We start from the raw sequence: 133,061 nt of genomic DNA, 5'->3' as shown, positions 1-133,061 counted from the left end.
TCACATCTGACAATGCAATTAATGACCATTTTTATATATGACATATGTGTTATTTTGTGACTTCCGTTATATGATACAAGTATTTTTTGAGTTCTTTTGTTTATATTTGTTACATGTGACCACTGATGCAAGTGTTATATGTACATATTTTGCTCCTTTTTAATTTTTTCTATATAAATTATACGAGTTCTCCATATTGTAAATAAGATGACGCTTTAAAACGTCGAAAGATCCTGTAACTATGCTTATCAGTACCGTCAATGAGCGATGCTTATTAGCATCATTAATTAGGGACGCTAAAGAAGCGTCCTTTGAACTTGCTCTCAGATCCCCACAGTATGCTTAATCTCGCACCATTTTCAAGAAAGCATCATCCTGCAGCGACGCTTGAAAGATAAGCGTCGCCAGCCTTAAAGAAGATGCTACGACCCAAACCCATCGTTTTTTTTCCTCTTCTTCACGCTTGCAAAGACGATGCTTGCTGTAGCATCGGGGCGTGTGATCTTACGATGCTAATAAGCATCGGCAGATGACTTAAAAATTTTACGATGCTAATAAGACTCGGTCCGCGTGGAAAAATTAAATGCGCACGCGGCCGAGTCTCGGGCCGCATGCGTGTTTGAAAATTAAAACGTCTATTGGACGTTTTTGGTATTGAGCCAGTGTTCGCGTGCGCTTAAGTACCGTATGAAGGACGCAGACGCATCCGCAGAATGCGCCTGCATGTCCGCAAAATTACCGCAATGCCCCTACATAAAATTCCTATATAAACCCCCTATTTCATCCTATTCTAAACACGAAAAATTACAGAAAAATAGTAAAAAAACTTTAGAGAAATTCTTCATCCTCTTAGCCATTTTTGCTTTTTGCTTTTATATATTTATTCAGTTTATTTTATTCTTTCCATTCCACTCTTTGCTGGATCTGCAAGTCTGATCAGGTTCGTTTTGACTTCTTCCGAGGCGTGCCGAAGAAGAAGTTGTAGGGTCGTCGTATCTCAGAGGAGGATTGCCAGGAGACCCGTACGTGGGGGCAAATACTTCTTTGGGACAGCGTTTACGCGCTTCGACCTGCCTTCAATTAGGCTAATTTTTTCTACTTTTATTTTTAATTTAATATTAGTAGATTTGTAGGATTTGAAATTCTATTATATAAATTTATTAAATGCATAGATTTATCTTGTGCTAGAATAGATTTATTTTGTATTAAAATAGAATTATTTGGATGCCGAATGATATATATATAACTCCTTTTAAGATTTTTCATTAATTGCATTTATAGATATATTTGTTTATTTAGATAATATATTGCGAACAATCCAAAAAATATTTGTTTATTTTTTTAGTAATATATAATTCATTAAATTCTTTATTGCAATTGTGGCATATTAGATTTTAATTGCAATAATTATTTTTGCTTGTACATAATTAATAATAAATTATTCTGAAAAGGTAACAATTTGTTTAACCTCCAAGAGGTTTATTATACCTCTATTTGGACTCCTTAAGGAGTAATTTATATATCCCATTCAAACGGAAAATTCGGAAATTGGTTAATACATAATAATTAATTCAATGAATTGACTTATTAAATCTCAATCAATTATTCTAATAAAGGAATAAATCTTTTAATTCGTTGAATTGATATTTTAGATCTTAATTACAATAATTGATTTGCCATAAAATTAGTAATCAATTATTCTAATAAGACAATAAATCAATTCTAACATATAATTCATTAAATTGACATTTTAGATCTCAATTAAAATAATTGATTTGCTACTACTAAATTAGTAATCAATCATTGCTAATTCGGAAAATTCAAACAAAAAATTCTAAAATTAGTTAATCCACAATATCTAATTTAAGTTTGCACTTAGGTTATTCTAAAAATTGAATTTGTATGATTTCTAGTGACTATATCCACTAATTAATAGTATTTAAAAAAAGCTTGTCAAAAAGGCATACGTGCCTAAGAAAGGCTGGTACTTAAGTGAGCCTAGTGCTCTACCACTAATCTGGAGCTGATTTAGCTATTAGTTTTTTGGATATATCAATTAGACATTTAAAGTTTAATATAAATATTATTGTAATCTTTTAACGTAGATTTTTTGCCTTCATTCAGGTTTCTGTCTTTATTCTATAACCCTAATCCTATGGCCTCAAACACTAGTGACCATCTTAGTGCCAAACCTGAAAAATTTGATGAGGTGGCAGAACCAAATGCGGTTCTGGCTCACCACATTAGGGTTAATCTCAACCATATGTGAAAGTACTACTGAAGTTGATAATGGGTCCAACCCAACTACCTCTTCCAACACTGAACATTCAGCCTCCACTAGCACACCCTCTAGGACACCTGATGAGATAGATTATTATTGTATCCATAGAATCCTAGGTGCCCTTTCTGAGAGGCTGTATGATATTTATTACACAGCTAAGAGTGCCAAAGAACTCTGGGACACCCTAGAGAGCAAATATGGTCTTGATGATGCTGGGGTAAAGAGGTTTAAGGCCTCCAACTTCAATAATTTTAGGATGGTGGACTCAAAGCCTATGAATGACCAGATCCATGATTTTGAAACCCTGATCCACCAGCTTAGGGCTAATGGAACCAATTTGGATGAATCATTCTAGGTAGCCTGTCTGATAGATAAACTACCTACTTTCTGGTCTGATTTTGCTAAGACCCTTAGCCATACCCAAGGAGTTCTCACCCTAACCCAAGTCTTGAACTCCATTAGGATTGAAAAGCAGCACAGGCTCAGGAGTAATACCTCTACTGGACCCAAGAATAATGCATATAATGTAGAGGCCCCTCCTAAGAAAAATCAGAATCGACTCTTCCGTAAGAATTTCAAAAAGAAACCCTACAACCCTAGAAACTCTAACCACCACTACAATAGGAAACCTATTCAATCCCAGGAGCAGAAGAAGAAGAAAGAGGAAGGTGGTGCTCGTTTCTGTTATGTGTGTGGTCGGACCAACCATTTGTCTCCCCAGTGCTTCTATAAGAAGATTGCACCTCTTCAATGTAAGAAGAAGGGTCCACACACAACCAGTGGTCAAGTCAACATGGTGACTTCCGGCGCTGGCTTCTCTGAGACAACTTTCAGATCTGTTTCCTTCACTCCTGAAGTTAACATGACTTTACAAGCACTTGATTGGTGGATTGATACCGGAGCTGGTATTCATATTTGTTCGGATCGCTCCTGGTTTTCTTCTTACTAGATCTCAAGTGGAGGAGCTGTGATCATGGCAAACAGCTCGGAGGCGCGTGTGCTAGGAGTAGAACGTGTGGACTTAAAGCTTACCTCTGGAAAAATCCTGTCCTTGCACGGCGTTCAACATATTTCAGTTGTTAGGAGAAACCTCATTAGTGATTCCTTGCTTGTCCAGCAAGGCTTTCGTCTTGTTTTTGAGTCCAATAAGGTTGTAATTTCTCATGGTGTAATGTTTATTAGAAAAGGATTCCTTAGTGAAGGATTGTTCAAGTTGAATGTAATAGCTCCTTCAAGAAATGAAAATTCTTTGATTATGAATATAGAACCCCCTTCTATTTGGCATGGTAGATTAGGTCATGTAAATTATAATTCAATTAAGCAACTTATGAACCTAAATCTAATACCAAAGTGTGATATTAAGAACTATAAGAAATGTCAAATTTGTGTAGAAGCCAAACTCCTTAGAAAGCCTTTTAAATCTGTTAATAGGAATTCTGATCTATAGAGTTGATCCATAGTGATGTATGTGACTCTGGTAGAACTTCTAGGGGAGGTAACAGATACTTTGTAACATTTATAGATGATCTATCGAAGTTCTGTTACATCTACCTAATTAAAACCAAGGACGAGGTGCTTAGCAAATTTAAAATTTTTAAGATCGAAGCTGAGAACCAACAGGAAAAGAAAATTAAAATTCTTAGATCAGATCGGGGAGGTGAATATACATCAAATGACATAACTCAATTTTGTGAAGATCATGGAATCATTCATGAAGTGACTGTTCCCTATTCTCCCCAATCAAATGGAGTAGCAGAAAGGAAGAATAGGATTTTAATGGATATGGTTAACTCCATACTTATAAGCTCAGGAGTACCAGAGAATTTGTGGGGGGGAGCTTTAGTTTCAGCCTGTTATATCCTTAATAGGATTCCCTCTAAAAATAATGATCTAACCCCATATAAAGTTTGGAAACATAGAAAACCTAATCTTAGCTATTTGAAAGTGTGGGGGTGCTTGGCAAAAGTAAAAATACCTAATTTTAAGAGAAAGAAAATAGGGCCTAAAACAGTAGATGCCATATTCATAGGATATGCAGCCAATAGTAATGCCAATAGATTTCTGGTGATTAATTTAGAAGAAAGTGATATTAGTAACAACACCATCATAGAAGCCAGAGATGCAACATATTTTGAAAACATCTTTCCACTTAGGAATAGAGTAGATAACGGTATAGCTAGTAGCTCTAATAGAATAAGGACAAGTGAAATAGAAGTAGAAGCAGAACCTAGGAGGAGTAAAAGATCCAGGGTAGAGAAAACATTTGGAGATGATTTATATATCTTCCTTATAAAAGACTCTCCAACTACCTTTGAGGACGCAATGAAATCTTTGGATTCACCTTTTTGGAGAGAAGCTGTGGACAATGAGATGCAATCAATTATCCAAAATCATACTTGGAAATTGATTGATCTTCCTCCTGGTTGTAAAACTATAGGGTGCAAATGGATCTTTAAGAAGAAACTTAGGCCTGATGGCTCTGTAGATAAATTTAAGGCTGATTAGTTGTCAAGGGTTTTACTCAGAGACCTGGGGTAGATTTCTTTGATGTTTATGCACTTGTAGCTAGGATTACTACTATTAAGGTCCTTATAGCATTAACCTCCATTCATAGATTAGTAATTCATCAGATGGATGTTAAGACAGCTTTTCTAAATGAAGACTTAAATGAAAAAATTTATATAGACCAGCCAGAGGGATTTAAAACCTCAGACCAAGAAAATAAAGTTTGTAGACTAGTCAGATCTCTCTATAGTCTTAAACAAGCACCCAAGCAATTGTACTTGAAATTTGATAAAACCATACTGACATTTGGATTTGAAATCAATAGTACAGACGAATGTGTATACCACAAGAGAGTTGGACACAAATTTGTGATCTTGTGCCTCTATGTAGATGATATACTGATCTTTGGGACAGATTTTCAGATAATTGATGAAGTAAAACAATTCTTAAGTCATAAGTTTGATATAAAAGACTTAGGACAAGCTGACTTAATTTTAAATACCAAAATAATTAGAAGTGGAAATAGTATTGAGCTATCCCAAAGTCATTATGTTGATAAAATACTCAATAAATTCAATTATATTGATTGTCAGCCTGTCTCTACTCCATTTGATCCCTCTACTCATCTTAAGAAGAACTTAGGAACTCCTGTCCTTCAAAGTCTATGCTTAAATCATAGGTTCACTAGGATTTCTAACAAATTACACCAGGCCAGACATAGCATATGCTGTAAATAGACTTAGCAGATATACTGTTAATCCAAATAGAGATCACTGGACAGCATTAGAAAGGATCCTTAGGTATCTTAAGGGTACCAAGTCCTATAGTTTGCACTTTAGTGGATTTCCAGCTGTTCTAGAAGACTATAGTGATGCCAATTGGATCAGCGACACCTTAGATGTTAAATCCACCACAGGATATGTCTTTCTTCTAGGAGGAGCTGTTGTGCCTTGGAAATCTACCAAACAAACTTTGATATCTAGGAGTACCATGGAGTCTGAACTGATAGCTTTAGACACTACTAGTACTGAAGCTGAGTGGCTCAGAGATCTACTAATAAATCTCCCTGTAGATGAGTCACCTTTACCACCTGTCTCTTTACATTGTGACTGTAAATCTACAATAGATAAATGCAACCAAGAAAATGCTAATATAAAAATGAACAGGCACTTAAAAGTACGTCATAAATCATTAATATATAAATTGAAAAATAATGTTATTGCCTTGAATTTTATAAAATCAGAAAATAATTTGGCTGATCAGTTTACAAAAGGTTTATCTAGAACAGTGGTTCTAGAGTCGTTGAGGGGATGGGGCTTAGCCCATAAAGATAGATCACCACGGTGGGAACCCAACCTTAAAAGGTTCAATGGATAGAAACAAACCGGAATGTGGCTAAGAGGAGCATTATTTCATGTTTTCCTCATCCTTATGGCGCTAGTGCTCATAAAAGCAAGCGGTAGGATGAGTTCGTTTGTATAACTTTTAATGAGTCCGAGATCCAAGAGGCAGGAGCTTCCTTATTAACACTTACCTATATGTGCAGTCGTGAGGCCGCGATTATGGAAAATGGGCGATTCCTTAAAAAGCACATGATAGATACCTGCGCATGGCCATATTAGCGCAACCCGCTTAGAACCCAGATCGGGTTATATTATGTGTGCTATTGGTTTATTCTGAGCCATGGACCGAGGTTCAAGGTTAAGACCACCTTGGCTTCACATATGTAATCAATTATCACTAAGTGAAAGTTCAAACCGAAAGGTACCTACACCTATTACATAATATAAGATATCCAGCATTTTATTTTGATTTTAAAATTATTAAAAAAATTAATTTTTGTGGGGGATTGTGGGAAAAATTAAATGCGCATGCGGCCGAGTCTCGGTCCGCGTGCACGTTTGGATTTGAAAACGGCCGAGCGCTAAAGGAAAAATTAAATGCGCACGCGGCCCGAAAATTAAATGCGCACGCGGCCGAGTCTCGGGCCGCGTGCGCGTTTGAAAATTAAAACGTCCGTTGGGCATTTTTGGTATTGAGCTAACGCCTGCGTGCGCTTAAGTACCGCGTGAAGGACGCGGACGTGTCCGCAGAATGCGCCCGCGTGTCCGCAAAATTACCGGAATGCTCCTGCGTAAAACCCCTATATAAACCTCCTATTTCATCCTATTCTAAACACGAAAAATTACAGAAAAATAGTAGAAAAACTCTAGAGAAATTCTTCATCCGCTTAGCCACTTTTGCTTTTTCCTTTTATATATTTATTCAGTTTATTTTATTCTTTCCATTCCACTCTTTGCTGGATCTGCAAGTCCGATCGGGTTCGTTTTGACTTCTTCCGAGACGTGCGAAAGAAGAAGTTGTAGGGCCGTTGTATTTCAGAGGAGGATTGCCGAAAGACCTGTACGTGGGGGCAAATACTTCTTTGGGACAGCGTCTACGCGCTTCGACCTGCCTTCAATCAGGCTAATTTTTTCTACTTTTATTTTTAATTTAATATTAGTAGATTTGTAGGATTTGAAATTCTATTATATAAATTTATTAAATGCATAGATTTATCTTGCGCTAGAATAGATTTATTTGGCATTAAAATAGAATTATTTGGATACCGAATGATATATATATATATATATATATATATATATATATATATATATATATATATATATATATATATATATATATATATATATATAAACTTCTTTTAAGATTTTTCATTAATTACATTTATGAATATATTTATTTATTTAGATAATATATTGCTAACAAAATGCTTATTTTCCCCCGAGCCGCAAGAACTAAAGCTGTAAGCTGTCTCAGTAAACTTTCTCTCTCTCTCTCTCTATATATATATATATAATAATAATAATTGGTTGTAATTTTCTCGGAAGCAAAAGAAAATTTGCAAGAAGGGACCGTCGCAAACTCTCAATAAACTTAAGAAATTCTCATGAAAGGAGCCGCCGGTAAAAGAAAAAATTGATGTTTCTAAGGGAAGGGATGGCGTGTTTGCATTTTTCTTGCTGACCAAGGTTTCCGCAAGAAAAGTGGAAAACAAACTCTGGGCAAGTATTATTTTTATTCTAGTCTGCTTTCATTGTTTTTGGTAGCCAATCTGCTTTCACTAACCAGGCATTTTACTCGCCCAGATTGCCAGCGTCAAGACATCTCCATAGACAAAAAAATATTCAATGCATGATGGGAACCAAAAGCATTAGATAATATCTGTTCCATTCTTTCGTCAAAACATTATCAGTCCCTTTCGCTGACAGATTCGCTGTCGCCTTCGGTTTCTTACGAGCAGCAACATCAGCTTGCTTGGATTCATGCGAAAAATTAGTCTTAAGGACGCACGAAGGCTGGAAAAGATAAGGAAGGGTTCAATGAAGTGGAGGTTGGGTTCCTCACGTTTCCGAAAAAAAAGGACAACATCCAAAGGCTACATTTACTAAAATCCAAAGAGGTGTTTGTGTTTGGGAGAAAACTCGGTAATTATCTTGATGGGTGCATACTATGCAACCAGACATCAAAGATGGTATACTATCTTTTTCTCTTGCTGCTGCTGCTGCTTCTTAATTTGGAAGAGCATCCACAATCTTTTTTTTGGATTCCTATATCTTGTCTGGATTCAGAGAAATTTTCTGAAAAAAGTTCCACCAATTGTTCTTATGCCACTCGCAGCTATCCAATGAATCTATTGGAAAGAATGGAATGCTGGGATTTTTCTCAACAAACATTCATCTACTACGGCTGTGGCCGTAGAAGGACTTTGCATATTCAATGTTTGGTTTTTGTTATGCGGCCATAATCTCTTGTTGGAATTCAGAGGAGTTTGGTTGAAAGTTAGAAATATCCCAAAGGATGCTCATGTACATGCATTTTTCTATAAGCTATCTACATCCCTCTACCGACTCTCTCCAACTCCAAGCTGACTCTATTTTTTTCTCCTCTGAAGTTATTTTCTAATCTTCAATAAAAGGTGGTTATCTTTGCCTTCCTTTTATTAAAAAAAAGAACATTAAAAGATAAATCGAATTCTTTCTTCAATTTTTGGCAAAAATAGGATTTTATGAATCCTCAATTTTTTTGAAATTTTGTTCACTAGTTTTGTAACATAATTCAAGGTTAAAAAAAACATGCACTAGTTTATCCAAATAAAAATAGATAGGTCATGATTTAGGTCAGAGTTGTGGCACTTCCCTTTTTTTAGAGGCACCAAATTGGTTCAAACTCCACTTAGCTAGTGCTAGATTTTTTTTTCTTAATTTTTAATTTTTAAATTTTTAAATTTTTAATACTAAAAAAATTATATGATGAAGATATTAATATGCTAGAATTATTTTAGAAATAACCAATAATTCTTAGCCCAGCAAGTTGATATTCCTATCCTCAAAAATGTTACCAACTTTTGGCCTGTCCCCGTCACCCAAATGATAAGATCTATTAATTGATTGGACTACAATAACTATGACTTCACATCTGACCATCCAACATGTCCCATCTAAAGGGTCACCCTCGGACTCTGACTGCGTACGAGTCTCATAAGTCCTTGTTGAATATCCAATAGAATAATTTCTTAGACATCTCGAGTCACATAAAGAGAGAGAGAGAATGAGAAAAAAAGAAACAAAAGATTATTCAAATCCAAACCTAACCTCCAGAATTTTCGGCAGTTGTGTTAGATTGGGTTGGGTCCGGTCCAAGCTAATAGATTCAAGTATCTTATAGGTTACTTTGAGGGTTGGCTAGAAGGGCTGGATCAAGCTGAACTTTTATTTTCTATTCCCTTTTTTTTTTCTATCTCTTTTCTTCCTGTAAACCTTCAAGCAGCACTTGAACTCCATGTCTCCGGTAAAACAAGTAAAGAGATTACCAGAAATAATGGGTTGCATGGGTCAGGCCACGTGTAGATGAATGAAGCCCAAGCTCTGGTCTGAAAACTCATTAAGGCCAAGGTGCCCTCCGGCCAAGATATAATTGCGGTCCGATAAATAAAAAGCCCATGATCGTCGCTCCTACAACCCATGTTAGAAAATTACCCGATTCACCTGGTTTGCTCTCTGCTTTCTTTTGCCGTGGTATCAAGTCTTTTTTTTTCATTGCTACATTCCTAAAATCTAATGATTCTTTGTCTTGATTGGTCGATGTAGGAGGCTACGGAGATCTGGAGCTATCTCTCTATCCTTGTAAACGATTGAGCTATCCGATAATTTGATGCTTTATTCCCTCAACTTTTTTCTTGTAATTCTTTTGTTGCAACCTATCCAGTACTCTGCCACAAGCTTGGGGAAGAAAGAACTGGAAAAATAATAAAGAAAACAAATAGATCTTCTCTTTTAGCTCCTGGTTTAAGCATACCACTTTCTAGCTTTTATACACAAACGTCTGAGTAAATTAATTCTTTACCATTGTGGCATAAAATAATGAAAACTTGGAAAAGTTTCTAAATATATATAACTTACATATCACACAATGACGCAATGCAAGCTTGCTTTTCTTTGCAATTGTTACAGTAAATCTACCTCACGTTAGCTCATAATTTTTTCTCCTACCTTTTAAATATCATAAACTATAACTAATATAGTGATATAGAAAAAATTAAAAATAGCGCAACATACACGTGAATAGGAATCTGATCCATTTTATTATTTTTTTCATTGATTCGGATATTCTTGATTTTTTAATTAAAAGAAAAAATCTCGAATTTGGGTGAGTCTTCGAACTCGGGGCATGAACCATGAATAGAGCTGAAATTGGGTCGGGCTGAGTCAGACCATACCCTTACCTAAACTCAGTCCGATTTTTTTTGGGCTTTAGGCCGGGCTTAAACATTAAAATTTTTACATACTTTAGGCCGAAGCTCGATTGGGTTAGCCCAAAATTACCTATTTGGGCCAAAAATAGATCTGACCCAAATCTGATTGAAATTTAATATTTCATAATATTGATTTACAAGCAAATAAACTAGTTAAAAATTAGGCTCTCTCTTATAATACAAGTAAATGACACATGACATATTATTCTTAGCTAAACTAATTTTAATTTGTTTTTTACTTCCTTATTCTCTCCAAATAACAACATACCAAAAAAAAGGGCCTAAATTGGGCCTTTGTTTCGGGTCTTGTTCGGACTCGGACTCGGGAGGAGCTAGTGATATACCTAAGCCGGGTCTGAAAAATGAATGGACTCCTTGTTTAAGCCTAAATCCGAAGTTGGCCCGGCCGAAAACCGGCCCAAATTCCGCCCTGAGCTTATTTCCAGCTCTATCTGCGGGACCGGCCAGGCTTCCCTCGAACCGCGCCGTTCCGTTCGCCTTCTCGAGACGATGGGGTCGCGTCGGACGCCGTCAAGAACACACCGTCCCGATGGTGTCAGTCGGGTCTCAGACAGCAGCGGTCCTTCGCCAGGCCCGGTCCGGTGGTCCACCCAACCACACTGAGGACCGTAAAATATGACGGCGACTGGGGCCGTCATGTCCGGTCCGGTCCGTCCCATTCTTCTGGCCCCACCATGTTCTTTCCTGCCTCGGTGCCTCCATTAGAGCCTCTTATTTATTCACCTATTTACATTAATAGCCATTAGGACCGTAAAGGCGGGCTGTTTTTAAATTCCAGCATCGGACGGTTGGCATTTTATGGTTCCCCGTGTTCTTGTCCATTAGACATTCCGCGGTACACCGATCGCCGCGTGATGTCATACGTGGAGAAGGTTCGGAATGGAGGAAGGGAGGGGTATCTTGGAACAACAACCGTCCGATGGCGGTCCGGAGAGGGGACGTGAAGCTGAGGAAGAGAGAAGGCTAGTATCTCCTCTCTCTCTCCGCTTCTTCGCGTCGATCGCCTTCTCCTATTCCGTTTTCTTTTCTAGGGCTAGGGTTTACTTCTTGTTTTCCTAGAGATCTCGATTTCGATTTGATAGGGCTGGCTCTTTTTTTCGTGCTGCATTCTGATTCTTCTTCCCTCGGAGAAACGAAGATTTTGTTTTCCGATCGTTTTGAAAGATCGTCATGCAATGCCGTTGAACCAAGCTGGCTTTTGTTCGATTCTTTGCTGCAGTTTTAGGTTTAGGTCTTCAAGTTTCTTCGAAGATCCAAGAGGTTATTCGGATAAAACATCGAAAGATTTCTCTTTTTATGCTTTCCATGGACTGAGTTAGTTGTCCAGGATTCGGGTCCACTTAAGCAACTGTTTTATGTTTTTCTTGAGCTTTATTTGAGGGTGGGGTTATTGATGAGATTGTGTTAAAAGGGATTGACCAAAGATTCTTTTGATCTTATTGTCTCGCCCTTTCTTGTCATTTTCGGTGATTTGATCGATCGGTCGACTGATTTCTTGTTAACTATTGTTTTTTCTTCCCCGCAGGCGCTCCTTGTTTTCACCTTATTGGAGCTGTTTGGCTGACGGTTTCTAGGGTTTTGGGTCATCTGGTCTGAAGGGGATCAGGAAGTTTGTTACTGTGGAAAGGTCCCCGATTCCCCTTTTCCCTGTCCTTTCTGGCAAAAGTGATGGTACACCCATCAGAACCATGTTTCATGCTCTCTAGTTTTTGGTGTTTCCCTAACTATAGAAAAAAAAAACCTTTCTTTAAACGAAGAGCACATCTTTGTATGCTTGGAATGTCTGAATTATTGGAAGAAAAAGAAAGGTGCTGAGAAATAGCCTTCTAAGGGTTCCCGCAGGCATCAAGAAGGGAGAGGGAAGGATAAGAAAGATAAGGGGAGAAAGATTATGTGGTCGGGCGGGTTAAAGTTCTTGGGCATTTCATATGATCGGGTTGACAGGTCTTTATCTTTTTTGTGATTCCCTGCAAATAGTGACAAGGACAGCGAATTCCTGTCTCCTCGATTGGTATCTAACTTGTGCTATTGGTGTCCTAGTGATGGGAAGTTTTATTTTTCTAAAGCCTCTGTCTATTCTTTTTCTTCTTCCGGGTTCCCTTCCTCTGTTATTGACGGTGGGAGGCCTAGTTCTGTGAGGTGGGTATAAAGGTGAGAGTTTAGTTGAGGTTTTTGGGTTTGGCATTGGATGGGTGAGATGAATGCTAATCTGCACCAGAAGCTTGGAAAGACTGATAAGGGTCACGATGGGAGGGTTGTGGTAGCAGTGAAGGCTTCGAAGGAAATTCCAAGAACTGCCATTGTCTGGGCTTTAACCCATGTTGTTCAACCTGGTAGTTGTATCACCCTGTTGGTTGTGCTTCCGCCACACGGCTCAGGTATCATTTCTCCGAACTTTCTGTTTTGTTCTATCCTGAGAAATGCCGTGCGGTCCTTTGTTTGGCTTCCTTTAGTTTATTTTCTTCTTTGCTGGTCGATAACTGCTTGCGTTCTATTAAACTCACCACTGCGTTTGTTTTCTAAGTGTGCTTGTGTAGTCACTGCTTGTTCAGAGAAAGATCGCTTGCATGATCATTAGCTCATACTTCAATATTTTTGATTTAGCCTCAGCTAATATTTATCGATATTTTTTATATTGAAAGCTTGTTATTATGTAGCAAGAAAGCCACTTTTTTGGTTTGTGAAGTTATGTTCAGTATCAAGAAACAAATATACTATATTGGAGGAATGATTATTTTCAGCCTCCCTCATCATTGCTAAGGACTTGCATTAGTCTTCAATCACGTATAGGCCATTAATTGGTTGACAAGGACTATTTTTAAGCTTGGTATCATGGTAGAAAAGCATGTTTATGCAACAAGTCGATAGCACAATTTTGACCTTAGGTTTTAAGCAGATTGTATACCTCTCCGACGGTTTGGAGACCACAGGTAGCCTAGGAGTTGATGTAGTAGATACTGGGATAACCAGACTTCTGGAAAATCAGTTTCTAATGAATGATATGTTCAAAATCATTTACCAGAAAATTAGTATTTTTAGAAGTGCTCTTTTGGTTTAAGATTCTTGTCGATTATGTGCCTTTTCCCTGATCTGAGAATATCCTTGTAAGAGTGACAGTTTATATGGTAAAGCATTCATGAAGGAGAAAGAATTACTTACTTTCTGGGGTTCTACTGTGCGATATCTGACCCATTTTCTGCAGGGAAATACTAAGTTTGCTGAACCTATACTTCAGGTAGAAAAATATGGAGTTTTCCAAGATTTGCGGCTGACTGTGCCAGTGGTCACAGGAGGTCCTATTTTAGGACAGCTTTGGAGCAGAAGCCAGATATCGCAGACTTATGTTCCCAAATGATGCTTCAACTTCATGATTTTTATGATCCAAATAAGGTTAATCCATCAACTTTAATGTTAACTGTCTTTTTACTTCTCTTTGCTAACTAGCATACATCTTTTTCTCTACAGATAAATGTCAAGATAAAGATTGTTTCCAGATCACCTTGTGGTGTAGTGGCTGCTGAATCCAAGAGAGCTCAAGCAAACTGGGTTGTCTTGGACAAGTAATGATTAATTTGTAGAATATTTTCTTCTTGATTTAAAATGCTTTAAAAATTGGATTTTAGCTTTGCAAGGTTTGATTTTTTTTTTTTAAGTGTTACTCTGCATGCTAGATGAGGTATGCATATTATCGATTCTGTTATCCTTCTGATTTCTGACCCTGAAAGATCTTCAACTAATCACTTTCATATGCAGACAGCTGAAGCATGAGAAAAAGAAGTGCATGGAAGAACTTCAATGTAACATTGTAGTTGTGAAGCACTATCAACCTAAGGTTCTCCGATTAAATCTGATAGGATCACCTGATTTTGAGCCCCAAATGCGCTATCCATCACCTCCTGAGGAAGACAAATCACCTAAAAAAGACTCAAAACAAACCAGGGTTCCTCCTAAGTCCATCCGAGGGCCAGCCGTAACTCCTACAAGCAGTCCTGAAATTGGGACACCATTTACTGCTACCGAAGCTGGAACATCATCAGTATCAAGCTCAGATCCTGGAACATCGCAATTTTTTGCTTCTGAAGCAAATGGTGGTGTTAAGAATGAATCAGTAACCACAAAAGCGACCCGAGAAGTGGATATAACTAGCTCAGGGTCTGACAGTGAAAGCTCAAGTCCAACAACCATAGGTTCTCCGTATGGAATGTCTGAGATATTCAGCACGGCTCGAACATGTTCCAACCAAGTTGAGGAAATTTGTCAAAAATTCAAAGATAAAGCTCATATTTTCACAGCCAAAGTCTTACTGGAGAAGTTTTGTGAACTTGATGAGAAAGCAAGAGTCAGTATCCTGAACTATAAATCAGATAACGATTTCAGTGGAAATATTAGGGAAGCAATTTCACTGCCTAGAAATGCACCTCCAAGACCTCCTCCTTTATGTTCAATATGTCAACACAAGGCACCTGTGTTTGGAAAACCTCCTAGAAGATTCAGTTATGCTGAGCTGGAACTTGCAACAGGTGGATTTTCCCGTGCAAACTTCTTGGCTGAGGGTGGTTTTGGATTTGTTTACAGAGGGATGTTGCCTGATGGTCAGGCCATTGCCGTAAAGCAGCACAAACTGGCTAGCTCTCAAGGAGATCTTGAATTCTGCTCTGAGGTGGAGGTTTTAAGCTGTGCGCAGCATCGCAATGTTGTGATGCTAATTGGTTTCTGCGTTGAAGACAAGAGAAGGTTGCTGGTTTATGAATATATCTGCAATGGTTCACTGGATTCCCATCTCTATGGTAAATAGCTAACAATTAAAGTTCAAACTATTGATTTACTCTGACTTTTATGGCTGTTTAATATGGAAACTTTTAGTTCTTTCAATTCATTCTGGATTGCTCAGGCCTTCCCTCTTAAAATCTAGCAATCATATCTTGATTAGGTCATCAAAATTATATTCACAAAAATGAGTCTTTTTTATATTAAAATTCATGAGGTTCGAAAATATGTCACTGGCTTGTCTAAGACCATTTTAGATTTTTTTTCTTTTCTGAAGAACAAAACTCTTGACACTTAATGTGATGTCTTCAAATAAGGGGCTTTGTAAGGTATTTATAGGGCAACATTAATTAGCTTCAACTGGGGTAGCAGCATTGTGCTGCTCCTGAACGTGCAGCACATGTGCATGAGATGGTTATTATGCATACCCGTTTTCAGGCTTAGTTACAGCAGCTGTCTGCCGGCTAGTATGTGTACACATTTTAAACATCTGAGCCATCTGCACAGGTGTTCTGCATTCTGTGGGATTAGCAATATCTTGAAAGTAATGTTTCAAGTGCAGGGGGCCACAGACCTAATCTGCTTCCATCTGACCAATATAACCTAGACTGGTGGGCTTTCAAGTAGCATTCCACTGGAAAATGGAAACCAGAAGACACCTTTTGGCACCTGCAAAAGCAGAATGTCTAGCACCAATGAGGTTTGGTGCCTTGTGTAGGTGCTCACTAATTGTGTTTTACAGAAATCAAAACCACAGCCTGCCATCAAGGAAGGGTTATTCAAGGAACTGTATAGCATTGAATGGAAGTAATTCTTAAAGGTTTAAATCTTTGTAGGTTGTAATCAAAAGCCTTTGGAATGGTCTGCTAGACAAACAATTGCAGTGGGAGCAGCTCGAGGTTTGAGATACCTTCATGAAGAGTGCAGGGTGGGCTGCATAGTCCACCGTGACATGAGGTCAAACAACATTCTTGTCACCCATGATTTTGAACCAATGGTATAGCCTTTCTTTATCTTTTTTACATTCTTTTATTTTAGTTACTTTGATGATGCCTTATGAGTTAAAACATGTTTTTTTTTTTGAAGAGCTTTCTCTTGCTATTTAAAATTTTATTCTATTTAAACATTACATCTCTTATGAAAATTCTCCATATTTTGTCAAGTCCAAAAATTGTATTCTTCATCTTGAACCTTTATACGGCCTCTAGATATGTCCTTGACTACATGGAGAAGTATATGTCCTGCTCAAGTTTTCTTTTCATGTCTAAAAAACTTATCACACTCTTATTTGTACTTATCTTGATTTGTTAAGGTTTACTTTGCATAAGATGGGAAATATGATCCTATACTCAGTGTAATGCTGATACATTTTATGCCTTCATAACCACAAATATAACCATTCCTAGCATGCTTTATTCCCTCAATTGGTGCTATTAAACAAACTAACCATTACTTTAATTTTTACTTCCCAGTTTCCTCTATTTAGATTGGACCCTAAGCTGAAAAGTTTCACATTTCTTACCTGGCTGCTTTGTTTTGTAAAATCAGACATGATATTTGGAGCAGTTTAGGGTGGACATGGCAAATTGACTTAATTGCCTTCAGTTTTTTATGTGTGTTTGTCTTTAAATAAAATCTGATGGCTTGGAGTTCTTTTTACAACAGCAAATCTCATCACTTCCATGCATCTGCTTGTTTTGGGGCCTATGGTTTTTTAATACAAAATGCATTTCACCATTGTAGTATCTTATGCTGCCTCCCACAATCTCTCCCTACCTCCACTACCTGCATGATTTCCATTCATCACAATCCTTTTGCTTAATGTCTCTTTTGAGAAAACATTTTAGTCATTAATTTTGTCTAATCATTCTTTTTCTTTTGAATTTTTTACAAAAAACTAAATTATACATGTGTTATTTACTTCTCAACTTCTTAATTCACTCCCCCACCTAAATTTTGTCTTCCATTATTCTATAAAGATCTAGTTGTGGGTATATTTTAATCTATCATTCATGGCAATCATTTACAAATATTGAGGTTGTTGGCTTTAGCACTAGCATTTTTTTAAATACCAAGTTTTTTTTTTTGCATATTGCACCTAGGATTTTGCCAATACTATGTATTAGATCTTTCCTTATCTTTATTTGCAAATCAACCTAGATAACATTATCAAGACAGCCTTTGGGTTAAGGTAACTCTAGAGAAGCTATCAGTGTTGGCATTAGTGGGGACTTCCTTTTTGTGATCAAAATCATCCTTGTTGATGTGGTCCCTTCATTTTCTTCTACATGCATGGGTCCCTTTTTTTTCTTCTTTGCTTTCGGTAGGCGGAGATGAGTGCCTTCGATAGGAGAGTGCCCTAGGACATGGTGTCTCCTCCAAGGCCATCAGTGAGCTCCATAGTCACTATGACATTGCCTGCCTCCTTTTCTACGCCCATGTCCTCTTCTATGCTCGCTCAATCTTTGTCCCCGTCTCACCCTCTCTTCTTTCCCCACCATCCATGACCATTAGAGATAAAGAAGAAATGGTTTGTTGGGAGCTCCAATACGTCGCCAAAGTAAACTGGGGAGGACATAAACAATGTCCTCCATTTTCCTCCAGCCATAGGCAAGGTCACCCTATTCTAGAGTTGTTCTTGGGCTAGGCCTCGGTCCTAAACTCTATTCATTTTTAATCGAGCTTCGGGCCATGCCTATGTAAAATTAGACATTTTTTGTGCCCAAGCCCGGCCCAGGATGAGCTTTACCCTATACCTAGGGCATCGTTCGAGGTCTCCAATTTGGCCAAGCTTTCCCCTAGAAGTCCTAGACCCAAGCTCGTCCGTTCAAATCTCTCTCAAAGGGGAGGCAGAGCATTCATATCTTAACATCTTTTGGTTGAACTCCTTGTCCAGCACCATCACCTTTGCCCTACTGATGAACTTGAACCGGTGAAACCTCATCCTTTGTCGCCTCGCCATGCAAGAGCTAGGCTTGCAGGAGGCTGTGGCCTGCAACAGCAACCCATTCAACTTCGACACCTCCCTACTCCCCTGTGCCATTTATTTTGGATGTCATGGTACTGGTTTTGATAATTTGGAAGTAGCTGTGGCTTGGCGACCGTGCCTTCTACATTGAGCACGATGATGTTTAAGAGGATGCGAGCTGACACAACGGTGGAGGCAATGGAGAGGTGCAACGGGCTGCTGTTCTAGCAGGCGATGTTCAACTTCATGTTCTCCACCGTGCTGGACCAAATCAGGTGCTAGCAAGGGTGTTGTAGAGATAGAGCAGATGCTGAGGCTAGGGTGGGTTGGGGCGGTGGTAATGGGTCCAGTTTGGCTCAAGGGTGGTGAGGGCGGTGGCACCGGTGGCAATGCTGCTGAGGGTGTTGGAGGTGGTGGTGGTGCAGGTGGTAGAAGGAGAAAGAAGTATACCCTATTTTCTTTACCTTAAAGTGGACCCCGTTTAGAATAACCAGCATAGTCATCTTACACCTTTGGCTAACCTAACTAGAGATCGTGCTTAATATGGGAGGTGGAACCCTAACTGAAGCGTCGTCTTGCAAATATAAGTAACTTTATTTGGGTCAATTTGCAAATAGGGATAAAGGTAGGTTTAATATGTAATATTGGCAAAATTCTGGCTACAATATGTAATAAAATTTAAGAAACAACATAGCATCAAATCATGAGTAGTTGCATGAGTTCAAAATGATCATGAGATCTTCAAACGTGAACTTGTATTATGTTTATGCAAGACCATTCTGCAAGTGCTAATTCAAATTATGTATATGCATTCAGTGGCAGGAGGGTTCGTCACCATGACTTGAATTATAAGGAACCAACTTACTGAGACTATAACATTGAACATTGTTCAGTCAGATCTTTTGTTGTTCAATGTGTGCTATTAGGGTAACCTACCGAATCTTATTTACAAGCTTCAAGTGACTTTGTTGATTGGAAATTGATATTTATTTGAGGGGGAGTATATACATACCTACAAACATGCATATGTATGTATGCATGTATGTACATACCTACTTACATAGCTGCCAGACTCTCCCCCATCATCGACCTCCTTTATATCTCTTCATCGATGATGACTGCAAGGTTGCAGCCTTGCTGACATCCATCCTTGTCCTCATCATTGATCTCAAGCCGTTGGGCTAGGAAGAGGAAGAGAAGGGAGGGAGGATGATGTGGGGAGAAACAGGAAGGGAAGGGAGAGACATTTCAATATTTTATTTATTTTTTTGCTAGAAAGAAGGATAACATTGTAGGTGTATGCGGGCCCACCTTTCTTTCCTCTTCTCCCATCTTCTCTAATGGGTTACAATTTTACTTTTTTTATTTTTTTCCTTTTATTTTCTCCCTTCAGTCTCCTCTGGTAAATTTTGCAGGAGATTATTTTAAGTTAGTAGTGAAAATCTCTCTCAATGAGATTATAATCATGTAACATTCGTGATTTTATACATATTATGAATTTTTGTTAAAAATATTCCATACATATTGTGTTTCTAAATATATCTGATGCAGCTATGTAAAATGCTTTTCAAAATGCAAATAAGGAAAATAAGATCAAAATTAAAAAGGAAGAATATATAAAAAATAACCATATATAATATATAGTTATCATAATCAATTCTCAGTTTTTGGCAAAGGAGCAAAAGCAATTAATGTGGGAGGCAACGATCCGACCAATCAAGAATGGGTTGGTTCTAGTTTGTTCTCAATTGGGTTACCTATCGATGTTATTCCAAAAATAAATCAATAATAAAAGGTGCATTATATAAAGTAAAATATAATACATCTAAAGACATCTAAAGAAGGCCCCCTCCTTAAGTGGTGTTCTAGACTTGCCGTTGTGTTTAAGAAAAGGCTCACAACAAGTTGGTGAAGAGTGATGAGACCATGCACCCATGAGTTTCTTTGATGTTTATATCCTATCTTGATGATCTTCTATACCAATAAAATGATTAGCATAATACATCTAAAGACATCTAAAGAAGGCCCCCTCCTTAAGTGATGTCCTAGACTTGCCATTGTTTTTAAGAAAAGGCTCACAACAAGTTGGTGAAGAGTGATGAGGCCATGCACCCATGAGTTTCTTTGATGTTTATATCTTATCTCGATGATCTTCTATACCAATAAAATGATTGGCTTTGATGTTTTTTAATCTTGTTTTGATTTGATCAGGTGATTTGTGGCAATTTGTAAAACATAAAAAATTTAGTGGTGATTATGAGATGAAATCCATTATGATATGAGCGGAAAGAATAGATTTTTTGCTGGTGGTGATGAGATGAAGGTTCATGACCATGGAATTTTAGATGTATATTAATCATTCACATCTTTTACAGAAATGGTAAATTCTTGATTCTATTTTTGGTAGAGTTCCTTTGCTCTACAACCGAAAAAATTATGACCAAATTTTTTAGGGCAATGGTATGAAATTGAGTCAAAAAATGCTGACTTGCATTGTAGTTCCATAATCTATACTTGGTTTGCTTTTCAACCACTCACGTGATACACTGATGATGTGTGATTTGAACTGGACCTCTTCAATTCAAAGACGAGGTGGAGAAGATCCCCAGTTTATTCTGCTGATATGATTTTAGCTGGATCCTTACAATTTAGAGACGAGCTAGAGAAGATCCGAACTCTTCATTTCTAGAGATCAACCAACTTACTCTACCTTTGCCCAGTATTTGAAGTTGTTGTTCTTTGCCTATTCATGAGTTTACTTAAGAGTTTCCAGTATTTGAAGCTGTTAGTGTAATGTAACTATAGGATTGTTTACTTCTGTCTTTTTTTTACGAAGAAGATAGTATCTGTTTCTTCACATATTTCATAATACATTATATTATACAAAATTAAACCATGTTTTATTAAATTTAAGTAACTTTGTTATCTTTTCTCAAACAAAATCAAATAATGTCTATTCCCTACTCATTTTTGCTATGATCATTCCCATATTCTATGGCACGTGCATCGCACATGCTTCAACTAGTAAATATACAAGTGACAGATATCAAGTTTTGCCATGAACCTCAGATGCAGATAGTGAGGTTTTAAACCCAGCGATGCTCTTGAAGTTGCAATGAGTTTGGGGCACAATTAATTTTGAGAAGTGCAATTACTTCCTGCAAGGAGCTGACCCATTGCTTCATGGGATGTTGTCCTGCTTAATGGCCTATATTAAACAATGAGTCCTTGCTTTTGCATCTCGAGGTGCACCTTAAAATCTATCAAGTGGCAATGGAGCGATGATGGCTGCAAGTTGCGGCCATGATGGTGCTAGTGCTCGTAAACTGGTGGGGAAAATGGTGTTGGATGGCTGTTGGTGGCAGCAGCTGTCATGGCAGTGGTGGGGGGAGTGACAGTGGAGGGGTGGCGACGGTGATGATCAGGCAATGTCCATGGTGATGGTGGCAGATCATGATGGTGGCTACCAGCCATGGCTGATGGGTTGTAGTGGTGGCTATAGATGACAATTGTGGCTTGGTGGTGGCATAGACATTGACGGAGGAGGTAGAGGTGTAGTAGTAATAGCATGTTATATCATTCTCATTATCCAAATCATTTGAAAGAGATTTTTCCATGATTTTTGCATTCAAAAATTTCAAAAAAAAAGTTTTAAAAGCAAAAAAAAAAAAAGCAACAACATTATCAAGTATGTTTTCTGCGTCGGATTTGATTTTGTTTATTTCTTAAAAGAGTACAAGTAGTAGTAGCAATGCTATAGAGTGCCTTAATCTTAACAAGGCACATAAGTATAATTGTGGACCACTCTGTCCTATCATAGCCTTTTGTCATTCCAATGTTAGAATGAAGCTGTGTGCGCATTTTTGTGTGTGTATATGGAATAATACAACCGTAAGTAAATGACTCGACATTTTTCCTCTAACAAACTTACCTTCAAGAGGAAGATGCTTTTTTCTTTTATCACGTTAATATGCATGAGAAATCTGAGGCATTAGTTTTTTTAAGGCTACTCTGCCTGTTATTCTCTATTTAGTTTACATTTATGTTTTGAGTATCAGAGCATATGGTAGACTCACTTTTTCACATCAATTCAACATATTGACAATTGATAAATGCTTGTTGAAACTCATCTGCAGAAGTTCCTGGAACTCAGTTAAAAGGGAAAAAAAAAACAGAAAAAACGAAACTTGTGTAACTTTTGCCTCCCTGATCTCCACCATTTTGAACTTCAGACAGTATAATTAGGTGCATTAGAAATTAAAGGAGAACCTAAGCCATCTGGATCAGGGCATTTAAGTTTCCCACTGCCGTACAGGTCATGCTTCACTATTTTTTCCGTCTAATGCCATTCTGCCTATAAATATTTGATGAATTTTAACCTTTCAAAAATCTGAATGAACTTATATACATGCTTCTTAGATAAGAAGAGCATACAATTATTCTCACCATTGAACCTCTCATCAAACCTTTTCTTTTTTTTTTATTATTCTTTCCTCCATGTGTCTCATTATTTTACACTTATTCAATCATTCTACTTACAAGCCTTGCTTTTTCTTCTCAGAAGCCCTCCACTGTTTTAATGGAGAAAAAACCATAACAATAAATATCCAGATGACTTTCTCCTTTCTTTATTTTATTCCGGTCTTCCATCTTATTGGGCCCTTGCATGTACATCTCTATTCATAATCACTTATTTTTCCTAAAATGGTGACACAAGCTTCCAGATTTCTCATCAAGAAGCCATTGCTACCATCCTTGAAGCAGGAACACATCTCTTTCCGAACTTCCATCAGCTTTAATAGATTGGACATTCGATTTAATGCAAACCTAGCTAAAGCACATTATAAGTGAAGCCTGACCACTTTGGGGATACGAGGTACCAATCTCATATGCATTAGGTTAGACCATCTCTGAAATTTTACCAATATATGATTTTATCGGACAGCATTGTAAAAACCAAATGGTTATGACTAGAAACAGTGTGCTGTATATGTACTAGAACTTGCAAATGCAGGTTATATTAGGCAACGGTAATGGCTTTGAAGTAACACAATACAAGTAAAACAAGCAAAAGAGGCTGCCCATAATCATGGTCTATCCTTCTATGTACGCCAGTGTCTCAATATATGTACCAGGGAAATGGTAGCCTATGGCCTAACCCTTATTATGAATGTTTTATCAGAATCCGTGATTGGCAATAGACTTTCACGTGGTAAGATGAATATCTGGCTTATGTATCACATACACGGTTACATATTTGTTATTCTATTTTCGATTTTTTTTTTTTGCCGTGTAAAAAGTTACCAATTTTCTTGTTCGAACCCTTCTTTGCATCATTAATGTATTGCTCCAGGATCTTATGGCAGTTCATTTGAGGTTAAGCTAATTTAAAAAGATCCATGTCCTGCTGCTTGTGCCTTTCAATTCAGCATGCAATGATTGGACAGAATGATCGATAAGGCATCTGACCCTGGTCATCTACTTTTGAAGGTTGGAGACTTTGGCTTGGCGAGATGGCAGCCTGATGTAGACCACGGTTTGGAAACACGGGCAATTGGCACCTTTGGGTACACAACTAGAATGAGGATCATGTCCTATTTGTATTATAATTGGTAAGAAAGCTAAATAATTTCTTTATTTCTTAGGTATCTGGCTCCAGAATATGCCGAGACTGGACAAATCACAGAGAAGGCAGATGTGTATTCCTTTGGCGTTGTACTCATGGAGCTTATTTCGGGACGGAAAGCAGTGGATATTAGTCGTCCAAGGGATCAGCGGTGTCTCGCTGAATGGGTAAGTTGTATGCAGCATTTATATCTTCATAGACAAGCACAATAAAAGTTAAATCATATGCACTGAATTAGACCTTATAATCATGCTGATTTGGTACTTGAATTGGGGAATAATCGCTTACCTTAAACTGGCCACACAGTTGCACTTGCCAATGTATTTTGCTATCATCATGGAAATCTACTCCGCAGTCTCATTGCTCATACTTTGTTCGAGCAGGCTCGCCCTTTATTGGATGAATGTGCGATAGATGAGCTCGTAGACCCACGATTAGGAAATTGCTACTCTGAATATGAGGTTTGTTGCATGTTGTATGCAGCATCATTGTGCATCAGACGTGAACCTCATGCAAGGCCACGAATGTCTCAGGTAATCCTGAGTCGTTAACAAAAACTCGCAGCCTAGCATTATGTGACAAACTAGAAACGGTGTGCAATTTCCTAATCTTTCAAATTCGTGTATAATTTCTTGGAAAGGTGCTCCATATACTCGAGGGGAACAGTGTGCTGGAACAGAAATTACAGTACAACACCTTGATATGACGCTGTAAACAAAAGCTCAGAAAAGTGGCCGGATAAGATTGTGTATCATTGCAAGGGCCCCCAGAGGGCTTGATCCAAAAGCTTTCCCGTGAGGCTTTAAGGGCAGCACGTTGGGAGAGAAGGCTCGGCTCGTCTTATGTGGAAGACAATAATTGTAGATAGGATGTGATGTGTAACCCACCCACTATGGGCCCCTTTTAAATGATCTGTTGTCCATATTTTGCCATGTTTTGTGGTAGTCCTGTATGTATCGTATGGTAACTGGTATTCTTAATGTTAATGGCAGTATAGGTGCTAATAAGTGATTCATGGAGGTACGGTGAGGCTATAGATCTGCTTTTCAGTGTGTTTACGTACCAGGAAGCAGCTTAAGGTCAGAATCAGATGATGAATTCAGCTAGGGTAAAACACGTACTTCAGCTGCGTTTCCGCCTTACAGCGCCCTTATCCAACAAAAGCATGGAGACCGGCAATCCTATCCGAGGGTGGCCCCATTCACCAATTTAGCTGTAACGGACCATCCGAAAGAATTTCTAAAAGGTGGTGGTCCACTTAGCCATGTCCAACAGAAAAACTGCCAAATCCTTGAGCACCAAAGACGAACCCAATACGATAATATAAAATCACTCACGAAAATATACCTTTTACAATGGAGAAAAGAATAGAAGGGTCGAAACAGCTAGACTCCCTGCGAAGACCATAAGAAAGTTTGTGATACTAGTTAGAACAGTGCATAAAACTCTCCTTGGCCTAAAGCCCTACCTTCTAAGTAATATTGAAAAATTTAGAAACATCTATAGCCTATTGCTTCAAGCACGGACTCAACTTGTAACCTTGTAGTGAAAGAACGGACTAATGCACTGGAAGTGGCGCTCAAGTAGCTGATTGTTGCTCCACTGGGATGCAGATAAAAAGCATATACCACAACCAACAGTATTTTAACCGTAGTTAAACACCTTCCGCAAGAAATGTACTAATGCTAAGTGTGCATAGGAAACCAAAATTTAAATAAGTGCTCTCTTTCAGACTTGTATATTATTTTACTGAATTCAGACATCAGCCCGCTAAATTTGAAAAAGACTAGATTAGAACAATGGCAGATAAAAATTAAGCACAAGTGCCATCACAAGCACATTATTTCCCACCAAGTGTGGGGAATTGTCCAGGATCCTCGATCGAAGGGGCAGTAGCATTGACTGTAACCCCACTTCCAAAACCATCTCCAAATGGTCTGCGGTCACCTCTTCCCCTGCCACGACCACGACCAAAGCCACGGCCACCAGGACTATAATACCTTTCTCCTTCAGCAGGCTTCAAAAACTCAGTGATGCTGAAAGACTAACACAGATACAGAAACTCGTCAATCATAATTATACATAGTCAAGAAACTATTCCAAGCAAAAAAAGACATCTACAGCAGCCAAATGTATTACCTTTTTGACTCGTTCTTCTCGATCAGCATTGTCCCTCTTTTTACCCGAATCCTTATCTGTACCCTATTACAATCATTTTTTTTATATGTTAGGACAGCTAGTTCTATAGATGGAATATGAAAAAGGCAACATGACTCAGCAAGTTTACCAATTTCATAAAGACATCATCATTTCCTTTCTTAAGAGAAAGCAGCTGCATGGACTCAAAGTCCTTGTCCAGCTCAACCTTCCTCTCTTCAGGCTTCGATGCAAGCAGCGCTTTTCGTTTCTCCTCCTTTATCTTCTCATACTCCTCTAGGGTCATCTCCTATCCAATCCAGTTCAGCAAGTGAATATAGAATGTGCTAACAGAACAAGGTTGGGAACAAATGAACCAAAAAAAGGCTCCTAAGAGAACTACATATCCAAAATAGTAAGATGTAAGCGAAATTGAATGAATTGAAAATGACCACATACAATAAGTTCAAAATGATTTTAAAAAGCAACAATTTGAATTCATTTGCTTCTCTTGGTTTTTGAGGGACAGTCTGTTCTACTAATAAATAAACACAAACACAATATTCTATGAAGACTATAGTGTTGCACCAAAAATGGGGTGGAACCTGGTTTTAAAATAAATCATTTTTTCAGATTTTATGAAGTTTGAAGTAATTTCTTTCCATAATCTCTTTTTCTTTTAGATATTAAGTAAACCTATCCAGTAAACATGCCAAACTAACAATTTCTAAGTGTCACAATTTCATTCTGAAATATACCCATGTGATTTCCAAATATGTATTTATTTATATACATATGTATTCAATCTATGTCCCTACCAACTTCTCTATACAGCATAAAAAATAAAGGGTACCATGTTTCTTGACTATGGTCAAGAAAGCATTGTCAACAGAAGAAGAGGTCAATACTGGAACTTGTTGCCACTTTTCCAGCAGTACAATGAAGCATCCAATTGTGTTAGTTTATGGGAGGGGAGAAGAGAAGCCAAGAGTCATTTTTGGTCAGGACCACAAATGACCTCTAGCCATGACAACAAACTGTCGAGAACAACTTAAATGGACATTAACATAATTCCTGTCATAAGATCATAATTCTGCAGCAGGGTCATACATATCAGCAAACGCCTGCATACACGTGAGATACGAGGAAAAAAATGGAGTTGACATGCACTACCTAATTCAATTTCAATTTAAACATGAGTTGCACAAAAGAAATCTAAACTGTTGAATACACACACACACACACACATGCTTGGTAAAACAACTAGCTCAAAGTTGTTGGTGCATGGGGGTGGGCAAACAAGTATCCCATATAACAACTATGACAAGAAATGAACAGAAAAATTCAATGATAACAGTACACCAGAGCTATCAATGCATATCTAATCACCAGATCTGAAACTACATCGTTGGCACAGCCTATTTGTAATACACAACTGCACATGTTGCTGGCTAATGCCATGCAAGCCCCTTCGGATCAGCAGGAAGGTAACAGATAACAGGATATACCCCAGGCTCAAAACCTGAGTTACGTTCAGTTGGACCCGTTGACTTTTTCCTTTAAGGTGACTTCAGCATTTGCACGGTTTTAATTTGAGTTTTGAATACATCAGTGTTTCCAAAATATCTTTGATCACCAAATTTCAAATACATATGATACAGACACTGATATGTATGGCAGTTTTCTGAATTGTACGTGATATGAGAGCATGTCAATTCCTTGATGCTGCCACAACAAAAAGTATATGTAGACCAGGTGAAATGGAGTGCCTGCAATTGCACTTGGCTCATGCCATGCAAGACCCTTTGGATTGGTCATTAGCAAACAAGTAAGAAGTACAAACCAAAAAGTTAGAAAGGTGTTTTCATTTCAGCTGGGCACATCCATTACTAGTTTATAGTCTCGGCAGTACTAGCAGTTTTGCTTTGAGTTCTAAAGTCTAGAACAAAATATCAAACATTAGGACAAATAATAGAAAAATTAAAGCATGCCACAAGACAAGAACAATAAAACTTTTGAGTAAGCTGTTTGGAATTACTGGATGTACCATTTCAGTATTTTTGCACCAAAAGGATGAAATTTTCCAAAAAAATAAATTATTCTAAAAACTAACAAACATGATGAAGAATCATGTTACACATCAACTTTCAAGTCTATCACACTGCCCATTATTAGGTAGCAAGTTATCCAACTGTTTGATAGCGAACTAATTATCTAAAACATATGTAACTATTTGGGACTTGTTTGGATAAGCTAACAAGATTGGGCTGAATTTTTTGCTGGATTCGTGGTTTGCATAACCCATATGAGCATGCCCATATCAATCCAACACCCCCCAGCCCAATCCTGTGGGAAGGGAAAAAAAACCTCCACGGGTCTTTTTCCTTCCTGAAGACCAACAGACCCACAGGCTGGAGATTTAAGCTGTGGGACTTCGATGGTCCTTAGAAGATGCGGGCTGGCGGGCCAATAGGCTCAATTCCTACAGAAATATCCAAAGCCCTTAGAGTAAAAAGTTTTCTCTTAAAAAAAGCATAAAAATATGAACCTTTTTATGATTACCATCGCATCAAGGACCAAAAATGAATTCATTCAATGAAATTCTCAATATGACTGCATGGTATATGTGTGTGTGTGTGTATACACAGCTCATCTAACTCTAAGATCCAAGCTCAAAACTTAAGTCAAGCTCAAATTTTTTTGATATACCCAATTTCTTGTCATGTTCACAAAGATTCCAAAGGAGCCTATGTTTGATCTTAAGAAGAACTTCATGGTACTGGAAGGCATACTAGCAGCATTATTGACAGTAAAATGTCCAAATCTTGAATAGAAACAATCTATTTCTTAAACCACTTAATATACTGTATAAAAGCAATCATATGCAGAATTCTTTTCCTTCTAATTTTTAATATTTAATTATTTTGCAATTGCAACATGCTATATATTAAAATAGCTTTCTTCCTCGATTAATGTGTATCTTTCTGAATTCAGGAAGACGCATATACAGTTTATTTAAATTGCATATAAAAATGGGTAAATTATTGCCAAGACTTGGTGAGTCCAGAAATTTTACTTTGAATGTTTAGCTTGCATTGACAAGGAATGCCACTACATGCATCAATGAATCAACATTCATAAGAAAACAAAATGACCCAAAATATACATTACTTATTCATGTGTTTTTTTTTAAAAATGATAAAACAATCTTAGAGCGATACAAAAGCCATATATAGAATAACAATGCAAATATAATCAGTTTCAGACAATCTCTGCCAAACCACTGAAACTGGATTAAAATGCCAATTATGATCCAAAGACAAAATCAACAAGGGGTCAGCACTCAGCATTTGATCGATCATGGCCAAAGTCCATCCATACCAAATAAAAGAATACAATTTTGACCAAGGTTTTAAAAACAGGTGGACGAGAGGGCATCCCACCGCCCTGGTCGTTGGGATAAGCAAGCCGGGAAATGGACCAGGACAGGTCAAACATCCACTGTCTCAAGTGTTGGAATCTGGGCATCCAATTTTAAAGGGAAACCAAGGCGGGCCCATCCTGCAATATTTGAAACCTTGGTTTTTTGACCGGCAATTAAAAATCTTGGGTAGAATAAAAATCTTTTTTGCTGCCACAAGCAAGTTTCCTTTAACTGTTTAGAATCAATTGCTTGCATGCACCTCTAATTTCATACAACAAAAGATTAGATTGCAATATATGGTATAATAAAAGCCCGGTCCTTACAGAAATGAGAAGTTATTTGAAACACAAAATGTTACCTGCAATATTCGAGGCCCTTCCCACCAGCAATAATAAGTTGCTTGATCATAACTTTGTAAAGAGCCTGTTGCCCAAGGTGACAAGCCAAGAGGGGGGGGGGGGTTAATTGGTTTCTTTTAATTTTAACTATCTTACTTGTGTTAAATGATGAGTTAGTAAACTTAAACAAATCATAATACAAACAACAAGAAGTATAGTGGTTCGGTGCTCTCCTTAGCACCTACGTCCACTCCCCAAGCGACCCCTTGGAAATTCGCTATAATCCCGCGGATTACAGTTGGATTGTTTTCCGGGCTCACAATCCAAAAATCTTTACACTTTGGTTTTCCGGGTTCACCAAAAACCTATGTTGGTTTTACGGGCTCACCAACGAACCTATGTTGGTTTTTCGGGCTCACCAACGAACCTTTACAATTGGTTTTCCGGGTTCACCAATCAACCTATTCCGTTGGTTTTGCGGGCTAACCAACCAACCTTTACAAGTAGTTTAACAAACAAAGGAAGAAGATTTAAACTCCTAGATGAGCAAATAAAACAATATAATCTACAAAGAAGAGTTTAGAGAATATTTATCGCTTGATGTGACTTCTCTCTTCTTTGTCAAGGAAGCTTCTCTCTTTAAGGGTGGATGGAGCTCTTGATGACTCTTTGAATCTGCTCAACCACTTTTCTTTGATTTTTGAATGAAGCACTTGAATGAAGAAGATTAGGGCACTTTCTCTTTCTAGTGTACTCTTTGATATTCTTTGGAAAGGATGTTCTATCTGATGAATAGTGCCACTTTAAATAGTTTCCTACATCCATTGGACAAGCCCCAATGGTTAGAATTCAAAAACTAGCCGTTACTCACTGTTGGAAGGACAAAAAGTACTTCTGCAGAACTAGCCGTTACGCTTCTGCCCGTGTTTGGGTCGGCTCAACCTGTCCTTGGGTCGACCCAACTTTCACTTGGGTCGACTCAAACTTTTCTTGGGTCGACCCTCTCAGAAACACAGAAACTTGCAATTCAGCCTTCCTTCACTTGGGTTGACCCAACCTTTCTTTGGGTCGACTCAAGGTTCAGTTGGGTCGACTCAACTTCTTCTTGGGTCGACCCTCTCAGGGTTTCCAGAGAACCTTTTCTGTCATCTGTTCTGTCTTGCCTTTGGGTCGACCCACTCAGGGTTTGGGTCGACTCAAGCTTGAGTCGACTCAACTTCATCTTGGGTCGACCCTCTCAGTATTTCCAGAGAACCATTTTCTGAGTTGTTGAGAAGCTTGATGTTTGGGTCGACTCATGCTTTCCTTGGGTCGACCCAACTTACTGTTCATCTGTGCCATTTTTGCAGAAGTGTGCCAAATGCTTTCTTGATGTGCCGGGGTCGACCCAATCATCCTTTGGGTCGACTCAAACCACACTTTGCTGCATCTCAAGGTTAGATTCATTCATATAAACAATGAAATGTATCTTTATCAATTTATACAAATATACTGAGAGTAACAGACTTATAAATGAAGTATCGACTTAACTTATAACATACTCTTGATAATTGCTTGTTAATCATCAAAATAACACTATCATCCTCAATCTCCCCCTTTTTGATGATTACAAAATAAAGAGTATGAGCCTATTGATACTTATCTTAAAATCAGTTTTAAAAGGGCTCAAGTTGCTGAATTTCAGCTTTTCAAAATATAAGAGTGAAGTCTCCCCCTATATCATTCAAATGTTTCCAATTTGACCTTTTTGAATTGCTCCCCCTTTCATTTATAATTCATTAAAGATGAAACTCCAAAAATTTGAGATAAAACATGAGTTTCAGGTTATGTATCGAGGTGTGAAAGGTGCGTGCCAAATTCTGAAATTTTATGTGCCAAATTCTGAAATTTGATAGAAATTTTTGATTTGATCATTTTCATTGTTACAAATTGCTCTCCCTTAAATGTATGTGCTTTCCAATATGATTTTCAATTTGTTTTACAAGTTATTTCTCTTTTCTTACACAACTTCTTATTTCTCTTTCTTTACTTCAACTTCTTATTACTCTTTCTTTACTTCTTCCCCTTTTTGTTATCATCAAATAGGTGCATGAGAAAAGACACAATAAATAACAAACATTCAAACTTCATTGATCAAAATAGGAACATTTTAGTACATTCATGCCAAAAACAAAAGCAAATACAATGTTCCTCAATCAAAGTTTAAGATACATGATAAACACAAAATACATATGAGAACTAGATACCTATCCTAGGCTCTAAACAGAAATACTAATATCAGCCTAGGAAGTATCTAATGGCTGGGATTTAGTCCTCATCCTCCTAGTATACGTGGCGAGGGGAGGTCGAGCCTGGTGAGACTGTGTCTGGCGTGGAGCACGACGAGCTGGATGACTCTGTGCCGAAATCTCTGACTCAGCAGCCTGTGGCACAGATAGTCCATGGGTCTCTCTCTCTCCGGAGTGCTCCTATCTGCTGCCTCAGATCACTGATCTCAGCAGACATGATGTCCAATCGGCTCGTCAGCCCATCAGTGACAGTCCTCGCATGAGCTGACATAATATCTAATCTGCTCGTCAGCCCGTCAGTGATAGTCCTCGCCTGAGCTGACATAATCTCAGTCATCCTACTCCAGAAATCATCTGTATCTCTCGGAGGAACAGATGACGATGGTCCAGCCTCCGAAGGTGCAGTAGGATGATCCATATGCTCCTCATCCTCAGGGATAGGGTCTCCAATATCTGGTACATCACCCTCTGGTGCCTCACCCTGAATCCCTGCTCCAATATGAACCCACTGCCCGTTCACTTTCTCATACCCCATACGTATAAGTGTCCGTGCAATGTATGTATCAGTAAAGAATAGATGCCTGGATGCCTCCCCCTCGACAGATATGCCGTGCTGTCGAAAAATCAAAGTGAGTATCATACCATAAGGTAGGGATACTCTGGAGTTGCAGATCACCTTCCTCATCTGTCTCAGAATCATAGCCGGGAGATTCAGGGGAATACCCTGAATAATATGCTCCATCACTACTAGATCTCGCTCAGTGATGAGATCGAATCTCCCGCTCTTCGGAAATAAAATCCTATTTATGATACTGAGCAGTAATCTCATTTCAGCAGATAAAGAGCTTGCAATTACCTTCTCCGAAAAGTCGAAGTCTTCATTTTCCATTATCAACTGCAGGGCTCTCATCTTGTTTTCTGGCTTTTCCGGAGTGGCTCCTTCGCAGGGAAGATGAAGTAGCTCACTCAAACTCTCCTCGGAAACTCGAACCCTAACTCCTCGAACTTCTGAAATAAGCCCTCCCATTCCAGTTTTAAGGAAGGCATAGAACTCCCGAACTAATCCGGGGTAGATCATCACATCTAGGGAGCAAAGATACTCCCAACCTTGCCTTTGGATCCATTCCCTCAAAAGGAACCCTTCTTGATCAAAGAACTCGGAATGGATCCTTCTCCCCGTTGTAACTAGTCTCCCCGCAAATCTTGCAAGTATAACTGAGGGGGAAGGAGGAGGAGGTGGCTCTGCACGTGCCTCACGTTGTGGAGACACTGTAGATGGCTCCGTAGCATGTCTTTCCTCACGTTGGATCCGTGAGACTCTTCCGGATCTCTTGGCTACGGCTCTTTTGGGTCCCATTTCTCCAAGATCTTAAGGAAATCTACTGTTTGGAGATGTTTGGAGGAGTTTGGAGAGTGAGGAATAGAATATTCAGAAGAGGACAAGGGCAAACAGTGCCCTAATAGAGCTCTCGGGTCCCCCTTTTAACAGCGGAGTCCCGACGTTGGGTCGACTCAAGAAATTTCTTGGGTCGACTCAACGTTGGGTCGACCCTATTCTGGGTTGGGTCGACCCAAGTGCAGAATTTTTTCTTTTCTCTTTCTTTTTGCTTCTAAAAATTTTTCTTGCTTCCAATTCTTATAAATTCTTTCTGGGACAATGATACATGAGTAAGGAATCTATAGATGACAAGTTTGACTCATGTTTCATGGGTTTTTAGAAATTGGAGGAATGTATCACGAGACTACTTGCTCCTTTTTATATTTCTTCAATAAAAAGGATCACATATGCCTAATTCCCTCCTTAGCGTGCAGAATCTATCTTCACTCAATGGTTTTGTGAATATGTCGGCTAATTGTTTTTCAGTACATATATGCTCAATACATATGTTTCCATTTTGCACATGATCCCTAATAAAATGATATCGTATTTCTATGTGTTTGGCTTTAGAATGCTGAACCGGATTTTTAGTAAGATTGATGGCACTAGTATTATCACACTTAATAGGAATATTATCTAGCTTAACTCCATAGTCCTCTAGTTGTTGCTTAAGCCATAGTACTTGAGCACAACAACTACCAGCAGCTATATATTCAGCTTCAGCTGTTGACAGTGCCACTGAATTCTGCTTTTTGCTAAACCATGATACTAAGTTGTTTCCTAAGAATTGACATGTGCCACTTGTGCTCTTCCTATCTAATTTGCATCCAGCAAAATCAGCTCATGATCTAGAAGAATAGATTGAGCAACAAAAGACAAAGTTGATTAGGAGTTGAGACCTAGTTTCTTGGTGATTTTGTAGTTTTCTATTCCAAGAAAAATGGAACCTTTCATTTAGATTTGAACAGGTAGACCTCGATGATATACATAGAAGCTTTATTCCCTGGTTTTGGAAACTAATTTGACGGAAGTAAATAGTGTAAAAACTCTCCATTTTTAGGTTCATACAAAACTCATCTTGTTTATTGTTTATAAGGGTGTTATTGAGTCGAGCAGGGCCAGGTTTAGTGAATCCAGCCCTAGACCTGTTGATCTTATGGTCTAAATGATTCATAATCTGTTGGGGGGTCAAGTTGGGTTTGCATTCAGTAATTAAAATATAACAAATCCTTGGAGGTGATTTACATATGTTTAGACCTACAGCTTACTAAGCGTGCATAAGGTCCAAATTGGTTTGGAACAGGTCCAAGTTTCCCATTGGGTACCAAAAAATATATCTTGGACAATTGATTAAGCTAATACTATCCATGCTTTCTAAAGTTTAACAATGAAACAAGCAACTAAATACTCTAAAAATTGAATTATGAAGAGTAAGCACTTGATAGTTAACCATTTATATTGATTGACTTAAAACTTGAAAAGAGGCAACTAATTTAAAGTCTAGACAAATATAAAAACATGTTATAATATGTCATTATTTTTATTCTTTCCACTCAACTAAGTTATATAAAAAATTTCATATGCCAAGACTTTAGAAATTGAAGTATATATGAATAAAATTAATATTATAGATATAAATAAATTGGGTATAGGTATTTGTGACCATGTTCGGTTGGCTCTAAAATTGTCAAACCTAGACTAGACTTGGAATTTTTAATAGGTCTGACTTTGAATCCACAACCTATCCATTCATCGGTGGGTTGAGATTAGGACCAACATGGATTGTTATGGATTTAAGTCAAGTAAGTTTATGAGTTAGAGTGATGACCCTCATTGTTTGTTTTGTTATGTGATGGATTCAAATTGGGAGGATTGATGGAAGAAATCCCTTCTCTCTTTGACACAAGTGAGGTTTGTTAGATAGAAGTACATACCTATGATACTTGGAAAAAGGAAACGAGAGAATTAAGTTGGTTATCGAGGCATGTGGTGTAGATTCTAGAAGGAGACAGTGCCATGAGTCCTAAGTTGTTAGGATATTGGAGGGTGTGCATGACTGAAAAGGATCACTAAACTTGTTGCGAATCATTTTGGCCACTTCGAGTCAATTTGGACAAGTTTAGGAGCAACACTTAATATATTTAGGAATTTGATGATATTTGGTTTTCAAAATAAACTGATGAAAGTAAAACTTTCATTTTTCGAGTAAGATTTTGACTTGGCATATCTTCGAATTAGGGAGAAGTTAAGTGATATAGGAATCAAGATCTAACCCCAAAAGGATGCTTTGTATATTAGTTTTCTATCAATTAAAAAATTCAAAATAGATAAGCAAACCTACTTTCAATTTTCTATATTTTACTTTTTAGTTTTATAAGAGGCGCGAGTTCAAAAGATTGAAGAAATTGCTTCCACCTCTTTTCAATCAACTAGTATAATCGGTAGAACTAGATAACTGTTAGTTTGTAAATTTGAGGTCTTCTGAAAAAAGGAAAATGCTATGGGCTAAAGAGAACCTCAAATGTGCATGAGTCAAGGAGAAGAGCATGCATGTAGGTGTCCATGTGAAAAGGGTAGTCTCATTAAAAATTACTGAAAGACGTTAACAAAAAAATGAGAATATCATATGATATAATAAGTGATACGATTTTAAGTTGCACATAAAAGGAGGTATGCAATGGATTAGAAGGATTTGAAGAGGGGAGTCTATGGTTAACATTTGGTGCAAAAAGGATGTAGGATAGGAAGATTGGCATTGTAAATATACTAGTAAAATAATATTGATGTGGGTACAGATCTATGAACAATTTAGGACAAATTTAAAATTTGCATGCCTGAGTAGGAATCGATTTTATATTACTTTTAATTTTTATATTTTCTTATACACTATCTTATCATACAAATGTGGAAGAAATAGACCTCTGTACCCCAACCTGAATCATGTAAACCTTGTGCTATTTTATACCACCGGATGTAGCTTAGTTTTGCATGAACCACTTAGTTTCATGTGCTTCCTCTTTTTATTTGCTTTTACTTTCTTTAGTTGAACTCTCTGGCAAATATATTTACATATAACTCGGTCAGTAAACAAAAGGATACTAGGATGTTGGACAGGGGCTAGCTTATACTCCAGGACATCCCAACACGAATATATGAATGAAAGTCATTTATTCCTAATCAAGAGAGAGAGTTCCTCTAGTATTCTTTATTTTTCCTTTTCCTTCTCAACAATAGATCCATGAAGGGGTGAGCTTCTACCTATTTACATTCACGGTTTTGCATATATTTTTAATATGGGAGGCATAATTTTGTCAAACGTGTCTGACATAGAAAAAAAACTACATGAAGAGCAATAGATCCATTGTCCAAAGCCCTAATGCAGAGGAAGAGATATATATAGGAATCAACCTAGGGCCATGATATACATACATACATACATGTGTGTGTGTGTGTATTCGCGTATTTCTTTGTTCCACTCAGATAATATCTTAACTTTTGTACAATTTAGCTTGCCGGCTTGACTTTTTTAATTGTATCAATGAACTGGTAGGGTCTTTCAAAGCCCCCATCTCCTTTGGATGATGTAAGAGAGGTGAAGGAGAAGGCATATTTTCCATCCAATATTCTTACATGAAAAATAAATCATGCTGCATCATTATTTTTTTTTTCTAGATTTTGCGCCTTCAGCTCATAATATTACTGTCTCAGAAAATTTCACTCATCAAGGAGGCATGGCCGATGAAAGCAACGATATTCTGCAGGGACATCCTGATGCCTTCATGAATACGGCTACCGTGGAACCTGCAGTACCTCAGGTACACGACATAGATTTCGGATTCCATATTCAACAGGGTCCTCCGTTGCCCGAAAATTGGAACAATAAACGGAAACTTGAAGTCTTCGATGAATCTGATGGAACGAGCTGGTCGATTGAAAATGAGACGGTAATTAGAATCGTAAAAATGTTCAAGTCTGCCCCAGGTCAAAGCACGCATGAAATTCGTCAGGTGCGCAAGAAAAATAAGGAATAGGATAGAATGTGGCATCTCACAAACACTAAATTCTATATCTTGTCAGTTTCCCTTGGAATGAGTTGCAGACTATATATCATCTTCCCATCATGCATGGATTCTAAGAAGCTATGACACGGAACTTACTTTTTATTATTTACTGGTACTATCTGACCCTTGTTCTTTCGGGGTCGCACTTGCACCAGATTCTGCATCACCTTCCATGGTCCCTGAGAGTGCCATGCACCAAGACCCGGATTTAAGCCATCAGTCTTCCATGCCAAATCAAGAAGGCTTAAGCCAAATCATGGGAAGTGCGCATATTTACGCACATGATGAAATTGGTCAGGTGCGCAAGAAAACTAAAGGAATGGGATAGAATGTGGCATCTCCCTAACACTAAATTCTATATCTTGTTAGTTTCTGTAGGAATGAGTTGCAGACTATCATCTTCCCATCATGCATGGATTCTAAGCAGCTATGACACGGAACTTACTTTTTATTATTTACTTGTACTATCTGACCCTTGTTCTTTCGGTGTCGCACTTGCAGTCACATGCTGCATCAGGCACTGAAGGCAATCAATCTACTATGCAATTCCCACCACATCCATCTGGCGCAGCAGGTATTTCAAATGAGAGGGCCACGCACCAAGACATAAACCAATCGAATGTGCGTACCAGCGAGCACACCATTATCCCAAGTCAACAACTTCCTGCAACACCAACAACCAACAAAATGTAGAAGACAAATTATCCCAAGTCAACAACTTCCTGCAACACCAACAACCAACAAAACGATCTGACCTAGAGAAGAGAGTTCTGAGCACACCATTGGTCCATTGTTTATAACATAACGCTCTGACCTAGGGAAAACGGTTAGGAAAAGGCTCTAGGTCAATCACATAATCATCAATTGATATCTGATTGTGGTCAGTTGAACTTTCACCGGCTGTGGAGAATTGCTCGCTGGTACGCACATTCGATTGGTTTATGTCTTGGTGCGTGGCCCTCTCATTTGAAATACCTGCTGCGCCAGATGGATGTGGTGGGAATTGCATAGTAGATTGATTGCCTTCAGTGCCTGATGCAGCATGTGACTGCAAGTGCGACACCGAAAGAACAAGGGTCAGATAGTACAAGTAAATAATAAAAAGTAAGTTCCGTATCATAGCTGCTTAGAATCCATGCATGATGGGAAGATGATAGTCTGCAACTCATTCCTACAGAAACTAACAAGATATAGAATTTAGTGTTAGGGAGATGCCACATTCTATCCCATTCCTTTAGTTTTCTTGCGCACCTGACCAATTTCATCATGTGCGTAAATATGCGCACTTCCCATGATTTGGCATGGAAGACTGATGGCTTAAATCCGGGTCTTGGTGCATGGCACTCTCAGGGACCATGGAAGGTGATGCAGAATCTGGTGCAAGTGCGACCCCGAAAGAACAAGGGTCAGATAGTACCAGTAAATAATAAAAAGTAAGTTCCGTGTCATAGCTTCTTAGAATCCATGCATGATGGGAAGATGATATATAGTCTGCAACTCATTCCAAGGGAAACTGACAAGATATAGAATTTAGTGTTTGTGAGATGCCACATTCTATCCTATTCCTTATTTTTCTTTCGCACCTGACGAATTTCATGCGTGCTTTGACCTGGGGCAGACTTGAACATTTTTACGATTCTAATTACCGTCTCATTTTCAATCGACCAGCTCGTTCCATCAGATTCATCGAAGACTTCAAGTTTCCGTTTATTGTTCCAATTTCCGGGCAACGGAGGACCCTGTTGAATATGGAATCCGAAATCTATGCCGTGTACCTGAGGTGCTGCAGGTTCCACGGTAGCCGTATTCATGAAGGCATCAGGATGTCCCTGCAGAATATCGTTGCTTTCATCGGCCATGCCTCCTTGATGAGTGAAATTTTCTGAGACAGTAATATTATGAGCTGAAGGCGCAAAATCTAGAAAAAAAAATAATGATGCAGCATGATTTATTTTTCATGTAAGAATATTGAATGGAAAATATGCCTTCTCCTTCACCTCTCTTACATCATCCAAAGGAGATGGGGGCTTTGAAAGACCCTACCAGTTCATTGATACAATTAAAAAAGTCAAGCCGGCAAGCTAAATTGTACAAAAGTTAAGATATTATCTGAGTGGAACAAAGAAATACCCGAATACACACACACACACATATATATATATATGTATGTATGTATGTATGTATGTATGTATGTATATATGTATATCATGGCCCTAGGTTGATTCCTATATATATCTCTTCCTCTGCATTAGGGCTTTGCAGTGCCGGCCCGAGCGTTAGGCGACCGAGGCGGTCGCCTAAGGCCTCAGGCCAATGGAGGGCCTCCGGGAGGCGTGACCAAAAGGAAGCAAAGGCCCCATGTGAAAACAGGAACAGGAGCTTCCCCCTTGATGGAAGGCTACGAGTCTTCCCCCTTGATGGAAGGGAGGTGGAGAGTTTCCTGGCCTGCAGAGAGGCAATTTGGGAAGTTGGGGACAGTAGTTTTGTTTTGGGTGGAGAGAGAGAGAGGAGGAGGGATTTGGTTGGCTTGATACACGCCTGAAGCCACTCTTATCTTTCATCCCTTCTCTTTTTTGGTTTTAGTCTTGGTTTTCCTTCCCTCACATTACTCCTGATCCAGCTGGGCCATCGGGAAGAAAGATAGAGGGATTGGAGATGGACTTCTTGAGTTCTTGGAGGGTGGAGATTCTTTTAATTTTCTCCTCTGGGTTTCTTCTCCCCTCTTGGGTGGTAGAGAGAGAAAAGGAGGGAGGGGGTTGAATGGCTGCTGTGCTGTGATGTTGCAGTTGCTGCTTGGGTACTCACTTGAAGGGGAGATGGTGGGATGGGACTTTTATTAATTAGATGGAGTGAATTTCCCATAATACCCCTACTTTCTCTTATAGAGAGGCTTCTTTCTGGACAAATTCTTTTCTTTACCTTGACCATGAAGTGCCACGGGATGACCTTTTCTTATTCTGCTCTTGCTTGACATGGTAAACAGTATTGCCCAGCATTATCTCAATTATTTAATCAGTTTTATGGCCCGGCAATTACATTTCTGTGTTTCCATTCAAAAATTATATTAAACTGAAAAAACTTTTTGTCTACTTTTGTTAGATTCATGTATCTTTGTTGAAATAGTGTACTTGATAGCTATCTATTTTCATATTATTTTTTTAATATTTTATATTTATTAAAAAATTTATTATTAAAAAAAAAAAAGGCCTCATTCATTGGATTCGCTTTAGGCCCCCAAATGTATCGGGCCGCCCCTGGGGCTTTGGACAATGGATCTATTGCTCTTCATGTAGTTTTTTTTCTATGTCAGACACGTTTGACAAAATTATGCCTCCCATATTAAAAATATATGCAAAACCGTGAATGTAAATAGGTAGAAGCTCACCCCTTCATGGATCTATTGTTGAGAAGGAAAAGGAAAAATAAAGAATACTAGAGGAACTCTCTCTCTTGATTAGGAATAAATGACTTTCATTCATATATTCGTGTTGGGATGTCCTGGAGTATAAGCTAGCCCCTGTCCAACATCCTAGTATCCTTTTGTTTACTGACCGAGTTATATGTAAATATATTTGCCAGAGAGTTCAACTAAAGAAAGTAAAAGCAAATAAAAAGAGGAAGCACATGAAACTAAGTGGTTCATGCAAAACTAAGCTACATCCGGTGGTATAAAATAGCACAAGGTTTACATGATTCAGGTTGGGGTACAGAGGTCTATTTCTTCCACATTTGTATGATAAGATAGTGTATAAGAAAATATAAAAATTAAAAGTAATATAAAATCGATTCCTACTCAGGCATGCAAATTTTAAATTTGTCCTAAATTGTTCATAGATCTGTACCCACATCAATATTATTTTACTAGTATATTTACAATGCCAATCTTCCTATCCTACATCCTTTTTGCACCAAATGTTAACCATAGACTCCCCTCTTCAAATCCTTCTAATCCATTGCATACCTCCTTTTATGTGCAACTTAAAATCGTATCACTTATTATATCATATGATATTCTCATTTTTTTGTTAACGTCTTTCAGTAATTTTTAATGAGACTACCCTTTTCACATGGACACCTACATGCATGCTCTTCTCCTTGACTCATGCACATTTGAGGTTCTCTTTAGCCCATAGCATTTTCCTTTTTTCAGAAGACCTCAAATTTACAAACTAACAGTTATCTAGTTCTACCGATTATACTAGTTGATTGAAAAGAGGTGGAAGCAATTTCTTCAATCTTTTGAACTCGTGCCTCTTATAAAACTAAAAAGTAAAATATAGAAAATTGAAAGTAGGTTTGCTTATCTATTTTGAATTTTTTAATTGATAGAAAACTAATATACAAAGCATCCTTTTGGGGTTAGATCTTGATTCCTATATCACTTAACTTCTCCCTAATTCGAAGATATGCCAAGTCAAAATCTTACTCGAAAAATGAAAGTTTTACTTTCATCAGTTTATTTTGAAAACCAAATATCATCAAATTCCTAAATATATTAAGTGTTGCTCCTAAACTTGTCCAAATTGACTCGAAGTGGCCAAAATGATTCGCAACAAGTTTAGTGATCCTTTTCAGTCATGCACACCCTCCAATATCCTAACAACTTAGGACTCATGGCACTGTCTCCTTCTAGAATCTACACCACGTGCCTCGATAACCAACTTAATTCTCTCATTTCCTTTTTCCAAGTATCATAGGTATGTACTTCTATCTAACAAACCTCACTTGTGTCAAAGAGAGAAGGGATTTCTTCCATCAATCCTCCCAATTTGAATCCATCACATAACAAAACAAACAATGAGGGTCATCACTCTAACTCATAAACTTACTTGACCTAAATCCATAACAATCCATGTTGGTCCTAATCTCAACCCACCGATGAATGGATAGGTTGTGGATTCAAAGTCAGACCTATTAAAAATTCCAAGTCTAGTCTAGGTTTGACAATTTTAGAGCCAACCGAACATGGTCACAAATACCTATACCCAATTTATTTATATCTATAATATTAATTTTATTCATATATACTTCAATTTCTAAAGTCTTGGCATATGAAATTTTTTATATAACTTAGTTGAGTGGAAAGAATAAAAATAATGACATATTATAACATGTTTTTATATTTGTCTAGACTTTAAATTAGTTGCCTCTTTTCAAGTTTTAAGTCAATCAATATAAATGGTTAACTATCAAGTGCTTACTCTTCATAATTCAATTTTTAGAGTATTTAGTTGCTTGTTTCATTGTTAAACTTTAGAAAGCATGGATAGTATTAGCTTAATTAATTGTCCAAGATATATTTTTTGGTACCCAATGGAAAACTTGGACCTGTTCCAAACCAATTTGGACCTTATGCACGCTTAGTAAGCTGTAGGTCTAAACATATGTAAATCACCTCCAAGGATTTGTTATATTTTAATTACTGAATGCAAACCCAACTTGACCCCCCAACAGATTATGAATCATTTAGACCATAAGATCAACAGGTCTAGGGCTGGATTCACTAAACCTGGCCCTGCTCGACTCAATAACACCCTTATAAACAATAAACAAGATGAGTTTTGTATGAACCTAAAAATGGAGAGTTTTTACACTATTTACTTCCATCAAATTAGTTTCCAAAACCAGGGAATAAAGCTTCTATGTATATCATCGAGGTCTACCTGTTCAAATCTAAATGAAAGGTTCCATTTTTCTTGGAATAGAAAACTACAAAATCACCAAGAAACTAGGTCTCAACTCCTAATCAACTTTGTCTTTTGTTGCTCAATCTATTCTTCATAGATCATGAGCTAAGCCCCGATCAACATTTACTACAAAATCACCAAGAAACTAGGCCACTTGTGCTCTTCCTATCTAATACTTCCTCCTCAATAAAACCATTTAAGAATGCACTTTTTACATCCATTTGATACAATTTGAAATCCATGAAACATGCAAATGCTAGAAGTAATCTAATAGCCTCTAATCTAGCTACAGGAGCAAATGTTTCATCAAAATCTATTCCTTCTTCTTGATTGTATCCCTTAGCTACAAGTCTAGCCTTTTTTCTTATAACTAACCCATTTTCATCTAATTTATTTCTAAAGATCCATTTTGTTCCAATTACTGAGTTATGCTTTGGTCTTTCAGTTAATGTCCATACATTGCTTCTTTTGAATTGATTTAATTCTTCTTGCATGGCATTTATCCAATTAGTATCTTTTTCAGCTTCTTCATAAGTCTTAGGTTCTAATTGTGAAACAAAAGCAAGATAATCATTTAAATTTCTAAGAGATGATCGAGTTCTTACCCCTTGAGATGGATCACCAATGATTAAGTCTATAGGGTGTCCATATGCATACCTCCATTCCTTTAGCAAGTTTTGAGATTGTGGTGGCACGCAATCATCTCCCTTATCTTGAATTGGCACGTCATTAATATTCAACTTTTCAAAGTCGATAATTCCTGTATCATCATCAAGTATATTTTCTTTCCTAGCAGACTCACTATCAGACTCATCAAATATAACATTAACTGACTCTTCCACTACAAGAGTTCTTTTATTGAATACTCTGTATGCCCTGCTAGATGTGGAGTATCCTAAGAAGATACCTTCATCTGACTTGGCATCAAATTTACTTAGATCCTCCTTGCCATTGTTTAAGATGAAACATCTACATCCAAATACTCTAAGATATTTAGCAGTTGGTTTCTTATTCTTACAAAGTTCATAAGGAGTTTTCTTGGTTATTGGTCGTATTAAAACTCGATTTAGAATATGGCAAGCAGTGCTTATAGCTTCAGCCCAAAAGTACTTTGGAAGATTTGACTCACACAACATCATGCGTGCCATTTCTGCCAATGTCCTATTTTTCCTTTCAACAACCCCATTTTGTTGAGGCGTTCTAGGTGCTGAAAATTGATGTGAAATACCATTTTTATTACAAAATTCTTCAAAGTGTTGATTTTCAAATTCAGTACCATGATCACTTCGAATTGCTACTAAGGTGAGTTTCTTTTCATTTATGATATTATTATATAGTTTCAAGAATTCTGAAAATGCTTCATTCTTATGTGCCAAAAATGAAACCCATGTATATCTTGAAAAATCATCAACAATAACTAGTCCATACTTCTTCCCTCCTAGACTCGCAGTTCTTTGATTTGAAAGATGATTTAGTTTGTTTTCCCAATGAACATGGTCCACAAATTTTCTCCTTTTCAAAAATCAATTTTGGCACATCTTTTATTAGTTCCTTCTTGACTAGTTTTGATATTAATTCCATACTAGCATGTCCTAGTCTACGATGCCAAAGCCAACTTGTTTCATTTTTCTTTTCTTCATTAGTAATTAAGCATAATCCATTTTTCTTGCCTAAATCATGAAGATCTACCAAGTAAATATTTCTTTGCCTTTGTCCTACAAGTGCAATGCTATTATTTTTAGGATTTGTGATTATGCATACTGATGCTTCAAATGTGACTTTAAACCCTTTATCACAAAATTGACTTATGCTAAGCAGGTTATGTTTCAAACCCTTAACTAATAAGACATTTTCTATAAATATAGATGGAGTAATGAAAATTTTACCCTTTCCAATGATATGCCCTTTACCATTGTCTCCATAGGTTACTACTCCACCCTTCTTTGATTCCAAGGTGACAAATTGATCTACGTCACCGGTCATGTGTCTTGAACTGCCGCTATCTAGATACCATCGTTTTTCCACTTTATCAGCTGCAAGACACCCCTGCAATCAAGATCAAGAAAGAGCTTTAGGTACCCAAACTATGTTGGGTCCTTTAGGGTTAGTACTTGATGTTCCTTTTGGAACCCAAACTTTCTTGAATTTAATCTTTTGATTATTACTTAATTTGTTTTGACTGGACTTTCTATAGTTACATTCATATGCTCTATGTCCTAATTTATTGCAGCAATGACAAGTAATATTTTCACTTTTAGCTTTTACAAAAATGTTCTTTAAGAATTTTTGTTTCCTATTTGTTTTATATCTTAATCCAGCCTTATCATATACAGCTTTTTGACTATCAAGAATCATATTTAATTTGGTAGAACTAAGTGTAAACTTATCTACTAAGGATTTATATTTTTCAGCATCTTCTTTTAACTCGATATTTTCAGCAATTAGATTCTTGGTTTCATTTTTAAGTTTCCTACTTAATGTTTCATAGTTATAAGATAGTTTTAACTTATCTTTGATAAGAGATTGATTTTCTTCTTTTAGAACTTTATTTTTATTGATAAGTTTCTTATGTTCTTCCATGAGTTCTAAGAATGCATCATGTAATTCATCAACAGTAAAATCACATTCAAGTTCAGAATCTACCTCATCGTCATTGGCCATATGACACATTTGGGCCGTCTCTTGATGATCTTCCTCTTCCGAACTTGACTCCTCACTTTCACTCCATTCAGCCATGAAGTTCTTCTTTTTCAGTTTTCTTGCCATCCATTTCAAATCTGGGCAATCTATCTTATAATGCCCGGGTTTGTTACACTCATAGCAAATAGGAGTTTCTTTTTCCTTTTCTTTGTCCTTACCCTTTTCTTTGCTTGAGCTACCTTTGAGGAAGGGTTTCTTTTTATAAAATCTATTCTTACCTCTCATAAATTTTCTGAATTTTCTTCCAAGCATAGCCATCCCTTCTTCATCAAATTCATCATCATCATCTGAATCTTCCGATTCAGTTTGCTGTTTAGGGGTGGTAGTCTTTAGGGCAATGGGCTTTCTTCTCTTAACCTCATCTTCCGAATTTTGCCTCATTGTCAACTCATGGGTCATGAGTGATCCTAGAAGCTCCTCTAATTGCAGTGTGTTGAGGTCCTTAGCTTCCTGAATTGCGGTTACCTTGGCCTCCCAAATTCTTGGTAGAGACCTGAGAATTTTTCGCACCAATTCAGAGTTAGTGTAAGACTTTCCTAAACTGTTAAGCCCATTTATAATTTCAGTAAAACGAGTAAACATATCAGTTATGGACTCAGTAGATTCCATTTTAAACAATTCATACTTGTGTACTAATATGTTTATTTTTGACTCCTTAACTTGATTGGTCCCTTCATGAGTGACCTCAAGTTTGTTCCAAATTTCTTTAGCAGAGATGCAAGTAGATATTCTATTAAATTCACTTACATCTAATGAGCAATAAAGTACATTTATAGCTTTTGCATTTAACTGTGCCAATCTTCTATCACTTTCATTCTAATCCATTTTTGGTTTGGGTATGATAGTGCCCTCTATATTAAGTGTGGGTGTGTGAGGTCCTCTAGTAATGATGTACCATAATTCATAGTCTAAAGCTTGAATGAATATCCTCATCCTAGCTTTTCAATATGTGTGGTTTGTGCTATTAAATAGAGGTGGTCTATTTGTGGATTGCCCCTCACTCATAGAACATCCCACTTGGGTTGTCATGATCTTTAACTCTTGATTGTGAGATCAATAAGTACTATTGGAGCACCTTGCTCTGATACCACTTGTTGCCCAAGGTGACAAGCCAAGAAGGGGGGGTGAATTGGTTTCTTTTAATTTTAACTATCTTACTTGTGTTAAATGATGAGTTAGTAAACTTAAACAAATCACAATACAAACAACAAGAAGTATAGTGGTTCGGTGCTCTCCTTAGCACCTACGTCCACTCCCCAAGCGACCCCTTGGGAATTCACTATAATCCCGCGGATTACAGTTGGATTGTTTTCCGGGCTCACAATCCAAAAACCTTTACACTTTGGTTTTCCGGGTTCACCAAAAACCTATGTTGGTTTTACGGGCTCACCAACGAACCTATGTTGGTTTTTCGGGCTCACCAACGAACCTTTACAATTGGTTTTCCGGGTTCACCAATCAACCTATTCCGTTGGTTTTGCGGGCTAACCAACCAACCTTTACAAGTAGTTTAACAAACAAAGGAAGAAGATTTAAACTCCTAGATGAGCAAATAAAACAATATAATCTACAAAGAAGAGTTTAGAGAATATTTATCGCTTGATGTGACTTCTCTCTTCTTTGTCAAGGAAGCTTCTCTATTTAAGGGTGGATGGAGCTCTTGATGACTCTTTGAATCTGCTCAACCACTTTTCTTTGATTCTTGCATGAAATAACTTTACAAGATCTAAGCGTTGGACCAGCTGATTCGGAGTGTAAGGAAGAGGCCTCCCCAGTTAACGTTTATCCAGGTCCCTCTGCACCTGAAGGTGGACTTCTCTTCAATTGCTTGTGGCACAAGTGCTTCCATTCGTATGAAGCACTTGAATGAAGAAGATTAGGGCACTTTCTCTTTCTTGTGTACTCTTTGATATTCTTTGGAAAGGATGTTCTATCTGATGAATAGTGTCACTTTAAATAGTTTCCTACATCCATTGGACAAGCCCCAATGGTTAGAATTCAAAAACTAGCCGTTACTCACTGTTGGAAGGACAAAAAGTACTTCTGCAGAACTAGCCGTTATGCTTCTGCCCGTGTTTGGGTCGGCTCAACCTGTCCTTGGGTCGACCCAACTTTCACTTGGGTCGACTCAAACTTTCCTTGGGTCGACCCTCTCAGAAACACAGAAACTTGCAATTCAGCCTTCCTTCACTTGGGTCGACCCAACCTTTCTTTGGGTCGACTCAAGGTTCAGTTGGGTCGACTCAACTTCTTCTTGGGTCGACCCTCTCAGGGTTTCCAGAGAACCTTTTCTGTCATCTGTTCTGTCTTGCCTTTGGGTCGACCCACTCAGGGTTTGGGTCGACTCAAGCTTGGGTCGACTCAACTTCATCTTGGGTCGACCCTCTCAGTATTTCCAGAGAACCATTTTCTGAGTTGTTGAGAAGCTTGATGTTTGGGTCGACTCATGCTTTCCTTGGGTCGACCCAACTTACTGTTCATCTGTGCCATTTTTGCAGAAGTGTGCCAAATGCTTTCTTGATGTGCCGGGGTCGACCCAATCATCCTTTGGGTCGACTCAAACCACACTTTGCTGCATCTCAAGGTTAGATTCATTCATATAAACAATGAAATGTATCTTTATCAATTTATACAAATATACTGAGAGTAACAGACTTATAAATGAAGTATCGATTTAACTTATAACATACTCTTGATAATTGCTTGTTAATCATCAAAATAACACTATCATCCTCAGAGCCCTAGGAAGTTTCTAGTATATGCTTGCAATGAAACTAATGCAGCATGTCCGAGTTACAGATCAGCTAGCTAATTAATGTTCTAAAAGGCAAGATCGGAAAATCATGGTGAGACATTTACATCATACTAAAATAGCAAGCACGATTATTGCTAATGGCAAAAAGACAAAATAGCAAATATAGTTACCACTCAACAAACACCTAATCAAAGATAACACACCAAATTCTCAAAACGGCAATCTTTTATCATGGTGCCTCATTCACTTCAAAAAACATAACTCTCATACCCACTTCCCAGCCGTTTCCTTACCCTAAAATTGTTACTGAGTATCAAATAGAGGGGAGAAGAAAAGGAATAATGCTCTCTCTCCTAAAACATAATGAGAAGATATTACTAAAGAATAGTACAGTAACAAAGCCCTTCTAGCAAGGGACAGCAGTATAAAGGGAATTATTTTTGTTCAAGGTGCCCAAGATAATAGAGAAGTTTTCTCATGTTTGGTCCAACAAAGAACTAGTTTTTTAAGAACTAGAACTAGAGGAAGCCTGTCCAAAATTGGGCTGAGGGAAAAACTCAACCACCATTACTCAACATCTAGTGCCTTCACCAAGTAAACTAGTTGGCACCCTCAGACAAAAAGATAGTAGATCTGCAAAAACCAACCCCCCATCCTCAATAAACTACCCATTCTAAAACACCAGTTGGGTACCTAGTTGTTCATTTCAAGAAGATTTTTTAGGCACAAAATGATATTAAAACAAGTTGAATGGATTCATGCATTCTTTTTCTGTATACACATGAGAGGACAAGGAGAAGAGGATATGAAAAATTTTTATTTTTTGAAAGAATTGTATTGAACACTTGAACTAGGGTCTACCAAACCAATCCAAACCACCAGTTTGAGGTGTACTGACTTGAACCAATGCGAACCCGAGTCGGTTTGGCTATTTGATTTAGCATAGATGCAAAATCAGTCTAAACCAAACAAAACCACATAGTTCTGCTCAGTTGGGCATGGTTCTGACCAGTAGGATGCCGACCATGGGGACCTCACCTCTGTCATCCAGTGGCCCCTTCCACGGCCCACCTCTCTCATCTTCTCTATCGCTCCACCATGCACTAGCCTCCTCTGGGACCTTCAGCCCAATCCGCTTCCCCTTCTCTGGAAGGTCCTTCCTCCTCTTCCCACCCTCTGAGTTCTTCTCTCTTCTCACTCCCTCGTTCTCGTCAACACATGATCAACGCCCACGTGCATACCATGTGTCGGTATGGTACTATACCATACCGACCAACTGCCTGATCATTACAGTCACATACTGGTTTTGCAAACCTTGCTTGGAACACCGAAAAACTTGCCTAAAGAGTTGGGATACCCTACACAAGTCCTAAAGAGAAATTTAAGATAATTATAAGAAAAAACCACTCGCATTCAAAGCATTGCTTCAAGGAAAGCTTAAAAAGAATTGTTTTCAGGTTTAAACAATTTATTATGCTGCTGAACACTAACATCTAGAGCTACATAGAAGGAATCTTTTTTATGAAGTGATGAGTCTGCATCAACGCACCACATAATTCCATTATGTATCAAACTTAACAACCATAAGCGAAATAAAGAGTATGGACTTAGTTCTATGAACAATGGGTGTGTAACAGGTGAAAAGTTGATATAAAGTCTTGCATAAGAAGCTGAAGCATCAAGATTCATGAAGCATAAATAAGACAAAGGCAATCTCATGAGACAACATGGAAAAAGGTACTTCACATAAAAACTATTCTCACATGAATAGTTGTGCAATTCATCAACTGGCTTGTTTCCAAATTTACTACAAAGAAGCCTTCCTCCATGTAAAAGAGGAAGGAGAATACTTCAAGAGGCAATGGCTTTTATGTGATCATTGGGAAAAAAAGTAGTAGCTCAGATTCATAGTCCATTGGCATATCACGAGACTATTCTTGGTTGATTTGTTATATATACAAAACATGATGGGCAAATCTCAAACCTCTCTATGATGGGAGTTGAAAGTAGGATTTGTAGTGAAAATTTGAAGATTTTTTATTCTTTGAAGGACGGTTGTGGGATTTAGACTACATTAGTCAAGTTTTTCCAAAGAAAATATGCTATGACTGAACCAGCTATGAGGCACTAGAGTACAAAAATAATTAAAATCAGATGACGCATTTAACTAGGAATTATTTCAGGAACACAAAATTCAAATTTATACAAGTAATGGAATTATCAATTCCAATTGGTCTTGCAATGATGATGGCTAAAATCAAGGGAACAAATAGAGTAGAATAGAATAGTGTAGTGTATTATGTAACAACAGGTAGGTGATCCGAGAAAAGAAATATCACCCTATGCTTTGAAGGACATAATGGACAAGAAAGTTTCAGAATATATGAAATGTGGATTGGTTTAAGTAACACTGATGTCAGAGATCATTCATCTAAAAGTTGATCGACGGAATTCATCTAAAAGTTGATTGAAGGGAACGAGTAGAAGCCAAAGCATCAAGAAAAAGCAGGTAAAACATAAAAAGTTGAACAATCAAGAAGACTAAAAGCAGGCTTGCATGAAGCTGCATAACAGAAATTAATGGAATCTCCTGCCCCATCTTTCATTATCGCAACAAAAGACTGCTTATGTCATACATGTTTGATGCTATGCCACAATAAGTAATCCTCAACCTTTTTCTGTTGGTGTTACAAGATTGGCATCGAACAACGATCATGCTATTAGCTATGCATGAAATTATGGCAACTACCAAACAATATAATTTAATTTTTCTTCAAAAAATTATAAAAAATGGTTAGGTACAAAAGAAAACAACAATATTTTGACCTCTAACCAATTCTAAATGTCCAAATCATCTAAATGGTTATCTGGTTACCTATATCAAGCAGATACAAAATACAATAATAAGTTTCTTCAAAACCTAGGTCATAGACTTGCTCTAGTCCTTGATGCACCAGTGTTGTAATAAAGATATTAGCTGTGGATAGTAGGTATCAGGTATCTCATCCATCAAGCTGGCATAGAAACATAGACACAAATATGACCACTTCTAACACTAACATAGCAATAATGAAATTGAGATCATAATTGTTTTTCCACTGTCTTTGAAGGACATACAGCTTGTTCTTCAGTTAGATTCTTTCTCGACTTAAGTTCATCTTAATAACTGCATTTCCAATCACACTTGTTCTGTGGAATCCTCTCCCATATAGCAAAGGTGATAACTGATCCAAAGTTTTAATATAAATTCCTTACCATGTCATATCATATCCCTAAGGAGAACAAGCTAAAAAAGTAAAAAAGTCATCCTTTATATATTTTGAAATACGGGGGGTAAAAGGGCTAAAGTCTGCAGTTATGCACGTAAACTTCATGCAGCTTGGGTAAGGGTACAAGTATCGATCATCCCAACTCTTTAACATATAAATGATTCTTCAGAAAACATAATCAAATGAATTGCTATGATGGTTTATGTGCTACCTTGTTTTTTCAAATTTAATAGGGTTGATTTCATATATCTTCCTCCTATTTTCCTCTTTCTTTGCCTTCAATTTTAGCTTGTGAGTCTAGTTTTAGTTGGAAGGATGATCATAAATTATGTAGCAGGGCATGATCAAATCCTACATATGTTATGATGGGCTGCATGATTGTTGAAGTATGATTTCCAAATAATACATTAAAATTGGAGACCACCTGGACCATGAAAAGAAGATCAATTTAATGCTACAAAATGCATTTCATTGAACAGCAGAAAAAACAGATTTTGCTCAATTTTTTCAATGTCTTTGAGATGACTCAAAGTTGATGTTATAGCATATCTGCAGTTACGTACACAAGCAAGTAGGGTTGCATCAGGTTAGACTGGGTTATGTTTGATCCGGTCCCAACCCAACCCAATTTCATATCTGGTTCATGATTTTGGATCCATACTCAACTCAAAATGTTCAGGTTTGGATCCGATCCTGATCGGGTTGGTTTACAGTTTGAGTCAAACATCTAGCTATTCTTTTATAACTATATATAATAGTTTATAATTAAATACAAAAGCAATAAAAAATTAAATAAAACTAAAAAAAGTTGAATTAAAGTTGAATTTTCATTCAAAAACTTCTAATTCTTTTGAGTTTTTTTTGATTACGATGAACTAAATACTTGTTCGCTACAAATAACTGAATTTAGTGCTATACTTTATTAATTTTTTGAATTTTGATTCAAGGGTGTGCTCAATCGCTCTCTAGCCACTCAGCCCTACGCTTTTAGTGCATCCGGGCTGAGTGAGCATAGTAGGGCTATTGAGTGTCATCCCTACCCAAGAATATCTCCCTACTAGCTTAGTGTTTAGCCCTCTCTCAAGGATTTCATCTAAATGATTGATCAATCTTAAATTTACAAACTACAATTTTTAAAATATATTGTTACATCTGAAAGCATTATAAATAACAATCCAGCGAAACAAACATATGAATGTTTAAATATTATTTAAGTAAGAATAAATAAGCATAGCTGTTGAGATCAAAAGAAGAAATAGTTTAGATAAGAGATCATTTAATGAATTGAAAAAGATATTTAAAATGAAGGAGAAGGAGGTTTATATGATTCTGCTAGATTGTGTTTGGGTTGGTTTGAGCCCATTTTTTGTTCATCCAACTAAAAAACTTGGACAATATAAAGGCCAAGCAGGTTGAGATGGGTTGAAAAATACAAGACCCAGACACAACATGGAATTTAGATTAGGTCCAAACTTCTGAACATGACCCAACGCATGATTCTTCATATATGGATTGGGTCGAGTCAAATCAGGTCAAAACTAGATTAGAGGTTGACCCAAACCATTTGCATCCCTACAAGCAAATAAGAAAAATACCATATAATTGATATGTAAATAGACTAATGATATCGCTACACATGTCAATGCTTCCATGAGATTACATAAAGAACTGCTTCCTACATTGCCAGTCTGTCCCAATCATCCAACAGATAATCTAGTACTAGATAAATAAACAAATATCAAATTGATGAAAGGCATACCTTATCCTCCAGCTCTTTTTCTTCCAACTCATTTGCTTCACCCTCTTTGTTATCCTTACTCGCCTCAGACAATGGTCCATCCTCCTGCAATGGCTGCTTCTCAGGACTTGCAAGCTTCTCGTCAATGTTCCCGTTATCATCAGTCGCCCTACTCCATAAAAGTGATAAAACATTTCCAGCAGTGAGCGTAACTCCGCAAAAGAAAAGAAAAATACCTAAATAAAGCCCATACAAACAATGCAATCACATGAAAGACTACTCTTAACTGTGTAAGCATATCATCAGTTGGTGTTCCCCAATTCCCACGCCCAGAACCCTCCCGTTTCATCTCGTAACCGCGGCCAGTTCCGCTATGTCGCTCATAACCTTTCCGTGGAGGACGTTCAGAGTCATCCCCAGCGTCTCCATTGCTATATCCGCCCCGCCGACCACCACGGTATGGCTGCCTTTGCGAGGCATGGCCCCCACGCTCCCTCTCAAAAGGCTTAGCAGCGTCCCCCTCATCACCAATGCTGCTTCCGCCATAGCCCCCGGTAAATCCATTGGCATCCCCATTGCCAAAACCTCTATTCGGGCCGGTCCAACCTCCACGCCTACCCCTACCACGCACGGCACCACCTCGGGCTGTCGCCGCATTGCTCCTCGCCTCCCTCACTGTAAATCCAAATACACCAAAAAGGAAACAGAAAATAAGGGTAAATCCGATACGAATATGGAACCCGGGAAAAGTTTAACAAAAAAATACAAAAAATAAAAATCCCGGCTTTAACAGAAAATAGCTCCCATGCGAGATAAATTAGAAGGGGTACATCAAATAGCGGATCTAATTTCCCAAAAGAACCCATTCACAGAGAGTAGCAAAGGAAATTAAATATGAAGACCCATAGAATCCACCGGCTAGGGCAGGAGGGGCTGGCTTGGACGGAAGCTTGACGGCCGCCGGAGGGGCGGCGGCGGAGGCGGGCTTCTTGGCGGCGATCTTCTGCTGCTGGACGGCGATCAGCTGAGAAGGATCGTCGTTGTCGTCGTCTCCGAGGAGATCGAAAGGATTCGCGGTGGCCATCTCCGCGGGGAGGGGATGGAGGGGGGATCGAAGGGGCTCGCAAAAACCCTACCCTGATATCAATGGAGGGAGAAGAAGATCATCGAAGAATCGATCGCCATCGGACCCTAGGGTCGAGGACTCCTTTCGGATTGGATTGGAGTTGAGCAGAGAGAGCTAGGGTTTTGAAGGCGGCGGCGAAGAGCGGGTGGGAGAGAGTGAGAGCACGGGAAGAACACCAGCCGCCCTCCCAAACGAGTCCATATAGCCACCGACCTAACCTCAGCCACGGGTGGTTCTATATACACCCCCCCTATTGCTCAGGACACCCCCCAAAAATTAAAAAAAAATTAAATACTCTCTACACCCCCCCATTTGCTAAGGACACCCCTAAAAAAATTAAAAATACCTAAATTACCCCCCACCCTCCCCACCCCCTCACCTAAATTGCTCTCTACACCCCCCAAACCCCCCCCCCCCCCCCACCCCGCTCTTCCCCTCCAAAACACCCGTAACCCTTCCGCCCAAAAAACCAGCCTCAAGCACCTCGCCGGCGGCCAAACCCCCTCCGTCTCCCCCTTCTCCCTCTCGTCGCCGGTCGGTGCAGTGCACCTCGCCAACGCCCAAAACCCCCCCGTTCCCTCTTCTCCCTCTCGTCGCCGGCATTCTCCCGATCTCCGACCACCTCGCCGGCTTCTCCCGGAACCACCTCCCCGGCCATCTCCCGAGCAACGAGCACCTCGCCGGCGCCTCCACGACCACCTCGAGGTAGCTCCCCCCCCCCCCCCCCCCCCGCCTCCAGTGCTCCGTTCGGCACTGGATCGCCGAACAGAACCCTTCTGTTCGACTGAACAGTGCCGAACAGAAGCCCTCTGTTCGGCAACCCTCAACCGAACAGAAGCCCTCTGTTCGGCTCTGTGCAGCCGAACAGAAGCCTTCTGTTCGGCACTGTGCAGCCGAACAGAAGGCTTCTGGTGCCAAATCGCGTGCCGTGCTGAATTTTGTGCCGAACATTTATGTATGCAATTGAATTATTTTCTTTGATATAGCCTAACATTGAATTTCTATATTTTCAGACATGGATCCCCGTCCCGCCAGAGTTAGACCTACGGCGTCAGCTAGGAGACGTCGTGCTAGGATTGCTTCTCCCGAGCCTGCTCATATGCCATCGGACTCTCCTGAGTCAGAGCATGATGATATGCCCGCTAGGGGCGAAGACGATGAGTCCGTTGGACCATGTCCAGGAGGTCCAGAGGATGAGTCCGTCCTGATCAGTTTCAGGACGCATATAGCAGCTTCCATCTGGAGGCAACAGGTATTGTTTATTTGTTATAGCATTATATTTTGTTTATTGATGTTTTATAAAGTAGTAGTAATTATACATTTATATTACAGGAACGAGCTCCACTAAAGTGCATGAACCATACTGCCAAGGTTGGTGAATGGAAGTGGTGGTCTTCAAACCAACCAAATACCAGGTTCAGAGCACTATTGAGGCAGTCGGGCCTCGTAGAGTTAGTACAGTGCTCTTATCGATTCATCGATAAGATTCTGATTTCGGGCTTCGTAGAGAGATGGCAGCCCGAGACGAACACCTTCCATATACCATTTGGCGAGATCACTATCACGTTGGATGATGTATCCGCCATTTTAGGGATTCCTGTCGCAGGTTCCTCAGTATCAGTTTCTCCTGAGAGGATGAGTGATCGGGATGCTGAGGAGATACTTGTGGAGTTGTTGGGGGTGTCAGCTGGAGACGCGCGTCAGGAGGTACTGTCATCGCGCGGTCAGTCTGTGAGGATGGAGTGGCTGAGGACTCAGTTTCACTCTGTATCTGATAGAGACAGGCAGCAGAGGATAGAGTGTGCAGCACGAGCCTATTTGTTATTTTTGTTAGGCTGCACACTCTTTGCTGATAAGAGTGGGACCAGGGTGCCTATAGCGTATCTGTGTTTACTGCGGGATCTGGATAGGGTGAGCACATATGCCTGGGGTACAGCTGCCTTAGCATATTTGTATTGGCAGTTGGGGATTGCGTCGAGGTCATCAGTGAGACAGATCAGTGGTTATATGACGCTTCTGCAGGCATGGATTTATGAGCATTTTCCAGCACTCAGTCCTCACCCGTCGCTCGAGTATACTGATGCCAGTCCCCGCGTGCACCGCTGGATGCCCGGTACTCCATCCCGTACCACGATGGACCATTTAGTGGTTCTACGTGAGTCATTGGACCTTTTGAGCATCGATGAGGTACGTATCATATTACCATTTGCTTGTGTTTGTCAGTACTTTTAATATGCGATATAGTATAAAACTGAAATGGACCTTTTGTTTTGCAGGTTATTTGGGATCCCCATCATCGGCTTCGGGGAGATCGCCCATATATACCCGTCGCATTTTTTAGTGGCTCCATCAAGTGCCTTGATATCGTAGAACCCTATCATCCAGAAAGGGTTCTTAGATAGTTTGGTCGTATTCAGACCATCCCTCGAGCGCCACTAGCCCCTACGCGAGCCAACAGAGGTTCCACAGCAGGCTCGTACCGGATACATTACTCCTATATGGATCAGCTTTGGGAGCGGTGGGAGGACCACGTGCTGAGCCAGGCGAGCAGGAGCCACCCAGTTACCCGGCCATCAGACAGCGTACCGGGATACATGGAGTGGTATCTCCGTATCACGCACGTTGCAGTTCAGCCTCCTCATCTGCGCTCGAGTACTCATTCTGGAGCTAGGGGAGGTCATGATGATGCTGACATGCACCGGCGGCGTAATGCAGTTGCACTCGGTATCAGTACCGACATTGTACGGATGGGTCCCTCAGAGGCTACGTCACTAGGTGCCGGGCACCTATATGATGCTATTTCTCAGATGCATCAGGTACTTCTGGGTGATGAGCCTGGCCCGAGTACAGCACCCTCTCATTCGGATCCAGGACCCTCTCATTCGGACGTACAGCAGTACACGCGTCGACGATGGCGTCATAGGGATTGATGATGGAGCCTTTGTAATCTTTGTAAAGCCTTTGATATTAATGAAAAATATATATTTTTGGTACATTTACGTGTAATCTTTGTAAAGCCTGGCCCGTTCTATTTTACACAAATATAACAGTGCACATAACAATCAATCTAACAATGCGAAGACAGATATTTTTTGATTTATATTGATGATGGAGTTTCACAGTACATGACTCTAAGAGGCCAAAAAAATTTACAACTTTCAAAAATTGTACATATATAAACAATCAATCTAACTCTACTGTCTTGCCTCCACCTCCAGCGATCATTATACTCGTCTTCCGTGGAGGACAGCACTAGTACATTCCAACTCATAATAAATTTATCCCATTTCTCCTTCAATTCGAAAAATTTTTTGCACTTGGCCAAAACATTCCTACTAATATGCCATCTACATAATAAATGTCTAGCAGTAGGAAATACTCTATGAATTGCATTCATCAAAGCCAAGTCTCTATCTGTAACAATCAACTCAGGCAAAACATCATCAGCTATGACACTGCCCAATCTCTCTAATGCCCAAGTATAGCTTTCTTCCCCCTCAGAATTTAAGTATACAAAAGCAACTGAAAATGTCATGTCAGTAGATGTCACCCCCACAATCTCTAAGAGCGGAAGACGATACCTATTCGTCTTGTACGTGCAATCCATTATCAACACACGGGGAAATGCACGGAACAAATCAATGCTGCCAGGGTATGCCCAAAATAAGTCATGCACAACATCCGTATTAGTACAATTCCTATGCCACTCAATATATTTAGCCTCTGATAATTTACCTAATAGATGTTGCATTTCAGACCTCCCGGCTTACTCTGCAACCTTAAACCGTTGACGTACATTGTAGATAGTCTTGATAGTCGTAACATTGAGGGCATCTCTTTCCTTCAATGTGGATAATATGTCCTTTGGACGAATCAAACTCTTCGACATATCCACTAACAATTCCGTCTCCTGCTCAGATAATCTCCCTGCATATGAGTGCCCCTCCAGATTCTCTGCAGCAGGATGATTGTGCACTCCACATACGACCAGTAATATCCAATCATCCGCAATATCCAATTTCTTTCCTCTTAATGCAAAAGGGCATCCACACTTCTTTGTCCCACAGGCAGTCTTTATTCGCTTTTCTTTTTTGGTTCGGTACGTCCCACCCCTCTCACAACCTAACATAATTCTGGGTTTCTTAGAAATGGTACCTGCATCAGATGATTTGATTACAACAACAAAACCATTTCGCCTCCCAGCTTCACGACACCAATTACACAAGTCCTCTCTACTCTTGAAGATCTATACATTAAACAATTTATGTAAGTACACAGTTGTAAAAATAGCTCGCTAAACTAATACAAAATTGCACAATACATTATAATACCTCGTAAGTTGTAAATTCGCTTGTGTAATCCAGTACAAATTCTGATCCAATTATACTCGATTCGGTTGTAGCATAGCCCTACATATAAAATAATTTATCACCAAGAATTAATGAATCAGAGGATCTGTTCGGCACAAAATTCAGCACGGCACGCGATTTGGCACCAGAAGCCTTCTGTTCGGCTGCACAGTGCCGAACAGAAGGCTTCTGTTCGGCTGCACAGAGCCGGACAGAACCCTTCTGTTCGGCACTGTGCAGCCGCACAGAAGGCTTCTGTTCGGCACTGTTCAGCCGAACAGAAGCCTTTTGTTCGGCGATCCAGTGCCGAACGGAGCACGAACCGTGAAAAAAAAAAAATTTCGAAACAAGGTGGAACACGTACCTTTGCGGCCGATTCTTCGTCCCAAATCACTAGTTGCTTGTCCATGCTTCGAATGGGGCTTAAATCTCCTTCAAAGATCGCCTAAACGATGTAAATGGATCGAGGGGTTTAAGGGGGGTTTGAGGGGGGGTTTTTTTTTTCTTTTCAAAACGAAACGGAGGAGGAGGAAGGGGGGGGGGTTGTATGAGAAAATCTCAAGGGCAATATGGTAATTACACTAAAGGTTAGTTTGGTGGTTTTTGGGGGTGTCCTGAGCAATAGGGGGGGTGTATATAGAACTACCCCACAGCCACCTGCCTTGGAATTATTTATTTAAGGATGAATTACAATTTCATCCCTCTAACTTTGCCCAATGCCAACTCAGACCTTTCTCTCGTTTAAAATTTTTAAATTGCATCCGATTTGACTCAATATTATTGTTTGCCCTATTAATCGTCCAATGTTATTTAGGGGTGGCAATCGGATCGGGTCGGGTCATAAACGGGTCGGGTCACACGCAGGTCGGATCAGAAAATCATAAACCTGAACCCGACCTGTTTATTAAACAGGTCAGAAATTACAACCTGAACCTGACCTGTTTATTAAACAGGTAACCCGACCCGACCCGTTTAACCTGTTTAATAAACAGGTAACCTGTTTACCCAACCCGACCCGACCTGTTTAACCTGTTTGCCCAACCTGACCCGTTTAACCTGTTTAGACCTGTTTAACCTGCCCAACCCAACCTGTTTAATCTACCCAACCCGACTTGTTTAGACCTGTTTAGACCCGTTTAGACCCGTTTAATATGTTTAGACCTGTTTAACCTGTTTAACCCGTTTAACCTATTTAGACATGTTTAACCTGCCCAACAGTTAAACGGTTTAAACGGGTCAGACATCTAAAATCCGTATCCGACCCAATTAATAAACAGGTTAAACGGGTCGACCTGTTTACGACCCAAACCTGTTTAGGCCAAATCCAAACCTGTTTATGGCGGGTCGAACACGGGTCGGGTTGGCGGGTCGGGTCATATTTTGCCACCCCTAATGTTATTACAACACCATTTAAAATAATATCAATGCCCTTTTCATCTTAAACTTTTTACAAAATTATTTATCAAAATTGTTTCATTCTAATCGTTACACTTTGGGTTTCCCTCTTGAGCAATTATTTGATTCAGAACTTCGGTGGTTTTCTAGAGATTCTTCGAGCAATCCAAAACAACCATATTCTCAGTTTATATTTAGCCCTAATCAAATTGATAACACCCTCTTTACAATCCCATAGAAAAAAATGTATCCAGAAAAAGTTTCAAATATATTGAAACAAAGAAGCTTGGCTTTCCTCTTTCTTACTATTTTCCCTCTTCTTCCTTCCATGTTGATGCCCCTCGAACCCCCTCCTCTCTCTCATCATCTCCCCCTTCTTTTCTTTTACATGTTTGCTGTGATTGTGAAGACCCGTGCGAGCGTGTGTTTAGTCCCATAATTATTCGTCAAAAAAAATTTGAATACTTATACAACTAAAGAACCAAAAAATACCTTTCAACTAGTCTTTTTGGACGAGGTTCTGAGTTGTTACAAATGATATCGGAGTGGACCAAGCTTATAGCTTATGTGGACTAAAAGACACTACAGCATGGATTCATGGAAGCCGCACACGAGCCGGTTGTTGATATTAGATTTGAATGGATTTAAACTCATACTACTTATCTGTAATTTCCTTTTCCAGTACCTTACTCGGGAGATCACCTAGGACTTCAAGATTGACCTTCTCTTCTAGAGCTTCGTTGTCTCCACCCTGCAAGAGGTCAAGGCCTATTTAGTCGACGCCAAGCATATCACTACTATGCTGAAGGACATCCAGCTTGCTCGCCACATCCATGACGAGAGCACTGAAAAAAAGAACTTTCATTTCCCTTTTTTATTCTTTTAGCATTTTTGAGTTTTTCTTCTTGTTATCCCTTCATGGTTCTCTAGTGCAAAGGATGTCTCCATTATATTTGCTAATCGAATAATGAAGTTCTTTAATCTTGGCCCGAGGGCTTCAATATTTTGCTCAAAGGCTCTATGTTACTAACAAGGTGTGTGATGCATGTTAGAGAGAACAAGAGAAGTGAGATCAGGTAACTAAGTTTTGGTTTTGGATCCAAAAGCCGTAATTGATGATGATCCAGGTGCATTTGGGCTCGAATTAGGCCCAACAAAGCATTTGAATTATAATCCAGAACTCAAATTGATGATGATCAGGTACATTTAGGCCTGTATTAGATCCAACAAAGCATTTGAATTGTATCTGCCCAAGGAGTAATATTTAGTGGGTTCAATTTAGACCTTGATTAGCTCGGTTCAAGCTTTGTTAATCGGGTTAGAGTCTGTCTAGGTACAAAAATTATTGTAATTATTGATTATAATTTTTTTTTTATTTTTTTGCGATAAAATACGACAGATATGATCCTCTCTCTTCTGGGAAAAATAATTATTCAAATTATTAAAAAAATCTTTGATTATGCATGATTTTTTCTAGGTCAAAATATACAATAATTATTCGACATTTTCAAATTAAATGTTTATTTGCTAGCTATGCACGCCTTTTTGTGTGCATAACATGTTTGTCAAAAAGTATTATCTCTTATTCAATAGTTATATTTCAACATTTAAAATCTATGCTTTTATATTTTATTTTCTAATAACTCTCGTCCCTAGTGATTCCTTGAATTTCATAATGAGATCTGTTGTTCTTTTAAACTCTTCTGATGAAAACACAACATTAAGAACAGAATTTAAACAGTGGTGGCCTCATTAGAAAATAAACATTTGAATCCAAGTAGCCTCCTCATGCCATCTCTTATGGCAATCAACTTCGTTAATTCTCTAATGCCATTTGCTCTGAGTTATATCCTTCTCGAGTGCAATCTATTTCTTTCATTATGGTTCCCATCTCAGCTTTCCTAGGTCCTCTCCCCATTAGTACAGATCATATCCTTTCTCCTTATGAATGCCTCCTCTGTTCATTGTTTCAGAAGTCCATCTCTGCAATAAATTCTCTGGCATTTTGCTGGCAACAGAGTCCAAACCTCCTCTAATTGAATAGATATTCTAAATATATTTTCTTAGTTCAATCATACAAGGAACTCATATGATTCATCAAAGCCTGCTTTATTGTGTCATATCATGAACTGAAGCTACTTTCTTGACTAAAATATTGTTTAGTTAGAACCCTTCTTTCATCAATACAAGGAACACTATGATTCATCAAAACCTGCTTTATTGTGTCATATCATTACTTTCTTGACTAAAATATTGGACTTTGCTTTCATCAATATGCTAACTAATTGACTAATCTCCACACTTTGTCCGCCTTCCTTAATATCTTTTGTACTGATGACAGCCTTTTTTATTTTTCTAGTTTTTTCTGAGATGGATTCCGGCTAGTGAAACTTGTACATCTGGGTATTGTCCATTGGTTTTGATTGGGATCCATTATCATTCTTATTCTTACTTCCCATTTTATCCCCCAAGCTCCTCTTCTTAGTTCTATTGACTAAACCTTTATCTTCCAAGTCTTCCCCCAAAATTCCAAATTTAGCCTGCGTCTTATATTCTTTTCTTATCAAATGTCACTACCTTGACAGACACTTGTTCTCCTGATGCAAATTCAGACTGTACATCCCAATTGGTAGGTGTAGATGAAGGGTACAACTATAGTTATGCAAGTCCACCACAAGTGCTTGTTTCACCACAGTTGCCCACACTTGTTATACTTCCTCAATCATGTTTCCATTGATCTCTTTATAATCCTTCGAGATGCTCTTTCCCTCTTTGAGGACCCCTCTCCACTTCTTCTTATCACTTGCCACAGTATGAAAAAACTACTGTGTTGGATGACCTTTTGAATGAACCGTTAAGGTTTTCTACAAATAGCTATTATGTCTTAATTACTCAACTTTAGTTTTTGAAAATTCTTAGGATCAAAACATATTAACTATTTCCTCTATTCGCATGAAAGCTGGTTCAAACTCGATGTTAAGTGCATTCAATTTACTCTCCCATACTTACTGACTGCAAAAGAGTGGAAAAGACAGATTCATGCACTTCGACTATGTTCTCATATAGCATATTGAACTCCTGTCCAAACGCAGGAACTATGAAGGCAGCTTCTTCTGAAAACAAAGGAAGAAGGATTTATATGAAGGCAGCTGTTTTCCATTAGCCCTTAGGCGGATAAGAGAAACAAGGATGGTAAAGCTTTTTGAAGTGGTTTATTGTTCATGAAGCTAGGTTCTTTAGAGGGACAAATCATGGTGAACCGGCCGGTCCATTTGGACCGGACTGGCTGGGTCACCTGAGCGACGGCGTTGAAGCCCAACCCAACTCTCCTGCTCCGTCGTCGCCATCCCTCCTCTTCCTCCTTCCGGTCCACTGCCACAGCGCCGGATACCCCCCATCCTCCACTCTTCGTTGGTGTGCAGGCCGCCCTGACCGCGCCGGATTAGCAGCCGAACGCTCGAGGTCAGAGCCGACCCTTCCTCTGTTTCTCCTCCTCTGCGACCGAAGTCTCTGCCCTCCGCCGCGTCGCCAGGAGCCACAGACGCCGGACCAGTGTCCCGGCCCGGGTAGCCACTCCTCTTCCTTTCTCTCTCTGGTCCTCATCCCTCCATCCTCCTCGTCGACCAAGACGCTGGCGTTCTTGCCGGACTAGCCGGTCGGTTGACAGCTAAGGCTGGGCCCCCCCCCCCCCCCCCCCCCCCCCCCGCGCCTTCATTTCCCCCATCGACCCCGTCCTCTCTCTCTCTCTCTCTCTCTCTCGGTGGGTTGACCCCAGCCACGGGCCACGTTCCCCATCCCACTCCCTCTCTCGGTCCATCCCAAGCCCTAGCTACTAATCGAGATGTACCTACAGACTGAGTCGGCACGTCATGCTAGTCTCCGCTTCCAGTTGAGGTAAGGATCCCCATATGCTACCCCCTGCATGATTATGGATATTACACACGCGCGCGCGCGCGCGCGTATGTATGTATATATTATCTCCTGATGATTAAGATAAATATTTTATAAGAATCTTCTTCATAATTATGGATATTATATGTGCATATGATCGTGTGTCGATGAGTATGGATAGCATGGATTATGATATTAAATTATGCTTAATTACAATAAGCATATCATAAAAAAAATAATCCATAAAGAAAGTGGGACAATTGAAAGACTTAAAAATAGGACTTTTGGATAGATGATATTGTGGATGGCATAGCCAAAGACATTGTACCATAATTTTCTAGTCATGGATTAGAGTGGGATACTATAGATGGCATCACCACGGCAGGAACATGGTATCATAATTTGCTTAGTCTTGAGTTAAAGTGTGACACTAACGGTGACTTTGCCACATACTCTAGTTTGCCATACATTGGCTGGAGTATGACACTATAGATGGCTTCGCCATGAGCCAGAGTATCTGAGTATGGTACTATCATTTGCCCATTACGAGTTGGAGCATGACCATGGTTAGTTCAAATGCCGAAAAATCAATATTGTTGGATCCGTCCCATGTTAATCAAGTAATGATAAATATTTCTAACTAAAATTACTATTAAATAGAACTACTGACTTGGTGATATATATAAGAATAGCTATTTGGTCTATACTGGTAATACATGTTAGCATTGTTATATGAAATATATATACTATATCTGTTCGCTAAATATTTAATAACCAAATTATTGGTATATGAATTATAAAATAGCAATATTCTTAGTAGTTATATATCTGTTGAAAACTATTATCTTGTTTATGCTAGTGTTTGTATTATATTATCATTTTTTCTCTCTTTTCAAAGCCATAGGATGCCTAGCTTCATGAGATCGATCTGAAAATTTGGTAGGAAAGTTAGTTGGACCATATACCTGATACCAGATGTATCTAAACTTGTATTTCTGGCACTTATTATTTATGAAATACTTTGCTATTATTAAGTAATTGGTTCAGATCTATAGGTCTTGCATGCTCTCTAAGGTTATGTCCTAGGGAATATATGGCCATGTCATGTGCCACACCTGAGTGGCATGTTTTGGCATGCGGCACAAATATCAAGGCATAAGGAATGCATCTCATTGAATTCTCGCAAAGATTTAGAATTGTAAAAAAATAAAAGAAAAAAGAAATTGTGAAACTGTGCAACGTTGTTATGTCTGGACTATGATATACGGTACATATCACACATTCTACATGCCAAATATGGATAAATCTTAATGATCAGTGCATAAGAGCTTATCTTACCATTGAGTTCAAAGATCATTTCTTTCGTCCTAGTTGGTTGTGAAATTTTTTAAAGATCAACTTGTATGCCTTTCCTACAAGGTGTACTTAAAGGTTTGAAATGCGCACTTCACATAAAATCTCTTTGCATGATAGGCTTTAGCTTTTGTGCTACAAAGTTTAGAAGCATCAATATGGCATCTATCAAGCAATCAGGTGTGTAATCCCCTGGTCACAGTTTTGTCAGTCCGTACAATGCTTTTTTCAAATCACAACTCTTACGGGGTAGCATCAGACTAAATATTTTTCAGAAACCTTCGTTCTTTGACTGAATAACAGCTGATGCTGCCTTGGGTTGACTTAGTTCAACATCCAGGCAGTGCAGTTTTGTCATCTTAATTCAGGACTATAATTATGCGATCATGCTTTGCTGGTTCGTTTGCATTTTGAAGTTTCCCCGTCTCAAAGTGCTGCTGGGCTTGTCTGTGCATAATGAAAGTCAGGTAGTGGTGTCTGAATCTCAAGACAAATGAATGGTTATCCAATTAGCAAACCACCTAATCCAACAGCCTATGGGATATAGAATATGTTCTCATTTTCTCACTCTTGGGGCTTTGATGAGCCAAGGGAGCAGGCTGTAGTACTAGCATTCATTTGTTAGTCCCTTGCAGTCAGCACAAGGGAAGAACTAACAATGAATCTGCCTGAAATATGAGGCCTGCCTTTTGCCTTTTCTTTCTACATTTGCCACCTCTCTAGATCTGTAGTCCTTCTTCACAGTGCAAAGCAAATGTAAAATATTGTGTTGATTTGCCATATGGCCTTCAAAATTGTAGGGCTTTTTTCCTCCTTTCGAACTATACATAAGCGCAACATAAATGTGATTTTTTTTTTTTGTTTTTCCATGTACAATACTGGAAAGTGCATGCTGTTTATGTGAGGTTTGGCAGAGAAATATGCCTGTAGCAGAGCATGTGTCTTGCTGAACTAATGAAGCTTTAATGATTAAATAGCTAACAAGATAGGCTCACAAATTCTAGGCACAAACATAAGGTTCTCTTTCATGGACAATTTCAGCCTAAAGAGGAAAGTTCAGCCCAAGAGTGCTCTCATTCACCAATGGTTGTTAAGACACCGAGCTTCTTCACTCAAAAGATAGTCAGGATTTGGGTGATGGGTTGAACTGATTACATGGACCAATGCTTTTTCCCTCTCTAAACAACATTAAAGAGCAGATCATGACTAAACTTCAGGATGACAGGTCCACCCCTATCGAGTCGATCTGAAGTATGAAATCGGACTGGTCTGTGGCAATAAATTTGATTAGAATGGCCTCTTTTGATCACAGCGAACATTTGAATCGATTCGATGACCTATTCAATTGGGTTCACCTTAAAAGGTTCCTATCTTGTTGGCAGTGAATGTGAAAGGCAGGCTACAATAGATGTTAAGACAGATCTGTCTTTCTATAATAACTGTTCAATTTCCAGTGGAGAATGTAAGAGAGATGTAACATGTCAAGGAAAGATAACATCAAATTCAGCAATTACTGCAGTTAGAATCTAAAAACCATGATGCTAATATTTTACACCCACTATCTTATTGACTTTTACTGTTAACTATTGTTTGAGTTTGGACTCGGTGACATGATTTCTCGATTAGATCAATTTCTTGGCTCTCTCTCTGTCTTCTGCCTGATAATCTAATATGATCTATCTACTCCTATCCAATCTTCCTATCTGTTTCTTTGGTATGTAATTTCTTCTGCTCCTCTTTCTTTTTACTTTCTTGGATATTACTTGCTCTCTTCACATTTCCACTTGGTTGTCCACAAAAATTTACATCCAGATCAAAAAAAGTAGAAGGAAAATCCAACGTTTCCGTACAACCAGCTTGTGTGACATTGAAGTCTAAATAATTGAAATAGTGCATGTGATGTCCCCTATGGTGTGTGTTTGATATGAGGACAACCTTTGTTGGATTCCGTCCTCATCGCAATTGAATGACAAAAAAATAAAAGATCATGAGGGCGACCTGAAAGTCCTGCAACTTGATGAGGCTTTGGAACTCTAGCTTAGACTCATGTGGATCTCTCTGTCCAAAACCAATTAACGATGGCAATGTGTTGCCTTTCTTAACCGCAACTGTTTGATGATGAATAGAAGCATTGACTTTAATCCTTTTTTAAGCAAGCTTAGAAACTATGCAAAGATTGGTGGTTCATAAATACAGGAGAAATGTCCTTGTCGTGAAGCAATGTAACAGATAGTCCAAAACCAAATAAATTAACATGCAAGTTTTAAAAATTAATTGAAGTTCACATGATGCGATATCCAATTGCTTTGTTGGATATATCTAAATGAAATGATGGAGGAAAACATAAAATTTTCAGCAGAATTCATGGCATTTGCTTTCTTTGAAGTAACACCATGTGGACCCGGAAGGTACATTAGATGAAGCCAAAGTAATAAAAAAGAATAATAACTATAATAGTAATCAGTGGTTTGTCGCTTTATCTTTCTACTTAAAAACCATTATCTCGCTGTCGGATCATGTTTATCATGTTCTTCCTATATGACAGGATAAATTATCATATGTTATCTGAATTGGTTCTCCACCAATTGTCATGATAATGATGTTTTGTGAGAGATTAAAAAGATATACCGACTTAGCCCTCATGCAAGCATGCGAGTGCGTGCTGACACGCCTTCGAGTTATCGTGCATTTGCCCTGACGCATTATTTCTCCATCATGATCATCATCTTAAGGAATTGTTCTTCCAATATCTCGCTAAAATGAAAATTGATGCCCTCAGGCCTAAACTTCCTTCCAACCATAGGCTACAAAGATTCAGATACTTAAGCCAGTTTAGTCATTATTGTATGCATGTACTGAAAGTTTTTTTTATAAAGCGGGAGGCAAAGCCACCCGACCTTAATTTATTAGAAAAGTAGAATTTGCAGAAACTATTTATAAAAGATTTATAAGAAAAAGAAAATATAAAAGAGTAATAATTTTTTTTTTACAAAAGATAGTGGTCTGTAAGTACTGAAAGTTACCACCAAAAGATCGCACTTTTTCCTCCTAATATGATCTTGGATTGTGCAGGGTTGGCACCTTGGGAAATTGCAGACCTTTTCCCACCTTATGTCTGCTTCGAATCTGGCTGCTGCTCCTATTTGTCCGTCAGAGTTGGAGAAATCCTGGTGATGGCCTATGTGGGAGCTGGCTAAATAGTATTAAATTTCTCTCTGGAAAAAGAGTGGGAATGCAACATGTTTATATGAAAACATGAAAATGTCCATCTATTGGACCTCCACAGGAATCAGCATAGTGGAATTGCACTGTTCTGATGGGAATCAGTTTACAGCTTTCTCTGAAGAACCTGTTGCTATGGAGAAACCTTTATTTGGGACCATTGCTCCAAAGAACTGGTCAATAATCTGTTTATTATTATTATTATTTTTATGCAATGATTGAGTTCAAGGCTCCAAAGTTTGTCTACAGTGGAGGAATATATATATGTAAACTTTTAACAACAATTGCGCTCTCTTTCCTCACTACTGATAAAGAAAAGGTTCGGGAAATAGTTCTCTGCTACAATAAGCGGTTGGTGGCCTGGCCATCTCAACTTCGGTGCAAGCATATATATATATATCGGTCACTGTCGAGGGTGGATCAGCATTATGTATATCTAAATTGTTTCATTAGGTTGGAAAGTGAAAGGACCATTAAGGCTTATGAAGGCTTAGGAGTTAGTTGCTCCCTGGAAAAGTAATAGACCCAAAAGGAAATCCCAACTCATGCCAATATACTAATGAAGCACTCAAGATAAATATATATAACCAAGTCCAGCGAAAAATCTTCTTCAGGAGCATTCTCCTTTTTAAATCTTATAAAGATTCCCATCCATGATAAGGCCAAATGGGTACCAAAACAAGTCTGGTTTGTTTCTAGTACAAGGAGATACCAATTGTTGAATTATGCTCAACTTGGCTTTAGCATATGCCAAACCAATAAATTAAAGGTGGTTCAGTGGGCTGTCTCATGAGTTACAGCCCCAAAGAGATTAGGAAAGAAAAATCTTACATATGTTGTAATTGCCCATCAGCTCATAATCTTCCAGGCTATTTGGGAGGATAAGTTATCATCTCTTCTCTCACTCCCATGATTTGGCCAATGAGTTTGGCCTTCATAGAACAAAATGAAACATGGTCAGAGAAACTAGTTTGCCCACAGGTTTGTCAAGCAATATTGCTTGGACATACCTTTTGGTGTGTGCGAATGTGTCTTAAACTTTTCTGACGCTTTAAGAAGCCCCTTTAGATATTGATATACATACTGATATAGTCCAAGTTTGAAATTGAATTGCCTCTTAGCCCTTTCATGAAGGAAAAAAAAGGGTAAAAAACCGAATGCCTGAATTTTTCTCTGGCGAGCATGTTTGCAGCATTTTGAGTCACACCCCAAAATACTATAGATGCACTCAACAAAATCCTTTAAATAGTGACTCACCAACGTCCAAGTTTGAAATAATTTATCACCTTTGTTGCATCAGCTGAGTATTTCAAGCTACCCTCCTTCATCTCATTGGTGGATCTTCTCTTCTCCCAACTGCCTCTCTCTCTCTCTCCCCCCTCTCCCTGTTTCCATGTGCATGTATGTAGACACATCTGAATTGAAGAGTCCTAAGGCACTAAACTTGGCTTTTGCGACATATAGAGACAATAATCTCAGTATCATGCTTACATGACAAAAGCGTAATGACTTCATCTTGAGTATTAATAAACTGTTCATATTAGATTTTTTTTTTTTGTTTTGAGAAAGAGAAGAGTATTATCTTGAGTAGCAATACAGAACCGAACTTATAGATTCTTAAGTTCCTTATGCAATGCGTGCAAGGCATACATGCCATATACCTGTTTGAGTATCTAGACAAACAAGTACTAGTGGGTCTCCGTTAGTGACACAATAATCCATGATATGAACGTAACCACAAATAGGGAATTCTCCAACCAATCCCTCATTCTCACCTACTCTTAATAACCCCCCATCCAAGGGGGTGGTATCAAGTCTGTGCGTCTCCAAGTGAGCGTTGGTCTTTGAAGTTGGGATTCCAGGGGTTGATGATGGCAAGGAAATGCTCTTATTGCGGGAAGAATGGGCACAACTCAAGGACTTGCAGCAGTCCAAGAAGTCTAGGGGGTGCTGCTGGACTGAGGCTCTTCGGCGTGCAGCTTCACGTAGCTTCCCCCATAAAGAAGAGCTTTAGCATGGAATGCTTATCTTCTTCTTCTTATCCTGCCTCTTCTTCCTCTTCCCCTTCGTCATCATCTTCTTCTCTCGCTTCTATGGAGGAAAACGCTGACAAAATTTCTAATGGCTATTTATCTGAAGGCCTCATGGGCAGGGCACAAGAGAGGAAGAAGGGTGAGTTATTAGAACACCATCCTTAACTCCTCGAATTGTCACGGTGTAAGCATTGGAAATGTGCCGAAATTCTTAGCATAACCTATGAACCTGCATGCACAAATTGATTGCACGTTGATCTTCTTTAAGTTTCTTATGCTCAATATATTGTTTTGATTCCTGATCGATCAGCTGAACCTAATATATATACGCTGCATCAATGATTTGCTTTGCTTATCTAATTCGTTCCTTTGCCCTTTCATTTGATATTCTGATCGCCTACGTTACGTTTTGTAGCTGGCCATTTATCCAAAGATCATCTACGTTTCCTTTTATCCATACATTGAATTTGGGGTTTGTTTCACTGCAAACCGAGTGGTAGATGATTTTTTTTTTCCCCTTAAGATAATCTATTCGAGGAAATGCTCTTGTTTCCTTCGCTTCTTTCTTAATTTGTTACTAGTTGCCGTGTCTTTTGTTTCTTGGTTTCCTGATCTTTTCCCAGCTAGGCTTATCTTAGCTAAGTTTCAGCTACTGCTGCTCTTTTAATTTCCGGCAGAACTTAAAAAGTTATCGTCCGAGCTTTTGGATACTTAAAAAGGTTTGAATGGTCCTCAGGAGTTCCATGGACTGAGGAAGAGCACAGGACATTTCTAGCGGGGCTTGAGAAGCTTGGAAAGGGAGACTGGCGAGGAATCTCACGGCACTTCGTGACCACAAGGACTCCAACCCAAGTTGCGAGCCATGCGCAGAAGTATTTTCTCAGACACAACACCCTTCGCAAGAAGAAGCGTCGATCTAGCCTCTTTGATGTGGTACACATTAAATATTCTCAATTGCTGCCTCCTTATGGAAGCCAGTCCAGCGTTAACTGTTCTCATAAATCTATGTTTCAGGTTGGGAGTCGAGAAAGGACAGTTCCATATGATGACTCCTCCAGGTTAAGAGATCAGTCCTCATCTGAGCTAGAAATTCCTACTCCGACAGCATGCCATAAAGCTGGTGCCAGGACCACAATCAGACTTGATGCATCAGAACAAGAAACCCAAATGCCTTCGAGTCTTAATCTGATGTCCACCTGCGCGGTCTCAGTGAGCACATCTCCAAGTATCATGTCACGATCATCTTCCTCGATGGCAGAGGCTCATATTCAACTCCAAGAGCCTGATTTGGAGCTTACCATTGCCCCTATGAGGCAGCCGAATCGAAGTGAAGCATCCCCAAGCTCTCTTTTCATGGGGACCATCAGAGCTACCTGAGTGGCTGGGGGGCAAGATATACGGAAGAGATTCACCAGGCGAAGCGTATTAAAGTTATCGAGGATCGTACTGAGGAGCAAGGTTGAAAGAAAACGCCATTTCAGCCATATGTTATTGGGTGTCGTGTCACATATGAATATATATGGTCATATGTTACGAATATAGAGATGGAATAAAGAGATTTTTGCGCCGCTTTTGCAAGATCACTGTTGCTTGTGGAGCTCGTTGAATATATTAGAAGCGATGCAGGTAGGATGCCGTCGTTATCAGTAATTTGGAGCCGTTGGAGGTGAAAGATGAGCTCACAATATTCGGAGCATTTCACATGAGAAGGACAAGCAATTGTTTGATGCATGACTTTCACTTAACCTCGTCCCCACCACTTTCAACTTGGGATAAGGCAGACAAAAGTGTAATCCAACTTAAATTTCATGAAAGCATTGGCTGCCAAGATTCCTATCAAGAACATCTTCAACAAATTCCATTTTGAGATTGCATCTTCTTTTCTAATTTTGTGGCTTGAATGTATGCATAAACTTTCTCCTTTTGAGCATCCATCTAGGAAAAATAGTGAATGATTAAGTGCCTCATCCTGCTATGTCAACATTCTCTAGTAGGCTTCAAACGAGTCGAACTTGCTTAAGCTTCTTAACACATCATGCTTCAACTCGACGAAATCCATTGTAATTTTAAGCTTGTGGTTCTTTACTTTTATCTTATCAAGCATACATTTGGATCAAACATGGATCAGGGTTTTGAAAATGAAAGCACTCCTTCTTTTCATGTTTGGAAGTGCCAAAGAAAAAAAAGAATCCCCAACCTTGTTCGGTATCATTCACCCACGTATACTCATCGATCCAGACCGAGCATCGCAATCAAATTAGGAGACATGCTCGAAAGCGATCAGAAGGGCCACCTTATAATTTCGTGCAGCCACAAGCGCCGGGGGGATGATAAGGTCCATGCCACGTATAGGGTCGTGCTTCGACGATGGAAAGTTTGTAAAATGGGACAGGTACGTTTGCAGGATCGGGACCTGTCAACCGTTGTCCTTTATAATGACAGGTGCCCGTCAAGATGAGGTGTCCCTGAACGCATCTTGCTGCAATGGTCGATGCCACCAGCCTAGTGGCTTCCAAATCCAAAATTATATGGTGAAATCTGCGTATGGATACTGCCCATGTCATTTTCTAGAAAGGCAGATATCTTCTCTGGGGTTCCCACTCCCTCTTCCTTTCCTTTCTTTTATTTCCGGGTACATTGTCCTGGGCTCCGGTTAGCGTTAGATATTGTGTAATGTCTCATGTCATAATCTTATATTGACTAATAAAAAAAAAGTACTATATAGATTTATTAGTTTCAACCAATCTTTCTCGTAGCAGTTTGAGCTTCTAGACTGTGAGATTGGGACAAATGGTATTAAACTTAGATCCGTTGTATATCAAAATCTTTATTAGTTATATAGGCCTTTCATTAGAGAATACTAGGCTGAAGAACTCAGAAGAAGAATCAGGTAGGGCCGAATATAACTTGGGCGATAGGTAGGCCATCTTCTTTTGAGTAAGAGCCAACCATGATGAGGGCATTATAAGGTTGATTGAGAAAGATTGTCATAATTTTGCATTGTCTAATAAAAGAAATGTTATTTAGGTTTATTTGTTTGGACCAATCCTCCTCCTAATAAGTAATATACTTTTATAGTTTACATTAATGTGCATATGCACAGCCATCATAATATATTTATCCATCGTACAACTGGTTCAGTAGGTAAATTGGGTTTACCAATGACCTCAGTCCTATGCTCACCCTGATTTCAGCCGGACTCCCTCTCATACTAGTTTTTATTAAAAAAATCAATATTATTTCTTAAATATAGATAAAGTTCGTATGCCTTTTTTTTTTTTTTTTTGATGAAGAGGGAGGCAAAGCCACCCGGCTTTATCAGAAAAAGGAGAGTTTACAGAAACTAGTTATAAAGGATTTGCAAGATAGAAAAATATAAAAGAGTGATAAAAATTTTTTACAAAGGATGATGATCTGTAAGTAGACCCGTTAAACTATTCAACAAATTGAACAATCTCATAAGTAATTTGAAGGATCTCTGTATCTTCAATGTGCAAGTAAAGAAATGCTCAATTTATCTTATATATTGACTGAATAACAGTGCATACACAAGACCAAAATTCATATCCTTTCTCACATATTGATTATTGTGACACATCAATGCAAAGAAATACTCAATTCATCTTACTTATTCGTGAAATTGTAAGCAAATTTAGGAAAATACCACAGTTGTTGAAGACATAGACAAGAATGCACCTACAAACACCCCCTCAGAAGTTTTGCCCCCACATAACTGCAATAGAGGAAGGCATGCTAAAATTGTCAATGGTACCACATTTTGGGTAAGGGTTATGCATCAAGGATGGCAAAATATATGTGCAGTGCCTGTAGCATGTATATCAGGACAAATATGTTAACAAGTCAGAATGCTGCATACTTCAAAGTTCAAACATTCAAACAGACACGTTAAATTTAACTTACAAACCTTATAATACTAATCTTCATACCCTGGGCATAAGATGTCAACAATTCTAAGCAATCAAAGTGGAAAACTTCCCATTTCTATTGACAGTAATCACTTTAAGTTTATGAGTAAATGGATTCATTATTTGCAATGGAACGAGAAAACTGTACTCAATCAGATATGGTTACAACAATTCGCTATGGACTCCTTCAAACACAATCTGGGGAATGTAATAACCTAATAAGCTAGTACCAGATGACCAAGACTCAAAGTTGAAGGGTCATTAGAAGATAAATATGGCATATCCATCTGTAGTGCACTATGTAGCAAGGTGCAAGGCTCCACAGGTGAGGCATATGAATGAAGCACTAGATACAGCTCAAAAGCCAACAAGGGCAGCCTAATGCATGAAGCTCTTGCATTGCAGGGTCTAGAGAGGGTCAGATGGATGCAGCCTTATCCCTACATATCGAGAGGCTGTTTTTCTATCTCGAATCCGTAATCTCCGGGTCACAATGTAAAGGCTCACCTCTGGTAAAGAAGTCAAATCTTTGCAAGATAAGGTGCAAATATGCACGCTAAAGTTCTGACTCCATTATAAACCATGGACTAACAAAATAGTGGACCAAGATAAAGTTCTTGAGATTGCAACATGGGCCCCCTATTCTTCTGTGCATGTGTGTGTGTGTGGTTTTTTTTTCTTTTTCTTTTTTTTGTTTTTTGTAAGGAGGGGGGAGGAGGGGGGGGGGGGGGGGGGGGGGATCATTCAAAAATCAAGGAAATACTGAGTGAAAACACCCCAGATTTTTAGGTTTCTTAATCTGTCAAACACTTGGTAGATATTTTGACACTCTTTGACACCTTAACCATCAAATCAAGACCTCAGCACCATAACATGTTTATTCTTAACCCTACATAAAGCTGTCAATAATATTTAGAGAAGGAGTGTCGATCTTATATATTTACAGAGCGACCATCCAATTAACAAGTATGCAAACATCCATACATATTGACCTGAACATCTGTAACATACATATGTACCCGTGTCTGATTTCTTTAAAGTTTGTGTGCCATATTCTTCTGGACATCCGGGTACTTAACATACAGATAATGCTCAAAAATAGATAAAGGTAGCTATAAACAGAAATAAGAGTTTATTAAAGTTCAATGCATATAAAGTCGAAGGGTTTAGGTTTTTAAGGGGTAATCATTGTCATTGCAAAGTGGTATAGTCACAAATTGGCAAAATCAAAGCCAGGATGCCACAATTAGCATCAATTCAAGGTAGCAAAGAAATGAAAAAGGCAGTGACACCTTCTATATATTGTTCAAGCAGTGGCCACAGTTACAAAAATAATCAAAATAATAGCCCACAACATCTAAATAGTTCAAGCAGTGGACAAAGTTGCAAATATAATTAAAATGAAAAAGTTAACAACACCTCTATAGATGGTTCAAGAAGCGGCCAAAATTGCAAAGATAGTCAAAAACTCAAAATAATAACCCACAACACAAACAGATCACAACTCATTCTCCCTTGAGTGCTACCTCAAGAACCCCAAGAGCCTGCTGGGACCATGGTGTTTTCCAGCACTGCTCAGCAGCCTTTCACAAATTCATGTAATAATTTAATGGATAAATTCCAGCACTGCTCGTTATTATGTCCTAATTCAATCTGAAAAATGGGTAAGGCCAATGGATGAACTAGTGCTATCTAAAGCCTCACAAAAAAGTCAACTTGGGTGGTGATGCTAAGAAAATTCATAAGCAAGTGAGAAACTACTTGAATAAACTGTCTTCTTGTGCTGGCGTGCAGCCACTATTGCAGCCATAAGGTTCCCACCCTCCAAAACACAAGTGCATGTACCTGACTCTATAAGGCAACGCAGACACATTACTTAAAAAGCTAAAAATCAATTTGCATGCTAATGCATATGATGATTAGTGTTTAGAAAGTACATCAACCATGAAAAAGTATAAATAGGAAACCAGAAACATACTGATGCAGCTGCACCACACAAACACATAAACAATACAATTTGAAGCAAGCCCCCAAGAACAGCAACTGCCCGAACAACATGAAGCTGTAAATGCAATGATATCTAGCATTAGTGTCTAGTTATGCAAATTGCCAAACAAGCAGAACAAAAATCTTTCCTGCAGGATACCTTTGCTGCAAAGAATTCCAGGCCCAATGCAAAAAGAAGAAAAATAACACCGAACTGAGCTACTGTTTCAACCTATAAGAAAGAGTGTCAGTGAAAGAAAAATGATGCAGCGAGTTGTAAATAGCATGCACCGGAAAAAAAAAAATAATGATACATCACATGCAACTTGTTAATACAGCAGAAAGGAATGATTTGCTGATAAATAAGAACATATATAAAAACAGCTTTTCTAACATTTATATGAGGCATGCATTGCAGAGAGTTATCTGCTACCAATAAGTTTTTCCCCTCTTTCACACTTAACAAGCATCTAGCACTCACACTCCACTTCAGGGAGGTAGTTTCAATGCTTTTGTTTTCAGCAATCTCCGCCATGTCAGCAAGAAACTCACCAAGAGATAAATTAAAACATTAGAGCCTGTTTTGTTGTTTCATATACATGCTTTAAGGTACTACTCAAGACAAGAATATAAAGGAATAAATCAATGAGATAAAAGGGAGACTAAGCAATTTGCAGGAATAACAAAAATTAAATAAAGATAATAGCAACAAGTACAATTTCATAAAAGTAAAAGCACCTCACTTGCACCATTTCACTGATGAAGCTAAAACCTCCAGGTCCAATGACAGATCCTGCAAGTAAGTATCCGGTAATCACCTGCAGTGATTCTTGAATTTGTTAATAACTTATGAACAGGTAGATTATCTTACCGAACATAGAAATTTTCAAGTACCCAACAGAATTAAATTCCCAGGAAATTTATGAATACTAAAAAAAACAAATCAAATAACTATTCAGAAAAAAATAAACTATTTTTTTCCAGTACCCACCGGTTGTCCAGCACGAGCAAAGGCAATCCCACCGCAGGTTGCAGATACAATGATCACTACAAGATCAGATATCAACCTGCATAAGTTTTCCCATTTATGTCAGACCAAAAAGTTGTAGCGATCTTGATTATCAGCTCATGAATCAGCAGTCATACCTCAGATCTAACTGTAGAACAGGATACTTTGACTTGGGGTTTGATATAATAAAAACATTATCCTGGAGAGAACAAACATTTTTATGTACCACATGAAAGCATTCTATAAGTCAGTGGTCAAAATAAACAAATTCAAATAGACTGTGCAGCAACGCACATTCATATATTAGATCTAAGAACAAGCCTTGTAAGTTCCAGGTGAAATTATAAAAAGGATACCTTGCGAGCTATTAAGGTAGGAGTATCCTCTGCTAGGTTTTCATTATCCAGGTTAAAAACATCATGAAACTGAAATAACCTGGAAATGAAGTATGGAGAATGGAGAATTTGAGCTTTTAATGACTGCTGTACCTCTAGCATCCAGCCAATGAAACAAAGAAATAAACTATTTCCGAAAAAAATAATAATAATAAATGTTAAGACAAAATTTTGCATGATAGAAGCAGATACTTCTCCTCTTTGGTTTCATTTTTCTTTGGTGTAACTCTAGCTACCGTTTCCAGAACTGCCTGGAAAATAAAGAAGTAAAGAGAGAAAGCAAGATAAGCTCATTAATTCACCATTATAATCAAAATTTTACACAAGCAATACTCACAGAAATGGAGCTAAATTTCAAGGCAACATAGTAAACAACCTAGGAAGATGAGCATTCTGTTCCATATATTAATGTTATCAAAGCATGCTGTTTGACATATTAACAACCAAAATAGGAAGACCAGTGCTTCAAAAAGAAGCAGCATTATTCAGGAAAATAAATTTGCAAGGGATACATTATAGAGTTATTTCAAGAAAGACATCACAAAATTAAGTTATAAACCCTCAACAGAAATAATTAATCAAATGGTACAATACAAATTACTTCTGAAAGAATATCGTCTGCAGCAACATGAAAAAATTAAAATTATAAGGACAACATCAAGAACTAGGAGCTTAATGAATACCAACAAGTTTGATTCAATGGAAAGTGGAGTGAAAATCAAGGTATAACAAATTTAAATCAATATAGCAGTTTATATGACAATGATTTATTAAAAATACACTTGAATGCTAGAAAGGCCATTATATAGCATTATTATAAGGGATATAAAGCATACACAATACCAACACTTGTACGTGGTTGTCTGCACTCACAATATAAAAGAGGCTAACCAAACTGGTCGAGCAGCACCATTATTTACTACTGGCCATCACTTAAAACCACAGTAATGGTTACTTTCAACTTATAAAATTTCCTAAAATTCCATATTAGTCACATGATCATCCACTGCCAATTTCAGCATATTATTCCACATCCGTTAAGACAAGTGTATTAAAAGAAAGGCCAGGAGCTATAAATACCACTACCCCCCTCACTCACTGATGAAATAACGGCACAAGATTGCAACAAACTATAAAATTATGTTATCAATGACATGAATCAGCCAGATTCAGCACCTGTATCAACCCTCAGTCAGTCCAAAAAATTGCCATCCACAATTTAGTAACAAAGATTGGAAACAACAAGACAGGTCGAATGGAATTTCAAAGCATCCAGCAACATCTAACAACTTGGAATTATTAATTAAAAAACAAATTAACCCACGGGTTTCATATTTGAGCCATCATCAGATAGAAGAATGAATGCTAAGAAATGCAGGAAACATCAACACTACATCTAACTAATATACTATATATCCAAAGTTCCATTTTGTGCGAGAATAGAAACCTGTTTCTCAGCAACAGTGTTGTTAAAACTGCCCGCATCAGTCTCTGCAAAATAGAGCAAACACATAATATAATCCCGCCTTATCTGGATTCAAGAATCTCTTATTAGATGTTTAATCAGACGAAACTCTGCAGTGCATCAGACAATATCCATGTAGAGTGATGTAGTTACTCAAGAGAAGAAAATATTTTCTGATGAACTTATAAAGCAATCAAAATGTTCTTCTTCGTTTCTTTAATAACCATTACCATACGACAGAGCGTCAGAAAGCAAGTTTAGAACAAGAATTACCCCAAGTCCAAGTATCCGGGCATACTCCAGTGCTATTTGATGATTTCTGTGTTAGAATTTAAAAAAACACTCAATCATGATAGTATTTTCTAAGTTTCATGTATCAACCAACAGATGAATTTAGAAAAGCAGTCTCAAGAACGTCCATATTACTCCCAACCTTACCGACTCTGCAAGAGGACTTGGACGAAATGTAGACATCAAACAGAACAAAACCGAAAGCAAAATTGACACAAATTCTTCGAAAAAGAACCCCATCCTTCCCAGAAAAAAAATAAAGAAATGAAATTTTGACAAAAAAATTCCAAGAAATCGTCGCTGGAAACAAATAGGAGAAACGACCCTCAATCTGAAATATCCAAGATTTCTCACTGGATCAGTTATTCAATTCAACACTAATTCAAGAAACAGCCACTCAGCGCTAATTCAAGAAACGGCAACCTCGACCCCAATTCAAGAAACAGCAACCTCGACACCAATTCAAGAAACAGGAAACCTAGATTCTAAACCCTACTAGTCTCCCTACTGCATCACAATAAGACTTCAAGAAGTCATAGAACGGAGAGCAGAAGACCAGGAAGAAAGAAAAAGCAAGAGGGAGGAGGCCTAGATCTACAAACCTCCACCGCTCTGCTCGCTCTCCGAGAACTCCTTCTGGAGAGCCCGATCGATGATGTCCGCGAAGCTGCCTTCCTTCCCCGATCCGGAAATCGAGACCTCCGTCGCATTGCTCGCCTCCGCGCCGCCGGCAAGAACAGGATAGAAGAGCATGGCAAAGACGAAGATGGACACCAAGAAGAGATGAGCGCCGGCGGGAGGAGAAGCGCCGCTCCTCATCGCCAGAGAGAGAGAGAGCAGGCTGGCGGAGACCAACGGGAGAAGTCTCAAGGAGGAACGGTGAGAAGGAGGGGGAGAGAAGGGAGAGTATTTATATTGCCGGGGGATTGGAGGGACACGTGGTCTGGTAACCACCCCGGCTACTTGATGAGCGTAGATGAGATCCAGTGAACCGCCAGATGGGAGAGCCATCTAACTTTGGCGGAGCACCGGAACCGGATTTTGCCGTTATGCCCAAAATGTCCTCGTTTTGTTCGCATACGTCTTAGGCGGTTGGTTTGTGCCGCCGTCGTCAAGCGCTGTTTGACGGAGGGTCCATGAGGCGAGAAAGAAGGGAAACAAGCCAGGAGGAAGGATCGAACGGTCCGTATCTACTGATGCCTGAGATCGGACGGTTGGGGGACGTCGCGATTGGCGAGAGGTGGACAGATGGGCACCTGGGATTTTCGAATGGGACTGCGTTGAGGTGTACTGCTCCACCGAGTGCAGTTCCCCTTTAACCGGTCACAGTGGGAAGTCCAACCGTCCGATGAGAATCAGATGGGATTCCTTGCAAAGAACTCACACGAGCCACCAAGGTGGTAGCCTAGTGCTACTGGGCAGCAATTCTAACCATAAGATCCCAAGTTCGAATCGCTGCGGCAACGATTAAATTGTGGACCGAAGCTCATTACTTTGGCCACTGCTTGGACTTGTGGTGTAGGACCGCTCTTGAACCGCTAGTAGCCGGGGTGGTGCCGGGTGTGACGTACTCATACGTGGGACTCGAGCCAGAGCTCAGAGGAGTAGCTGAGCCGGGCCTATGGGTGGGGAGGGTATGAGTCAAACCGGTCGGGATGCCCAATACACGGCCATTTCTGCCTGCATCGAACATTCTCCTGGCGGGGCGGGGGCCCAGTGGGGGTTGCTACGCGGGGGTGGGCTTGTCCCTTCCTCCCCCCTATCCCTTTTCTTTAGCCAAAAAAAAAAAAAAAAAACTCACACGAAGGACGGGTAATTTGGTTCATAAGGAAATAATTGACAGGAATTGCGCAAGTAGAGTTGGGCACTGGGCCGGGCCGCCCACGGCCCGGCACGGCCCGCTTGCTACAGTGCCGGGCCGTGCCTGGCACGGCCCATTTGAGAGGGCCGTGCTGGGTCACAGGGTACTGGCCCGCGGGCCTGGGCCGGCACGGCCCGCGGGCCAGCCCGGCACGGCCCATAAGGGCCTGGGCCGGGCTGGCCCGCGGGCCTGGCACGGTCCGGGCCTGGGCCCGGCCCGGCCCGATAAAAATTAATGCTTCATAAATTTTCTAAAAAAATTAATAAATATTGAAAACTAAGGATTTATGAATATAAAGCCACCTTAATGGTGGGGGGTTTGGCATAGACCCCTACCAGTTTATTAATTTAAATCAAAATGGTACATGAAGGGAGGTTTGGACCTTGGTCTGACCTCTAGAATACAATAAGAAACTAAGAAAGGGCCGAGGTTTGGACCTTGGTCTGACCTCCAGAATACAATAAAAATATACAATTATAAAAAATTAAAAAATCTTACTAATCATCAGTGATTCAGTGAATCAGTATTCACTCTTCAGTCTTCAGTCTTCAGTCTTCAGTCTTCAGTAGTGTTTGTATCATCATCATCAGAGGATGTTGTATTATGTCCACCTTTATCTTGAAGTCTTGCCTCAGCATCCAACCAATCCTTGAAGCAGAGAAGCATCTCCACCGTTTCGCCCGTCATCCTACTTCTCTTTTCGTCAAGAACACGCCGACCTGCACTAAAAGCGGATTCCGATGCTACCGTGGACATCGGCACAGCTAAAATATCGCGTGCAATTGCAGACATAACAGGATATTGATTTCTAACACTCTTCCACCAAGATAATACATCTAGATTCTCTATTTGATTTTCATCATATGCAGACTGAAGATCATTTCGTAAATAAAATTCTAGTTCACTACTTAAAGATGAAGAAGATGAAGAGGAACTTGAAGCATGTGTGTGTCTTCTCTGTGCAATGAATGAAAAAATAGATGACGAACGAGAACTACTAGAAGAAGAAATAGAAGTTTGTATTTGTGTTCTAGATCCACGAATTTTTTCATCATATATAGCATAAATATCATAAAGAAGTTGTTTTACCTCATCTTTAGCAGATTCAGAATCTTGATTCATATTTTCAGAATATGCATCAAGTAAAATTAGCACGCCATTTAATTTAACTCTAGGATCAAATACAGCAGCTAAGTTATGCATAGGACATATCTTGTCCCAATACTCATTCCATTTAGATTCCATTAGGTCAATAATAGGCATTAAAACATCATCATATCTATGTTCTGCAAATTTTTGACTAATTATATATGCTTGTTGTAAAAATGAACATGAAGTAGGGTAATAAATACCAGAAAGAACATTGGTAGCATTATAAAAACTAAGCAAAAAATCTTCCAAAATTTTTCCTTTATTCTAATCAGTTTCAGACAATGTAAAGCCTAATCCACGATCATTAATATATGCACTTAATAAGTTTTTATATGGGTATGCATCATGTATCATGCTATATGTGGAGTTCCAACGAGTAATTACATCAAGTTTAAATTTTTTAAACGTTTACCATGATTTATGCATAATTCCTTAAATTCTTGAAGTCTTGATCTTGAAGCATGAATAAAAGAAACTGCATTTCTAATTTTTGAAATCACATCTTGAATCATGCCCATGCCAGCTTGAACAGAAAGATTTAAGATATGACATGCACATCTAATATGCAGTAAATTTCCATCTAATATGGGATGCAATGAGTCTTTTAATAATGCAACAGCAGAATTATTATTAGATGCATTATCAAAAGTAATAGACATAATTTTATCATTAATATTATATGAACATGCAGTTTGATAAATAATATTTGAAATTTGTTGCCCAGAATGTGGAAAATCAAAAGCACGAAAAGCAAGAATACGTTTATTTAATTGCCAATCATTATCAATATAATGAGCAGTAATGGCAATAAAACAATTACTACCTACAGATGCTGACCAAATATCAGAAGTTAATGAAATTTTTACATTTAAAGTAGAAAGTGTTTCAATTAAATTTTGTTTCATTGCTAAAAAGTTGGTCATAGCTACTCTTCTAAATGTACGCCTACTAGTTCTTTTGTAAGCAGGTTGTAGGTTTAATTGAACATATTCTTCAAAATTAAAAGATTCACATAAACTAAAAGGTAATTCATCCTTAACTATCCATTTTACAAGTGCTTTTCTTTGATTTTCATGATTATATGCAAAATTACCTACAAGTAATCCCCCTTGTATATTAAGGGTACTTTGAGTTTGAGCATGAGAATCATGCATCCTATGACTCTCTTGATGTCTTTTTAAATGCCCTGTTCCCCCACTACTACTACAACTATAAAGTTTGGCACATTTTTTACATCTAGCTTTCCAGACTCCATCAACCATAACTCTATCAAATTCATTCCATACAGCACTAGTCCTCTTACGAAAAGAGGTTTGATCTTCACTCGGTTCACCAGTTCTAGAGGAACTCGGAACATGGGGTTGGGGATTAGTTTCTTCTCCCTCAGAAACAGGAATGCCAAACTGACTTTCCTCAAAAGATGACATATCTATGATTAATTCAAAAAATAAAAACTAACCGCAAGGAGGAATTGAGTAGAGGGTCGGAGGGCAGAGGCAGAGCCGAGATTCCGAGCTTCCTCTTGTGCTCTCAACAGAAGCGACCTTCTCTTCTCAACAGGAACCTCCTCTTGTGTAGCACTTGAACAAACTAAAAATTAAATTGCTAGAAGAGCACTTTAGAAGAGAGAAATAATAGCAATAGAGAAGGAGAGAATGAGAGGTTTGGTGTGGTGAGAATGAGGGAGGAATGGGCTATTTATAGAAGCCCAAATTTTTTTTCCCAAAATACCCCTCAATTCAGCCGTTATTGGACTGTTGGGAGGGGTAAAATAGACTTTTTTCCAAAAATAGCCGTTGGAAACGGCTATTTTCCTCCCCCCTCTCCAGACGGGCCGTGCCGGCACGGCCCGTCTGGAGCCGTTGCGGGCCGTGCCGGCACGGCCCGTCTGGAGCCGTTGCGGGCCGTGCCAGGCACGGCCCGTCTGAAGCCGTTGCGGGCCGTGCCTGGCACGGCCCGTTTGCGCCCGTTACGGGCCGTGCCTGGCACGGCCCGTGGCGTGCCGTGCCCGGCCCGGCCCGCCAATAGACGGGCCTGGGGTCGGGCCGGGCTGGCGTTCCGTGCTGGACGGGCCGTGCCAGGCACGGCCCGCTTCATAAGCGGGCCGGGCCAGGCACGGCCCGTTTAGTCCTTTGGCCCGGTGGGCTTGGGCCGGGCCGGCCTGGCACGGCACTATGCGCAAGTGCCATCAGAGGACAGCATCAGGCACGTGGCCGTTGTTTTTGGATTTGTACGGGGAGATGAAAAGACAGTGCCACATGGGAGAGAAACGAGTAAGACGTGGAAGCTATCGCATTGCATGTCTTTTTCTTCCCTTAGAGTTCCGAAAGAATCGAGGCTTCTGTCACTGGTAGATTAGTTGACTAAAGATTTCTTATGATTTGCTTCAGACCGAGATATTTTCTAGAAGGCTAATGCTATGCAGCTCTTATGAAGCACCCGCTTCAAGCAAAAAAAAAAAAGAAAAAAGCTATGCAGCTCCTATTACGTGCACAAAAATGGTTTTCTTAACCGCGTGATTGGTGCAATTTTCAAATTATTGCCTTCCCATCTACATAGAATGGATGCTCCGGCTTCATTTTTCTATATAGAACTGCTCTACCATTAAATATTGATAAGAAAAAAAATCATATTTCCACTAGAAATCACAATCGAATCAGATTAGATACGAATTAGGTCAGATGCAAGTCAGATCAAAAATTCATCGATCTGCATCTAATCTATTCATTAAACAAATTGAAAACTCAAGTTTGAATCTAAGTGGTTTATTATGTTCGAGTTTTAATTTAAAAAAATAATTTTTTTATTTCTTAAACTTTAGTTGTTTATTATATTTCTTCGGTCAATTAAATAGAGTATATAAATATACTTCTCTAAAATTAAACAAAAATAATACAATCCGATTTTTCTTTTTCTCACTAATACTTTGTCTTCCAAGAATTTCTTTTACAGACAGATTGTTTTTCCGCCCTTCAATCTGGGCATCTGAAGGAGTCGGTCGGATCAAGCCTCCCAGCGATCGTGCTTGTTAGAAGAAGATCGGGCTGAATCGGATTATTGTACTTTAGGGACGAGATCGCTGCAAACCTGCACATAGAGGACGAATTATGTTTCTAGGACAGTGTATATCACACATCGATCTAGGCAAGCTTTTTTCAATCTTCTGATTTTATTATAGTAGATGATTTTTTTATAATACTTGGATAAAATAAAAATATAGTAATTTTTAGATAAAATATTTTTAATAACTTGAGTTGCCAGAGAATATATGGTAAAGGATGGGATGGACGACTAGTTTGACCAGAGAATATATTCTTAGTCCAATTCTCAAGTTCACACTCCCCTTGGCCCATAAAAGCCCAGGTGCAGCGCTTGCTAAATTGTAGCCATGACGGTAGACTCGCCCAGCACTACCAGGTTGTCGCCGGAACACTGAACGTGTAAAAGAAGCTGCCCGGACACCGATCGAGCGCGTAAAATAGTGGGAATTTTATGGGAAAACGCTACTATTTCACCAAAAAAGTCGTGAGCACAGCCGCTGGCCAGGGACTGAACTGTACCCAGGTGGATGCAAGGGTGTACGTATGCAGGGCCATGAAACCAACGGACCTTTGGCGGCAAACACATCCACAATTTAGGGTGGAAAGGAACATAAATTGGTATCAGCCAATCCCTTGAAAAATAAAACCCTAACAACCATTGACCGAATAATTACTGAAAACTTCTTAGGTTATGTTGAGGTCAAGGTGAGGTCGGGCTCTGGCCCCCACGTCCAGCACTACGGGAGAATTTTCCGCCCTCCGATCTCACCATTGATGAGGTCAAAGGAGGTCGGGCTCCGGCCCATGTGTCCAGCGCTATGGGAAGATCTGCCACTCTCCGACCTCATCCCTACCGGTCTCAGACAGCGGAGGCGACTGCTTCTCCTCAAAAGTATTGTCCGCTTTGGGCGCGTCGTGCGCTACTCTTGGGGGTCTGCGTAGGTGCTAGCCCCATGGGCGCGTCATGCGCTACCCTCGTGGTTTTGCCCCACAAAAGGTGCATCTGAAGAGAAAGGGGTAGCCCCTCTCCATTTAAGGAACAAAGCTCTCCAGTATCTAGTCGATGTGGGACTAAGTTCGGACCCTTTATTCCCACAACATAGCTCCTCCAGCGGAGAAGTCCGTGTCGGGGTCAAAGGCTCTCAATGAAAGCACCATTGTTGAGGTCAAGGGAGGTTGAGCTCCGGCCCGCGCGTCCAGCGCTACGAGGGGATTTTTCGCCCTCCGACCTCACTATTGATGAGGTCAAAGGAGGTCGGGCTCTAGCCCACGCATCCAGCGCTACGGGGGGATTTTCCGCCCTTCGACCTCATCATTGATGAGGTCAAGGGAGATCGGCCTCTGGCCCGTGCATCCAGCGCTATGAGAAGATCTACCGCCCTTCGACCTCGTCCCCACCGGTCTCAGACAGCGGAGGCGACTGCTTCTCCTCAAGGTATTGTCCGCTTTGGGCGCGTCGTGCGCTATCCTTGGGGGGTCCGTATAGGTACTAGCTCCTTGGGCGCGTCATGCGCTACCCTCACGGTTTTGCCTCATAAAAGGCATCTCTGAAAAGAAAGAGGTAGCCCCCTCCATTTAAGGAACAGACCTCTCCGCTATCTAGTCGATATGGGACTAAATTTGAACCATTTATTTCTACAACATGTTACATAAAGGAGAGTAGCAAAATTATCAAACATGTTACATAAGGGGGCGCGGTTTCATATGCATATTTTATGAAAATTTTGTGTGACTTAAGATACTGCTTGTTTACTTAGCATACATATTTTGCCATGATAAATTGTTAGATAATATGCATTTTTCAAACCCTGATAAACATGTTTAGTCTTTTAGTTGATCCGATAAGATTATGCAGGATTACTTACTGAGCCGCGTAGCTCATACTCGTTTATTTGCATTTTCTTTCAGATCCTCATCAGTGACCGCCATCAGAGTCGTTTTACTTTTGTAAACAGGGCTTCTTTTATTTTTGGGTGGAACATACACACTTTTGTATACACATAAACAGTATAGAAGTTCCGTTTATTTTGTATCAGCCTTAAAGGTTGTACTGCAGCATTTTAATATATGAAAGTTTGAATTCTAATGGCTACCTGTTACCCCTGTATGAGGCTGCGTGCTATTGTGGGCGATAGTCGGCAATGGCACGGCCGTGTCACGGATCTGGTTCCGGAGCGTGACATCTTGTGTAGCTCCCTTCATTTAAGAAACAGACCTCTCCGCTATCTAGTCGATGTGAGACTAAATTCGAATCCTTTATTTCCACAACAGGTTACATAAAGGAGAGTAGCAAAATTATCAAACGGTCACAACTGATGACCAAATTCCACAGGATGATCTCTCAGTATACCAGGCCAATGTCAAGCACAGCATATTCCATCATAATATCTCTTCCTACTAATGTCCAGGGTTGATGATGCAAGATTTGCAGCTAGCACAAGCGTTCGGTAAGGTCGGCGACCTCGCATATTAAGCTATAAAAATGGAGTCAAGAAAAATTAGAAAACTTAAATAATGCGCTATAAATAATGTGGCTCAACTGGTGCATGCAGCCACCTGCATTGCAATGTTTATTTATTCAAATCACTCGATAATTTAACGGCTGCAAACCTAGGATCTTAGCAAGCCTGTAAGCCAGGGAGATGTCTTGATCAAAAAAAACAGGAGAGTTGGTTTGCATGTATGGTAGAGTACTCCACATGAATGCCGCCATGGCAGCGGGACAGCACGCAAGGCATCACACCAAAATGTAGCAGATATTACGAAATCAGTTTCTCCAGGCCCTAGAGTTTCAACCAAGTCAAACATGGTTTCTGTGTCCTGGTCTGAATTAAGGTTGTCTTGCAGTAACAAAATTATACTCAAAAGGTAATTAGACTTTGTCTATGAAAGATGTCTGACCCAATAGCTGAGGGTTATTAGATATCCAGCAGAAACCATTATGCTGGTGAGGTTAAACAGCATGGTTTATCCACATGGCAATCATTCTTTATTGGTCCACAGCATAGAGACAACATTGATTCATCGTATGGTTGGTTGTCCGAAGTAGTGTGTGACAGCCCAAGATCTCGTTCAAGAAGTCTGGCTGAAAGGTATTATTTAAGTTTTTCATTTCTATTTAAGTACCCAAGATCTAGTCGGTATAGTCAATGTAGAACTAAATGCATGCCCTCATATGGGTTCTTGCATACTCTCCCCGTTTAAGCTCATTCTCTACTAGCAAAATTTCATTCGATAAAACAAATTTGATCATAGGTTTTGAAGGGAGTGATTTTGGTGCATGTACTCAATGCTACTCATTCACACAGCAAAACAAGTTTGCACACATTGAAATGGACTATCCATAGTTGTTTACACCACAAATCAGCTTTTTGATCTATTTCTTCATATCCGAACCTGTTTAGACTGAAGTTGGATGTCTAAAGGAGCAGCTCAAGTTTTATAGTTTTATTTGGCAGTGAAGGGTTCCTTGAAACCTGAAAGAGATCAATAGGCTAGAATATGCTGTTTGTGTTTTTCTTGCAAAGAATCTTCTCTGACTGTGTACTTGGATCGAGGAGATGGCAGTTGTCAAGCCATAATAAAATATGTAGCTATCGTTTGGCTTTGAGGAGAAAAGAAATATCATCATACACCAATGCTGGTTTTGGTCCTAATTTTCAAGCTCCGCGTCATTAGCACAAGGTTGGGATGTCAATAAAAATCTGCATGGTTGAAGTTCATGGGTAGGCTTGCAGAATTTTAAGTGATGCTTAATTTGAAGCTGACTGCACATGATCCCCCTCAATAACCATAATCTAATACTACTTCAACACTAAGCTTCCTTTCTCTATACTATTTTTCATAATTCATATGCTTAATTCTTGAGCTCATCATGTTTCACATGTGCTCTGCTATGACAATATGTTTTTATATATGCCTGAGTTAAATTTGGTTTATTGTACTGAGACCAATGATGATCTTCCATTATCTATTGCTTGATACACTCTCAAAAGAATGTGAATTTAGTGAAAGCCTTTTATTTTAAGATAAATGGCTTACATCGAACAAATGCCTTGCATCATTGAACAAGATAACAAATCTTAGATGACACAGATACAATATCAAATTTAATAGTTGACATGGCAACTTCTCACATCAGCTGCTCAAAGATTGACCATGAATGAATCATATTTGTTGAGAGATGTCCATTGGAATGAATCATCATTTAAATATCTCACCATTTCAACTTCGCAGGGAAATACTGCAACAAACGTTTGATCACTTTGTTAGAGGGAAGAAAATATGACATGAAGAAAAACGTCCTTTTCCTATGAGAAAATAAAGAAATAAAACCTTGGCAAAAGGTTGAGGGAATTTAGGATGGAGATGCTAACCTTCTCGATGAGTGATAAGTAGTATGGTTTCACTTTCTCTACATCTATTCTAACTTTACTCTTGCTGTAAAGATCATATTTGCTGCACATGCGAAAAAAAACCTGTTAGTACTCGTATTCGAATTTTCTCTGACATGGCGATGGCGGTTGTTCTGAAGCTTAAATGCAGCATAATTCTAGCGATAGATATATATATTTTTTTCCTTTTAAAGCTGGATATTGAAAGATCTTACTTAAATATATGTAGCCACTTCAGATTTTCTTTATCCTCATCATTCATGAGGTATTGATAGGCTCCATGCCTGTGCAATGCTGAGACAAACATGAAACATGGCATTTTGAGTTCAAGTAATGGGATCGAGAGACAAGACTCCAAGTATAATAACATTAAGTTTGACGCAAATAGGTTCAAGGACTCACGGTAGAACGAGTGGTAGCGGATGATGAACAATGCAGCAGAAGGCAAAGTGGTCTTATTCTCTTTTGCCACCTGAGGTTATTCAGGAGTTAAACTAACATCCACTGATAAATAGAGCACTTCAAATCATTGAGAGGCTCCCGAAAGAATATACATACCAAGTACATATAATCATCATGTCCCCAAGACATCAATACATTGTTGAGTCCGCATCCTTCAGAATAAGCTCCCAGTTTGGTGTTGTATTTAGGATTGCTGTAGTCTGGGTTTTCTTTGAAATACTGATGATTATCATGGTAGAGTTTTAGAATGACATAAGCTAGATAATTGTTTCAAATCAAATATTAAAATCATGCTGCAATTAGTTCGGTATGGATGATACCTTGTGGTGAACATTGCATTCATCAAAAGCGCACCCCACAGGAAATGTGTCACCTGAAAGATGGATCTTACTTAGTAATTAGAAGTGAGAAAGCATATTATTGAGAAACAGAATGGAGACAGGAAGATGATGCTTACCCACAACAGCCCACTGAGGAAGTTGTCCAAAGCTAGGATGGAGAAGAACCTTTCCAAGATCTGAATTCCAATAAGAGAAGCATTTCATCAGATGCAATTCCCATTTAAATTCCAGAAGCCAGAGTGCAATAGATAAATCAAAGGCATCCATTCATCCACTGATTTCAGAAGGACATTTGGAAATTGTCAACCCAATAGTATAATGATATTGTGAATCGATGAAACTTGCTAAACTATTGATAATATTTAGATTAGCTGACAGGCCTAACAGGAACGATTTTGGAGAAAAATTGTTTCGATGGTCAAGTGTGCAACAATGCATCAATAGATTTAACTGATCGTTTCAAATTTCACTAGAGGCTTTAGATTTTTTTTTTTTTTTTACGGTGGGGTTGGGGAGGGGATCATACCATGAATTAGGCCAGTTAAGTGCAACCAATCCTCATCAGGATATTCCTTCCTGATTGCTTCAGCAGTCTGTAACAAGTGCTCGATCTGGGGCTCATCAAGATCCGGATCGCTTTCATCAATAAACTCGTTGAGCAGCTCAATGCATTCCCAAATGCTCATCTCCGCCCTATCCAACTTGCCATACTCTTCCCTCATCCTCTTCACCTGAACCACAGAATCACACTTTAACAGGCTAGCTCTAACCCAATCCCCCACGCCCCCGGTCTTTACCAAACAAATTGATGACATTGCATGGACTTACGAAATTGTAGGTCTGATGAATGTGGTTCGTGCAATAAAACTCTTCGACAGTCTTCTGCCTCTCAGATTCGGCATCATAGTCCCTGCATCGTTTTTTATTCATTTTAGATACGTTCTAAAGGACTCGAAAGTTGACCCTTTTTAAATACTTCGCCATCCAAAATCTTCAACAAAGTGTCCTTATATAAAAAAAGAGAACAAAAGTACGTATAAGAGATGTACCTGAAAGAATGGCCAAACGAATTAGTCTCGGGCACCGTGAAACCACCATCCAACACCAGCTCCATGGGATCATCAGAGGGGATCTGCTTGTCTTCCACTTCCACCTCTGAGCCAAAAAAAAAAAAAAACAAGGCGAGGAAGAGGGGACCCACCAGATGAGTCGAACGGAATGATAAATTTACAAACATAAATCTCTCGATAATCAAATCCATCAGCAAATGAAGCTTACCAGTCTGAGGCTGCTCAATGGCAATCGTCATCTTCTCCTCCTTGAGCTTCTGAGGACTAAGAAAAAGAACAGGGAGCAAGAAATGTAAAGGAACCCAACAATAAAGAGTTGGTCTTGGCCTGAGATTTGGGAATGCATGAGAAGGAGGTATTTATAGTGGAAGGGATGACTATGTGCTGTAGCTTACGAGGACCACCCGACTGGAACACACAGAGAGAGGGAGAGGATGGATTTGGTGGTGGGGGACAAAGAAATCCTGGAGATGAGTCAGCCATGGCGTGGAGAACCCATCCGGAGCCGGGAAATGCGCTGTCTAGGTGGGCCCGGCGTGACGTGGCGTTGAGTCAAGTCGGGTGACCGAACTGCAGGACGGCGGGCAGGCACGGCTAAAATTTAGAAGGGGCGGAGCACATGGGGAAAATATCTAAGGCTTAGCTGGAGGCCAAAGCGAAGCACGCTACCCAATAACTTGGCTCCCAATCTCCCGTCTCCTTGCAGTGTTAGATCTATGGATGTTATCTCGCATTCTGAATTTTTTTTTTTAATGCAGTTTGGGGCATGACAGAAAGTAAATTCGGAAGATTGCCGTTTTCTATAGTTTTTGATGCAATATTTCGATGAAATATGAGTCTAGGCCCAACATGGTTTCAGCAATGGATATCTTCCGCCACCCAAATAGTAGGAAACTCTCTAAAATTAGATTTTAAAGTACAAAGAAAGAGATTAAGTGAAAAAGGTAACGAAATTTGAGATATCAACGGATTATCAATTAGACAAGAGTATTAGCAAGAAAAATTGCAATTATTGTGTAAAATAATTGCAATAAAAGGCTAATCATATTTTGGACAGGAAAATTAAGTTGAGTTCGGGCATAAATATTTTTTAAATTTGACATAGTATAAACCAATTATTTTTTTTAAATTGCAACAATGTTTCCTACAACCGGTGTGGTTACAACTCCAATTCCAGCATCTCATGCGATTGAGCTGGGTCAAGAACTTACGGGCCATGTATATACTCCTTGGGCATCACACCTCCAAGTATCTATTAAAAGATATGATGGTTTAAACATTTGTTAGGAACCATCTTTCTTTCAAAAAAGAAAAATATTAGATAACAAGAAGAGGAGCCCAAAATAAAGGAAAGAGCAGCATCGGATGTTGTTGTGAAAGTTCCTCATTGGAGTCTCGTTCCCATACCTTACCTAAGATAGATGATGTGGCATGTTTATATTGAGCCTCGTCAAATATAGACGAGGAGACAAATGACACGTCCTACATTAGCATTGATCTTTTAATATCAGAGGCCCACATTCGCACTTGCTTAACTTACACGACAAAATTAATTTTTTATTTGAGGACAAAAGCCTTTAGTTGTTTTTAGTTCCGTGTTAAATACACCGACAAGTGGGAGAAGTTAAATAAAAGTCAACTTACACAAATGTCAAAACATCCGTGTTCGTGACTCGCCCAACTAATCGAAGATCTCGGATTTGTTGGTGGTTGTTGCTAAAATCCGAGTTGAGATCGATTACCACTCGAGATACACTGAGGTCAGCTAGAATCGAGATGAAAAGCAGGTCGGCCGACAGCCGAGGAGTAGTGCTAGGACGTTGCTAACTTAATGTTGTCGTTTTAAAAAGCAAGCATAACTTGCAAAGAAGTCCACTTATCGGAAAATTTCTGATAGAGGATCTTCGATGCTTAAGTTAGCAGATATGTAGAGTAACACCCCAAAAAAAAGAGAAACAAAGAGATGTTGGGAATGGTTACCTAAGGGTCCTCCAATATAAAGGATGGGTTGAGTGTTCATTATCTTATTCATCGGGGGCGCGATAATTGCATAGCGACAATTAACCTTATCGCTTAATAAATAGTAACAGCTCTCCGCGATAGATCCACAATGTTAATTATGTGGATTATGTGTTTATGGCCGAGCTAGATCGGTTGTTGACAAAACCGTAGTTGCAACTTTTTTAATGATCTCCGGCGTTACTCCATAGCTGGATTGACCAGAATAGCACATTGGCTAATATCAAGGTCACTCATCTTGGTCAAGGTTGAGGCCAAGAAGATTGGAACAATTCGAAGTGATATTTTTCCCATCGGTGGTGTTTTGGACTTTAAACATAGGGTGATATTTTAATAGATTAGATATTAAAAATTTTAAAATTATGTTTCTATTTTTTAACAAAATTTAATTGTGTTTTCTTCTTTAACATGAACATGTGCTCGGTGTGTCGCTGGGTCACACGGTTTGCTGCCAAGTCGTAACAACAACCTGCCAGCTGAAGATGGTATTAGGCGGCATTTAGTTATCACGCACATTTGCAAATGCGGAAAAGGCTTTGCCATATAAGGCTATCGATCTTACCTTTCAAAGCAGCTGCCTGAAAAGAGTAATAATAATAAGAATAGTACCGTAATTATTATTATAGCTGCTGCTGCTGCTACTACTACTACTAACAATACTAGTATAATAGTAATAATAAAAATAATAATAACTTTCATAACAATAACAATAATAATATGTATATCTATTATTAAATAATAATAATAATAGTTATAATAATAATAATAACAACAACAACAACCACTGTAGTAACAACAATAAAAAAATATAAATTTATTAAAAAAATAAATAGAATCTCTTTCTTGCATATTTCTAATGATCTATCCATATCATGGAGGGCGATGTGGTGTATATAGTATTGCACCAACTTAGGCGGGGCGGCTGTTTTTGTTCTTCTCTAAAATAAATTCTTGGAAGAGACATGCCAACCAAATTGGCTATTACAATCTTGTTGTGGCGACATCATATTTGTTGGTATTAAATGTGATTTTTTTGTGGTAACGTCATAGTCATAGAGTTTCTCAAATTTTCGAAAAATCAGTAAACTATATATATTCAATAAGATAATAGAACCGATCCACATATTATGCCATCGCCAATATATCACAAGCAGATACCAAATTCATAAAACTAATGTCTTCCTCATGAATATGCAACTAATTCGAGTGGGGAAATAGAGCGTTGAAAAGGCACCATAAAGGAATTGGGCACTGAATTGAAAAAATAACACATGAATTGAGACAATGAGTCATTATGGTATTCTGAAATTTTGTGTTTTAGGTAAACATTAAGTTTTGACTTTTCAAAACAATGGTTGCTTCTCATCTCCTCCCTATTCTCTCATGCGCTCATCGTGATTTTCTTTCTCCAAATGGGTTTATGCAGAATAGAAGACTCAACAAGAATGAAGTCAAGAGAGAAAGGGAAGCAAATCTTAACGTCCGTTGATTGGAATGTATCCCATCCTCGAAGGCAGCTGAGCCATGCCAAAGGCAGCAAACGGCCTCTTAAACTACAATTTTGAGGGCAAACCGATATATAATGGCTAGAATATTATCTTCATTAGTACATAGTCCATGGCCAACTCAAATATGACAAATTTATCATTTGGCGATCCAACATGCATCTCGAGGCAGACAGATACATATTGTCCAGTATATTGTCTTCACTAGTACGAAATCCATGGCCAATTAATATGTACATGGCAAATTTGTCATCTGCTAATAGAATACACACTTCAATCAAACCAACACCACTAATACATTGTCATCATCAGTCAAATGAAGCAAACCTGGAGCCGATGAGGTTCATCTTATACAGCAACTTTGCTCGACAGTGGAAGTATAGCATCCTGCTAGAACAGAAGAGATGGGCGAGATAGAGAGAACTTTGAAGAGATGAAGGGATGGGATAGAGAGACCAGATTATTTTTTTCCCTTCTCAAAAAGTTCTCACTCTATCCCCTCCATCTAGTGAGCCCTAGTCAGAGGTTCCCTGGAGAGAGCCTCGAGCTGATGATTTACGAATCATCTTGTGGTTTCAGTTGTAGTATGGAGAAAATACACCACAATGCTTCAGAGAGACGAGAGAAATTAGAGAGCACCTTCAGAGAGGAGGGAATAGAGAAAGTGATTTTCTACAAACATTTTGAGATAAGGGGGACCCTGTTAGAAAGATAGGCCCTCCGCAAATAGTCTTTATGATTCATGTGAGAGGAGGGATGTGGTAAAAGGGGAGGGCATTCCCATACAATTTTCTCCGGTCTGAACACTAGAAAATTTTTCCTCAGATAATGAAGAGCACAATTAACAGAAAACATACCCAACTAATACAACATATCAATGGAGGCTACCCCGAAACTTTCTAAAAATGGAAAGAAAGAGCAAAAAAGAAAAAATATTCCCACAAAAAACCAACTATATATTAAATAGCCAGTCTCTCCATTGAGACGCTATAACTTTTAGTCGTTATTGACCGGAACTTTACCACCCTTCCGAGCTTTAAAATTTCTTTAATTTTCGATCCCTAGCAGTTGTACACACTTACACCTCAAAATGTATGCAGTGACAAATAATTATGTGCACTCATATAACTATGTACAGAGATGGTATAATTATATTCCAGGATAACATAATTATGTACGAGAACTATATATGTGCTTACAATATAAATATAAGTATGTGTAAATCTTCAATAAGTATGTATAGGACTGAAAATTAAATGCTAATGAACAAAGAACTGTGCGTTAAAATCCGGTCAAATAAATGTGGGCGTTAGGTTCCCCAAAAACTACAGCAAACAAACCTCAACCGGAGAGAGAGTCCGGCCCAACTAATGCTTCAAAGGTCTCGACGGTGGAAGATGATCCAACTGAAATATAATGGGCCGTAATAGCCCGGAGTGACATTAAAATGCCCATGAGCTCCAACAATGGCAAATAAATGAAGCATATGCGGCGACCAAGTTGGACCGTTGGAAGCCCACTCTTCATCTAAAGAGGCGAACCGGGTCCCGTCCTCCACTCCCCAGATAGTCCATCCATCCCCCTCCTTTTTCCCGATCAGAATGTTCACAACACCCGGAGTTGGGATACGAAAGAAAACCTCGAACATCTTCAACAATGTATTCTTGCCGGTGAATCGATTCCCACAAAATGTGAGGACAACAAGACAACGAGGGGCGACGGTTTCAAGTCATCCTTTGTTGTCTCTATTGCCGCGGAGTTCCAGACTAATGTTGGAGCGCTGCTCGACAAACTCTGAGGTCGGTGAGAGTCAAACTAAATGAGACAACTGAGGTGTGGAAGAATTAATCTCTTCCAGAAAGGACCTGCAAGAAGTCTGTTTGTCAAAAAGTTTCTAGTGGGGAACCTTCCGATGCTTAAGTCAGAAGAGAGAGGCAGTATTGTGCAAGGAAGAGTTTTTAGCAGAGTAAAGTCTTTGAATGAGCTTGAATGAGGATCTCGAGACCACTCCATTATATAAGATAGTCAATTGATCAGTTACCTAATTTGATGCAACTTGTTTTTATTTTCTAGGTATTGGTCAGCTACACGTTTACAATGTGGAAAACATTCCACATGAGCAGCATACGGCGGTCATCACGCTGATTGTAGATTAACAGCAGTGTTGCTTTATTAACACATGCAGATTGGCTCTTTGGCTTTTGCCGAAGTTGTTCAACTCAGTATTAATTGAGGTGAAGGAGGCCGACATAATCCGAAGTTGAGATGTCCAACATTTTTTCCATCAGACTCTTCTCCTAATAGGCAATACTAGTGATTCAGAGGCAAAAGAAAACCAAGACAATAAGGAGCGACAATTTTGAGTCATCCTTTATTGTCTCTATTGCCACAAAATTTCAAACCGATGTTGGAGCGCTACTCGACTAACTCTGAGGTCGGTGAGAGCCGAACTGAATGAGGCGGCCGAGGTGTGGAAGAACTAATCTTCTCCGAGGGTGACCTGCAAGAAGTTTGTTTACCGAAAAAATTTCCTAAGTCAAAATAGAGAGGCAACATTGTGGAAGGAAAAATTCTTGGTAGAGTAAAGTCTCTAAATAAGCTTGTGTGAGGACCTCGGGACTACTCCATTATATAAGGCAGTCAATTGATCCGTTATCTAATTTGATGCAACATGTCTTTATTTTTCAGGTATCAGTCAGCTGTATGTTTATAATGTGGAAAACATTCTACGTGAGCAGCATACGACGACGATCACGCTGATCGTGCATTGACAACAATATTGCTATAACTGTCGGTCATTATTAGCACATGCAGATTAGCTCTTCGGCTTTCGTCGAAGTTATTCACCTCGGTATTAACTGAGATGAAGAAGTCGGTGTAATCCGAGGTCGAGATACCCAACATTTCTCCCATCAGTCTCTTCTCCTAATGGGCAATATCCTTACGATCTCGATGATTTTTGTTTCCTGGAAACGAATTTGTCCTCGTGTGCATCATTCCAAGGATTCAAAATTTTCTTGGACATGCTTGGAAGATCTTTTGTAGCACATCAGAAGGAAGGTGTGGAGGTATTATCATCATTTGGACAATAAAGTCAGCATGGATCAGTTTTGTGTCCGACAACAAGCAGGCGGCTTTCGGCTTAATCGCTCATAAACAATGGAAGCCTACCACCAATGGTTTGCAGAGAAGAAAATGATAGCAAGAGATGACAGGAGCAGAAAACGTGAGCTTACGTGGTTACAAAATTAAGGAAAAGCTCTTCCTCTCGGCTTGCAATGCTGGGCCGTCTGTAAAGCCCATTGACCCCCCTCTCCTCGAAGTAGGGAAAAAAAAATCTGGATCCATATTAAAATTGGACCTGAACAGGTAATTAAGATTCATGGGTCGGACCTAATTACCAAACAAACAAATTCATCCGGACAAAATATAGTAGTAATTGGTTGTCGACCAACTATAAAAAATGGTTGAAAATATTAGATCGATCGAGATATAATTAACTAATTTATACAAAGCACATCGAAGAAGAGTTCATGGCTGGCTATTGTCAATCATGAAATAAGTTACATGTTTGTAGTTCTTTTACTGGAATTAAGATAATCTCCATGCAGTCGTGGGAGCTGTGCCGGTTACAGTTTAAAACGTCATTAATTTAGATCGCAGATGATCCAATCCAGACCATATCCGGACAGGATCGACAAAATTTCGGATGCCATATCGCAAACTAGATTCCACATCGCGAAACTCGCCTTGTAGTTAAACTTGGAACGGATTCACGGAGAAGGAAAGCAATTGAATCACTTTTTGTACTTTTTTAGATCTTTCTTTTCACAGGTTATGATGCCCATATATGGACTTCGTACCATTTTCATCTTGGATCATAAAATCCACCTCCATTCAGCGTCTTCCTCGTTCGATCATAAAACTCTTCTTCTTCTTCTTCTTTGATAAATCTGATATTTTATACCAAATGTGTACAAATACATCAATAAAAATTAGAAAAATAAAATATTCAAAAATTAAACAGGAAGATCAGTTGCAGGTCCCATAATATAGTTCCAGTATGATTGGCTATATAAAATGCCATCCAATCTACAACACTATTAGCTTTTATGAAGGTGTGTCAGTTCAAATAAAATCAAGGTGCGTATAATTTTCTAAATATCAAGCACGGAAGGATGGATCTCCCATATTACAAAGCCATTTAATAACTATCAAGAAGTCATCCTCTGAGCAGCATATCGTAAAACTTATCTCTTCCAACAATCACTTATGATGGATCCTTCATTACTTGACATTGTCTCCTTTTTATTTTTCTCATTTTAAAATTATTTTTTTAATTTTTCAAATTATATATGTAGACGGAATGGGAGTGATTAAACTTATTTTTTAAAATTATTCTTGCTCTTTGGTCCAATCAGAATTCTATTATTTATGATTGGAAACTTCCGCAATTCTTTTACACAATATTTTAGTATTTTGAAAAAAATAGTTGTTATTGTTGTAGTGATTCATGAGTTAATTAGTTGGGTTAGCGATTATGTTCAGTAGAAATCCAAGTGAACCAAGTTTTCGGGTTTGCAAGTACTGATCTGCAGTTCTAAGGGCAAAGGGACTTGATATAATGGATAAACGTATCCAAATCTAACCATCCTATTTTTAAGTTTTAGGGTTCACTTGATACTGATTTTTTTTTTTTTTTTTTGCCAAACAAAAGCACAAAACTTAATACAGAAAATATGTTTGCTTACCATGTTTCTATTTCTGTTTTTTTAACAACTTCTATTATTTCTAGAAAAAAACTGGAAGTAAACTTTTTACTTTCAATTTTCTAAAACATAACCAGTCACTCCTTGTGTCTTGTTTAGGAACTAATGTGGTTCTTTCATGGGGAGCTTCTTAAATTATGTTTTGTCTCCTTTTTTTTTTTTTTTTTTTCTTTTTCGCAAAGCTGTTTTGTAGCGTGTTAGTTGCATAGGATTTGGAAGGACAATTACATACCCAGGAAATGAATTGGGCGGACCACCGCGTCCAATGGACACCCTCAGGGAGCTATGTGCATATGGGACTACCACTGTGCGTATGGGCCCATCTCTTTAGATACCAGGATATAGGGTCTGTCCCTCCGTGCCATTCAAGACACGAGTATCGTATACACGGAATGTACAACCACAAATCAGAAGGCCAATTAGAACTAAGTCGAGCTTCAGAGCTTAAGGTCAATCTACCAAAGTTCCAAGCCGAGCTACCGAGTTTGAGGCGAAACTACCAACTCTCAAGTTAGGCACTCATGTCAAGCTCTTTAGGTAGAATTCATGCCGAGCACTCTAAACCGAGCTGGTGCTTCTCTTGCTCAAAACATCTACCTTTTCACAGCTAGGATGGTCTTTTTCTTACCGCTTTTGATTTCCAATCCTCTTGTTTAGAGAGGCAAAAAGCTGTCCTTGATTTTTTTCTGTAATAATGAAAAAAGAAGTCCGCTTTCAAGTCTGTTTGTTTGAAAAAAACAACTTGGTGGTGTGAAAGTATAGTTTCATCAAACTACCTAGAATTCTAACATAAACCATCAAACAGATGACCTACTAGTATATTAAAAAAAAAAGAAAAAGAAACTATAGAAGCATGTTTTCCCCCTCTCCAAAGAGTGGTAACAAAACATGATTTATTAAGAATAAATTATTCTTATCCTCCGATTTAAAATCAATGAAACATGATGGCGTCAGGCCTGAGATGTTTCATGATCAATGACCAAATAAAACTTATAGTTGCTGTTATTTTGTTTAATTGAATGGTTACTTTGGGTTTGGTCAATTATATATTGAAGTCGGTATTGATCATTAGGCCTGACTTCTTCTAAAGGCTGCTTTTCAAAGCTAAACAATCTATTACAACTCCTTCATCCTATCCTTTTTATTGTATGGTGAAAAACTTAATCGTTTGGCCTTTATTTAAGCCAAAGTCTCAAGGCGACATTTATTTAAGCCGACAAGTGCCACACTGTACCCATGCACGTGGCCTGATGAAAGCAACATGGATCGTGCCTCCCCCAGTCGGCAGCTAAACCGACTCTCCATCGCCATTCAGCGAAAACTCTCCTACCTGCACATAGGCGGAGTTTAGACTGATTTATTATTATTATTTAGAAAGCCCAGGCCCGAGCCCAGGCCCCAGCACAGGCCCGACTTGAAAGTCAATCGGGCCGATTCGAAAGAGCCCATGCGATAGAGGAAAGGTTTTGATTTCCTCCTCTACTCCGCCAAGTCCTCCGATCGGAATCTCGGCTTCCGGACCAAGAGAAGGAAGTTTCGGAGTCCAGGAGGGAGATGGGGTTGAGGTGGGTGAGGAGGCGAGGGAGGGAGGGGTTTGAGGCTGAAGGCGTTGAAAGGGGAAGGGGCGTCGCTGTCACCGTCACCATCGGCTATTCAGGGACCAAAGGATCGGATGGAGAGGCGGCGGAGTGGAAGAACCTCACCGATGTGGAAATTGGTAAAAGTGGAGAGTAGGGCTGTCCCGCACTCACGTGGCCACGAGCAACCCAGCGAATCAAATTCGTTCCGCTAGGGTACAAAGGTCAGGCCGGCGATCCGGCCTAAGTTTGGGCTTCGTTGTCGGGCCTGGTCTGGGTTCAAGTACCTATTCAAGCCCAGCCTGAAATATCTACGAGCCTCACTTTTAAATCCTAGTCCGATCCGATTAAACATGGTCCCACCGGCAGCCCTCTCGAAGTCGGCCCGGCCCGGCCCACTTCCACCCCTAGAACCTGCATGTTGACTTGCCGTCGCCATTCTAGTCCTCCTCTTTCCCGGGAGGACCCGGTTCCCTTGTATTAAAACCCGGACATTTCTAGCCATTCGATTTGGCCGGTTCCAGCGGATGAGATCAAGATGACGGCCTTGTTCGCTTACGTGAACTAAAGCAAACGAGACAGGGTTGTAGTACAAGCTTTAGCTACGCTAGCCCGCTAAGATGCTCCGCTTTCCCTCAACCCGTCACCGAATAACAGCCGAAGGCGTCAACAAAACGAAATATCTCTCTAGCAAAATATTAGCTATAACAATAAACAATAAAAGCAGCGTCAAAAGCGTCGGCACTCACGGGAATCCCGAGGTACGGGCAGCTCGCCTCCGAACACGTGGATGCATCTGCGGGCCTGAGGCGTCACATAAGGCTGGAGCTGGGGGCACGTGTACCGCCAGAACTGCGCCCCGGTCCGGATCTCGTGACACCGGAGCCGCGTGTTACCATCCGTACGTCCTGCGCTGATAGCCTAGTGCTGGGGCTGATCATTTTCTTTTCCCTTTTATATTGTTTTCTCGAAGTGCGAGCTGCGGTTGAGTCTAGACCACGGCCGAGGCCAAACGGCGTTAAGTTTCCGCTCGCTTTCCGGTCCTTTCGGTATGGGGACGAGGGGCATGGCGCCCCATGCGTACCAGGGCAGGGAAGATCCATCGCTCCCTCCACGTGGTCCGGACTCTTACGTGGCTCGCGGCTGCGTACGGACTTGTCGGCTTCGCGTCTTTGTCGCGGCCAAGTTTACCAAACTGCCCTGCGTTTATATGCATCATTCGTTTGTGTTAGACCGACCAGCCGTTTGATCGATTGATTTGATTGCTAAAACGACCAGAGCTTAGCGGCCCCCCGAGTGGACCCATTGGAACGAGAGGCAACCCCGCGCCCTGGCTCGACTTTTAACGGCACATCGCGGAAGTTTTTTTTTTTTTTCTTCATCGCTTTTGGTAAATAATCGTGGAAGTTTTTCCGTCCGAGTGCCGACAACAAAGAAATGTTGTAATGTGTTTTATTCTAACAATAACATAGAGAAGACTTTGATGAGGGAAATATTAGGTGTAAAGTCTTCAGATTTTAAAGTTTTAAACAGCATAATGGAGTCGGTGATTGACAGCCTATGGTGGACCATTCCCGTTCCTCGCATTCACTGAATGTTGATGCAATGGTACCATCGATACCTTCGGTGAACGAAAGAAGAAATGAGCGCCCATGATGGACACCGGCTCTCGTCGCCGTAATGGTCGTAAGTTTCTGCGCCTCGTCAACCAAACATGTGGCCCGCCAACACTGCTTTGTCTAAGCTTCAATTGAATGCCACTCAATGTCGTGGGGCTCACCACCAACTACGCCGTGGCATCATCCGAAAGGAACGGCCGCCGATGTGTGACATGTGTCTCCCCGCCCGCGCGCGAAGTATATCATGATCAATCAAAAATATAAAAGTTATTTTTTCTAAGCATCCTATATTTATTTATATATATATATTTAAAAAATATTTTAATATAAAAAATCTTTCCGTGGATCAAACAAATCCTTGATCACCGGCAGGAAACAAGATTGATAGGTCAAGCTTTAAACCAATAACAGATGGGCCACGGTCACCCTAAATTTTTTCACTTATTAAGCGATGTGCCTAGAAGCTTGGACGGGTCGGTCAGTTCATAGTCGGTATCATATCTCAAATTATCAGATCCCAAGTCTCTTAAACGAAGGTTAAATGAGGGGGCAAGTCACGTGTGATCGGGTGGCGTCCATTATAAGAGGTCCAAGAAAGCCTTTAAGCCATCAAACCACATCATACCACGTGGCCAAATTTGACACCCCCCCCCCCCCCCCCCCCTCCAACTGCCGCATGCCCCTTTCCCCAGGACGGGTCGAATCTTACGACCTAGTCCAGTAGCCAAGCTACAGGAGCCCAATTAATCCATCGACCCGCATCGGGTTCGAGCCGGCTTAGATGCGCGCTCGAGCGGTCCCGTCATGAAATAATTTAATAGTTTTTTGGGAGACCGCCCGGCTAGCGGCCAAAGGGAGAACGTGTCCGCGAAATGGCGCCCCCACGGACCACATCACCATGCGCATGTCTGACACCGCTCTCTGCGTTGTCCACGTGTCCTAAGACATCATCCCCCCTCCGAAACAGCTTCCGTCCGTTATCTCGCGCCCTCCCGCCCCCGTGTTTCTTCCCACCTATACCAACAAATCAGCATGCCTGCGCCTCCACCGCCTCACCCATCCAAACGCCGTCAGTTTTTTATTTTTTAATCCGTATATCAAGTATCTACTCCGCCCCGTTTACATTAACCAAGGTTATCCTGACCTAACCCTGGTTATAACACCAGTTTATATTCTCCGCTCCATTCCATATCTTCTCTGTGTCCGAACCAGACGGGACGGGGAGATCGAGAGGGAGGGAGGGGGAGAGAGAGAGAGTGAATAGGGAATATAGATGAGAGATTAAGGGGAAGGGAGAGGGAACCATAATGATGATGGGAGAAGGGAGCCATTACAATCCAACGGTTCACGTCCCGCCGTGGACCCCCTTCGACGATCCGACAGCGGGGGTCGCGTACAACCTCCCCGTGAGCGGGGTCACCGGCGACAGTGGGCACTGCTCCCCCTACGCGCTGGGGGAGGCGGCGCTGGCCGCGCTGCAGCGCTACCTCCCCTGCAACGAGCCTTACTCGGCGGGGGAGGATTCCGACGAGTCGGAGCTGGCGGACGCGCCGGTGGACGCCTACTCGTGCGACGAGTTTCGGATGTACGAGTTCAAGGTGCGGCGGTGCGCGAGGGGGCGTTCCCACGACTGGACGGAGTGCCCCTACGCCCACCCGGGCGAGAAGGCTCGTCGGAGGGACCCCCGGAAGTACCATTACTCCGGCACCGCCTGCCCGGACTTCCGGAAGGGAAACTGCAAGCGGGGCGACGCCTGCGAGTTCGCCCATGGGGTGTTCGAGTGCTGGCTCCATCCGTCCCGCTACCGGACTCAACCGTGCAAGGATGGCACCGCCTGCCGTCGCCGCGTCTGCTTCTTCGCCCACACCCCGGAGCAGCTCCGCGTGCTTCCCGAGCAGCAACAGCAGCAGCAGCTGAGTCCGAGGACTGCAGCAGCCATGGACTCCTACGACGGTTCTCCGCTTCGTCACCAGCATACCTTTGAGCCTTACGTCTCCAAGAATCTGTTCTCGTCGTCGCCAACCTCGACGCTGATATCGCCGCCGATATCTCCGCCGTCGGAGTCGCCCCCGATGTCTCCGAGCGGTGGCCCAGGTGTGCGGCGGTCGTCGTGGCCGGTGAACGAGGTGCTGGCGTCGTTGAGGCAGTTGCAGCTGAGCAAGGTAAGGTCCGCACCGAATTCCTGGGGGTATGGAATGGGCGGCGGGGCTGGTTTTGGGTCGCCAAGGGGTGGGACGGGTTTTAGGGCGGGGTTCTGTAGCTTGCCATCGACGCCGACGGCGGGGGCGGTCGGCGGGGGAGCTGTTTTTCTGGAGGGGCCTGAAGGAGGTTCTCTTGAGGAAGAAGAGGCGGTGGAGAGAGTGGAGTCCGGGAGGCCGCTGAGGGCCAAGATGTTCGAGAGGCTTAGCAAGGACAGCGTTCTGGAGAAGCCGGATGCCGCCACGCCAGCTGGGCCGGCGCCGGACGTTGGTTGGGTGTCCGAGTTGGTGAAGTAGTGGGCCGTGAAGTAGTGGCCAGTTCTGAGTTTGGGGTGGGAGGGGGGTGAGAAATTGACGGAAAGGAAGTAGTATTTTGGGTTGGTAGCCCCCTTTTTTTTGGATTATTGTGAATATTTTGAGTTTAAAAGAAAAAAAAATTGGAAAAAGGTGTTATTCTGTAAATATGATGGACGGGGATGGCAAGAGAGGGTTGTTCTGTTTTGGGGTTCATGGTGGCGCAGGGAGAGGGATTAAGAAGATTGAAGAAGTTACTGACGGTGATGGCTTTCTGGGTTTCATTTGTACAGGGAAGCTGCCAAAGATGGGTAGTCCTGCAATGATGTTATTTTGATTTATTTCAAGCACATCCATGTTATTGTCTCCTTTAAATGTCCATTTTGGTTAGTTTGTGTCCATCCAAAGTTTCTGATTCCGCTGTGAACCGGTATTTTATGTTCATACCTTCTGTTGCTCTTGAGTATGATTGTAATATATTTTTCTGCTATCTATGCGAACTTTAAGTAGATTAAGAGGATGTTTCCTGGTATCATAGTGACGTTGTCGTGGCTATGAAATGTTTGCAATGAAATGATGTATATCCATTGCCAAGTGGGCAACGTAAAAAAACCTCATGAGCAGGACATCGGATGGTGGCGGTACTTCTGAATGGATATTTATCAGGGTAAGATCTTCGCCTTGGTCGCCCGGCGCTCGGTCGCCGGTCTATTATGGGTTGAGAAGGCCCGCGCCTTATTCCCGATGCGGATACATAATTAATAACCTACCATATTTTATGTGCTGGATGGAGATCTGGTAAGTAATCGAACATCTAGTCTTGGATTGGATGGGCCATGAATGGTAAGTAGTAGGCTGGCAAAACAGGAAAGCTGCGAGCTTTCCTTGGAAGCGCGACAGGAGGTGCATTTTCGGAAAAGCAGGATCGTTTTTATGTTAAGAATGTTTGAACTAGTAAGCTCTAATAATAAAATTTGGAGATGTTAGGTTGCGGAGGGACAGGATGTCATTATTTACTTACTACCTCTGGGTCCCTCCCTATTCGAGAGCCGTAGAGCTGGAATTAAGAGGGTCATGAGAAGTCTGGAAGGTTCGTACCCCTCCTCCACCCCTTGAAGTGGAAAGAAAGCCTGCGACCGCTGCAGTTCCCGGATCATCGATCGGACCGCCAAGAATAGAGTCTCTCTCACCCCTTCTAATTGTTATTATCCTGTACTTTTTTCGTGACATATCTCGGATAAATGGTATGACAAGAAGCGAGGGTTCTCCGTTGGTATTGCTTTGGCGGAGTTTAATTTAACGATAATAAAAAAAAAGGAGAGTGGAGTGGGAATCCTCCGGGCGTCGCGTCTTTTCACGTGGTTAAAGCGTTGGACCCGGTTCCTGCTTTTGTGGAAGGAAGGGGAAGGCTTTTTCTCAAAGGGATAAGCGTCGCGGAGCTCAGAGATGATGGAAGCCGGGATAAAGCGAGACGGGGATATCTATCTTAGTTTTTAATTAATTCTTTTGTTCAGTATTATTGTCCATCGTGTTGGTGTTATCCATTCCGCACAAGGACGTCGCCATCGCTTGACGAGAAGAAATAACTGCAAATCTAAAAGAAAATATACCCAACTCCGCTTGCACCGTGCGCCCATGCGCCATACCGGCCCGGAACGACCGGAGAAAAAAAAAAAGCTGGTCCTTGTAGGTTTTCGAGACGATGGGGGTATTACGGGAAAGTTGAAGTCTATGCTTTACCAAGGTGGAACACGACCGGAGAGTGGGAGTGTGAGAGGGAGGGAAAATGGCAAATGGCCTTCGTGCCATCCATTGTTTCATGGGAAAGTTAAATGTGTATGCTTCGACTAGACATTGTACGTACGGTTGAGACCTTGCTATTAAATACTACGCAGTGTTTCATGAGATACATGCGACTTCAGTAAAAACATTGGTTGGGGTAGGAGCATGGGTCAACCGGTGCAGTTTGGCTAGCTTCTTGAACGCGTCAACAAAATGGAACTCAACTACGACCTCCAGAAAAGAAGGAAAAATTCTCAAGAGTACAAAATGGTGAGAAGAACAGGGAAGTCGTCATCTTTCCAACAGGCCTATCCGTCGTGTATATCTTCCTCTAAATCTTCTCTACGAAGCTAGACTAGAAAAATGAAAACGCTCTCAGGTGCGCCACGTAATGTACGCAAGGAGTTTCCGGAGTCCAGCTAATGCAAATGTATGGTCTTCCAGCATTCTTGGACTGGCCGACTATTATTAACAGCCTAAAACCATGAGTTAACCTTACAAGAAATCAAGCTTAAGCGAGACACCACAGGTGGCTTGGTGGTGTCTGTCCCTTTCCATAGACCGTGTCTTACACTCGAATCCTTGGTGGTGAGTAAATCTCTCCAATTTTTCCGGCGCAGGTGGGGTTGGGAGGAGTGCGCTATCTGGAATTTTATTTTGCCTTGTCGGACAAAAAACAGAAATGGGGCCGGTCTCACTTTGATGTTAACCTGCCATCCCGCTTACTCCAGACTCCAGAGGTAGTCACAGACTCACACGTGGCCTCCCATCAAGGGCACCTAACTATTCCTTTCGGCTGAAGTCCCCGCTCTTTGCTATCTCCAGCCAGAAGGTGTTTGTGGATAGGCCAGAGCCCGCTAATCCATTACATGATGGCTAGTTGGTGGATGCCATCATGTCACCTTCCCTTCATAGCAGGAAACTCCTCCCTTTTATCTCTCTCATCTTCCAAAGATGCTTAATATATTTGCATCCTTCGGCTCTCTTTAAAACGGAGGTGCAGGAGTGGCCAAAATAAGGAAGGGTGTCAAGTCCTCTATTCACCAGTCGTCACGACATTGCCGATCCTGTCGCCGTCCAATATGTGTGGCCAGTCTTTTTTTTTTTTTAAGTAGACATTGAACACTGGCGGAGAACAATGCTGACTAAAAGGCTAAAATGGGTTACTGCATGTAAACTGTAGCCATCCATGAGAAGTCCCTCTCAGCTACCGTGAATTCATGAAAGCTCCAGCGTAGGAGGGGCCATCTGATGCACCAGGGAGAACTTCTGGAACAGTCCATCAGCTCAACGACATACAGGTATTACTACAACCATAGCACAGCCCATGATCTTATGTTGCCCGATGACAGCTAACCGATAGCATCGGCCATGAAGCTTCCAATTGTCGTGGTCCTCAGGTCATTCTCCGCGGCCAGGGACCATCGGTACGGGAACCGAGCACAGGGCGAGGGCAGGTACACGAACCTGGAAAAGAAAACTATAGAGACATAACACTTTGGAGTTTGGATTGGCACCGCACCAGTTTGCATGCCTGCATCTGCAAGCTATTATGCTTTGCAAAGTTATGCACAAGAGATCACATGGGAGGTCACACACAGAGAAACAAAGTTTTTAGCAGGTGGTCTTTCCTCATAATCCCCAGAGATTAATCTTGATCCTCGGACTGCGCAGAAGTAGATAGAATCTGCCCACTTTTTTCTCTTTTCATTAATTTTATGATAAAGAACAAGGGGATTCTTCTCTCCTTGGATCAACCATTAGCTAGATTTGCGCGAAATATGTCTTGGTAAACAAAGTTACAGCTATTCCGACATCGAAATCCAGATTGAGAAATCCCGTACCCAACATTACCCATTAATTGACCATTAACTTTCTTGACTATAACTTCAGCATTAATTGCAAGTATAGTTTAGTAGAAGAGATGCATCTAATAACTACGAGGAATAGATATACGAAAAGCATCATGATCTCAATCTCTTTCATGTGGATAGCTCTTCAAATGGCCCGTAAGCATGCCTTTGTATACAATCATATTAGGAGCTACCTTTTTTGTCGGTTGCTGCACAACTAGGGGGAATGAGAAAAAGTCTAATGGTTTAAGAACATTATCACCCCTCAATTAATTAAGTACTTCATGACCCAAATCACGATCAAAATAATCTAACAATTTGAAAAAAAAACATTATCATCCCTATATTAAGTAGTTAATGGACCAAATTAATGTTAGAATATGTAATAGTGTTTCCTCAAAAAAAAAAAAAATGTTACTGATGGTTAAGCGCTTCCTTTTGGTCATGGCAACGACTTTCCAATGGATTAAGCATCATATAGATAAATATAATTCACGTTATCAGAAATAAAGTTTGTATAATTTATTTAATTATTGTTTTGATACAGACGATCATCCTAAGAGAGAAGCATCACTGTCAAAAAAAAATATCAATATCACAACCACCACCAACACAAGCTGCACTGCCTCCACCGATCACCACTGCCATGATCCTCCTATGCCACCTAAGGTCAGGTCAAAAATATATCAGATAGGATTGTTCAGATGACCTCAACTATTAAAAGACTAGCAATGATGTTAATGATAAGAAAACCTGCCCAAGAGACCGCTTATGCTCTACTGTTTTCTCATTGAATAAGAGTAACAAAATTGCAAAAATCTATTGGCTGTAAAAATCCTCAACGTTTATTCTAGTTACCTTAGTAAGGTCATCCATTCTGTTGATCACATGCCTCCAGGTTCAGTGCCTGTTCCAATGAAAGAGAAAGCAGTCCAGCTGTCCAGACAACCATTTCACAGCAAACACTTCTTAGTGGAAGTCTTTGTCCTCGAATGCCTTTTGATGCCTTTACCTGGATCTCCTCGGAAGCAATTATGCAATTTTTGGCGTTTTTTGCTTCCTTTCTTTCCACAGAAAATCATTGTTGTGAAGGTTTGGCTATGTTAGATTCGGAATACCAAGCACATGGATTTCTCCATGCCATGATCTGTCAGTATTTGTTGTGTGTGTGTGTTTTAATTAATTCGTCAGCCATGCGTCATGTTTAAATAAGACTATGCCAAGAAAATGCTATTTTTCTTTTAATGCAATAATCTTACCATGGTTGGTACTACTAGGAAGTGACCAAGGTCCTACAACATCCATAGAATTAAACACCAAATGAAAAAAATCCAGATTTAATGAATTGGTGCTGGGTCGATCAATAGCCGGTTCAGTACGATATCGATGCATACTGTACTGACACGAAATGTATCAAATCTAAGGAGAGGGACATGGAGAGGGAGGAAGAGAAGAGAGAGAGAGAGAGAGAGAAAGGACATAGCTACTGAGATCATCATCCGCACGAGAGAGAGAGAGAGAGAGGCTGAAACAGGACGCAGTATATACTTGTAATCATCATCAAAAGTGGTGGCGACGAAACCCTATCCTTCGCCAAACATAAGAGGGAAGGAGAAAGTAATTGGAAGGCAAGGTGACTCAGGGTCAATAGGCACCAAGACAACCAACTTTTTGAAAAAAAAAATGAACGCCTCAAGAATATATGCTTGATGGTGAAAACAATTCATCAGCAATTATATTGCATTTTATCAGCTGCCAATGAATTTTATGTTGGGGTAGAATATGGGAATGGCACAATCTTTACAGAAGTTGTCTCGGAGCAGTAGTAATAGATATTGGATTTGATGGACATCTAATTTCGAGTACGGAAAACAGATACCATGTTGCTACACTTGAAAATAGGATATTTCACTATCCCATATGATTATGGAAGACCATTGTCTTAAAATTGTCTACAAAATATGATATTTCAAAGTTTGCATTGCATAGAAATCAGCATTCACCAGACTGTTAACCTGGCCACCTGCCTCAAAGCAAACAATTGCACATTCCGATATTTCTAAGTCCATGCTAGTGTCAATAAACTGAAAGAAAAAGTGTGAAAGTCTTGGAGAACCAGGGTTGCCGTTACCCATCACTTTAGGTTTATGGTCTGATTGTGTGACCTAGGACTATCAGAATACAACCTACAGAGTAAGAGTAGCCATCCATGTGTACTCTTGGCATAAAATGCCCAGCATGCACAACACAACAACTGGTTAAATTACATATGGAAAATGAAGAAAACTTCCCAGATCATATGTGTAAATGGTGCTAATAGACAAGAAGCCACATAAATACAGCTGTCAAGCTGTTGACCAAACTGAAAACATGAGGAATCAAGATAGAATATAACAAAAGAAACATTTATGTGCACAACGAAAGACCTTCGATTTATATCACAATAGCAGCCTGGGGAACAATCAAACAGGTGAAATGATCCAAAAGGACCAAACTGAAAAATTAGATGCACACCATGGAGGGCAAAGAAAAAAAAGAGGAATGAGGTTAACAATAAAATACAGGCAAAAGAAACAAATATGAAATATGATGTCGTAAATGCTAAGCACATCTATTTTTACCATGGTTCTAAACAATGGTTCTGGCTTTTGCGCAATGGAAAAGTGGTTTATCACTGGTTCAAAACATGGAAACAGTCTCCCTACATGTGGGGGTAAAGCTGTATACATCTAACCCTCCCTAGATCTTGTAATGGTGGGAGCCTCGTGCATTAGGATACTTTTTTTTTCGATAAAAACAATGGTCCTATTCAACTCCTTACTGTTGATGGAGCCTAATATTGTCTTTTTATATGAATATTTTAATGCCTAGAAATTTGTTATTTACAAGGTAATACTGATAGTTTTAAGCTGTTCTATGCTGCTACAGTGGCTGCTGCAATGCAGCAATGAAATAATTCAGAAATTTGGTATCTGTATTATGTTGCCCGACAACTAGAAAATCATAACATTGTAACAGTCCACAACAATTTCAGGCCATGTTTGTTCTGCAACTAAAATGGCTTAACCAAAATCATGATTTGGACCCAGGTGAATGAAGTTCTTCGGCAATGGCTATATGTACAAGTAACAGCAGCACTGACAAATTATGTTCTAACATTAAGCACAGAGAAACATAATATGACAGAGAATTGAAAACCATTTAATAGTCACCAGATGCCAGATACTCATCCTGGCAAAACTGTAGGGCAATTGAACTACTGCTATAATGACATGAATACAATAATCAGCATAAACTATATCAAGGGAAATGCAACTCATAAGGATATGCAGTGATTCCCAGAATAATACAAAGCAGGATAATATCAATACAAAAGTTTAGACTGGATCTCAGCTGAAACATCAATTACATGCTCATTAGAATTGACAATTAAATAAGATAGGTACTCCTATTTGCTTGAAAATGTTTGGATTCAGTCCAAACAGCGCCTGCAGTCAACAGGCGCAAAGGGAAAATAATTATCTAATATTTTGATTTATAGCTAGGTTTGACTCTATTAATTAACTATATGAACTTTACCTGGTTAACAGTATCTTTAAGTCGCATATTAGTATTTTTTGGGGCAGATGTGGCCCTATCCACCTGCACTCCACAAAAATGTAGTAAATACTACATAGCCATGTTGCACTTCAAGATTGCAGAATACTAGAGAGAAGATTTGCATTGGTGTCAATCTCGGCCATTAAAGGAACCTGCTTGTCAATTCCTGTGCAATAAAAATTGTATGAGTCATAAGGGTTCCACTATTGCATCCATTAAACATGATTGATCATGGAAATGTAGCAAATAAAAAACTTACAGTAACTAAACTCATTCATGTCATGGCCATATTTTTCAATGTATCCAGTCCTTCAGCTATAACATCCAAACCTTGATCCTGAAAAGTTAAGGCATGAATGTTTAAGCATCAGAAGTCAGTTTTTTAGAATGTCATGGTGCAAATCATATGCTAAATAGTAAGCCACATGCAACTTGATTTATGTTATTAATCGCCATCAACAATTAACAGGCATCAGAGTAACTCTTCAAAAAGATAGCAACTTGTTCAACAGCGACATCACACTGACAGCAAAATGACTGAACCAGGTAGAGGTTATCATATAATCACTCTTTTCTCATTCGCTTATTGGGTTAAAGTTTAAACAAAGCATGATGACAAAAATAACTGGAAGTAAAGAGACTCGATCATGAGCATCTAATGCAAAGAATCATCTAAAAAATGGTAGTCTGAGAAACAGAGGTGAAACAAAGCAACAATGGCAAGCTTGAAGCTTACTCATCAAAGCAACTCATACCTTGGATTCTTCTAAGTGACCCCCAGCAATTTCTTCTCTTCCAGCATCCTGGTATACCTCTCTCTCAAATGGATTATTGGGGCATAACCTAGAGTATGGACCACTAGATATGCTTTTCACAAATACTTCACAATCTTAATCATCAGCATCCTACATAATGGATACTGGAACAACATGAGGCTCCTTTTGAGATTAAGGCCATTTTGTTGCTAGTTATATTGTTACACAATGAAACAAAGTAAATGTGACGCATCTGATGCTGATATATCTGATCAACCTCTGCAACCCTGCAATAATATATAGCATAAGTCACAACCATGAGCCATAGATTATGTTTTCTCATTACACTTTCATTTATGCCGCATTTAAAGCAAACTCCTTGGAGTTCCACAAATTGTAATTTGTCTGTATACATCTAACCACAGTCCAAGTGAGAAGACAACAAATTTAAACAGTGGTTTTTCCAGAAGGTCCGACACCTCTAGGTAGAAAAGGGTTCCAGTTCTGTTCCACCCTCTTAATTGTCTGCATGTTGACAAAATTATCCCCACCCACCTACCATACCCATTGTGCCTGCCAACATCCTATCTGACTGAGGTAACTACAAGAAGAATCTTGGGGGAATGAACTCCAGCAAGATATGTAAATGATGCAGATCAATATGTGCAGCTGGTAGTTCATAAGAATTTTTAGTCTGGATTTCACAGTCATTTGCAATAAAATATGTAAGAAAAGACCAACTAGAGACTCCTTACCTTTCCTTGAACAAAAATAAAAGGTACATAGGTGTGTATGGAGGTGATAGAAATCTCTTCTGATTTATACTTTAATAAGCTAGCAACTTTCAAAATCAAATCCTAGTCCCCCCTCCTCCTTCCCTCAATACAGTGTAATTGCCACATTTTCTGTTTTCACCAGATATGGGCACCCACAGGATCAGAGAGTTGTGCTATCAAACCCATATAGGAGAAGATGTACCAGCCCATGTGAACATCCTCACTCTGCCACTCCTTAAGTCTGCAAAAGATGGACGCAATCTGATCCATAATTATTAACTAAAACAAGTGGCGTGCCATTGCCACACTTCATGCTTACACACTACTCAGATCACATAGCCAAACACACACCAGTATTAAACAGTGGCATAGGCAATGGTCCTTCTATTGACGGATCAGTCGATGCCAAGATAGTTAACAATAATACCAATTCCAGTACCGCCAATATCATTGTAAAACAGGCTGGTGAGTCCATTTTGCCAGACCTATCTGATATGGTCCCATCAGATGACTGTCCGGACATATTCGCCCATAAGACTTAGTAATATCAGAGGGCCGTTAAAAACACATGGCACACTAATTTTCCAAATAACACTTTAAATCTCTAGTGTTTTTTTGAAGGCTGAATATGCCATGAAAAATAAATTATGTAAACACAGTTCAGTATGTCAATTATAAAGTCAGGATTGTGGTCCAGGACTTGCCTATTCCAATTTGCACATCTCATACTCTTGCCCAGACTGATTTGATTCTTCAGTATGCTGAAAGTACTCAATTTCAAATCTTCCATCTGCAACAAATTTAGGGATGAATAATTAACCTCATTCAGAGCCATATAATCCACAGAAACATGAATATTTCCTAGCAAGCTTATCGCATACATGTTTTATTTCGTCAGCCATCATGGAAGAAGACAGGCCTGGGATCTTGAACAATGATGGCACCTCAATAGAACATTCTTTGATAATCTACTAGCCAAGCAAGGTCTGAAATTTGGACTACAATCCATGCTTAAGTCAATTTTCTATCATATCTTCTCGGTCGGTTATTCTTAAATGGCCCAAATCAAAAATTAAATTATTCTTCTAAAATGTGATGTTTAAGGGACAAATTAGGTTTTATCAATTTAATTTCAAGAGATATATAATATTTTAACCGAAAATATTCAAAACTGCTTTAACAGTCCAATGCTCTCTTTAAGGGACAATTTAATCTTCGCCACTAGAAAATCCAAACAAATTATAACAAAGAAAAACAGATGTTTGACCAAAATTTTGAAATGAGAAGCTAAGGGTCTCGAGATTCATGAAACTGGATAATGAACTACTGACATTCTAGAAACTGCCAAAAGGGAGGTGCAAAATGACCCGTCCATATAATTTGTCATTCATTTGCTACCAAACCCGAGCCTCTAGAATCCACTTCAAATGTCTCCTCACCCATCTGATATGAGACTGTAAAGATAATAATAAATGTAACTATGGCTAAGCATTATTGTCAATGTGATCAAAAGGAAGGGGAGAGAGAGAGAGAGAGAAGCACAAAATGCAAAACTCAGTTGATGAATTTCTCTAAGCCAGCACTGGAAGGTGGCCGAGGTAAAAACTCGAATGCATCCAGTATCATGCAACACCACAGAAAACAGAGAGTCCGTTACTCTTTCAAGGATAACTATATTCTTCTATTCAGGAAAAAAATAGTTCCTATAAACCCCAAAATACCACAAGCTAACAGAGGCAAATAACCAATCCATCTTTCCACTAAGGAGCTGTCTAGCAACCAAGTAACTAGCCAAAATATCCAAATAACTTTACCCTATGAACATGAAAAAACTAGCAGCTCATGCCTTCTAATCAATCTTCCAAGGAATGTGAATATCACGACCTTTAAAGCCTCGATTCTTCATTGATCAACAGTAAGGATTCTGCTCATTAAATTAATTAAGCAAAAAGCTTGAGTATGACAAATCTTGTCATATAGAAGGCGAGATGCCTGCCCTTATGAAAGGGCAGAAGCATTTGTCCATAAATTGCATAATGCCCATTGAGCTCTGAGAATGATGGTTGCATGCCCTCAATCCTAGAATGTGTACAATGATGGCCAATAGTTTAATTCTAACAAAGCTGTTGATGTTATTTTCCACTCCTTAGATTTTGCATGCAAGTTACAAGCAACCCTTGCAACTTTGAAAGAGGAGCACAAGAGATACCCCAGAATTACTAATTTATTACCCATCCAAAAAGTTCCAAATAGCCATTGTGTTCTCAAGTGAACCAAGCAATTTCTGAACAGATCAAGCTTGGCTCAGTAGGTGATTCATGCTAGTTAGATTAGTAAAAGACCTAAAAACAAGCTAATTTTTTTAAGTCAGCTTTTAACAAGCCAAGCTTGAAAATTACTTGGTTAAAGAAATGAATAGAAGCTTGGACATGACTCAAGTCTCTGCTTGTTTACCAAGAACCAAGATTTGATACTCTCATCTTCCATCTTTCTTGTTTTACTTGTACCCTCTTTCACATTGTTATTTTCCTAATTATTCTACATTCTTTTTCATTCTCTCCTCCTCTATTACCCCTTCTTTCCTATCTGATGTATTCCCTCCTGTCCATTTTTCTCAGAAAGGATATCTTCTACTACAAGCATATGATTTTAATCTCATCTCTCTGAAATGGAACCAAGGATACTATAAGGCATCCAACAAGATTACCAGTCCTCCTATCTTAAATTTTCTAGGCATGGATTTCTACTAGTTCATGCCATTTTTCCTGCCAAGTTATAATTCACATCATGATAAAAACTAAAAAACTAATCTTTATCACCAGATACATAGTTAAAATTTAAAAACAATTCCTGACAATTTTGTTCATTATGTAAAAGCTACTGATGCTAACAGAAAATTTTTAATCTCCTTTGCACCTCCTTTTTTTGCAGTGCAAGAGTGACAAAAGAATGCTAATGCCTTCAGATCAATGACTTATTCCTGGAATTCCTTGATTGCTGCAACAAATAATGATCTAGTTTGGAGGGTTTATTGCCATCAAAATGATGAATGACATCTTTATGACAAACATCTGAGACTTTCTTTTGTTCAACCTACTTGCTTAAAGAAAAATAATTGGTTAGTTTATGATGACATATCCAAGTAGGAACAAGGTTTTTGATCATAAGTATCATCGCGATGCATGTATTGCCTTTTTCTTGTTTGATAATTTATGCAGCATGTGTACAGTCACCTATGAAAAAATAATATAAAAAAAATCAAGTTAGATGAACAAGGTACTTGTTACATTAAATCGTAGTGAAATGGCATTACTCTTTAGCAATATATTCCTAGTTAAAAGTACTATTATACCTAATCTTGTATGACACTCTATATTTTCCTGGAGCTTGTTTCAATTTTCAACAGAAGTATTTTCTGACCTGATCATAGTCTATAATGGCTGAGATCTGCCTAGAGGCAAATTTACCATAAGAAGTTAATGATCCTATTTAATATTACCTCTTTATCCTGGCTATTAACCAGCCATATATGCTACTTAAGATAGTCTAATGAGGGTAACTGTTCCGCTATGCTTCACATTGGAGGCTACCAACAAATTATCTTGCAAAGTTGCACCTTTGAAAAACTTCCCGACTTAGAAAAAGAAATGAAATATAAGCATAAAGATTCTACCTGGAAACTGAATGGAGTCATGAAAAATAGTCCTTTAACCATGTAAAATCCAGTTGCAGGCGCTTGACCCCCAACATCCATCTTTCTAGACATCATATATAAATTTTAGATGCATGTATCTTGAATGAGTCGAGAAGTGGCTACCTGAAATCAAGTCAAATCTGATTTCTGTTCAACAAGCTGAAGCTGTTCAACTTCTGGTTTGTTTGGTTGCAGTCATACTCCATCTGGAATTGATCAAATATATCTGATAATGAAAAATAGTTCTCTAAACTTGTAAAATCGAGTTGCAGTTGCATGTCCTCCAACATCCAACTTTCTAGACATCATATATAAATTTTAGATGCGTGTATCTTTAGTGAGTCGAGAAGCAGCTACCTGAAATCGAGTCAAATCTGGTTTCTGTTCAACAAGCTGAAACTGTCCAACTTCCAGTTTGTTTGGTTGCAGTCATACTCCCATCTGAAATTGATTGAATCTATCTGATAATGCAAGAACCAAATTATTTCTGGAGTTTTCTAATTTGAAAAGATTTAAATTTTAAATAAAATAAAACCAACCTTATCCCCTAAATTTTGGTTGGTTGAAATGCTTTAAAATACTTCCTTTTTTTATTCCTACATTGGATATGTGAAATTAAGTCATCTTGCTTAAATGGAAATCCCATCCCATAAAGCCCAAGTCGGGCTTTGGGGGAAGGGGAAGTGGGCTGGTGATCTTGCACGTGCGCTCGGCTCGGCGCAGCCAACCGGCCGTTTACGTGGCGGGGCACCAATATGGTGTTTCAAAAATATCGCGTACAAGGTACGCTGAACCGGTACCGGTAGGTGTACCGGTCGTCTACCGGATCGGTTTGAGACCGGCTCGTACCAAAACCGGTCCGGTACAAACCGGTCTTTGTTTTGTTTTATTTTTTTGTTTCACAGACGCGCACAGATTTTTTTTTTTTTGCTTCACGTCCGCGACAAAGCTGTTTATGACCCGCGCAGGGCAGCGTGCTCACGTCCGCGCCCGAGCGGACACGCCAGAGCTGTTTATGACTCGCGCGGATGCGCTGCCCCACGCGGATGAGCTGGCCCGTGCCCGCGCGGGCACGCAACGGGGGAATCGCGTGCAGGGCGATTCTCAACGCTGGGAATCGCACCCGCGCGCTGTGAAACTGTGCCACGCGCGGGGGGAACCACGCACGGGCGTGCGGCCCTGCGCCCGCGTGGGGCACTTTGCCTTCGGGTCACACGCTTTCACACCACATTGCGCGCGCTGTGGTAAAAAAAATGGTACCTGTGCGAACCGGTCGGTTCGTACAGGTACGGGCCGATGCGAGACCAGTACGCAGCCGATACATATAGGTATCGGTTGGTACCAACTCGAAAATAGCTGGAACCAGTACCCGGACAGCTGGAACCGGTATCCACGATGTCCGGATACCGGTTCCAGGCCGGACCGGTCTGTACCGGGCCAAACCGGCCGAACAACCGGTTTGGCAGACCATGATCACGTATCTTCAGAACCATCGTATCGCCTATCAATAATGATATGGAGAAACTGATTTGGCAAAGTGTCACCTATGTCATAGTCAAAAGAAAATTGTATCATGAACATGTTGATATTTTATCAAGCCCATGTATGTAGGGACTTCAAATTATCGTTATATAGGTCAAGAATAAACAGTTATTGTCAAGCAAGATTGCACATTAAGGAGAGTACCTAAAACATGTTCTAGATTTGGATACATTTAATATTCAAACACTTCCAATTTCCAAAGGGAAAAGTGAACTGCAAAACAAGAAAAAAAAAGAAAGTGAGAGAAAATTCTATGAAGCTCATATTCATGGCGTGACACCTAGAATTTGTTGTAATCTGATTGTTAAAAAATAACCAACAGCACGTTACTTCAATACAGTTTACTAGAAATAGAAAATTTCACAGCATTCAATTTAATGCAGCTGATTATGTTCCTTGTACCTATTATGAGAAGCAAAGTTGAGTTTTTATCTAATCAATATTAAAGAAGAAGAAGAAGACTAAATAATTTGCCTCCTAAACAACTTTAAGAAAGTTGCATGTGGTGAAGGGGCTCACCAAAATTTAAGAAACATTAACAAGAGTTTTTTCACACTCAGGATCGCAAATAGAAAACTTAGAATAAATAAATATTAACAATCAATCTGAAAGGAACCAAACTGACCCCTGAAACTCAGTCTATGTAGGTTGTGGATCCACTCTCAGCTATTCATTGCCTATCTTTTTTTTTCTCAGCTCAGTTTTGCTTATTGTCATATTCGTAGACAGAATCTAATGTTTCTTTCTCCGATCTTCCATGAAATGAGTTGAGTAAGTGGACCTAGAGCAAATGGCTTACTGGATTCACTGAAAATGCATCTGGATAACTTTTCTTAACCCAGGTCCCTTTTCCAAAACTGCAACAACTAAGCCCTAGGCAAAATAAGCTAGAATGCTGCCGATCTTCCTTAAGATGAAAAAAAAAAAAACGCAACTAGAACTGTCACGCCCCAAATCCGGATCATGACACGGCCGTGCTATTGCAATCTTATGCACACAATAACACGAAGCCACTTAAAATTTCGTAATGAAAATAAATAGTTTCATTTATTAATATCATAACATTGTTCATGAAGTTGGAACAATACAGAGCTTCTAAAATCTGATTATTACATAACATTTTCAATTACCCCAACCCTGAATAACATCAAGCTCCCTGCTCCTAGTGGTCTTAATCATCTGTAGGAAAAAAAAAGTAGATAAAAAGGTATGAGCTACACAGCTCAGTAAGTAACCAGGTACTATCTTATTGGATCAAGTACAATTATGCCAATGCAGTGATTAAAAAAAAGACCAACAGTTGTAGTAAAATAAAACATTTTATAGATGATATACACAAATCAGGTCATAAAGCAATGCATGTTCCATCCATAAAAGTTCATAATCATGATAATGCAAGTCATATAGAAATATTGCCATTTATCCATACTTTATAAAACATACTCTCAGACGGATGTGCTGCTATGGTCACTATAATCCCGTGACAGGGCCTGTTAATCTTAGTCGACTAATTCTGTTATTCGTTACCAACTTTAACCCGTTGGCAGAGGGCCTGTTATTCTTTGGATGCTAGATCCAGGGTGTCGACTGGCCTCTATTTCTAGAGGTGGTCATAGCTATCTGAGAGTTCATAAATCATATTCTTTTTCTTTCATAAATCATAATCATCATAAATAGGTTTGAAAATGATAAATGGCATTATATAATTTAAAATGTATAAACATACCTCAAATATCATTTTTCATGCAGTCTAACATAATCATAATTTCATAACTCATACATCATCAAATATTCATGAAGGATGCTCTTTAATCAAATTCATGTATCACATGCAATCATATACTTGATCCTAATTTTGAGGAAAATATATCGTAAACAATACATTTTCATAATGATGAATAAAGAGTAATTTAAAAACTTTAAGATCAGTGCCAAGGTTACTTACAGCAATTTGCTTTCCAATTTCTTACGTCCGGATAATGAATCTTTGATCACCTAAATTAATCACATAAGGATCACATTATTCTTTTCATGATTTTTCTAATTTATCATAATATGAATTTACTTGCTTGGAACTCAAGTCCAATTTACTTAATTTAGAGCCCTTGGCCTCGATTTAGAACCAGATTGGGTTCACGTAGGTCAATTGGATCTTTAATTAAAGAATTGGCTCGGTTCCTAATTGGATCTAGCCCTATTGGGTCAATTTGGTCTTTTGATTAGGTTATTGGGCTCAATTTCAAGTCCAATTAGGTTTAATTTTGGTCCAAGGTCAATATGGCTCATTTAGGCTTGAGTCAGGGTCAGCCCAAAGTCAATTTGGTTAAACTGGTTTTGAATTGGGCTTGATTCATATTCAATTTGGGTCTGCTGAGATTAACTCAGCTTAATTGGGTTCGAACCCAACTCAATTGGGCTTAATTGGGTTCGGATTTAACCCAATTTATAGTTTGGGTTCGTCCGAACTTAGTCCAATCTGATTGGGCTCGAATTGAATCAAATTTGGCTCAACCCATTTTTCTTTTCTTTTATTTGGGCCTAACAGGTTCGGACCCGAACTCGGATCAGACCCGTTAGGTCGGACCCGTTAAGGGTCTCTCCCTTTTTCTTTTTTTTTTTTTCTTTTCTTTTCTTTTCTTTTTCTTTTTCTTCTTTTCTTCTTTTTTTTTTTTCTTTTCTTCCCTCTTCCTTCCCCAACCTTCTTCTCCTTTTTTTTTTTTTCTTCCTCTTCTCCTCTCCCGACTCCTCCTTCCCCCTTTCTTCTCATTTCTTCTCCCGTGGAGGGAGGAGGGCGAGCTCGAGCGGCTTGGGAGGAGTGGGTAGCGGCCGACGGCGCCCAGCGGCCGGCCTGCGGTGCCCACGGTCGCGCCCGCGGCCGTGCCCGCGGTCGTGCCCGTGGCCATGCCCAAGGCCGCTTCGGCGGCCCACGGCCGCATCTACGTCTCGCTGCCGGCGACCCGCATCCCATGGCCGACGACCCGCGGCCCGTGGCCGAGGCCGGCGCCCGCGGTTGCGGCTGCGGATCAACCACCGGTAAGTCCTTTTTTTTTTTCTTCTTCTTCTTCTTCTTCTCCTCCCCCTTCCTTCTCCCGTGAAGGGGAATAGGCTCGGGAGAGGGTCGGCTTGGGGCCGACGGCACCAGCTGCGCCTATGGCAGCCTCGGTAGCCGCGGTCTGCCTCCCCCTCTTCATCTCTCTTATTCTTTTTTTTTTTTTTTCTTCCTCCCCTTCTTTCTCCCGTGGAGTGGAGATCGGACTCGGGGAGGGCCTGAGCCACAGCCGGTGGCGCTCCCCGGCCGGTCGGCGACACCGGCCGCGCCTGCAACCGCAACTGGTGCTCGCGGCCGACGGCCTGCGGCCGCCGTGGCCTGTGACCGATGCTGCTCGGCCACCCCGACCGACGCCCGTCTTTTTTTTTTTTTATCTCTAAGCTGGATCTTAAAAAAAAATAAATGAAGAAGGGCTTTACCTGCTTTGAAGGGGATCGTTCGTCTTCTACTCCGACGATGCAGCCCTGTGCTCCGACGGCGTGGGTCTAACACCGGATCCTGCCAACCGTGAAGGTTTGTGAGAGAGAGACAGTGGAGAAGAGGGAAGAGGATGATGAAATTCTCCACCGATCGAGGCTTCTTGAAGCCTCCGATTGCTGGGAAAGGCGGGCGGTTGTAACCGCCCACCATCGTAACGCCTGCACGACGGTGTAATGTCCCCCCCCCCCCCCCTCCGTTTCTCTTGGGAGTGGGGCGGTTATCACAAGAACTTTGTGATGAATGTAAAAATCTTTCAAATAAAGGATTGTTTTACTTTGTTAACAATTTTTCAAATATGTTTTAATCAAATACTTTTGAGTTTTATCTTATGCAATCCAAATATTCTTTTGGTACTTAATATGCTCTTATTCATAATCAATTGCTGATGTGACAGCTCTATAGCAACTTCTGCACAGTAATTCAACCTGAAATCACCCAATCTACAACCAAAGATCACAATATATTATTATATTCTAAAAACTGATCTAATATGCTTTCTTGAAATTCCCTCTTGACCCTATCTTGTTGCTGAATTTGCTCTGCTAATCTTTGGCCTGTAATTCTAGACTCACGACCACCTGGATTCCCTTGACACCTTCCTTATAAGCCGAAGCATCCTTCTTAACTTGTCATGAGCCAAAAACAAGAAAATATATTTATGTACATGACGCCTACTTACAGAAAATCTCAATTGGCTCCTCCCAGCAACCAATTTACAGAGGTAATGCGCCATGTGCCACCGTACGAAGACAAGTTTTATCCTATTCTTTTTAGCACCGCACCCTCACCATCTTGTGTCCGACTCTTTTCTTTCCGGACTAAATATCCTAAATTACCATTTACTAAATTTCCAGACAGCATGTTGCTCATAAACAGCTAAAAGAATGTAATCATCAAATATACAAGCAAGAGAGAACAGGGAGAGGAAAGAAACGCAACCGACCTTCTTAAGGGCCAATCTCCGCAACTTTGGGACTTCCTCGAGCAACAGGGCTTTGGTCCGCCGGATCTCGATGATCATGGCAGCCGCTCATCGCCGATTTCTACCGCATCAAGACGAACCAATTTGCCGATCAAGAACAGGTTTGAAAGAGGAGGAAGGGGGAGGAGGAGGAGGAGGAGGAGGAGGAGTAGAATACCTGGAGGGCAGCTTCGATGTCGGCATCGACGGCGGCGAAGAGGCGAGAGAAGCCATCGTCGCCGGAGACGCTGGAGCCGTCGCCGGAGACGCTGGAGCCGCCGCCGGCGCGATGCTTGTCGACGTCGTACTTGTCGTACTTCTGCAGATAACGCCCACCGCGATTGCACTCATATTCTTTCTTTTCTTTTTCCGCCCTCCCTCCGCTGTGCTGAGTATCGAATCGTTCACCGAGAAAGAAGAGAGAGAGAAAGAAAGCAGGGGATTTTGAATCCGATACGTGGCTCTACATCTGCCAGTTTTTGTAGCATCTTGATGGTACTTTTTTGCGTGAGGGGTCTCGTCTCCAAATTTGAAGTTATTTTCCATTCATGCTTCGCGGTGGCCGAAGAAGTAGCACAGGCAATTAGAATGGTTGCTGCTGGCGGTTGCCAAATCTTTGATATTTTTATTTTAGAGATGGAGCTGAGAGCGGCGTGGGCTGACGGTATATTCTACATGCTAGAATAGTCCTATTTAAAGATTGACTTGGCCATGGAGATCGGCTGGATCTAGAAGAGCATCAGTGGCATGGATAGGTGTCACCCCCTTCTTCAGAATATTCGAGCTATAGTTAGTGGCGACGTTGCTTTCCAGATCGAGCATATTTATAGAAAGGCTAATGGAACTACGAATTAAGTGGCCTCATACGTGGCTGATTCTCGAGAGCTCTGTAAGTTGGAGAAAGAGAGTTGTTTAGAGTAGAGCTGATCACGGGCCTTCTGGCCCGCCCAGCCCGCCCAGCCCGGTCCGAAATTTTTCAGACTTGGGCATTAAAAAAAGGCCCATGGGTTGGGTCTGGGCAAGAAAAGCGGCCTGACCAAAGAAATCGGGCCGGGCCATTCTGGCCCATTTCCAGATTCCAAACAAAGAAAAAATCGGACCTGTCAGGTCGGGCCATTCTGGCCCATTTCCAGATTCCAAACAAAGAAAAAATCGGACCTAAATAAAATTTAAGCCCAACAGTCGGGCCGGGCCTGGGCATAACCATCAGGCCTAATTTCTGCTGTAGAGCCCGACCCGAGCTCGGTCTGGTCCGAATTTTGATCAGTTCTAGTTTAGAGCACTATGAGACTTACTGTTTTGATGTATTCATATTGTATGAGCTATCCATTGTTAAAAAAAAAAAAAAGAAAAAGAAAGAAAAGAAAGACAGCCACTATTTGCCGCTCTTTACCAAGCAATTATTTCTATAATAGCTTTTTTATCTGGCCGTCACTAACAACCCTCCTTGTGGCACTATTGTAACCGCTATTTAAAAGAAAAGCTTACTGTAGTTAAGGCTTGGTTATTATTGGCTTCATGTGTCCTTGATCTTGCTTTTGAGTTGAGTCCTTTTGCTGGCCTTCCATGACTTATTGTATTTGAGTAAAAGTGATTGGAACGATATTGCTTATAGTGAATTAAGTGTTCATGCACAGATTTTCACCATTTTTCATGTTTCCTCTCTCTTAATTTTAAAGCAATCAATCTACTACAAGTGTATTTTTGAGTCAGATTAAGTCATGCTTATGTCTTGTTGAATTTATTAGAAAAAATGCATTTGATTAAGTTTTCTATTATTTTTAGACAAAGATTTAGTTTAGGTTATCAATATTGATAATCTTTTTTTGTCTAGCAATTAGAACATGAAACTCTTCAAAATTAGGTTACCTTTAAATTATGAGCATTTTTCAGCAAAATGCTTTTGGCAGTCATCATTGTAGTTTGCAAGATCAGTGAAATAAACTTTCTTAGTTGAAAATAGACTTAAATACAATAGCAGTCATTGGAACTTAGTTGTTTTCTAATGAGTTCACTCCATAGATTAGCCATAGGGATATAAATGAGCCAAGCTGAGCATCGGATTGCTCCGCTTGACTAAGTTATGAGCTGAACTAATTGAGCAAAGTCGAGGTTTCTCATTGTTTTGAACAACGTTGCTGTCCAGGCTCAACATGTTGATGGAGCCATGCTCCAACAATGTTGGAGCTTAACTCGTTTTTTAGTTGAGCATAGCTTCAACAACTAACTATCAAGAGTAGCTTGGTTCGTTTGCAACCTTCCAAGCCATCAATGTTTCATAACAAATAATTGAGTAATATACCCAATGCAAATAACTTCTTTTTTTCTAGACGAGACGCAAAGGTGATTGAGTGCTACAATGAAGGGCATATAATGGCCTTTCATTATCTTAAACCCTCTTCATCTCAATAATGACATAATATCATTTTGGTAATTAGTGAGGACGGGATTTCCTTTTGGTAGTTAATAAGAACAAAATTTGAACTTAATCTTCTAATCAAACAACCAAGTAATTTAATTTTTCTTGGTGAGAACAAAGGCCGTTCGATACCTTCTAACCTGAGAATACACCTAGTAGCCAGTTTAACAAAATCTCTCTCTCTCTCTCTCTCTCTCTCTCTCTCTCTCTCTATATATATATATATATATATATATTGAAAACCTCGTCCCATCTCTTCACCAAAACTGAATTATTTTACATAAATTTCAATTTGTAATGATTCAAGCAACAATACATATAATAAATTTCAATCTATGATCCAAACCTTCGCCATTGACCTCTTCTCCAATTATCCTGCTATATTTTTACCATTGAATTCCGTCGTCCAGAATTTGAACTCGTTCTCACACCAATCTCCGATCTCAGCTTTTAACGGACAAAATCTCGTCCTTCCAACGCTGACCGGGTTCTCTCCTTTCCTCCCTCCTCCGGCAAGAAAGCGGACAAAGCAATATAAAAGGAGGCCTCTGGGTGTCTTTTTTCGGTGCACAGTTTGGTAGGCGGTCATATGCGGTCAAGCCTTTCCCAAAAAGCTTCTCCAGAACTCTTCTCCCCAGTATCTATTTATCGAGGCCCTATCGAGAGACCTCCCCAATTTCTCTCTCCTCCGCCCTTCAGCGCTACCCACAAGACCAGCCTCTCTCCTCCCTTTCCTCTTGTTCCTATCCAGTCTCTGTTCTCCTTTCAGAGGCGATCAGCTTGGGGATGGGGAGAGCTCCGTGCTGCGACAAGGCAAATGTGAAGCGAGGGCCATGGTCTCCAGAGGAAGACATGGTTCTCAAGTCCTACCTCCAGACTCACGGGACCGGTGGCAACTGGATTGCTTTGCCCCAGAAAGCAGGTCTTCTTTTCCCTCTCCAAGCCTTTAAGCCTCTCTTTTCCCCCCTTCTTACGAAAAGAAAAACTGCCCTTCTGCTAAAATTTTCCTTACAAAAGCTTTCAATGACCTCCTTCTTCTTCTTCTTTCGGGAAAAAAGTTGTCCAGAAACAATGTCTCCATCCATACTCTTATGGGAGCATTTTTTTGATTTATTGATAACTTTCCACGAAAGTTGGTATGGGAGCATTTTCTTCTTTATTTTGATAACTTTCCACGAAAGTTGGTGATGTCTTGCTCTCATCTTTTTAGTTCGCTTCATAATTTTGGCTCTCGTGGCAAGTTTCTCCTATTAACTTCTCACATCTCACTCCAATACTTATGTTTTATTTTCCCTTTAGAATTCTGCACATTTTTCTCTTCATCTTGGATGTTCCCAATTCTAATTTCTCGATCTAACTTCAGGGCTGAAACGTTGCGGCAAAAGCTGTCGCTTGAGATGGCTCAATTACCTCCGACCGGACATCAAACATGGAGGTTTTACTGGGGAAGAGGACAACGTCATTTGCACTCTCTACAACAAAATAGGAAGCAGGTAAATTTCCCAAGCTTTTCTTAATACGTCTTTTAAGCTGTTTTTATGTGATAGCTGCATAACAATACATGTCATCCCCCTCTTGAATTGGATTAGGTGGTCCGTTATAGCTTCCCAACTGCCTGGAAGAACCGATAATGATGTCAAAAACTACTGGAACACCAAGTTAAAGAAGAAGATGATGGCAGCCCAAGCATCCCTCTCCGCCGCCGCCGCCAATACCAATCTCATCACTCACAGCCCTTCACCATCGCCGCCACCACCTCCTCTCGTCACCCCGACGATCAAAACCGAGACCTACACCTGCGACGGATTCTTGACTCCTTTTAACAAAGACGCCTCCGCATCAGCACCTACGGACCCCAGCTCCATGTTCGGCCACAACGCATCGTTTCCGATGGCGGGGCTCGTCGGACCACCCGGTCTCAATGGGAGCGTCAACCAGTATGCCGTGTCGCCGCACGACGACGCCTCCACGGCTTCCTCATCGGTTACCATGGAGAACGGCAGCAGCTACGTCAACTGGTCGGCCAACGGGCCTGGCGGGGATGATGCCTTCTTCGCGGAGTTCGGCTTCGAATCGTCTTGCGAGTTCTTCGATGGCTATTACGGTTATCCCGATCCAGCTACGCTTGCTACCATGTTGGTCTCTTCATCCGACACCAAGCCACAAGTCACATACTCGTAGCAAAGCCATAGAAGAAGGTCCATGAGGGAGGCAGACACGAGATTAACAGCATCCATCACCTTCATCTCCTTTTGCTTCAAGCATCGCCTGGCTGTTGGGTTATCTTGATGTACATGAATTACTTTGATGTTTTTAAGCAGTTACTGCTGTTATTTTATGGTTTGTTTCAAGTTATTGCTACTTTATTCGTAAGTAAAGCATTTAATGAATAGTGGATGTGTGTCGGCGACGCTGTTTTGGCTCTCCGCCTGCTCGGAGGTCACGGAACTCGCATGAGCGATGGAATGGACTCATTCAAAGCTGAGCAAATCGAGGTTTAAAAAACGTACCCATAGAAGGCTGTAAGATAGAAAAAAAAAGAGACAAAATTACGGGGTTCCCTTTATCGGTGGGAATATTTTTCTGCATTTATTACTGGAGACACGAGATGGGCGCGTCTGTAATAAATACAGAAAGAGAGAGAGAGAGAGAGAGAGTGAGTTTTAGAAAGAGTTTTCTCAGAAGAGTTTTCTCCTTTATAAATATCATTCCATCAATTTTTTTTAAATTTTCCAGATACACACACACATACAAATATCTCTTTCATGCAGGAGCCAGATGGATGTCAGAGTATCAATTTCGAAGAAGCTTCGGCCATGCCTGTCACGTCCCTTGGCCGTTTTTTTCTTCAGCAGCCTTTAGCATTCTTTGACTCTCTCATCTGAGAACGATGGTTCGCCACAGCACGTCTTAGGCCCCCATAGGACCCATTTAAAGACTTTAGATAGGAGATTATGATAATTGAGTTTATGAATATAATTAAACTAGTGAGATTATAATGATTGAGTACTATTATTATTATCATAGTTATTTGCCCGCTCGTTTCTGAGCCTTAAGATAGGATATTCTTAGCAACTTAGGCTCAATTATGGATCCTGAAGCTGTAATTGACTAATATCCTTTAATCTTTACAAAGCCAAAAGCTATGTCCTCAAGGTTGTGTCACGATGGAACTACCAAAATGGCACAATCTTATTGAGGAATATTCAGAAATGCTGTCCCAAGTGGTAACCATCACAAGAGATAACGCATCAAATCCCTGCAAGAAATGGCATATCAAACAAAGTGAATCACAGTCAATTGTGCTCTAAAGTCAAAGTTAATGCTTTGAGGTCACTCTGCTACAATTTTCTGTCGCTATTAAGCATGTGAATCACATACTTGAACGAGCCGATTATAGCTTAGCAAGAAAGTTAGCCCCCTGATATAGAAAAAAAAAAAAAAGTTTGTGGTCTCTTAGGGTCTTCTTCTTCTTCTGTTTTTTTCTCTACTCCTTGACAACTGGATTGAGCAATGCTCCTAACAAGCAGCCATTGAGGACAAGGTCAATGGACCCAAAACTTGCCTGTAGGAGGATTACTATCCAGGCACCTTGCACGTGCGACTTTTTAGATTCTTGATGGACAGATGGATTAGTCTCTTTTTGATCTCTTTCCTAGTTTGTTCCATACTGCTGGGTAAATCCTTCAGAAGATCTCTATCAGGAAATCAAATTAATATCATTTTGACGGAAGTTCTTAGCTTGTCTAGATCTTCAGCTGCAGAGAATTCGATTCAGAGGAGATGAAACTAGGAATAAGGTTTCCACAGTAGAATCTTTTTACAGATTCGTCGACTTCAGGGATAAATTGGATACAAGTTTCTCTTAAATCTGGAAGGCTATATATGATCCCCGAGAAAGTAAAGATAATTTTATCCCTCAAGCCCTGACTGCAGATAATCTTAGAAAGAAATCTTGGCCTTATTCTTCAACATCTTTCCTGTGTCATCTCTTTACATCCTGGTCATCCACTCTACAGATAATTTGGAAGTTCTTCAAAGAAAGGATCAAGTGGAAGGGTCGTGCTCGCTCATTAATCTCTTTAAATTCTGAAGAAGCTTAGAATTTCGTGGGAGAAAATTTGGAAGGAAAGGAATTTCAGGATCTTTAACTTACACTGCTAAAACTCTTTCCATTTAAATTTTGGAAATCGGATATTTATTTCTCCAGCCTGCAACTTAAAACTTGGTATATGTATTTCATGATCATCTCCATGAAATCTAGATGGGCTAGCTTCAGTAGTACTTGGGGTCCCATCTCTCTTCGTTATTCCAGTGCTGCTCTTCTCCTTTTTCTCCCTTGAATGACGGAGCTGACCCACAAAACCAGGACTACTAGATTAGCAATTCACGTAGAACACATGACACCATCAAAATGCACGACATTCCTGACAGAAGAGCGTCGATCGTTTTCGTCAGAGCGCCATGTGCGCGGTGTTGGAGCACACTCGATGAGCCTCGAAGGCAGTATTCGAAACCTTGAGGGGACCAGGTTTTGCTGCCAACTAAGCGAAGGCTGGGGGACATGGGATAGCTAAGTCTTATCTTGGCATGTTTGTTCTCATCTTCCCTGTCCAAGATATATACCTCGTTAAGCAAGCAGGAATGGTGACGACTTCTGTGAATCCCCCGACTTCTGTAAATAATTAGCCACAGCTCTATTGAGTAAATGGAAAATTTAATACGGAGTTCCTCAACAAAAGATGGAATTGATCTTAGGCACCACAGTACTGTTAGGTGAAGGCTGCATCAAAAAGTTTCTTTTACTTTCTTTTGATCTAGCAAGCTGTACTCACATTAGAGCTATATGAAATGCCGGCACTGTCCCCTGAGTTCGCCCGCTGAATCTGCTGCTCGTTGAACAAGATGCCTTCTCAGCAATCAGTTCCAGTCCCTTGTCTTTCATCATTATGCATTCAACGCTTTCGAATGAGTCGGTTCGAGCAACTCATATTGCAAAGGTAAGGAGTGCTATCCATGCATTTGGACTGGGAAAGTCATCATGGTGGATGTTATCTCATCTCAAGGAAGAAGTGACTTTGCGTAGTCTTATTTTAATCAACTTTTGTGGGAGTGGATAGAATTATGACCGCCCATTCTCGTCGTGGTTCACCTAAAATAAGAGTATGGGCTTCTAATCGGGGGAGTTCCAAATGCAAAACCTTGGGATGTCTAATTATTGGGGGACTTTGGATAAGTCCACTAGTTGGGTCTCCACTGTCTTCTAACATTAAAAATGTAGGAGAAGGTCTTGAAATTTACAAGAAACCAAACCAAATACTCGGAAATTTTAATGGCTTTGATGCAAAGACATTAAATAGGCTTGTAATTAAACTCGCAGAAGACAAAACTCAATACTGGAAAATTTACTACAATGACATTCAATTCGAAGAGTGGGACCATTCCCATACTCTTTTATTCAAAATTGCAAACTTAGAACACTTCAGTCAAACTTTGTTTTTGTTTTTTTATTTGGGAACTCAAAAGCAATTTGTGATGTCTTTTGTCCGAAGGCTTGAAACAATATTTCTAAAGCCATAGGACAGCGAGTATCCAATTACTCACATTAGCTAGCAAGCAGATCGATTGGCCAATCGGCCATTGCAAATCA

General features: G+C 39.9%; 9 protein-coding genes and 3 long non-coding RNA genes across 33 annotated transcripts; 6 read left to right on the top strand and 6 right to left on the bottom strand.

Annotated features, from left to right (window-relative positions):
• The first annotated feature begins 11,446 nt into the window (after positions 1-11,446).
• Positions 11,447-24,990, top strand: LOC103722811 (inactive protein kinase SELMODRAFT_444075-like). 2 transcript variants are annotated; one of them, XM_088722646.2, is made up of 10 exons: positions 11,447-11,584; positions 12,148-13,000; positions 13,858-14,012; positions 14,088-14,182; positions 14,376-15,409; positions 16,226-16,386; positions 23,848-23,924; positions 24,003-24,150; positions 24,367-24,516; positions 24,624-24,990. In XM_088722646.2, the coding sequence occupies exons 2-10, from the start codon at positions 12,811-12,813 to the stop codon at positions 24,687-24,689; spliced, it is 2,076 nt and encodes a 691-aa protein (XP_088578772.2). In that variant the 5' UTR covers positions 11,447-11,584; positions 12,148-12,810; the 3' UTR covers positions 24,690-24,990. The 2 variants fall into 2 exon arrangements, with proteins under 2 accessions (XP_088578772.2, XP_026655648.4); XM_026799847.4 differs by having other exon boundaries at positions 11,537-11,882.
• Positions 24,991-25,692: 702 nt separating this feature from the next.
• Positions 25,693-55,103, bottom strand: LOC103722810 (RGG repeats nuclear RNA binding protein A-like). The gene is made up of 6 exons (XM_039129304.3): positions 54,673-55,103; positions 54,045-54,432; positions 53,779-53,926; positions 26,271-26,429; positions 26,123-26,185; positions 25,693-26,027 (listed from the first exon to the last, which is right to left on the bottom strand). Exons 1-6 carry the CDS (start codon positions 54,839-54,841, stop codon positions 25,824-25,826), a joined length of 1,131 nt encoding a protein of 376 aa, XP_038985232.3. The 5' UTR covers positions 54,842-55,103; the 3' UTR covers positions 25,693-25,823.
• On the bottom strand, positions 32,107-33,673 carry LOC148703584 (uncharacterized). Its single transcript, XM_088722647.2, has 2 exons — positions 32,420-33,673; positions 32,107-32,330 (listed from the first exon to the last, which is right to left on the bottom strand). Exons 1-2 carry the CDS (start codon positions 33,524-33,526, stop codon positions 32,196-32,198), a joined length of 1,242 nt encoding a protein of 413 aa, XP_088578773.2. The 5' UTR covers positions 33,527-33,673; the 3' UTR covers positions 32,107-32,195.
• A 3,054-nt stretch (positions 55,104-58,157) lies between the features above and the next one.
• On the bottom strand, positions 58,158-59,767 carry LOC148703583 (uncharacterized). The gene is made up of 3 exons (XM_088723049.2): positions 59,597-59,767; positions 59,215-59,292; positions 58,158-59,129 (listed from the first exon to the last, which is right to left on the bottom strand). Exons 1-3 carry the CDS (start codon positions 59,639-59,641, stop codon positions 58,650-58,652), a joined length of 603 nt encoding a protein of 200 aa, XP_088579175.2. The 5' UTR covers positions 59,642-59,767; the 3' UTR covers positions 58,158-58,649.
• A 3,143-nt stretch (positions 59,768-62,910) lies between these two features.
• Positions 62,911-69,374, top strand: LOC149753563 (uncharacterized). Its single transcript, XR_016413376.1, has 2 exons — positions 62,911-64,521; positions 68,944-69,374. It is a non-coding gene; the product is annotated as an uncharacterized LOC149753563 (long non-coding RNA).
• Positions 69,375-70,822: 1,448 nt separating this feature from the next.
• LOC103713455 (transcription factor KUA1-like) lies at positions 70,823-72,982 on the top strand. Its single transcript, XM_008800395.6, has 3 exons — positions 70,823-71,265; positions 71,863-72,059; positions 72,141-72,982. The coding sequence occupies exons 1-3, from the start codon at positions 70,962-70,964 to the stop codon at positions 72,501-72,503; spliced, it is 864 nt and encodes a 287-aa protein (XP_008798617.2). The 5' UTR covers positions 70,823-70,961; the 3' UTR covers positions 72,504-72,982.
• A 1,627-nt stretch (positions 72,983-74,609) lies between these two features.
• Positions 74,610-81,180, bottom strand: LOC103713454 (K(+) efflux antiporter 6-like). 13 transcript variants are annotated; one of them, XR_001879808.4, is made up of 10 exons: positions 80,801-81,107; positions 79,890-79,933; positions 78,635-78,693; positions 78,404-78,482; positions 78,185-78,246; positions 78,030-78,105; positions 77,777-77,856; positions 77,199-77,270; positions 77,031-77,114; positions 74,610-74,859 (listed from the first exon to the last, which is right to left on the bottom strand). XR_001879808.4 is itself a non-coding variant. In XM_088722637.1 (10 exons), exons 1-10 carry the CDS (start codon positions 81,015-81,017, stop codon positions 74,916-74,918), a joined length of 804 nt encoding a protein of 267 aa, XP_088578763.1. In that variant the 5' UTR covers positions 81,018-81,156; the 3' UTR covers positions 74,610-74,915. The 13 variants fall into 13 exon arrangements, 12 of the variants coding, with proteins under 12 accessions (XP_088578763.1, XP_008798611.2, XP_088578762.1 ...); XM_088722637.1 differs by having other exon boundaries at positions 74,610-74,951; positions 77,782-77,856; positions 80,801-81,156; XM_008800389.5 differs by having other exon boundaries at positions 74,610-74,879; positions 77,782-77,856; positions 80,801-81,155.
• A 9,075-nt stretch (positions 81,181-90,255) lies between these two features.
• LOC103713452 (putative inositol oxygenase) lies at positions 90,256-92,974 on the bottom strand. Of its 2 annotated transcripts, none has more exons than XM_008800387.5 (11): positions 92,728-92,974; positions 92,499-92,604; positions 92,278-92,359; positions 91,976-92,180; positions 91,566-91,625; positions 91,429-91,481; positions 91,205-91,327; positions 91,049-91,118; positions 90,862-90,940; positions 90,629-90,710; positions 90,256-90,495 (listed from the first exon to the last, which is right to left on the bottom strand). In XM_008800387.5, exons 1-11 carry the CDS (start codon positions 92,756-92,758, stop codon positions 90,469-90,471), a joined length of 918 nt encoding a protein of 305 aa, XP_008798609.2. In that variant the 5' UTR covers positions 92,759-92,974; the 3' UTR covers positions 90,256-90,468. The 2 variants fall into 2 exon arrangements, with proteins under 2 accessions (XP_008798609.2, XP_026662914.2); XM_026807113.3 differs by having other exon boundaries at positions 91,976-92,198; positions 92,728-92,887.
• A 12,015-nt stretch (positions 92,975-104,989) lies between these two features.
• LOC103713451 (zinc finger CCCH domain-containing protein 2-like) lies at positions 104,990-107,032 on the top strand. The gene has a single exon (XM_008800386.5). The coding sequence runs from the start codon at positions 105,316-105,318 to the stop codon at positions 106,501-106,503; it is 1,188 nt and encodes a 395-aa protein (XP_008798608.1). The 5' UTR covers positions 104,990-105,315; the 3' UTR covers positions 106,504-107,032.
• Positions 107,033-110,632: 3,600 nt separating this feature from the next.
• Positions 110,633-124,039, bottom strand: LOC108511526 (uncharacterized). Of its 8 annotated transcripts, none has more exons than XR_016413370.1 (10): positions 123,971-124,039; positions 122,448-122,497; positions 120,647-120,715; positions 119,318-119,421; positions 115,971-119,186; positions 114,491-114,777; positions 113,995-114,072; positions 113,715-113,901; positions 110,994-113,623; positions 110,633-110,799 (listed from the first exon to the last, which is right to left on the bottom strand). It is a non-coding gene; the product is annotated as an uncharacterized LOC108511526 (long non-coding RNA). The 8 variants fall into 8 exon arrangements; XR_016413371.1 differs by having other exon boundaries at positions 110,994-111,282; XR_016413373.1 differs by having other exon boundaries at positions 110,994-111,199.
• Positions 123,445-124,384, top strand: LOC149753562 (uncharacterized). The gene is made up of 2 exons (XR_016413375.1): positions 123,445-123,535; positions 123,982-124,384. It is a non-coding gene; the product is annotated as an uncharacterized LOC149753562 (long non-coding RNA).
• A 3,590-nt stretch (positions 124,385-127,974) lies between these two features.
• LOC103713450 (uncharacterized) lies at positions 127,975-129,797 on the top strand. Its single transcript, XM_008800385.6, has 3 exons — positions 127,975-128,333; positions 128,775-128,904; positions 129,001-129,797. Exons 1-3 carry the CDS (start codon positions 128,198-128,200, stop codon positions 129,590-129,592), a joined length of 858 nt encoding a protein of 285 aa, XP_008798607.2. The 5' UTR covers positions 127,975-128,197; the 3' UTR covers positions 129,593-129,797.
• Positions 129,798-133,061: the final 3,264 nt, after the last annotated feature.

Source organism: Phoenix dactylifera, chromosome 5 (genome assembly GCF_051530095.1).
Source record: "Phoenix dactylifera cultivar Ajwa chromosome 5, Ajwa_hap1_PhDact_Kaust_v1.1, whole genome shotgun sequence".
Lineage (NCBI taxonomy): Eukaryota > Viridiplantae > Streptophyta > Magnoliopsida > Arecales > Arecaceae > Phoenix > Phoenix dactylifera.
The sequence above is the reverse complement of the archived record's forward strand: the minus strand, read 5'-3'. Positions and strand labels throughout refer to the sequence as shown.

Coding starts and splice junctions, on each gene's coding strand:
- LOC103713455 (XM_008800395.6), top strand. CDS start 70,962: ATGATGGCAAGGAAATGCTCTTATTGCGGGAAGAATGGGCACAACTCA. Junction 71,266..71,862: donor GGCACAAGAGAGGAAGAAGG/GTGAGTTATTAG, acceptor AATGGTCCTCAG/GAGTTCCATGGACTGAGGAA. Junction 72,060..72,140: donor GATCTAGCCTCTTTGATGTG/GTACACATTAAA, acceptor TCTATGTTTCAG/GTTGGGAGTCGAGAAAGGAC.
- LOC103713450 (XM_008800385.6), top strand. CDS start 128,198: ATGGGGAGAGCTCCGTGCTGCGACAAGGCAAATGTGAAGCGAGGGCCA. Junction 128,334..128,774: donor TGCTTTGCCCCAGAAAGCAG/GTCTTCTTTTCC, acceptor ATCTAACTTCAG/GGCTGAAACGTTGCGGCAAA. Junction 128,905..129,000: donor TACAACAAAATAGGAAGCAG/GTAAATTTCCCA, acceptor GAATTGGATTAG/GTGGTCCGTTATAGCTTCCC.
- LOC103713451 (XM_008800386.5), top strand. CDS start 105,316: ATGATGATGGGAGAAGGGAGCCATTACAATCCAACGGTTCACGTCCCG.
- LOC103713454 (XM_088722638.1), bottom strand. CDS start 80,908: ATGCGACGGAGGTCTCGATTTCCGGATCGGGGAAGGAAGGCAGCTTCG. Junction 78,106..78,184: donor GTTCTACAGTTAGATCTGAG/GTATGACTGCTG, acceptor AAACTTATGCAG/GTTGATATCTGATCTTGTAG. Junction 77,857..78,029: donor TTGCTCGTGCTGGACAACCG/GTGGGTACTGGA, acceptor GAATCACTGCAG/GTGATTACCGGATACTTACT.
- LOC148703584 (XM_088722647.2), bottom strand. CDS start 33,526: ATGGGACCCAAAAGAGCCGTAGCCAAGAGATCCGGAAGAGTCTCACGG. Junction 32,331..32,419: donor TGTCAGCTCATGCGAGGACT/GTCACTGATGGG, acceptor CCGGAGAGAGAG/AGACCCATGGACTATCTGTG.
- LOC103713452 (XM_026807113.3), bottom strand. CDS start 92,758: ATGACGATTGCCATTGAGCAGCCTCAGACTG. Junction 91,482..91,565: donor TCCTCAGTGGGCTGTTGTGG/GTAAGCATCATC, acceptor TCCATCTTTCAG/GTGACACATTTCCTGTGGGG. Junction 91,328..91,428: donor AATGCAATGTTCACCACAAG/GTATCATCCATA, acceptor GATAATCATCAG/TATTTCAAAGAAAACCCAGA.
- LOC103722811 (XM_088722646.2), top strand. CDS start 12,811: ATGGGTGAGATGAATGCTAATCTGCACCAGAAGCTTGGAAAGACTGAT. Junction 14,183..14,375: donor AACTGGGTTGTCTTGGACAA/GTAATGATTAAT, acceptor TTTCATATGCAG/ACAGCTGAAGCATGAGAAAA. Junction 24,517..24,623: donor CAAGGCCACGAATGTCTCAG/GTAATCCTGAGT, acceptor TTTCTTGGAAAG/GTGCTCCATATACTCGAGGG.
- LOC148703583 (XM_088723049.2), bottom strand. CDS start 59,641: ATGGACAAGCAACTAGTGATTTGGGACGAAGAATCGGCCGCAAAG. Junction 59,293..59,596: donor ACGAAGAATCGGCCGCAAAG/GTACGTGTTCCA, acceptor TTTTATATGTAG/GGCTATGCTACAACCGAATC. Junction 59,130..59,214: donor GCGAATTTACAACTTACGAG/GTATTATAATGT, acceptor TTTAATGTATAG/ATCTTCAAGAGTAGAGAGGA.
- LOC103722810 (XM_039129304.3), bottom strand. CDS start 54,841: ATGGCCACCGCGAATCCTTTCGATCTCCTCGGAGACGACGACAACGAC. Junction 54,433..54,672: donor AGCCCCTCCTGCCCTAGCCG/GTGGATTCTATG, acceptor TTGGATTTACAG/TGAGGGAGGCGAGGAGCAAT. Junction 26,028..26,122: donor GAGAAGAACGAGTCAAAAAG/GTAATACATTTG, acceptor TATCTGTGTTAG/TCTTTCAGCATCACTGAGTT.